Source organism: Hyperoodon ampullatus, assembly GCF_949752795.1.
Source record: "Hyperoodon ampullatus genome assembly, chromosome: X".
NCBI classification, from domain to species: Eukaryota; Metazoa; Chordata; class Mammalia; order Artiodactyla; family Ziphiidae; genus Hyperoodon; species Hyperoodon ampullatus.
The window spans coordinates 130,980,729-131,122,797 of NC_136913.1; the positions used below are offsets into that span (position 1 = coordinate 130,980,729).

Below are 142,069 nucleotides of genomic sequence, written 5' to 3' on the forward strand. Positions count from 1 at the left end.
CCCCCAATACCTGTGAACGTGACGTGATATGGAAATGGGGTCTTAGTAGACAAGCAAGTTGAGACGAGGGCATTCAGGGGGACCCTAATGTGATAAGATGATGTCCTAATGAGGAGAGGAAAGAGAGACACAGATTGCCATGTCGAGACGGAGGCAGAGGTGGGAGTGATGTGGCCACAAGCCAAGGAAAGCCTAGGGCCACCAGAAGCTGGAAGAGGCAGGAAGTATTTTCTCCTAGAGGTTTCTGAAGGAGCACGGCCCTGCACATACCTTGATTTCAGATTTCTGGCGTCCAGAACTTTGAGAAGATAAATGTCTGTTGTTTAAAGCTCCCCCGCACCCTGCCCTGCATATGGCACTCTATATTGTGGCAGGCCCAGGACACTCCTATATGTGCTTTGACACTTATCTCCTAGTAGCCTCAGAGCAAGTCAGGGATAGAAGCTCATCTATCAGTGCTCCACCCCAATCGAGAATAAACAGCGCTCCTCGGCTTCGAAGCATTGCGGACATACTAATTAACTCTCGGTTAATTTGCATGAAATGATGTGAAGCTCTAATGACATCATCTCCATTCTGTGCCCAGATCTAGCCACAAGTGAAGTCTGGTGACTGCTGGGCTGTGAGCTTCATCTTGTGGAAACATGTTGTGCCTTTCACAACCATCCCTGGAACAGCAGTCTGGGAGGCCCCTCTACCCCTCAGCTCCACGGGCTTCAGAAAACGGCCAGCTGTGGGCACTCTTGGTCAATCAAGCACATGTGACCCAAATGGTTTCTGTGATTAAGCATGTGTGTGTGTGTGTGTGTGTGAGTGAGAGAGAGAGAGAGAGAGAGAGAGAGAGAGAGAGAGAGAGAGAGAACCACGCAGCCCTGCACTGTTTCACATCACTGAAATGGTCTTACTGGAGGTTCTAAATAACAGCCTACAAAAATTCAGATGTACCTTCAAGTATTCCACCACAGGATAGCCCTCTGTTGTTCTGCAACCCTGCCTTGTAGAACCAAAGAGAAGAATCCCTCCACCCTTTATGTTCAGGACCTCAGCGGGCGATCAGTACTTGAGCCGGGCAAGTAGCTGCTTGCAAGGCCTGGAGGCAGGAGCCTGCCCCGAGTCAGTGGGGAGAAACTCAGACCAAGGCCCACTGGGCATGGCAGGGAGGGGCAGGGCTGGGGCTGTCCCCACAGCACTGGGGGCCCCAATAGGTTAGACAGTGGGCACGCCACTGATTAACCTGGAGGAGGGAAGCAGCCCTGGCCCGGGTCTCCCTGACTCCGCACAGGCTCCCCTTTGTCCTCCACCCAACAACCAGGGGCTCCGTGCACCAGGCGGGTCTGGTCCTGCCAATCCCCACCAAACACTAGGCAAAGGTTTCCGGCTGCCCTCACCGGTGTGTCCCAGTGGGTGCCCTGGGATACCATCGATGGTAAAAAACCATCGTTGTCCAATAACAGAGGAAGGAAGGCCATCCCTGCCCAATTCTCTTCCAATCCTTCAGATTATTCTTTTATAAAAACAAAAACTCCAAGTTTGGTGCCCTTGTGTTTTTTTACTTTGTACTGAAGCAAAATAGACACTAAAAAGAGTATGCATATCATACATAAGTGTGCAGCTTGATGTCAACTCACAAAGAGGACACTATCTGTACGAAAGCACCCAGCTCAAGAAACAGAATATTACCAGCACCCCACAAGTCCATCTGCTAGGTCCCCTCCCTGAGGGGACCCACTCTCTTGATATCTAGTAGCAGACGTTAGGTTTGCCCATTTTCATGTGTTACATAAATGAAACCACACAATACGTGCCCTTATATGTCTGGCTTCTCTCACTCAACATTGTGTTTGAGAGCCTCATCCATACGTTTGTAGTTCTGTGGAAATGCTCTGATGGGCATTGGGTTGCTTTTGACTATTATAAATAATGCTGCTATGGATATTCCTTGCGTGTGCCTTTTGTTGCACATATATATGCAACTGTGTTGAATGTGTACTGTGTTAGTCCGCTCAGGCTGCCATGACAAAGTACTACAAGCTGAGTGGCTTAAATAACAAAAATTTCTTTCCTCCAAGTTCTGGAGACTAGAAGTCTGAGATCAAGGTGTGGACAGGGCTGGTTCCTCCTGAGGCCTCTTTCCTTGGCACTTAGACAGCTGTCTTCTCCTTGTGTCCTCACATGGTCTTCCCTCTCTGTGTGTCTGGGTCCTCATTTCCTCTTCTTATAAGAAGTCATATTGGACTCGGGCCCTCCCTAATGACCTCATTTTTACTTAATTACCTCTGTAAAGACCCTGTCTCCAAATACTACAGTCACATTCTGAGGTATGGTGAGTGAAAACGTCAAGATAGGAATTTGGGAGGAACACTATTCAACCCATAACACTTCAGAGTGTTTGGGATATACTTTTACCTCCTCTTTCCCTGGCCCCCACTCCCAGCTTCTATAACAGTCAGAGAACATGCATATTCAACTTTAGTAGACAAGGTCAAACAGTCTTTTAAAGTTCTTGTACCCATTTACCCTCCCTCCAGCCACGCATGAGTGTTCTAGTTGCCCTCACATCCTTGCTAACACTTGGTATTCTCTGTCTTTTTTAATTTTAGATCTCATGGTTTTAATTTGCATTTCCTGAGAACTAATGAAACTGACCACCTTTCCATATGTTGAACCATTTGGTTATGCTCTTTGGTGAAATACCTGTTCAGATCTTTTACCCACTCTCCTATTGGGTTGTCTGTCTTTCTTGTTGATTTATAGTAGTTATTTGTTTAATATATTCTGGACGAGTGTTTCTCTGGATTTCTGTATTGTGGAGATTTCCATATTGGGGGTGGCCTTTCATTTTCTTAACAGTGTGTTTTGATGAACAGAAGTTTTTCATTTTCAAGTAGTTCAATTTATCAATTTTTTATTTTATACTTCGCACTTTTCTTGTTGTGTTTAAGAAACGCTTGACTACTCTAAGTTCACCAAGATATTCTCCTATGTTTTTCTTCAAAAAGCTTTGTTGTTTTACCTTTCACATTTAGATCTGCAGCCTGTCTGGAACTATTTTTTTTATGTGATGTGCAGTGGGGATTCATCAGCAATTTTTCCATATGAATACACAACTAGGTGACGTGGTGTCCTTAAAAGTGTGTCATCTAGATGATATTAATTTTGATTGCCCAATCAAAGTGATAGCCAATTTCTCCCCTGTGTAGTTACACTTTCCCCCCTTACAACTAATAAGCAATCTGCAAGAGACACTTCAGGACCTTGCAAATAATTTTCATGAAACTTGCCCCCTCCCCTATATTTAGCATCCATTGATGATTTTTGCAATGATGAGAAAAGTGTTTTTAATGTCGTGTTACAGATAATATTTATTGGAAAATCCATCCTTTTCCTACTGCCTTGCACTGTGCTGCTAGTGTTTCACTAGGTCCTCAAACGCTCGCTAAATCTTCTTTTTTTTTTTTTTTTTTTTTTTTTTGCGGTACGCGGGCCTCTCACTGTTGTGGCCTCTCCCATTATGGAGCACAGGCTCCAGACGCGCAGGCTCAGCGGCCATGGCTCACGGGCCCAGACGCTCCGCAGCATGTGGGATCCTCCCGGACCGGGGCACAAACCCGTGTCCCCTGCATCGGCAGGTGGACTCTCAACCACTGCACCACCAGGGAAGCCCCCTAAATCTTCTATTTTTAACAATAAGAGAGCAGACCTCAGCCTTAAAGCATTCATCAGATAATAATATTTTAGATGATTTGTCATATTATTTCCTTTTTATTGTAATGTTTCTTTTTATGGCAAAAATTGGTGAAAATAGCATGCAAGTGACTAAAGGGTGGGCAATACTGACCTCCAATAAATGTTCTAGCTCGTAGTGAGATATGCAATATCCTCCACAGTATGATACTTGCCCATCTTCCTAAGCTCCCCTGTGGCAGGTACCCCCCAAACACCATTACTTATCAGACACATACTATAAAAGAACTACATTTATTATGTTTAAGGAAATGAATGAAAAACTTGAAAAATATCTACAGGAAACAGGATTGAAATCATATGAAGTATATACCCTGTGACAAGAATGCAATTAAGCTACAAATTGGTAACAAAAAATAGCTGGAAAATTTGTGACATGTTTGGAAATTAAGCAACATGCTTCTAAATAACTGTAGGTCAAAATTTCATAATAGAAAGTTGAAAATGTTTTGAATGTTTTGATGGGGAAAATACTACATACCAAGATTTGTGGGATGCAGTCAAGGTCGTGCTTAGAGGGAAATTTTAGCCACAAATGTGTGCGGTTCAAAAAGAAAGAAGGCTAAAATTAATGAGCTAAGTATTCCTCTCAAGAAATTAGCAAAAGAAGAGCAAAATAAACCCCCCAAAAGAATGAATGAATGAAGATAAGGACAAAAATTAATTAAAAAGAAAAACAACTCAATACAGAGGGTCAACAAAACCAAAATTTACTCTTTGAAAAGACTAATAAAATTAGCAAAACTTTGGTGAGATTAATCAAGGAAAAAGACAGAAAACACAAGAATAGAAAAGAGGCTGTAATTTTAAATGCTGTGGACTTTAAATGATAATAAGAGGAAATTATGAGCAAAAACAGAAAGTTTGAAATAAAATACAATTCATAGAAAACAATGCAACTTAGAAAAGTCCAAATAGTCTTATAACCATTTAAAAATTGAATCAGCAATTAGAAGTCCCCCAACCCCGTGACGGCCAATTTTACATGCCAACTTGACTAGGCTACAGTCCCCAGTTACTCAATCACTCTTCTAGGTGTTGCTGTGAAGGTATTTTATAGATGTGGTTAAAGCCCATAATCAATAGACTTTAAGGGAGATTATCCTGGATAATCTGGGTGGGCCTGATTCTATCCATTGAAAAGCTCTAAGAGCAGAGAGTTCTAGCCTGTCCTTCCTCACAGCCTGCCCTACAGATTTCGGGCTTCCTAGCCAGCCCTCAATTCCTGACAATACATATCTATCTTTCTATATCTCCTACTGACTCTGTTTCTCTGGTTGAACCCTGACTGATACACTCCCTGCCCAAACACAACTTCCGGGCAAAGATGGTTTCAGTAGTGAATTCTATCAACCAACCAAGGAAAAAATTCCAGTCTGACAAAAACAATACTTTCCAGAGACTAGGAAAAGAAGGAAGGCTCCCTAATAGGAGCAGAATGGAAAAGAAAAATGACAGACCAATCCCACTCACCATAAATACACACGCACACGCACACACACACACACACACACACACACACACACAAACCCTCAACAAAATATTAGCCAAGTGGCCACAGTCAAAGGATCTTATATCATGACCATCTGCTGTTGGCACCAGAGTGCAGTTGCACACTGGGTCTTGCAGGGCCAATTCATATTAATGTAAATAATGAAATTCAATTTGGGAAGTAAGTAGCACACCAACACTTAAACTTTCTAATGAAATGCATTTGAACTCAATGCACGTTCTTCAATTGCCTTCCTATCCTTGGTATCCTTTCCAACTTCCTGAAACTCCCCACGCAGTTCTCCAGGGTTATTTGTTTGAACTCAGTGAGGTGATAGATGTGGAAGTTAGGAGTCCAGGCTCTGGAGACAGCCCAGGCTCAAATCCTACCTCTACCATGCACTAGCTGTGTGACCTTGGACCTCAGTCTCCTCAACTGTAAAATAGGGATAATCATAGTATTGCCCTCAGAGGTGAGGTTTCAGAAGTTTCTCCTTTTTGGTTATTGAAATTCAGAGGAGACTAAAATGTCAATCTCAGACTGGATTTAACTCTCCCCTCCCTACCTCCCACCCAGGGCAGCCTCCCTGAGACCCTGGCTGTCTGAGACCCTCCTGCCACTGTACCCTCTTTGGGAAAATTAAGGGATGCTGGCACTTTCATGGGTGGGGGGAGGTGTTGAGTTCTTTTAAGGGTTTTTGGGGAGCATCTCCACTGTCAGTCCCCTGTCGTGGTCAAGCCAGCCCCTGCTCTTTTATCTCCCCTGGTGGGGAGAGGCATGGGGGTGGGGAGGAGCTGTGGCAGTGGCTGGTGACAATGGCAAGGCCTGTATTGCCACCTTTTGAACATCTCAGTGGAAGGTATCTGGCTGCCACTGTTGGTGGGTGCCTTTAGACTGTGAGGACACTTAATGCCGCACGTTTCATTTTCAGCGGGGGGCTAGAAGAGTGCCCGGCTCTTAGTGGGAGCAAATCAGTCATTTGCAAATAGCCCCTGGGAGCAAGCAGGTCAGAGCTGCAGGCGTCCTGTTCCCCTCTGCTCAGGCTTCCTGGCAACTGGATGAGTCTTGACAAACGTGACTGCTCATGCCTGATCTCTGACCCCTTCTTCAAAGTCTCTTTCCTCATGGGGGCTCCCTTTCAGTTTAGCTGGGAGGGGCTCCTCCCTGGCCTTCCTTATCATTCTACATACTCAACCCTCCCATACTGCCCAGCTGCCATCGCAAGCTACCTCTGCCTGCACATGCTTGGCCTCCACCCTGGACTGTGCCTCCAAGCCCCAGCCCCGTAATATCTGAGTGTCAGTCAGTCTTCTCCACCTGGTTGTTGCACAGGCCCCTCAGTCTCACTCCCTTCCTCAGTTATTTCACGAGGCTTCTCTAAGTCCTGAATAAAAGATTTGCGCAAGCAACTGAAGCAAGCAGGCACCCTCTCTGTGTCTCTCCCGTTCCCGACCCAAACTCCGTCTGGGCTCAGCCCATTTCTTGTTCTAATGCCCCCAAACACCTGCCTCTCTCTTTGTGGATGGGGCAAACGGTTCAGCTCCTCTGAACCTAGGGAGGACAGGGCTGGTGGCGGTCTCCCTTGTCAAAGCTGGGAGTGGGGGCCAGGGAAAGAGGAGATGAAAGTCTATCCCAGCCACATAGGAATGTTCCTGCTGCTGCAAGAAACCTACACCAAAGTGGCCACAAGATGAGCTAATTGAAGACGGACAAATGTGACTCCACGTTTACTTAGTTTTACATGGAGTCTTGATTTCATAGTCAGGGGGGCCTTAGAAAAGCTGCTGTGGGTCCAACTTTTACATGTAGGGAATAAACAGCAAAGACCCTTGATGCTGGTGGCATTTCATCGACAGGAGATTTCCCATTTCCTTCCCTTTCTCCCTCTCTCCATCTTTTTGCAAACATCGACCAAGCAGCCCATGTCCCCTGTGGTGTAGCCAGGGGCCAAGACCTATGACCTGAAGGAGCTCTCTACCACCCCAGGAGGACATGATTTCACCTGCCATCTCGGTCTCCTCCTTCCCTGAGGCCTGAGGCTAAAGGGAGCTTGGAACTCCTTTGTAAATGGGTCTCTGCCATGGCCAGGCTCCCCTGAAGTCCACTCTTCCCACGACCATCTCTTTCACTTTTCCCCCAACAGCCCTCTGCCCCGTCCCAGCTGGCACTAGTTCTTGCCTCAGGACTCAGTGACTTGTTGCAGTTTTGTCTCCCATACGAGACAAACGTGCAGGCCACCTGAAGCCTGCCTCCCAATGTCATTTCCCTCCGTCCTGTGTCATGGGGAGACGGCAGGGGAGGAAGCTCCAGGAGCACCTTCTGGGATGACATCATACAATCCTATGCAATTTTGATATTTTAGAGCAAGTATGTATGACTTTTAAGATGTAACTTGAAAAGGCACAATTTAACCTGTTTTAATAAACATACCAAGTATTTACTGGGCTCCTACAAATATTATCCCCACACAAGTGTTAACAGTGGCCAAACTCAGTAATCATGTAAGGACAGCTGAAGGCTGGTTCTGCCTGCCGCCCACAGTGGAGGAGGGGAGGGAGGTGGGCACTGTGAAGTCCCATATACTTTGTGTTTTGTGTGGCTGTTCTATTAAAGAGAAAGTATATGTTCAACAGAGTGTCACCTCCTCCAAGCCACTCCCTGGGGAGGGCCCCTCTTGACGGGCCTGCTGAACCATTGCAGATTGGACAGTGATGCTGGGACACCTCCAGCTGTGACTCTACCTTGACTTTTGAAAATGAGCATTTGCAAAATGGCATCTCCATGTTCTTTCTATACTGGAGATGATTCCACTCCATTGACCCAACACTTACTGAGCACTGAGTGTGTGCCAGGCCCCGGGCCTGTCGCGAAGAGGAGGGGTATGAATGGGAGCCAGTTTCTGCCTTCTAGAGCTCACGGGCTGTGTGAGAAACAGAGGCAAACCACACGACGACCACGTGACGTGCTCTGTGAAGGGACTGAGCCACGTATGTTGACATGGCAGTGGCCAGTAGCTCAGAGGAGCTACTGTGAGGAGGAAGTAGCCCCTTCTCGTGGCCCTCAAGAAACGACAAAGTACTTTCCCACTTGGCCCACACAAACCCACTGCCTAGAGGCAGCCGCTCTGATCACTTTCATGTGAAACCTTCCAGAAATATAATCATGTAGTTTTTGAAAATCACTTTTTTTTTTTTTGTGGTACGCGGGCCTCTCACTGTTGTGGCCTCTCCCGTTGCGGAGCACAGGCTCTGGACACGCAGGCCCAGCGGCCATGGCTCGCGGGCCCAGCCGCTCCGCGGCATGTGGGATCTTCCCGGACCGGGGCACGAACCCGTGTCTCCTGCATCGGCAGGCGGACTCTCAACCACTGCGCCACTAGGGAAGCCCCTGAAAATCACTTTTTTAAACAAAAAAGAGATACGCACATTTTTCTAAAAACTCAAACATCGCAGAAAAACAAGAAAAGAAAGTAAAGGTAGCTCAAAATCCATGTCCTAGAGATACCAAGTGTTAATATTCTCCAAGATGTTTCTCAGTGCCTCAGACAATGTTACAGAAATGAAATCACACTATACATGCTGTCACGTATCTCATGGAAACTGCTTTTTCCCTCTTGTTCAACAATATATTTTATAGGCATTTTCCATGGAGTTGAGAGAGAGAACATGTAGTTGCCACCTGAAGATAAATGCCAGTAACTCAAAACCCACAATGAGCTAACACTTCGTATCTATTACATTGGCAACCGTAACACCTCTGACAACACCAGATATTGGCGAGGATGTGGAACACTGGGCGCTCTCCCGCACTGCTGATTGAAAGGAAGAGCAGTGTTCTGTTGTGAGGTTGACTATGCACATATTCTATGACCCAGCATTTCCACTCCTGGGTATAATATGCCCTAGAGCTGTGGATCTCCAAGTGTGATTTCCCCACCAGTAGCATCAGCATCACCTGAGATCTTGTTAGAAATGCAAATACATTCCTAACCAAATTGGGATCTCTGGGAGTGAGGTCCAGCACTCCGGGTTTTAACAAGCCCTCCAGGGGATTCTGAAGCCCCCAAAGTATGAGAACCACTCATCTAAAGAATCTCTTTCCCATGTGGTCAGACATGTACAAGGATTCCAGAGCAGCCTTGTTCTTAACAGAAAAACCACCAAATAGTAAAGATGAGGAGAAGTGGCCAGATTTCTGTATCCCCAACTTTGGTGGGTACAACTGTGGAAGGAACCGGTTTGGAGAGGCCGATAAGGAGTTTCATTTGGGACACCAAGTACAGTGTCTAATAGGTATGCATAGAATAGGCCTTGGGATATAGGAATCTGAAATTAAGGGGAAAAGCCTGAGTTGGAGATGTAAATTTGGGAGTTGCCAGTCTTCAGATGGTATTTAAAGACACAAGATGGATAGAAAACACCATAAAAATGAATATCATTGAGAAGAGTTCCAAGGACTGAGTCCTGGGACCCTCCAAAGTGAAGAGGTTGGACAGGGTGGGGACAATGAGAAGGGGTCAAGTGAAAAGTGTTTCCAGAAGGAGTGTTTCCTGTGCCCAGTGCAACTGACATATCCAGTAAAATGAGAACTGAAAGCTGACCATTGGATTTCACAAGATGGAGAGCACCGGTGGCCTTGACAAGAGCCATTTCTGTGAAGTGCTGGCCATGAGATGGAGGAGTCAGAGACAGGAAGTGTAGATAGTTCTCTCCAGGATTGCTACGGAGAAACGGACAAGGGAAATAAATGGAGAGTAGCTGGAGGGGAAGATGCAAACAAGGAAAAGTTTTTTGATGGTGGGAAGAATTACAGCATGTCTGCATGCTGATCAGAATGATCCAGCCAAGAAGAAATAATTAATGACCCAGGAGAAAAGGAAAAAAATGTTAGCGGGCCGTCCCTGACTAGGTGGCAGGAGATGGAATCAAGGGCCCAAGCCAGTACAGGTCATCCCAAGTACTAGGACAGAGGGCAGAAGGTGTAGATAATGGCACTGGCTGGTGGGTAGACGTTTAAATGCATCACATTTTATATAATATACATGTATGTCATTTTATATATATATCAGATAATAAAAAGAATTTTTTTAATTTTTATTTTTTTAAATTTAATTTTATTGAAGTATAGTTGATTTACAATGTCGTATTAGTTTCAGGTGTACAGCACAATTAATCAGTTTTATTTTGTTTTGTTTTGTTTTTTGGCCACGCCGCACGGCATGCGGGCTGTGAGATCTTAGTTCCCGGACCAGGGATTGAAGCCATGCCCCCTGCGGTGGAAGCGCGGAGTCTTAACCACTGGACCGCCAAGGAAGTCCCAGAAGGAATTATTTATTTATTTGTTTGTTTGTTTGTTTGTTTGTTTGTTTTTGGCTGCGTTGGGTCTTTGTTTCTGTGTGTGGGCTTTCTCTAGTTGCAGCGAGCGGGGGCCACACCTCATCGCGGTGCGCAGGCCTCTCACTGCCGCGGCCTCTCTTGCTGCGGAGCACAAGCTCCAGATGTGCAGGCTCAGCAGTTGTGGTTCATGGGCCCAGTTGCTCTGCGGCATGTGGGATCTTCCCAGATCAGGGCTCGTACCCGTGTCCCCTGCATTGGCAGGCAGAGTCTCAACCACTGCGCCACCAGGGAAGCCCCACAGAAGGAATTTTTGAATGTTGGCATTGCTAGGTCAAAGGGAGTCTTCAACGTTCTTTTTGTTACGTATTTCTAGAAAGGTCACAACAATTAATCCTCCCACCTCTAGGGCCCCTGGGGCCTGAGGGTGACCATTTTCCCACACCTCAGGTAACCCCGGGTTTTGCAGATCTAATTTAACTTTAACTTCTCTGAGTCTGTACTTGTATTTCCTTCACATGATGTTAATGGAGGCTCCCGTAAGTCTCCTTTTGTGAATTGTCTGTTCCCTTCTTTGCTGGCCCATTTTCCTATTGCTCGCTTTGAAAGAAGCCCTCTTTTATTTTAGGAAAATTAAGTCTTTCACTGTCACATGCAGTGCAAATAACTCTTCTTTGTTTGTCATTTGTCTAACTACAGTTATGATGGGTTTTGCCATACAGAAGTTTTTAATTTCTCTGTCTTTTCTTTTATGGTTTCTGGTTTTCATGACATACTTAGCAAGGCCGTCCCCACCCCAGGATTCCTTCTAGTACTTTTATGGTTTCATTTTTCTTTACATGAAATTTCTGAGCCATCTGGAGTTTATTTCGGTGTGGAGTATGAGGTAGGAAATCCAGCTTGTTTTTCCACATGGCCAGTCGTTCCAACGTCATCCACTGAGTGATACACTTTTAGTTCACTGATTTGAAAAGCCAGTGTATTATTTGATAACACACCACATTTGACATGAACGTTTATCCCTTCTTCATTCATTTGGCAAATATTTCTTGTGTGCCCGCTCAGGAACCCTACCAGGTGCTTGGGTGAGCAGGTGAGTATGAGACATGTTTCCTACATCCAAGTGGAAGGGAGGAGAGAGACAGGAGACACTGACGCTGCAGGGTAATGAGTGCTGGGTCTTGGTGGTTAGGGATGACTTCGTGCTAGAGGTGTGCACATAGTAGGAGTTAACCAGGGCAGGGAGACCTCAGTCAACACTAAGGTTTGGAGACAGAGAACAAGGCTTATGTGGGGATCAGCAAGAAGTCCAGTGTGATGGGACCTTGGAGCTTGACAGTTGGGAGAAGAGGCTGGAGGGAGAGAGGGAAAGAGGAGTCTCAGACGGTACCCCAATTCCCAGCTTGGAGAGCTGGGTGAATTAAGTCACCATATCGCTCAGACTGAGAGCACAGGGGGAGATTGCTCTGGCTGATTCGAGGAGAGTAGATGCAGCACGGCAAGAGTGGAAGCCAGAAGACCAGGGAGGAGGTAAGTGAGAGTGATTGCTTGGACTAGGATGGTGGTGAAGGTGGAAGCGGGCAAAAGTGGTCAAGCTCTGGGTATATTTTGAAGGTAGAGCCGTGATCAGGACTTGCTGATTGATTGGATGTAGGAGGTGAAGGAAAGAAAGAGAATCAAGTTTGCCACCTGGGCCTTTGGACGTGCACATTTGGGAGGTGCCACTGATGGAGATGAGGAAGACCTAGAGAAGAGAGGTTTGGAGGGTGTGGAATAGGGCACAAGAGCTCTATTTGTATGTGTTTAGCTTGAGTCAAACCTTGGATATTGTAGGGAAGGAAAAAGGTTTCCTCGACTTTCTCAGGGTCCCCAGCTAGGTGTGAAAATTAGACTGACAAAGAAAGATTGACAGGAGAAAAGCACACACATCTGTTTAACATAAGCTTGGGAGCCTTCGTAAGGAAATGAAGACCTGAAGGAATGGTTAATCCTGAGTGTTTTCATGCTAGGTTTGATGAAGAGTTTGAGCAAAGTGTAGTAAACTGGGGGGAACTTAGCAAGGCCTGTTTGTGTGGATTCTTCTTGGCATTACCCCTGTCTTAGAGATAAGGATACTCCTTCTCTCCAGGTATGGGGAGGGCACCTCTTACATGAGGGTCTTATGACCTGCTTCCAGGGACAAGGGCAGGAGTGTGGGGAAGGTCAGAGAGACCTTCTTGCTTCTGCCAATTTTTCAAACTCCTTCATCTTAAAATATTCAACATGCCAAGGTGCCATGTTTGGGGGTGGTGTGTCTTGAACCCCATCAACACCCATGTGGTGATTTCATTGAGCATCTCTCCATGTAACAAGCTCTATGGTTAGTACTTTTATCTGTTACCAGTATAACCTTCACAACAACCCCAGGAGGTAGATGCTGGTATTCTCACCTCCTTTGTACAGGTGAGAAATGGAAACCTAGAGAGGTAAAGTAACTTGCCCAAGGTCACACAGCTATTGATTGGCACAGCCAGGATTTGCACCCAGACAGTCCAGTTCCAGAGTTTGTGCTCCTAACCTTCAATACCTTTGGGGAAGTGGAGTGTCAGGGAAGCCAAGAGAAGCATGTTTTTCCAGAATGAAAGAGTGATCAACTGTGGTTTAGAGGTTAGGCGAAGACAGAGGTGTGAGCACCAGGTTGGGCAACATGGAGATCACTGGTAACCTTGACAAGAACGATTTTAAGGGAGCAGTAGGGTTGAAATTCTGATGGGAATGGGTTTATGAGAGAATGAGAAGAAGCAGGGACAGAGAGTGTAGACAACTCTTTCATGGAGTTTTGCTCAGTAGAGGAGCAGAGAAATGGGACACTAACTGGAGGTGGGAGTGGGGTCAAGTGAGACTCTTCTTCTTTTAACTTTGAAGGGAATGCTCCAAATAAAATGGACCTTCTTATGATGCAGAAGAGAAAGGGATAATTACAAAGACAAAGTCATTGCGGAGGTGAGAAGGGGTGGGATCCAGGAATTTACATTGGCACCATTCTGCATGATTGTGTGAACTTTGCCAGCACCTTCATCACCTTGGGGCAGGCAGGGGGAAAGCAGATGTTTAGATTTGTCCAGATTTGATGCAGTGTCAGGTGGAGGTGACAAAGGGACAACAAAGCAAGGGAAATTCAGATGTTAGCAAAAGAGGTGTTGAAGTGATGGGCCATTGACTCTATGCTGGATAGGGAGAGAAAGGAAGGGAAGTAAGGGCTAATGGATGGGAAGAAAGCAGACCAACAGACGGGAGGTCTCCATAAGCTGGAAAGATAGTTGGTGGTATCTTTCATCAGGAGGTAGCTGAACAAGCCCAGTAGAAAGAGAGGAGACAGGGGTCAGAAAGTGGAAGCCCCGCATAGAGTCTCCAGAGGTGACAACAAGATGTAGGTTGTCCCTGTGGGAAGAGGCAGCTGCCGTGGACTTGACAGTATCTTCAGAGATGTCAGGTTCGAAGAACTGGGAGGCCTGAGGGTTGAGGATCGATGGTCCACAGGCAGGGATGCTGAAGCGTCACACTCACTACTCCACATCACTGCTGTCCTGTCCCATTCTTGCAATCACTTTCTCACATGCAGTGACGTCTGGGTGGAAAAGAAGAATGAGCCCACTGCAAAGACTTGACTGAATGTTGGAGAGTGCGTTAGCCAGTTGGCCTGAGCCTCGATGGAGGAGAGGTTTTCATCCAAGGACAGAATAGTCTACCCCAAGGTAGGTGGGGTGTGGGAGAAGGAAACGCCTCCTTTGGGTCAGGTTACGGGGGCACCTCGCTTAGTGGAGGGACCCCGGCTTCAGTTAAGGAGGCAGTTGAGAGCTTCCCTCTTAAGAGAAGTGAAGCAGCTAGAGTGGCAATGTCCAATAGAACTTTCTGCGGTGATGAACTGTCCATTACAGGAGCCACTGGCCCCATGGGGCTAAATGTGGCTATTGTGACTGAAGAACTGAAGGTTCAATTTTATTCCGTTGTAATTCATTTAAATTTAAATAGCCACGTGTGGCCAGTGGAGCTCTACAGAGGTGTGCTGGTGAGGGAGCTGCAGTCTTCAAGGTCACAAAGGGGGCAAGCGGGGGAGAAAGGGAAGCGGTGGAGGGCACAATGCCAGGGAGCCTAGAGCCATGTGGTCAAGTTCATAGTCCCCAAGTACAGGTTACAGTCTAAGCACACAGGGAGGTTTTTGGAAAAACTAAGGTGAGTCTCAGTAACCTGGTGCTCCCGTGTGAAGGAGTTTCAAGGATCCACTGCATTTCCCCTTCCCAGGTGGGCATTGCCCAAGTGCAAGGTCAATGCTTGACCCAAAGGCACAAATCAGCAACCCTTGGAGCTGGACAGACCTTCAGGTCGCCGTAGCCTCGGCTTCTCCCACGAGTCGTTTAGCCAGCCCAGGCTTAGCAGGGCCCCTGAGCGAGAGAGTCCTCCCTCTCCAGACAGATCTAGTTGTTCAGAAGTCAGTTTTCCCATGCATCCTGCATCCTCGGCTAGGTCTCCCAGCCCAGGGCCCCAGTCAGGTCTGGGGGCACCTTCCTGTTTCTTGCGCAGGTGGTTGCTTCCACACCTTTCATCTTCTTGGCCCATGCTCACAACGCCCAGGGGGCATCAGTCCTGCCAGAGGGTCCTGCGAGCCTGGGCGGCTTCTGGGGCAACAGTGGGGTCCCTGGGGGACAGGGCTTGGGCCGGGCTCGGCGGAGGGCCTCCCAGCAGGACCAGACAGCCTCCAGATTCCCCAGGCTGCTGAGCTCGGGGGACGAGGGGGCGCTGGGCAGCCAGCCCACTTTCTCCTCCTCATGACTTCCCTTCCTCCTCATCCCAGGAGCCTCCTTGCCGGCCAACTGTACTAAAACTCCGGAAAACCATGGCGGGGAGGTTTTCCAATTAGAACATTCTTTTTTCCGATCTGTGGATGATTCTTAAAGCAGCAAAAAGCCATTCTTCAGGGCATGTGGGGATTATCTGCCAGCGAGGTCTTGGCTCGGCTCGTGCACTCGTGCTCCGGAGGCCTGGCCTGGGGCTGCTTCAGAGCCAGAGACAAAAGGCAGTCTGCGTTCTGGGGGCATCAGGTCACACAGGCCAAGACCAATGGCTGAGCGTTTCCTGGGCTTATCCAAAGTAGTAGATTCAAAAGGCAGTGGGGAGTCCAGGCTGCAGGGGTGGGAGATGTCCATGTGTCTGGGGAGGCCTGCCTGTACAACCTTCCTGCTCCTGGTGGGGCCACTGTCCACAGAGCAAGAAATCCTCGGGTGTGGATTCTGCCCCTTGGAGCTGAACTGGTCTGCCTTCCCTACCAGGCTGGGAGCTACTCCAAGCCAGGACTGGGTCTGACTGGTCTCTGGGTGCAGTGGGGCTTGCAGTGTGGTGGGGGACAGGAGGTCCTAAATGGGGCATTTGGTGAGCGAGAGTATGTACGTTTGCCAGGGCGGGCGGGGTCTCAATCCATGCAGTGCAGGGTTGGACCACCTCCCAGCAACACAGAGAGCTGCTTACAGACTCAGAGACCTGGCCTGCAGGTTCGGGACTCCGCAGGGGCCCCTGTGGCTACAACCATGCCTGGGGACCCCTGCCCCGAGGGGACCCACCCTGCTTGGAGCCAATGGAGTCACCCAGCAAGTGGAGACTGGTTGAAGAGCTTAGGAGGATGAGGTGTCAGGGCGGGCCCTAGCAGAAGGGAAGGAAGGAGGGGATTAGGGTGCAAACAGAAGCCCGGCCCTCCCTACACGTGAACCTGAGAACCCTAGCCGGGTGAGGGATCCATCCACAGCAACTGGAGCCCTGGTTTTAGTCCCAACTCTGCCTCAGACTGGCTGTGTGGCCGCTGCTGCATGCCGTCCCTCTCTGGACCTGTTTCCCCCTTTGCACCATGGCAGGGTTTGGGTCAGCTGTTGGTCTCCACTCCCCTCCAATGTGGGGACACTCTGCGTGTGTTGGCTTCGGGGCCCCACCCATGGTCCTCCTCCCTAACCTGGGAACTCTTCGGCTAGACTGGCTTGCCTGCATTCTGTTCCCAGCCCTGGAGATCTGAATGGGGCCATCCTGGGGCGGAGGAGCCCTGGTGGCCACTTCTTTCCAGACAGTCACCTGTCCCCCTGTCATCTGCTTGCTTCCCAAAAAATCTGCCTCCATTGCCGGCTCATGGCTCATGGCTCCCCTCAGCATATAGGGGGTCAACACCTGCCCATTCCTGCCTCTACCTTCCAGGCAGCCCAGCCTGGCCCTACCCTCCAGCCCACCCTACTTAGAGGCAGCACTGGTAGCCTCAGAGCAGGACCTTGCTGAGGGCTTGCCTGTCGTGGGGAGACTGCCCAAGCTGGGGGCCTTCAGGAGGACTCTGCCAGAGTGGGCGGCTGGCCAGCCTTGGAGCTAGAGATGGGTGTCAAGGCACAAGAGGAGCTGAGAGTAGAAAAGGACAGGGCCAAGCTCAAGCCGGACAGGGGGTGAGCCCAGTCTGGGGGCAGCCAGCAGCCACAAGGGTCTTGGCCCTCGAGCTCTGGGCCAAGGGAAAGTTCATGAAGGAGCCAGTGCTACGGCTGAAAATGGGTGAGAGGTCACCAGCAAGGGGACCTCGCGTGCAGTGGCCTGCTGGGACGAGAGCACTTGGTGTGTCTGGGTCCACGTGCCCGAGGGCAAGGAGTCAAAGACGGACGGACGCTGGCTGACGTGGCTTGGGGTGGCCCTGGCAGGGGCGGTGGGGGCTGTGTTGGGACAGTGAACAGGTGGGCAGGGCAGGGCAGGGCAGGGCAGGGCAAGGCGCTTACCATTCGAGTCAAACCCGTCTGCAGGCAAGATCAGATGCGGGGCTGGAAGCCTGGCAGGGAGGGAAGAGTTAAGGAAAGGCCGACTGGCACTGTCATGGCGGATCTGACCTGGCAGGGGCTGAATCACCCGGTATATGGGAAGAGCTTGAGGCCCCACGGCAGCCCAGCCCGGGGCAGCCCTCGCTGACTGGCCATTGGTGGCTTTGAACAGCACTCTTGCTGTCCTCTCTAGCTGGCTAACCAGACTCAGGGCTCGGGAGTGAGCTTACCATTTCTTACTGGTGGCCTTAGAGAGAAGGGCCACCCTCTTTCTCATCCTCACCTCTACTCCTTCACCTCTTGTCCTCTCCATTCTACTTCTTTAAGCTTGGGGCTCTGGAAGGGTAAGGGGGCTCAGAGAGGGGGGAAACACACCCTAGGTCATATAGTGAGTATGTTTCGGAGCGAGGATGCCAAGCCAAGTCCATGGCCACCAGCAGCATGAGGTCAGGGGGCTGGAAGGTGTTAGATGCTGGCCACCAGACTGGAAGCAGAGAAACGTTTGTTGGCAAGAGACACAGATGAATTGAGGTGACGTTATACTTTATATACACTCCCCACCCTCACACCCCACACACATATTCACACAGACACAGGGCAGTCTCCTCCCTACCTGATAAAGCCCAAGAAAACAAGGACAGCTTCCTGAGTTTCAATCACCTCTCAATCCCCTCCAACCTGCCATGTTGGTTTCCTTGTCCCAGTGATGACTCAGACAGGGCCCTACCCTCCCCAGGCTCATCATCTAGAACAATAAAAGGTGACAGCCACTATGCTTGATTGATGTAGTCAGAGGGAACTGGGGGAGTGCACGAAGGAAGTGATCTTCCCCCCCCCAACCCTGGGTGGCCTGTAGAGTCAGGAGAGGATTTAGACACTTGAGTAAAGTTTTGAAGAATGACTATGAGTTCACTCACCAGACAAGGGGACAAAGGACATTCTGGGGAGTCTGAGTGGTGCCAGGAGCAAAAGCCTCAAGGAGACAGGATGTATTCAGAAGGGGGAAGGAGGTGAGTGTGGCTGGAATGTACTGAACCGAGGGAGAGAGGGGCTGGGTCTGCAGAGAGGTCGGCACGGCCAATCCTTGAGCCCCTTAAAGAGTTTCCTTTTATCTCAAGAGCAATGGGAAGCCATCAAAGAGCTGCAGGCAGTGGAGCCACATGTAAAGTCTTAAAGTGACTTCTGTGTGGAGACTGGACGGGGAGGAAGGCAAGACCGGAGGCAGGGAAACCACCGAGGAGGCTGATCCTGGAGCCCAGGCCTGGACTAGGGTGATGGCAGTGGGCATGGAGAGAAGTGGATGGATTGGAGGGCCCTTTAGGACATCGATTTGGCAGGGATCGATGAAGAAGAACCTGTTGGTCCATCGTTTTGATCCTGTCATCCTCATAGGCCAACTCTGTGCGGTCTCTTGGACAAGCCCCACAGGTAGGGTTAGGGGCTTCTTCTGACGCTCCCTCCATCCTAGCCCCCAGCCCAGTGCCTTAACCATCACAAGTACTCCGCAAGCATGACAATGACACAAGTACTCCAAAAGCAGGACTGAATGACACTTATCAAACTTCACTGGCCCTCGGGGTCTGCCTGTGTCTCCCCACCCAGCTTGTGGAGGTGGCCTGGCTGGCTGACAGGGTGTTCACTGCAGTGTCTTGGGAACCCCAAGTCCCCCCAGGATGGTTTTCCAGGGTGAGAACTTCTCAGGCGCGGCCGGGGAGCAGGCTCTTCCACTTTATTCTCCTTCCCGGCCTCCGGGACTTCCTGCATGATCTCAGCCGACATCCCCCAGCGCCCCCTCCCCGCCCCTGTCTGGGATCTCCATCTGTAAAATGGATCTAGGAACAGTAGTTCTCGACAGAATTAACCCGCAGCATCTGTGCAAGTCATCGCCCCGAGCGGGGGCCAGATCGCGTCGGGCGCGGGCAGGGGCGCAACTGGGCAGCCCGGGCTCTTCACGTGGCGGAGGCCTCCCAGCCCGGGGCCGCGAGCCCGGAGGAATTTGCCTGGAAGTTTTCCACCGCGGCAGAGCCTTCTGGAGCTCGCTTTGGGCTCGGTGCGGGGAACCCGGGCCTTGATTTCTCCAGCAGCCCCGCGGGGCGGGGCCGGGAAGGGGCGGGCGGGCCGAGGACACTGGCGGGAGAATGCGCGGAATGTGCCAGGCGCATCTACCTACCCCGGGAGAGGGCAGAGGAAGGGGGCCGGCCGAGGGGCGGGGCGAGGGGCGAGGCTCGGGCGCAGGAGAAAACCTGTTTGTTCTCCTGCAGGCCGAGCCCAGTCCGTGCTTCCTCGCCGCCCTGCGCGCTCCCCGCCGCGCCTCGCACCCCGCGTCCGCTGTCCGGCCCGGCCCGGCCCGGCCGGCGCTGCCCACCTGAGGGAGTCCGCGCCCCGCGCCCGCCCGACCCTCCGCCCGCCCCGCGAGCTGGGCACCTGTGCCAGGTAGGGCTGTCGAGTCGCCGTTGGCGCGGCCGGCAGAGTCAGCGGGGGGAACCCGGCCAGTGATGAGCCGGGTGACAGGGACAACTCGGGACCTCAGTTTCCCCATCCATAATCTTCACCCTCTCTAAGCATCCCTCCTGGGCTTCTGCCGGCTGAGGCAGGGTACTTAGTTTTCTGGTTTTCACTTTGAGCAAAGAGACTGAGGAGAGAGGCACCTAAGGCTGGCCTGGTCCCGGCGTCCTCACTCTTTCTGGAAGAGAGGGTTTGATTGTTAGTAAATGGCCTGGAGCCAGGGTGCTATCTCACATCAGCTAGTTCTCCCTGTGTCCATTTAATAGATGAGAAAACTGAGACCCAGAGTCCAGCCCACCCTGGAGCCCAGAGCAGGAGGCTCACCGGTTGCTTGTGATGAGCATGTGCTGGGCACAGGGCAGTCCCTGAAGGGCCACTGGGAAGGTAGCTTCTCAGACAGAAGGCGCCGAATCAAGCGCCGCTGGGTGTTATCGACGGGATCTGCAGTGAGTAGGCTCTGTGGCTGGATTGTTTCATGGGGGCAGGGGAGCCAAGAGCCTTGTCCTCTTTGGAAAGGCAGAGTGATACCTCTGCCTTGGAAAGAGACTGAAAGCTCAGCTGCTCTGTCCACTCTGCTGCTTCTGAGCCCAGGCAGCAGCTCCACGGTCCAAGGGGGTAAGACACTAGGTCGCTTCCCACCCAGGGCTGCTGGGGTCTCAGATGAGGTCGGTAGTGGTTGTGCCTGGGGTTTGGGACATCTGAGGTGCAACAGGAATTGTGTTTGCACTGAGCCGTTTGCACTTAGTCTTGACATCGTGGAAGGCCACATCTCAGGACCACTCAGCGAACCCTGAGAGAGAGCCCCTCACAACCCACCTAGCGGTGGTTCAGGCCTCTGACACCTGGACCCAGTCGTGCCCGGGCCTCATGGCCTTTTGGACTTCTGATCGTGGTACCTGGCTGGGGACGGGAGCAGGGCCTGGACAGTGGGGAGGGGCTCTGGGTTCCCACTCCCTCCTCACCAGGTCACTTAGAGGTGTGGTGGAAGGCGGCGGTATGGGGGGGAGGAGTGTCCTACCTTCCCAGGGCCTCCACTGCCTCATCCAAAAAACCAGGGGCAGCTCAGAGGCCCTGCTCACCACTTAGAAGCAAGTGGCCGGGAGATGGATGCACAGCCCAGGAGCCAGCTTGCAGGTAGGCCTTGGTACTTGGCCTGTTCACCTCATCACCCCTGGGCCGCCCCAGGATGAGATCCACCTCACCTGCCCTACCCCCACTTTCCATTAATTCCCAGCCCCAGCCCGTGTGCCTTCCTGGCCTGGCCTTGAGAAGCCGGGGCCGGGCTGGGGGCTCTGTACTCAACTGTGGGGAGCTGATGAGAGGCACCCAGCACAGAGCCAGGCACTCAGTAGGTGCTCTGGATCTGTTCATTCCCACCTTCTGGACACGCACAAGTCAGCGACAGAGGTGGCATAAGCACAAGGGGCTGTGGGAGTCTGGGGTAGGGGAGGATCAGAAAAAACTTCCTGGAGGAGGAGGACTTGGAAGCAGCAGGAGGAAAGACCAAAGCCAGTTCTTCCTAAGCCCTCTATGTTCCACCCGGAGCTAGGCAGCGGGGCCCTGGAGAGAAATCAGGTGCAAGCCTTGCCCCAAGGAGACAGGCCACTCAGTAAAGAAATTGTCCAACCTCCCTTCCTCATCAACTCGAGTCCAGATTCCAGACAGAGTGCAGTGACCCCAGGAGCAGCCAATGCTTCACCTCAGCCTCCTTCAGCCTGCCTTGCGTTTCTGCTTAGCGCCCCTGTGGCCTTCTAAAACCAAGCAGGACAGAGACTCTGGGCCCCCAGCAGCGGGCCTGCAACCTGGCTACATAGACATTGGCACCCGGTCCCCAAACTGCCCTCAGCTGCGTGCCCAAAAAAGTTTCAAATCTGGCCCAGTGCACCCTGGAAGCTGGAAGCCTGCCGTCTCCCATCCCCACTCAGCCTCCACGGCTGACTGATCCCTTTGGTCTGGATCTTGCTTCAAGCCACAGCTCATGAGGTGCCAGCTCATGCGTAACAGCAGCTTGCTTTCTGCTTGCTGAGCAAGGCTGCCCCAACTGCCAGGCCCCCCTGGCATTGGACAGGACCGTGGCTGGGGGAGAGTCCTGAGCAGCAGCCCACATGGCACCCCGGGTCTCTGGGCCCCTAAGGTTGGGATCCATCAGGGATTCTGCATTCATTCCTGCTGCGCCCGCAGAGAGCTGGCTGATGCCAGGACAAGAGCAGCCACACAGGGACCCATGCGCCTGAAAGTGACACTCAGGAGAGGTTGGCACCATTGCTGCTGAGGGTTGTGAAGTGGCGATGGGAGATGGCTGGTCGTAGGGTGTGTGATAGGACACAGAGGCGCCTTTACAGCCTAGCGGTAAGAACGCGGCTCGGAGGTCAGACTGGGTTAAGACACCAGCTCGACCACAGTCTAGTTGTGCAAACCTGAGCGCATCACGAAAGCTCTGGAGGCCCCAGGTTGTCACCCGTATGCTGTCAGAGCTGTCCTCCTCCAGGAGCCGTGGTCGCCAGGGCTGAGGTTGAGGCCAGATTGGGAGGGTTGTGGCCTCCCCACCTGAGGAGAAACTGTTTTAAAAGCCCTGCTAGTCTATGCCAACGATGCATATTGTGTCTACCCACAGTTCAGTGATTTGCTACAGAACACTTAATTCTTGGGTCATTTCTGGATGCCTACTCATATCTGATTTGCTTTCTTTGACAATTTTCAATGTTTTTGTTTTTAACTTTTATCTTGGATTAATCAAAAGCTCACAGAAAAGTGGTAAAAATGGTACCAAGAACTCCCTTATCTGCATCCCCCACTGTGAACATTTCTGATCGTTTTCTTCAGGAAGGGGGAAGTTGACGTGGGAGCACTTGTGTGACCGTCACCTTCCAGTGGTCATGGCAGGGTCAGGAGGTGGGCAGGGCTGGTGTCAGTTCATTTTTCCAAAGGGAAACTGAGGCACAGAGAGGAACTCAAAACTCATTTGAGGATTAGGAACAGAGCCAGGCTACCTTATCTCACAGATACGCACGTCCGTATTTGGCGCTGGGGCCCAGGGCAGACTGAGGGCTGAGGAGGGCAGGGGTAGGGAAGCAGGAGGGGCAGGGCTGGGTGGAGAAGGGACTGGAAAATGAAAGGACGAGAGGCCCTGTGGGTGTCATTCTCAAAGTCTAATGGGGGTGGGGAGAGCAGGAATTTGCAACTTAAGCACACGTCCCCGGTGACCTGGATGCCAGAGGGACCCAGAGGCCACTTTCAGAAACACTGCCTAGGCTTTTCCTGTGGGGAGGGTGCTCACTTCCCATTTCAAGAGGGAGCCGGGAACTGGGGCTGCTGGTGGTGGCAGCTGAGGTGGCTGTGGGGCTCTGTGGTACACCCTGGGTCCAAGAGGAGGCCTGGCCTCCAGGGCCAACGGTGGGCAGGCCCCACGCTGCTGCTGGTTGTCTCTGGCAGTCCCTGGCTCTGGCCACGTCTGTGGGCACACCTCGCGTGCTCGGTCCAGCAGCCTTGGTCTGGTCCCTGTGATCACTGGCTCAGCTCGCCACTTTCTGATGACTAGGTCCGTTTCCCACGGAGCTTGATGTGACCGAGGATTCCCAGCAGCGGAACGGGTATCCCTGGTGTAAATGCTTACATCAGGCAGCGCCCGGTTTAAGACTGAAAAAAACAAAACAAAACAAAACAAAAAACCAGGACTTGCCTTATCACTTCTGCCCAGTGAGCTCCTACTCATTCTTTCATTCTTTCAGAAGGGCCCGAGCCAGGGGCACCTTCCTGGGAAATGCAGTGCTGCTCTAGGATCCTGTCTGTCTGTCTACCCAGCACCTAGCCTGGCTTCCACTTTCTATAAAGGGTTATGGAATAAATGAATATGTGGCCTTGGGCAAACACTTTCTCCTCTCTGGGTCTCCATATTCTCATCCAAAAGTGAGGACAGCGATAAGAGATAGGGTTGGAGTTCAGGGAACGCTGGGTCTGGGGTGGACAGGAAGGTGAGAAAGGAGGGGACTGGGAAGGGAGAGGGCAGCGTCACTCGTGATCGCCTGTGACTAGGACAGAAGGAATCAGCCTTGGCCAATGTCAGTGAGGGGAAAAGGGAGGGGACTTCCCTGTCACTGGGCCTGCTCTGGCAAAGGCTGAATGGGTGGCAGTAGAGAGGGTGTATTCCTGGGGTGGGAAGAGTTGTTTGGGGTGGAAGTGGGCTCCAATGACCCCTGGGTCCCTTTCAACCCCCTTGACTGTCTGTGCAGATGTGGACAGCGTCTCTGCCCCACTGGGATGAGCTTAAGACCACCTTGGTTCTGGGCTGCAGAGACAGCTGGGGTGTGTGGTGGGAGGGACAGAGCTGGCCCAGGCCCCACAAGATGGCTCCTGGGCTTTGTCTGGGCCCCTTCTCCTGGCACAGCAGGGGAGGCCACGGCCCTGGGAATAGCTCATGTACGTGGCTCCGGCAAAGGGTCCTGTGTGCGGTGAGGCCCATGCATGGGCCCTGCTGTCCCCAGCATGTTGGCCCCGCCCAGCCCCCTGGCCTCCACAGAGACATCTCAGAGGGTCCGGCCAGAAACCCTTGCTGGCCCTTGAGGCCAAGCCACCTCTGAAATGGCCCAGTTGCCCAAAGCAGTTGCTTGTATCTGGCCGGCTGAGAGCTAGCAAATGGGCACAGGAGTGATGTGTGGCTGGGTGGCTGTGGCTCCTTTTGTCCTCTTGGGGCTCAAGCTCCCCACCACCCGGAGGGAGCTGACCAGCCTCAGATGTCTGCCTCCCAGGGCCCCTCTGGTGCTGACGCTGAGAAGTCTAGATTCTGGGGTGTTGGGGGTGGGATGAGGGGAGGTGAAATTCCAGACTTTCATGCAGAAGTCATTTACCTGTAAAGCACATTTACAAATACTCCCCCCAGTCAATGCATTTTTTTTCCATATTACATTTTCCCTCTCTGGAACCCAAGTCTCCTCCAGCTCTTTTTTCCATGTGGCACGCCTCCTTCCTGCCACCCCTTGGCTTCCAGGCAGGAGGCCTGGGGCTGGAGCATTCACGGGCCGGTGAGATGCTCCGCTCTGTCGCTCGCACAGGCCAGAGAGGCCGGCCAGGGCTCCTGGGAGCTGTGTGTGCTGTGCAGCCAACTGAGGGGCTTGGACATAACCCAGCTGCTCAGCCATCGATCCGGAAGGCCTCTGAAGGGCCCCTTCCCCCTGGACTGCTGCTGAGAATCTCTGGATCCCAGGAACCCCTGGAGGAAAGCAAGCCGTCTGCTGGCTGTCCTCTTGCCAGCTGCTGAGACTGGGAATCAGGATGTCCTCATTCATGAGACTTGGTCTCAGGAGACTGCCTCATAAAATGGGACGTTTGATCGTTCCAGCCCTTTTGGCCTGGGGAATCAGGTCAGCTGACCCAGTGCTGGCTTAAGTCAGCCTGGGTCCAAACTTTGACACTCAGCCAAGTGTGTGCCTTGAGAAAGGACTGGACGAGGACACCCAAACAGGGGTCCCCAGCCCCCTCATACGTCCTGCCTGGGGCCTCAGCATCGTTCATCTGGGTCCAGGCCTTTCTTAGCCCAGCGCAACCTGGGCCCTCCCTACGATGCTAGGCCTTTGACCTCCGGGGATGTTGCAGAGGAAGGACAGGAGGCTGTGGCCCTGGTGATGAGCTGCACTGAAGCCTGTGCCTTCCCCCCACGGCCAGGTGCAGGGGTCAGGGAGCGCTTTGATACTGGGGCTTCATCTTCAGCTGGAGGGGGTAAGTGACATGTCCGGTGACAGAACAGGACTTGGACTCCGTGTCTCTTGCTCTTTCCCTTGCACCCGAGTTGGAAGAAACAGCATGTGTGCCCCTCCTGTGAAGTGACAGATGATGGACCTGGCCGGCTCAGCTCTGAGCAAGCAGTGTCCCCACTGCGTTGTCAGCTTTTGTTTCTGCTGCCCCCTTCAGGCTCAAGGGGCTGCCAGGCCAACTGTGGAGGGAAGCTCTCTAAGGCAGGACAGGGTGGGTGAAGGCACCTGCTGCCCGTTGGGTAGAGGCAGGGCTCTCCAGCAGGTGGGCTTTGACTACCTTGGTGTCACCCATCCCCTGGTAATGCAGACTTCCCCAATTCTGGGACACCTCATTACCCTGAAGGACCTTGAGAGGGGCCTCTCACGGGCACTTACACACTAGGGAGGACCCTTATGTTGAAGCTTAAAGGCATTTGCTTGAAACACACCCAAAGAGGACCCAGGTGTCTCTTCTGGGAGGTGGCCACCATCAGCGGGGCAAGTCTTCTGGTGGGTAGAGCTGTTGGACAGGTGAGGAGGGGCACGGCCTGGGAGGTCATGCACAGGTGTCCTCACTCCCTCCCTCCCACCCCCTTCTCGCTGAGGGTGGCAGCCCCCAGGTTGAATTGGGCCAGGAGGGAGGCATGGAGGGACTCTGGCCAGGGGAGCAACGCAGGCTCTGGCAGCCCGGAGCCTCAGGCTGTTTGTCATAGAGGGCCAGAGGGGACAGGTGTGACAGCTGAGGTCCCCCTTGCAGATTTTGTTTTTTCATGGTTTAGTCATGACACCCTCATCCGGAGCCAAGGCCCCGTGGAAGGAAGGAGTCTGCTTCCTCCCAGGCCAGCTGTCTTCTCTGAGACCCCCCGACAGCGCCCAGCTGAAGCATCAGAACTGGCTGGGTCCACCCGTCTCAGGAACAAGCTGCTGGGAAACAAGGGACTTTTCACCACTTCACCTCTTCCCTCCCGCCCCAGATAGGAGTGCTGTGTCTCTGCTGAAGTGATGGGGGAGGCCATATTCGGGGCCCTGCGGCTGTTAGCAGTCCCTGCCCCAGAGCCGCATAAAAATGCCCGCAGACAGAGCTTTACGGAAACGTGGCCTAAAGTTGGCCCAGCAACCAGCCCCTGGGTGGCCCAAAGCCTCAATGACATCTTCCAGATGTCCTCGTCACATCTGTATTTGGTCGCTAGGCTTGGCTGCATGGGTCACCGTGTGGGCTCTGCCCTCTTGCCTTGTCCCGCTGCTTCCTCACTCTGACTCCTGACCCACACCTAATGAGTCTGCCCGGAGCTGAGCCGTGGGCTCTGGTGCCAAGAGACAGAATTGCGTCTGATCCCTGCCGGCCGGAGATGGGGTCCCGCAGGAGGTCGATACATGTGAGGAAACAGCCGGGCTTCTTGTCAGCTCCCTGGGTGCAGAGTGTCACAGCTCACCTCTGGGGAAGAAGCCCCGCCCCTCGCTCTTCTGCCAGTGGCGCGCCCACGCCTGCCTGTTCACAGTGGCCAGCGCCCAGCACACACACCTGCAGACAAGCCCCAACAGCTGTGCCCTCTGGCTGCAGCTCCTGCGTGTGAAACGATGTTCTGTGCTCCTGGAAAGCACGGCTAAAGGTTTTGTTCCTCTTCCCTCCCAGTTTACCTAGGAGGTCCCTGCCTGGCATCCAGCACTGCCCTCCGCTCATCTCACTGCCATCCAGGGCGGGGGAAGAGCAGTCACTCAGCCTGCCGTCTCCTTTCACACAAGCCCTTGCCACAAGGATCCTGGGCAGGGACCTGGGGGCAGGGTTGCCTGTGTTCTCAGGCCCGGCCGCCTTGCCCTGACCTTGGTGTCCTTCCCGTTGTCTGGAAGAAGCCAGCCCGTCCCAGCTGTGGGGACAGCAGCTCGAGGCCATTTGTCAAGTTGGTAGCTGCAAGGGGAGACACACAGAGGCCTGCTTGGGAAAGTGGATGTGCACGACATGGGGTGTCAGGCAGGTTGGCGATTCTAGAAAACTTTCTCTGAGTTAGTTTTCTCATTTTGGAGGCACAGCACGTCCTTGTGGGGTGACAGGGTGACCCCTGCTCGCTGTCTCTCTCTCCATCTCTGTCTCCTTACACATCAGCCAAGCATTTGCATCACTGTCTGCCAGCTCTCCCAGTTCCCTCCCTCATGCTAGTCTGCCTGCATCAGCTCTGCTGGCCTCTGATGCCACCAGGCTCGCTGTGGCCGGGACCACAGGCTCCGTGCACGCCCCTCATTGGCTCCTTGCTTCTGGCTATCCAATCAGGGCTGGAAGCCCTTTCCCTGGGAGTTAGCACGGGAAGGGGTCCTGCCTAGTGAGGCTTCATCTAGTGAGGATCCAGGGCTGTGCCATGAGGGATAGCTGAGGTAGAAGGTGGCACATAAGCCACCCATTCCTTTGGTGGCCCAGGCCAGGCCCTTGGGCAAGGCGATGTGAGAATTCCTAAAGACTCAGAAGACTTCTCCCTCTCAAGGTAGAAGTGGGGCCATAGTCCTGAAATGGTGCACAGAGTGGCTGCCCTGACTAGACCGGTGCTCACATGGGCCATTTGGGAGGTGAGGACACCCGCCAGCATCCAGACACCAAGCCATGGCATGGGGCAGAACTGGCACCAAATTCCAGCGAGTGGCACATGCTCTGGCTTGGAGGCGTCCTGCCAAGAGGAGACCCCGCGAGTAGCTTCACGGGCTTGGTGGCACAGCACCACTTCACAGATGAGGCTCAGAGAGTGGGACAGCATTGCAGCCGCGTGAGGCCCCTTAGGGACGAGGAGCAGCACTGTGAGCCTGGGGGGCAGTGTTTGCTCTCAGGCTGGGTGGCCCTTCCTGATGGCAGGCCTCGTGGGCCAGGAGGGCCTAGGACCGTTTGGGAGAAGCCCAAGTGCCCAGACGAAGAGGAAGACTGGAAGGCCTGGGCAGGCGGGAGGCCTCCTGCCCCACTTTTGAAGGCAGCTGGAGATGGAACATTCCAGTGATGTAGCGTCCATCTCATCTCTTTCTCCACCTTCTGCGTGGGGTGAGTGGGGAGGTGCAGAACAGTTTCTCTCTTCCCATGTCTTCTTGAATTTTGCATCCTGCATCTCAGGTGCAAGCCCTGGGCATAAGAGACCTTGACGTGTTGGACGTGGAGAGGGTAGAGTCCGCGGCTGCAGGGCGAGGGCTGCCCACCTCAGAGAGGATGCTGGGGTCGGATGCTCAGAGTTGGTAGTGAGGCTGGGAGTCCAGGCAGGCACCGTGTGCATGGCTGGCCTGAGTCCAAGAGTCTCCTCCCTGCAGCAGGTGTGAGCCAGCTGCTGGGGCCGTGTGCCTTGCTTTGGAGGAACCATACTGGTGCTGAGCTGCCTGGACCCCAGGATTTTGCTCCAAGGAGCACTCCGTGACGTCGTGTGTGGGGTCAGCAGGGCTACTGTGCAGCCACAGCTGGGGCTCAGATTCTAGCTGGGCCCACCACCCTCTGAAAGTGTTGGAAGTGTGGCCTGGGGCCAGTTTCCCAACCTCCCCGATCCCAGTTTGCTCACAGTGAAGCAAGACGATGGTGTACTTACTGCTGGCGGGTTGCCCTGATGCCTGGACTGGATGCTGGCAACCCACATCCCAAGGCCCCATGGATGGGCAGGACCAAGGCTACAGTCAGCCAGGCTGGAGGGGGGTGGTGTGGATCCTCGATGCCTGGTCAGTTCTCCCCAAGTGAGGGAGCGAGCAGAGAGCCTGCACGTGCAAAGTGCGTTCATTCTCTGCTACTGTGTCTCTTGTGTTTTTGAGCCTGCTCCCAAGGGTGCTTCTGCAAAATATTTCTGTATATGTCCTTTCAGTTGTTTCTTTTCCTGGGCATTTTTATGTAAATGTATTTTTAAGGAAATGGAAGCATCCTACACATCTGGTTTTAAAAGCTGCCTTTCATTTAATGATATATGGAAACCAATATACCTGAAGGCTTGTTAAATATAGCATATGTCAATATCATTTGTAATGGGTGCATATTATTTGCTTGAACAGTAGATCATAATATGTTTAAATACAACTATTGGGAATTTAGATTATTGCCAAATTTTCACCATCATATTCTACACTGGGATGACACCCTCTTGTATACTGTGTTGTACTTATGCACTTGAATCCTTAGGAGAGGTTACTGTGAGGGGAACTGTTGGATCAAGGGGCTTGCCCTCTCTAAAGCTTTCGACACACACGGAGACTTGTCCTCCAACAAGGTGCCCTGACTGACCTGCCCCCCATCCTCCAAAGCTGCTCTTGTCTGCAGTGAGGGTTTTCTGATCGCCCACGGATTGGGCGGCTACTTTGCCCTCCTCTCTGAGAAGGGTCAGACAAGGGGAGTGGATGGTGGGTCTGAGAGGAGACCTGGCTCAAAGGAGTGGTGGCGCTATTGGGTAAGTCATGACACGGCCCCCGCCAGCCTCCAGCCCAGCGGCATAAGCAAAGGCACAGGGATTGACTTGGCAGGGCCACGTTCCAGGGATGCTGAGGCACGTGGTCCGCTTGGAGCACACTGTTGACACTGAGGTGTGAAAAGTGGCTGGGTCAGGGGACTGGGGAGTTTGCCCCCAGTCTTGGAGACAGTAGGGGACCAGCAGAAGCTGGGTGAGAAGCACCGGTTGATGTGGGCCAGGAGGGATCAGGGGCCGGTGAGTGCTGCCAGAAGGAGGGCAGAAGTCACTGCAGCCTGAACCAGGGCTGTTGCGGGGAGGGAAGGCGGGCAGTGAAGTGGAGGGAGAAGCCAGCTGTCCAGCTGGGACATAGGTTCAGATGTCATGTGTGCATCCATCTGGCTGGGACTCATCACCTTAAAGTCTCCTTGTCCTAAGGCACTGCCTTCTTCTTCAGTCCCATGAGAAGACTCTACTTCCTGACTCAGATTTCTTGTTCCATGAAAAAAGACATTTGACTTCTGAGATGAAGCATCAGTCCTGCTCTTTGTCTGGTGAGGTGGGACAAGAAGCTGTAAAGCCACCCTTTGCTGTGGGCTCTTGGGTGCATCCCTGCCCCTTTGGCTTGGGAGTCCCCAATGGCCCCTCTGCCTCTGTCATTCTGCATGTTCATGCATCTGCCCTGATTTTGGAAGTAAGTGGCTTATTTGCTTCTGATTTGACAGAAAATTTCTAGGCAACGTGGCCAACAGGCTTGTTGAGGGGAAACTGATGAGCCAAGGCCCAGAGGAGGCGAGGGACTCCCCCAAGGCCACACGGTCAGTCAGCAGCACCAGGAGACGGAGGGACCAAGATCTCAGGAGGCCCAGTGGGGCCATTCCAGGGGCTGCTGGGATGGGACAATTGGGCAGTGTGGTCCGAGGATCACCTATGGAGTGAGCTCTGCTCAGTAGAACCCTGACGTGGCATCCTTGGTGCAGGGCTAGGCACACGGGGCTCCCATTCACAGTGATGAGGTGCCGTTCCTGGCACTCAGAGGGCTCGGGCCTGCTGGGCTGCTCATTCGGTGCAGTTTATGGGAAATTCAGCTCTTGCTGACGTGGCAAATTTGGTTTCCTCTTGGCCCCCTGCCCTGCCCGTTTTAGTGTGCCCGTGACCTCCATGAAAACATTCCCGGGACTTGCCAGCTGGCAGCATGGCCCGGCTGCTCAGGGCCTGGCCCTGGAGGGGCCCAGAGGGTGGCAGGCCCCTAAGAGGGAGGTCGCTGTGCCTTAGGACTGTGTGGGCAGAGCCAGGGCCCCTGCTTCCTGTCACGCCCACTCGCTTGAGCCTCCAGCCCCTCTCCTGAGGCCCAAGGGGCCGGCTGTGGCGGGTCACTGCTTTGACTAAACCCGTGCTGGGCCAGTCCCATCCTGGAGAGCCGGCTTCCTCACCCCAGTGCCTCCTGGAGCTGGAAGGTGTCGGGGACAATGACGGCCCACCCTTCACGGGCCACAGAAGGGCAGCACCTGGCTCAGGGGCAGAGAGGAGACAATGGGGGAGGGCAGGGCGAAAAGACAGAGGAAGAGAAAGCAGAGCACAGGACGTTCCCTGCTTCCCCAACATGACCTCATGCCCGAGGGCCACGAGGAGTTGGCAGTGGGGCCCCAGGCTTTCCCCACCGGAGATGGACCCAACCCCCGAACTACACAGGGCTGACACCTCCAGGCTGTGCTGGTGCTGATTAAGGACCCCCGAGGGTCCCCTCTCCCAACAAGGACACGTTGAGAGTCACTTCGATCTTTGCTGTCCTGGGTAGTGTTGGGCAGTTGCAAGAACATTGGTGCCTTCTGTCCTCACAGCAGTCCTGAAGGGTAGACTTTTTTTTTAACTCCCATTTTATAAATGAGGACACTGAGGCAGGCTGGAGAGGTTAGACGACCCGTTCAAGGTCTGTCAGATGACGACTAAGGAGTGAGAGAGATGGTCCCTCAAAGCGACCATCTCCCAGCCTGTCCCCTTCCTTCCCCCATCCCTCCTCCTGGGTCCACCAGTGTCGGCCACTGCTTCCACCCCTCCCCTTCACTCGCTGGGCGGGAGTCTGGCCATCAGAGGTCTCTAAGAGGGTTGGTGGTCTGCCTGTCTCAGCCATCTCTCCAACAGAGAGCCCCTGCTTGCCAGTGTGCAGCCCAGCGGCGGCCTCTGCCCAGACTCCACCCAAAGGACAGTCTGCGTGGTCTCAGTTTGCCAAGGACCATACGGTGACCCACGAGCCATTATAAATGCATGAAGTGACAAGCCATGTGCTTGCCTTTGCCCCCAGGAGCCCTGTTGAATCCACCGAGAAGGGACGTTCAGAGCAAACACCATGAGTATCTCAGCTCTCGGAGGAGGCGGCAAAGGTGAGGCCTGGGTGCCCTCTTGTCCTGGGCTTGGCATGTGGCTGCCTCCTTCCAGGCCTGCCCTGCAAGGCCACAGCGCTGCCTGGGCAGCCGAGTGACAGCAATGTACTGGGAGGGCTGGAAAGGAGGCCTCGGGGTCCTGGGGCTGGGCTCCGCTTCTGATGCTGCCTGGCCTTGCCACCACCAGGGAAGCCTCTGCCACCAGGCGAGGAGGAGCGCAATAATGTCCTCAAGCAGATGAAGGTTCGCACCACACTGAAAGGGGACAAGAGCTGGATCACCAAGCAGGATGAACCGGAGAGCCACAGCCTGTAAGTCCAGTAGGCCAGGAGGGCCGGCAGCGACAGGCTGGGCGTGGGGTGGCGCTCCATGGGCCACACTCAATCTAAGTCACAGGGTGAGAAAGGCCCGGCTGCCAGGGCGTGCGTGGACACACATGCCTCTGCAGTGTGGACGCAGGCCAGGGAAGGAGAAGGTGAGATGGGAACGGTGGGCCAAGTTCCTGGGGTACATGCAGTGCCCGCCCTCTTTTGTGTCCCCTCTTTCCTCAGTGAGCTGCCCTCAGGCCGGAGTCGTGCCATATCTTTTTCTTCAGCTGGGGAGGTCCCGAAGGCCAGGTAAGAAGTGGTGCCCAGATGGCCGATGGGTGGGCCCTGTACTGCAGCCTTTGGCGGACACTGAGTCATTTGAACTCCACAGGAAGGATGGCTTTTCCACTCTGCTGCTTCCTGGGAAAAGGAATGCAGGAGTCACTGGGTCCAGGTCCATGGCTTCAGCTGTCAACTGGGATCAAAACTGTCACTGAGCATAATAATAAAGTCTTAGCTCCAAAATGCTAAGTTTTGCCAGAGCATATGGGATTATAAAAGCAAATGAGTATTCTGCATAATACACATTATCAGGCACATTTTTAAAAAGGCAATACCCACAGGTCTGGACAACTTCAGTTTTATGCAAATTCCTGCAAGCTCTAAGACGAGCTTCCTTGTCACTTTTTTGTTGTATCAGCACAGCGTCCCAAGTGCCAGGGGAGACTCACACACTTGCCCCAACTGTCTCCCAAGTTCAAGATGACATATCTTGACAGCTGGCTGAGGGGGGGAACCAGCTCTTCTCTCTATTTCAAGGACTTTTGCATAATGGCATCCAGGGAGGCTCTGAAGGGTGGGCACATCCTGCCCATATGGGGAGGAACTACTCCTGAGAAGTGTGGCGTTAGGGTTAGGGGGACCACTAAACTCAGGCTCGATCCTTGCTTCAAAGAGCCAGCAGTTGGCAGTTGAGTGCAGGGCCAGTGCCCTCCTGGGGTGGTGGTACAGGCAGTGGCAGCACCTGGAAGGCAGGGGTCCAAGTTCACTGCTAGCCACAGGGGCTTCCTTCAGTAACTATGCCCTTGCCCGTAATCTCTCAATGACTCAGCGCCTGTTACCTGCCAGGTCCTGTGTTGAGCACAGAGGACACAACCCTCTCCTCAGGGAACTGACATCCTAGCCGGGAACACGGGCACATCCTGAGCAGAGAGATGAGCATGAAAGAGAGAATTGCGGATTGTGATAGCGGCAGTTGGCCAGAGCCTGAGCACAGTTCAAAGATAATCTATTCTTTGGGGAGTATGTTTACTTTGGGGGTGCAGTTCTCAGCCTGGGCTTTGCTTTGGGAGTATTTTTGGAAAACACGTGGGATAAGTGACCTTTCTTTCTCGGGTTCCACTCCAAGTGTTCCTGTGACTTGGTCACCCCCAGGAGGCCATGCCCTGTTAAGGACAGGGTCCGTGGGCATGGAGAACACTGGGGCTCTGCACTGCCCCTCCCAGCTGCCTGGGACGGGTCCCTGTAAGACCCTCTCATGCTGCTCCAGCCCCAAGCTCCTCTGCTCCTGGACAGAAGAGCCATCTGCCGAGTCCTTGTCTCCTGCCTCTGTTCGCAGAACTCACAGCCCTGCTTCCCCAGCACCACCAGCTCTTGCCTGCCCACACCCCTCACCTGAGTCCTCTGAGCCTCCTCCCAGGCGGAAGGTGACCAGCACGTGGAGTCTAATGTTTTCCAGGCACTGACCAAGCCCTGGCCGTGCCCTCCAGTCCCAAACTTCCATCAAGGCTTGTGATGTGGGCATCGCACGGGCTGGGGGAGGGAGGCTCAAGCAGAGCGGGAAGGAAAGGGCAGCAATGCCCCTTGGGCCCTCATGAGTCTTCCTGGAGGACGCTGGGCAGAGTAGGGGGTCAGATCAGGTTAGGGGCTCTGCCTGCCATCGCCTCAGCCCCAGACCTCTGAGCACAGAGCCTCCAACCTGAGCTGGGTCAGCTCTGAGAGTGGAGGTGAGGCGGGCTGTCAGAACAGGCAGAAGCCGGCCTTTGGAGGGGACACCTCTGTATAAATGCCCAGCCGTGGAACATGCCTTCCTGGGCACCTGCTGTGAGCCAGAGCCCAGAAGAATCGGCCTGGGGTACCTTTCTTGGGGAGCATGAGGGAGACAGGCAGAGAAGGACAGGCAGCCTGGCTAGGGGTGCAGGCGTGGCTGGACTTCTTGGGAAGCAGCTGGCCACTGTCGCTCCCCTTGTTCTGCCTGCACTGGGACACCCAGCAGCCAACCCACTTTGCCGTCACTGGGCAGCCTGGCTTCACATCATACCTTCTTCTCCCTTGGCAGGCCCCCGAGCACGAGGGCTCCCGCTGGCTATATCATCCGGTACGTGACCACAGGACCCTGCCCACCTCCCCATGCCCACCCGCACCGCCCCCAGCTTCTCCCAGGGGGGCTCACGGAGCTGCTTTTCCCGGGCTCTCTTTTAGGGGAGTGTTCACCAAGCCTGTAGACAGCTCGTCTCAGCCCCAGCAGCACTTCACCAAGGCCAACGGAGCTCCAAAAAGGTGTGTTCACAGGGTGCTGGCCAGTTGGCCCATGGGAGGTGTGAGGGCCCAGGCCACGCTCAGGCCAGAGAGAGTCCTCTGCCTGTCACTGAGGGGGTGATGGGTGGGGGGTCTCTTCCTGTGTAAGGCAAGGCCCTGGACCACTACCAGTGCCCTTCTCCTTGGGTCAGTCCTGACTGGCCCTGCTCACTGAGACAGAGGCACCGGGAGGCGGCTGGGCGGGAGCCCTGACTTGCTGAACTGTGTGCTTTAGGCCACCTTCTTCCCAACAGGCTGAGCTGGCACCAGGCTGAACCTGGGCTTCGTCAGAAAAGCAGGACCAAGGTGGCTGAGTCTGTCTGTGGCAAGAGGGCTGCCCTGCACAGATGTTCTGGGTATCTGGCAGGGCTGAGAGCAGAGAGGAAAGGGCGCCAGCACCCCCTTGTCCACCTGCCACCTGCCCGCTGGGCCATGTAGGCAAATCTGGAAGCAAGAGGGGCCCTGCAGGTAGACTCACAGAAATTCCTTGCCTCTGCAGCGCTGCCGCTCTGGGGAAAGCAGCTGCTGCTGGGCCTCCCCGCCCCTCCTCCTCTGGCTACAGGATGACCACAGAGGATTACAAGAAGCTGTGAGTATGCAGTCACGGACCCAACTTGGTTCCCTCCTCCAAGGACGAGCCCAAGCACTGGGCCCACTGAGGGCAGCTGGCTGCTTGCCTCTGAGCACAGCCAGGTCTGAGCACAGCACAGGAGTGCTAGTCCTGTCGGCCTGACATCACTGCCCGTTGCCACTGTGGCCTGGAACCCACCAGAGGTTGACAAGCTCCAGAAAATTGGACAGTGTGCACATTATACTTCTGATGTGAAGCAAAGCAGGGGCTGTAGGAAGCTTGTAGAAGGAGCTAGTGGGTCTGGAGAAAGTGTCATGGGTCATGGCCCTAGCTGTTTCCTGGGCTGTGCCGAGCTGGGCTGGCACCTGGTGAGCCCAAGCATGCTGCTGGCCCTGGCAGCCTATCACCTATGGGCACTTTGTGCCTAACTCAGGCCTGCTTCTTGGATAAAAATCTTTGAGATTCCCTCTGGAGCTCCCCTTGTGGCCCCTGTCCAAGCCCCTCTCCTGTGTGCCCAGGGCCCGCATTCCCAGGGCCCCACATCTTTATATTGTTCGTCCCTTGTCACCATCATCCAGTGACACAGAGCAGCTAGGGAATCTTTCTGGAGAAGGGGTGAGGCTTGAACTGGGTCCTGGGGTACAGTAAGGGTTGGAACAGGGACAGATAGCAAGTGTAGCTTTCGAAGAGGAAGAAGTGGCGCGAGCAGAGTCCAGGGGCAACCATGCCAACACGTGTTGTTTTCGGTGTTGTCATTGTTGTAAGTCAGGAAGCCAAGCCGCTGAGGGTGGCAGCCTGTGACAGGGAGCAGGGGCAGACGTAGAGGGAGGAGGGGCCATAACCGCCAGCTTCTTCAACCCCCGCCCCACAGGGCACCCTACAACATCAGGCGCAGCTCAGCGTCAGCGGCTGCTGAAGACGAGGAGGTGCCCTTCTCTTCTGATGAGCAGAAACGGAGGTAACGGTGCCTGCTGGGTGTCCCATGGACAGGGCGGGACCCAAGTCTCTGAAGCCTGGTGCACCACGTGTGCTACTCTGTTGGCTGGAGGGTCGCTGCCAGCACAGCTGGCACTCCTGGAATCCCAGAACTACCCACTCAGTGCGGGGCCAGCCCAGGGGACCCTCTTATGAACCTTCTAAGAGGGCAGAACCTAGGTAATGAGGAATTTCTATAGTTTTTTAAAAAGGTTCCTGAGCAAATTGGACCCAAATAGGCAGTGCATGGTGCCCTGGGAGAAGCCTCCTGTATGTGCCTGGGGGCAGGGCCAGGCTCCAGAGGTGCCCATGCCCTTTGTCCCAAAGTGAGGGTTGGATGCTTGGGCAGCAGCTAGGCCCCGAGCTCAGCCTGCCCTCACTCCCAACATCTGCTGGCCCCTCCGTGACTTAGGAAACACACCAAAGCCCCCCATACTGAAGGCCCAGCAGACAGGCAGTCCTAAGGGCGGAGTCAACAGTAGCAGGGTCCCCAGGCCTCGGAGGTACCAGGGAAGAGCCGAGAGCTCCAGAGCCAGGCTGCCAGGCATTGACTGCCTGCTCTGCTGCCCTCTACGTGTGGGGTCTTGGGCAGCTCCCTAAAGCTCCCCCTGCCTCCCGAGTAGCTGCCTGGCTAGGCTGGCAGAGCAAGCCCGTCCTCATGCCATCAGATGCCCCCTCCCTGTGCCACCCCAGGTCAGAGGCTGCCAGCAGTGTGGTGAGGAAGACAGCTCCCCGGGAGCACTCCTACGTCCTGTCGGCGGCCAAGAAGAGTGCCAGGTGAGTTGTGGCTCAACCACCAGCCCGCTCCCTGCTCTGGGCCAGTTCCTTTCCCCTCAGGGCTCTGGTCTTCCTCTGGCTGGTGACGGGGGCATTGAGGGGCCCTCCTAACCAGACCTTCTGGGACTCTCAGATCTACTTTCTGGAAACCTGAGAGGTCTGGCTGCCGCCATCAGGGTAGGCAAGGTACTGGGACTGATGTCACCTGTCTGTGGGTTCTGCCCAACTCGTCACCTTTCTGCCTTCTTCCAGCAGCCTTGCCCAGGAGACACCGGCCCCGTTCATCGCAAAGAGGTAAGTGTCGGCAAAGGGAAGGTCTTCCACTGGCAGGGGTGGAGTGTGGGGAGAGCAGGCGCAGGGTGGGATGCGGTCACTGTCCCTGAGTAGAGGGAGTTGTGAGGGGCTGGCGGCTTCTGTTTGGAAGCCAAGGAAGCACGTGGGTGGCAGTGGTGGCACATAAGGCCCTGGCAACCAATGCTGCATAGGCAGGAGCCTGGCTGAGAGAAACCGGCCCCCGACCCAAGATGGAGCTTCAGCGTTTCCAAGGCCTCTGGGGTTTTGCAGCAAAAGTAGCTACTGGGCTACAGAAAAGTTGTTCCTTTGCCCTCTTGCCCACCCTACCAGGGGTGGGCTGGACAGTGCCTTGGTAGGACGGATCATTGGGCTGGAGTCCAGAGGCTTGTCATTGGGAGCCCCTGCCTGACCAGGCCCTTGGAAGTGACGATGACACTGGAGATGGTCCCTAAAGGATGAACAGGGTTCAGTGGGCCATGATCAGGATATCAAGACACTCCAGCTGACTGAGGGAGGGGTGGCACCATTAGTTGACAGGACATCTTCTGGGAAAAGGGAATATTTGGGGAGGACAGGGAAGAAACTTCTGGCCAGTTGAAATTTAGGGGTATTCTGTTGGGTAGAGAGGGAAAATATCCATGACGAGGTGAGGACTGAAAAACAAGGAGGACTCGGCATACCAAGTGTTCCAGGCAGAGGGCCCAGCTGTGCAAAGGCACGGAGGGGGGAAGACCAAAAAGGCTGACTAGAATACAGCCAGCAGAGGGTGGTGGCAGCATGATGGAAGTGACAGATAATGCTGTCCTCCTCCTGGCTGTATGCGGTTCCTGGGACTGCGATATCAAAGTACCACAAACCGGCACTTTGTGGGAACTGGCACAAAGTCCAGGAACAGATTGTCCCCCAGTTCTGGAGGCTACAAGTCCGAGATCAATGTGTGGGCAGGCTTGGTTCCTTCTGGGAGCTGTGAGGGAGAAGCCATCTCAGGCCTCTCTCTCGGCATCTGCTGTTGCTGGCCGTCCTTGACTTGTAGACACATCACTCCTATCTCTGCCCCCATCATCACATGACCTTCTTTTCTCTGTGTGTCTGTGTCCAGATTTCCCTCTTATAAGGACAACAGTCATGGATTTAGGGCTCACCCTACCCCAGTGTGGCCTCATTGTAACTTGATGACAAATTGATGCAAAAACTGTATTTCCAAATAAGATTACATTCCCAGGTTCCAGAAAGACATGAATTCTGGTGGGATGCTATTCAACCCAGTGTTCTGTCTTTATCCCAAGCTGCAGTTGCTAAGCCATAAACACCACTGAAAGAAAGCATGTCCTTCGGGGTCAGCAAGCTCCAGGGCAGCTTTGCAGGCCAAAAGTGCCCTGAGGACAGCGGTACATCTGTTTCTCTTCTTGCCCAAAGGGTTGAGGTAGTGGATGAGGACAGGCCTTCCAAGAAGAGCCAGGACCCACCTGCTCTGGCACGATCCCCTGCCGGCTCGAGCAGGTAATCAATTGCTCATCTCTGCCCAGGGCTGGTGACTGCCAGGTCACCTCCCTACAGGACCTCAGGGTCAGTGTCCCTGTATGCCCAGTGACAGGATGGGGCACAGAAATCAGTAAGGGCCTCTCTGGCTGGATGTCCTGGGGTTGAAAGGCGTAAAACAGCCTGGTCTCCTGGGAGAGAGTGCTTCAGTCTTGTCTGTTTAGTGCTTAAACTGTGTCAACTTAACCCGTCCACCACTGAGTCCAGTGGCAGCCACAACATCCTGAGGAAAAGTACCAGCTGTGGGATGTGAGAGGGTCTGTGGCCAGGGCACTAGCCCTGCTATTCTTAGGCTTGTTCAAGGCTCTCCTGTAAGTTGGTCAAGTTCAACCTGCGAATGCTGTCCTCTGCCTCCTTCTTTGCCAGTGCGGAAGCGGGCAGAGCCAAACTGTCTCGGGCGATTTGGATGGAGTGCACGCCCAGCCTGCCTAGCCCCGCTGGGACTCGGGAGCCCAGGTGGGTGCCAAGAACTGGCTCTGCTCTGTGAGGCCATCAGGTGGGAGGGTCTGGCAGCGGGGTGACAGGGCAGGGCAAGGACAGGCTGAGCGTGGGTGATCTCACTCCAGGTGGGGCTCTGATTTGCCCTGATTTCTGAGCCCCAGAGTGTCCGGGCAGATAATGGCTCTCTCTTGTCTGCAGGCAAAAGGCAATCAATACCTCCTTGTACTTTGAGCTGAATCATGCTAAGTCCTGCCGACGGTGCCACTGCCTCTGGGGCTGTTACAGGTCTTGGAATTGCCACTGCATGTCCCACACGCCCCTCCCCGACTCAAGCCCCACAACCATTTGTATGTGACCTCGGTCCTTGGGGCCACCTCTTCTGTGCCAGGAGGGAGACAGGACACTGTAAGAACTTTTGAACAAGTAGGAAATTTTGAGAACTCTTCACGAGGTAGCATTGATGGGACATGGTGATTGATGGAATATGGGGGCTGAGTTTGCCAGAGCTGCTGTAACAAAGTACCACAAACTGGCTGACTCAAATAACCCAGTTATTGTCTCCCAGTTATGGAGGCTGCAAGTCCAAGATCAAGGTGTTGGCAGGGTTTCTCCTAAGACCTCTCTCCTTGGCGTGTAGATGCCTGTCTTCTCCCTGCGTCTCTTCACAAGGTCTTCCTCTGTGTGTCTGTGTCCTGACCTCCTCTTCTTATAAGGATATTAGTCATATTAGATTAGGGACCACCCTACTCAAGTATGACGTCATCTTTATTATATCTACAATCACCTTATTCCAAATAAGCTCACGTTCTGAGGTACTGGGGATTAGGACTTAAATATATAAATTTTGGAGGGGACACAATTCAGCAAAAACAATGCACATCTCTGAATTCTCCTTAATTTCTCTTTTGAATAAAAGAAAGCAATTAATGTTGGTTTCAGATGCCTTCTGAAAGAACATAGGAGGAGAAGTAGGTTGTGCTATATTATCATTTGAGAGGCATTTTAACATTTATTCCAGAAAATTCCTTCAGATGTTTACTACCCATCACCTGCTGTCCTAGCAAGATGGCTGTCTGTCTTGCTCAGGCTGCCATAATGAAGTCCCCCAAACTGGTGGCTCAGACAATGGAAATGTATTGTCTCACAGTTCTGGAGGCTGGTTTATGGCAAAGTAGGAAAGGAGGATTTCACAGCCTGGTCCCCAGGCCCCTCCCCAAGCGTGTCCCTGCCCCATCCCCCTTGGCTTGGGTCTGAAGGCCAGCTTCTCAGCCAACTAGGAGGGGCGCCCCTGTCTAGGCACCAAACCCTTCAGGGACTTCAGAGAGGAACAGGAGTGCCACACAAGGATGCCCCGTCTTCCTCTGGACTCCTGACCTGCCTGGGTGCCTCAAAGGCTCCTCAGCACCAAGTGTACAAATCTGAGCTCCTGTCTCCACCATCAGCCCCCTCCCCTCCCCCCTCCACTGCCCACCTGTGGCAGCGGCCCTCCCTCCAGGCACCATGGGGCTGGTTTCTTGGGTTCATTTCATTTCCCCACCTTCCAAACTGAGCTCACTCAGATACCTTGTCTCAGAGAAATTGGCCTGTGTGAGAGCCCCAGGCCTGGCTGCTGGCCCCATCACAGCGCTGCTCAAGCTTTCTTGGCTGTCTGCCTCACCTGATCAAGGTGGGGCCTGGAGGCTGGGCCCCAACATGCTGCCTGGCAGAGGGGCTGGGGAGCAGTGAGTAAGAGCACAGCTTCTGGCACAAGGCAAAACCCTGTACTGGATGTGTGACCTTGAGCAAGTCACTTTACTTGTCTGTGCCCCAGTGTCCTCATGTGTAAAATAGGGAGCAGTGATACGTACCTCCAGAGGCCGTCCCAAATCCTAAATGAGGTAGTACACATAAAGCCCTTTGCGCATTGCCTGGGTGCTGGTATGGTTGGGCGCTTCCTGATTTGCTGGGCTCTTCAACAAATGGAGAGACCAACATCGGCACCTGCTGGTCTCAGAGGGAAATGCCGCTGTGGGTGCCTGAGAAGGAGCTACTGCCTCTGTATGAATTTGCTGGGGCTTCCGTGACAAGGTACCAGAAACTGGGTGGATTAAACAACAGAAAGTTGTCCTTCCACAGCTCTAGAGGCCAGAAGTTAAATGAAGGAAGGTGTCAGCAGGGCTGTGTGCTCCTCTGAAGGCTCTGGGGTAGAATCTGTTGCAGGCCTTTCTCTCAGCTTCTGGTAGTGCAGTCAACCCTTGGCGCCTCTTAGCTTGTAGATGCATCCCTCCAACCTCTGCTTCTATCATCACGTGGCTGTCTTCCCTCTGTGTGTCTGTGTTCAAATGTCCCCTTTCTGTAAGGACGCCAGCCATATTGGATTAGGATGCATCCTATTGCAGTACAACCTTATCTTAGCTAATTACCTCTGCAGAGACCCTATTTCCAATTAAGGTCACATTCACCCAGATACCCGGGTTAGGACTTCAGCATATCTTTTAACGGTGACACAATGCAACGTGTAACAGGACCCCTGGAAGAGGTGCCATTTGAGCTGGGCCTTTAAGAAGAAATCGCTCAGGAGCAAGGCGTTGAGGGACAGGTGCCAGCTGGGGTCCCTATTTCCTCTCTGACATAGCTAGAAACGCCAGGGAGAAGGTATGCTTTACTTGCCTGTGATGTCCCCAAGTGGGACGTGTCCTTGCTCCCTGGCACCATGTCCTTTAGATGGGACAGAGTAGCGACAGCAGCCCGGGGCTTTACGCTGTCTTCGTGGTTATCATGGAGACGGGCGGAGATCAGAGCGACCTGCGTGCACCAGGCCCTCGCCGCTCTTTCATGTGCAGAGAGGCCCTGTCTCTGGCAGCCCTTCCATTTCCTCTGGTCATCTGCAGTGTCCAGGAGGGACAGAGATGAGCAGCCCACTGACCTGGCCTCCACGAGCTCCCAGTCTAGGTTGGAGCCAGATGCCACGGTCAACTCCAAGAGGACTACTCGGACGACTCAAGTCCCTGTCTCCACCCTGTTCCCCCACCCCTCCTCCTCCTGGGACCCCGGAGTGTCCTTTCTAACGTGCCAGGCTGATCATCTCAAGACCCACCCCCCAATCCCCACTTCAAGCCCATCTTGTGGCTTCCCTTTGCCACACTCAATCTGGTCTCTGCTTTTAAGACCCCCGCCGGCCTCCACCTCCTCCCCTTATATGCCCCCAGTTGGCCTGGGCTGGCCTACTCCTCCATGGAGCCTTTCGGGTGCCTTTGGGGCTGGATTTGTGCACGGCCCATGCCACTCGGCCCTCATCCTGCCCCCTGCTGGGCTGGGGCTTCACCAAGGCAGACCTGGGGCTCACCCCCATCTGCAGCCCGGTGGCCGGGTGCAACCAAAGGAAACAGTGAGTGGCTGTGATGTGGACCTGGGCGGGTGTGGTTTGGAGTGAGGGGGAACCCCAGAAAGCCAGGGAGTTCTAGATTCTCTCCAGCCCTAGCCATCACCACGGCCCGATCCTGCTGGGCATCAGGAGCTGCAGTGGGGGCGAAAAATACACTGGAACTGGAGGGCTGTGTGCAGTCACCCTCGGACCAGCCTCTGAGCACAGGAACCCTCAAAGGGACCCTCTGAGGGCTGAGACTGTCTGATCCTCCCTGGTCTCAAGCTCACAGGCACCTTCTCTCTGACCTTCATCCCCTGAGTCTCCCACATGCCCCTTCCACTGGCTCTCACTCCGAATTCGGTCTGTAGGTTTCCTGGGCATTTTGTTCATCACCCGTTCCCATCAGCCCCTGAACTCACAACTAGCCACTTTGGATGCTGCAGTGCGGCCACGGGCAGGGCACACCTCTGCAACTGATCAGCAGCCTGTCTGAAGGGGGCTGGGGTCGAGGATGGGAGACTGGTGAGGGGGTCCTTCAATCCTTTTCCTCTGGGACCTGGAGGTCAGTGGCCCGAGCTCAGCCCAAAGAGGAGACAAGAGAGAAACAACAAGGGGGAGGGGGGAAGGCAATGGGTCTGGGTGTCCCACTGCACTAGCCAGGAGGCTCCTGAGAGAGGACGCCCTTGGATTCCCCGCACAGATGGAGAAGCGGAGGCCTTTCTTACCACCGACTCTCTGACACTCTCCTTTGGTCACAGCGCAAGAGGTGAGGAGACTGTCCGCCTGCAGATCACAACACCCGGGGCGGCACTCTGCCTGGTGGCCCCAGACCCAGAAGAAATGAGGTACAGGGGCCCTGCTGCTGCCTGGGCTCCTTACACACGATTCTAGAGTTGGGGGCAGCAGGGTCAGGGTGCAAGCGATGAGGCCTGGCGGCTGGTTGGTAGGAGACATGAGCCACCTGGGTTCTCTGCCCCCATCCCATTTCACTCCACAACTCCTGGGGAGCGAGCACTTGGTCCATGGGAGACCAGACCCGGCCCTGGGGACCCAACGGCGACCACCCCGCACTGAAGTTGCTGACTGTCTGCCTGGTGGGGGAGGCAGACGCAGACACAAGTGAGACGCTGAGCGTGTGCCAGGAGCCCCTGGAAGTGATGGTTCACCCTGCTGGGCCCTATGGATGGGAGCAGCCAGCTGTGCTGGGTGGGGATCTGGGCATTGCAGAGCCCCGTGAAGCCACTGAAGCAGCTGTGGTGGGGGGAGGCACCAGGAACAGGACGGGGTCACTAGGTCAGCCTTGACAGTTCAAGGGACAAAGGAGGGGGTCGGGGAGGGCACAACCAGCAGGGAGCACGGCAGGCCCAGCCCCTGCCCCGAGGTAGGGGGCAGACAGTCAGGTAACATGCAGGCAGGGTTTGGGGGGCTGGGAGCTGGGCCCCAGGGAAGCTTGGGTGGGGGCAGAGGGAGATGCGAGCAGGGAGGAGCCGCTTGTCCCCAGAGGGGCTCTGACTCCTGCTCATTTAGCTACTCACCCAGCTCACAGCAGTGAAGCCGACAGGCTGGGACCCCACCTTGTGAAGCCAGAGTCTGGGGAGGGAGGCCAGAGCATAAGCCCAGGCTAATCCTTGGGGCGGTGGGAGCTCCGATCTCTGGGGCCCTTGACTGTCTTCACCGGCTCCTCCCTCCCTACACCCTCGCCGCAGTCAGGCACTGAGTTCTATCCATTCTATTTTAGAGATATTTCTGTCCCTATTGCCTTTCCCCTGGGGCCAGGCCTCCTTCATCACTCGCTCCATCCCAGAATCTCCTTCATATTTCTACCTGGGTGCCATTTCCAAAGGGCAGCAGTAGTCCTATGCCAGTCCCTGGGGAAAACCCCTGCAATGCCCCCTCCCCTTTAGGCTCTGCAGCCTGAACTCTCTACCTTGCCCGGCGGGGCTCATCCACCCCCTCCCCAGGCTCCCCTCATACACCCTTCCTCCCTGGGCCCTCCCCCCCAGCCTCTCCCAGCCCCATTCGCCTGTGCAGGCTGTAGGATGCCCTTTCCAATCTGCATTTTTCAGTCTCAGCTCAGATGTCTCCCCTTTGTAGCACCTCCTTTGCTTGCGTTTCTCTCTGAGGCAGCTTCTGTGAGGGGCTTTCCGCGCTGAGCTCACACAGCGCTGTGTTCACCCCTCCACCAGAGTCTTCCACACGGAGTCACACTTGTCCACTCACAGATGGCTCTGCCCCAAGGACTCCAAGCTCCTGGAGAGTTCAAGGCCTGGCTGGCCCAGAACAGGACTGCAGGAGCATTTATTGCTGGAATGATTGAAAATCACCCAGTGTGAAAACGTCTTTAATAAGGCAACACTGGAAGCTGCTTCACTGGTTTCCCTAAGGCGACCAGTCCCTGAGAAACAGGGGCAAAGTGACCCTGAGAGATGCAGCAGGAAGCCAGGCTGTCTCTCAGGAAGGTCTGTGCTGTGTGCCCCGTAAGGCCTCCACAACCCATAAGGCCTCTGGCATTTTGTCTGGGAGTGACAAAGCTATAACAGCCCTTGGAGATCCTCTGGAGCACCCCTCCCCCACTTTCTAACAGGAAAGTCAAGTTGGAGAAAAGGAAGAAAGAGGGGAAGCTAGAATTCACTAAGCCCTGCCCTGTCCCAAACAGCCTAACACGTGTCCCCATGCAGGATGTAGATGCAATCACTATGCCCATTTTACAGATGAGGAAACTGAGACCATGAATGCTTAAGTAACTTCCTCAAAGCCACACGGCCAAGAGCAGGCAGATCCATGACTCCCACCCCACTGCCTGACTTCCTCCCTGCGCTTTTTGCTCCATAAGTCACTACACTAGTGGGAACTAAGGGGAGGGGGCAGTTAGGGGTGCTATAAATACTTAGTACTTTACAAATGACTATATGATGAGTTTTTTTGTAGGCATCCAAATGCAAATTACCAGGAGGCTTTTGAGGGTTTCTGGTTGAGCTTTGGGAGAGAGATCAGGGCTCAAGAGATTTCCATGTTCTATGCAGAGGGATGAGAGCAGAAATAATGGGGTTCAATGTCGATATTTACATGGGGTACAAAGTCAAGGGACTCGAGGAGAGAGGAGCCAGCAAACTGAGCACAGATAGTATCGTGGAGGTGGCAGCTGCCTGGTCATTCCCCTGAGGGCAGCTGGTGAGGGTGGTCAGTTCTGGCCATGTTGAGGGTGAGGTGCCTGAGGGCCAGTCCCGGAAGCAGTGAGGGTACGGGTCAGAGCACAGAGGAGAGGTGGGAACAGGCAGACGTCATTGGCTTAAGAATGACAGTTGACGCCATGGGAGCAGAGGAGGTGACCAAGGTAGGTGGCAGAGCATGCAGATGGAGAGGGATGCCAGGAAAACCAACATTGAAGCCAGTGACACAGAATTATGATGGACGGATGGGGGAGAGAAGGCGGGAGTGGCCCACTGGGTCAGTGGTCCTGAATGGTGAGAATGATGGGAGTGTCTCTGTTGGGTTTGACACCATGAGGCTGCCTGATGACCTCAGAGAGAATAGAGGGAGGCTGAATCAGGGGTTAGGATCAGTCTTACACCATAGAAGATTACAGTCTGGAACTCTGAAGTCAGACTGCTTGGGTTCAAATCTCAGCTTTTCCCCTTGTTAGTTGTGGAACCCGGGGCAAGTCACTCCAGGCTCTCTGCCTCAGTTTGCTCATCTGGAAAGTGGGCATGGATAAGAACAGTGACCATGTTGTGGGGTTGATGTGGAGAGCTAATGCATTCAGAGTCATGACAATGGGGTCTGACCCTCAGTCAACAGTAGCTGTTGGTAGATTTTGATAATTAGCTAATCCTGCAATATCAGGATTTGCGCTCTTTGGAGGAAGCTGGCATTTGGGGATGAGGTAACTGCGCCCACCTAAGTATGGTTGGCTGATGGGTAGTTAACTTATGTTTCTTTCCACCATAGGTCTTCCCCAGGCTCCAAAGACAACGAAGCCGCCAACCCCAGAGAGCCCAAGAGAGACTTGACTGGTGAAAGGGCCTTCAAGGGCCTTGATGCAGACTCTGAAAGGTAACTCAGTGCAGGGACACGGAGCCCATGTGGTGCCCCCATCCAAGGTCAGTGGATGGAGCTGGGACCAGGACTGTCCCATTCTTCACTGTGTCCCCAGTGTTGGGGGCAGTGCAGGTCCTCAATGAATATCTGCTGAAAGAATGAATGAAAGAATGCATGAGGCCTGGAGAAGGGCAGGCCCCTGCCAAGATTCCTCAGGGAGTCAGCTGAAGAGGAGGACAAAACTCTAGGCCAGCAAGGCCGCCAAGCTGGAGGTTTCGGGAAGTCAGTGACCAAAGGATTCATGGACCCCAGCAGAGCATCTAACAGGGCCTTCCAGGGTGGCCTGTAGGCGAAGGGAGATGCGGAGGGGGTGCAGGGATAGGGGGCAGAATGATAGCAGGGGATGCTGAGTCCAGAGGGGCTGCTTGTGCCCCAGCCATCCCACAGCCATCCCACTGACCTGTCCTTCAAGCCAGACCAGCGGAGCCTGGGGACGGTGAGCAGTCGCTCACAGTTGGGCACTTCCTGAACAGGAAGAAATGGATAAGAGCCCACAGCCTTGTCTGCCTGCCATTGTCTTCTTAGTGCGCAGCCCTAGACCCTGTGGAGCCCCAGCACTGGAATGAGGGAAGGCGCTCCAGGATTGTTCGGGGAGCCTTGTCTCTGCCCTGGGCTCTGTGGTTTATTAGTGGACCCCAAGGCCTTGCCTCTTGTTCCATTGGTCATTGGCCCCCCATTGTGCCACCTTGCTCTGTTTCCTGGCTCCACTCTTGCTCCCAGCCCATCAAGTTTGGAAAAAAAGGCAGAAATATTGCTGATATCAGCTTGGCTTCAGTTGGAGCAGTGCAGGCTGGCAGCTGAAGGCCTGGGCCTCTGGTCCTTGAGGCCCACTCGCAGGACATATGAGTTACATTAAATGAAAACCCAATCAGTCAGCAAATGTTTCTCTTCCCATAACAGATCAAGTGATGGCAACGTGGGATCCGGAGCCATGGGCTCCACACCTGAAGGCTTGGCTGGAGCAGACATCAGCTCTGGGAGAGGAGGGTGAGCTACCTGGGGGAGGCCCGTGGCCCCAAGTTTTTGATTCTCTCCTGTTCCTGGTCAAGTCGCCACAGCTGCTTGGGCTGCTGGGGGCGGGGCACTGGTCATTTCCCATAGTCCCGTCTACTGCTTCTCGCATCTCCAGCACTCCCGCCGCCAGCACATCCTTTATCCCCGGACTTTCCACTTCTGAGATTTACCTCTGCTTCAATCTTGCTCTTTCTCCTACCCTCTTCCACTGTCTCTCAAGCTCCTCCCAAGTAGGCATGAGGGCGGCCCTGGGCAGGTAGGATGAACATGTGGGGAAGGAGGGAATGATAGATGAATTGCTGCCTTCCTGCTTCTTGGCTGAGCTGTGAGGGCAAGCTGGAAGGTGGTCCTTCATCCCTTCCAGAAGCCCCAAAGCCTCCTCCACCTTCCTCCTCTGGCCAGCTCTGTTCTCAAGTTCAGTGAGCGGAAAAGCAGTGGCCCCAGTGAGACAAAGTAGGAGACAAGCGTGTCTAGCTGGGCTCTGACTTCTTGGACCTGGGTAGAGTCAGGGGCCATTTTCTCAGGAGATATGGGGAGTGGCAAGGTCCCACTTGTCCCCAAGTGGTTCCAAACCGAACATGACTCATCCTTGGGGACAAAGGTTAGGTGTACAGATGTTGGCACAGATAGTTCAGCTCCAAGCTGTGCTAAAGCCCTTATGGTTCAGAACAGATGGCCAGGGAGCAATGGTGAAGCCGGTGCCTACAGAGAGCCACCAAGACACACTGCCAGCCCGCACCCCTGCCCTACAGCAGTCTGGCCAAGGAGAGAATCTTCACTCTCCCAACTGGCCCTCTCAGCTGCCCCTACTTGCCCAAGCCCACCGGGACCCCCTTGCCCTGACTAACTTTACTAGTTTGCAACTGATGCCTGGACCGCCAAGGCCCGACTTCCAAATCAGTAGCACAAGCGAACACGGGAAGAGGATGACAGGCCCCAGCGTCTGCCCACTGTGCCTCAGCCGGTGCCAGGAAACGCCACGGGGCCGGGGCTTCGGTTCTCTGAGCTCCTGCTAGTGGGGAGGACTGTACAAGAGCCCGACACCCTCAGCCTGCATCACGGTGCTGCCAGCACGGTCCTGCAGGTTGACTCCATTCTCTGCTCCAACATGACTGGGCTTGGTTCTTGACTGCTTCGTCTTCGAATATTCATCCAGAACATCCTTCTTGCCTATGCCCCCTCACAAAATGAAGTCTTTGCTTTCTGCATTCAGTTTCCTTAAAATGAAGCCAAAGCTCATATTAACTTGCAAAATTATCTGAATATCTTCTAGACTTTTATGACTTTTAACAGTCTTTTACATTGTCTCTTCTGTAGAAAATGATTTTTAAGAGACTTGCTTTTATGGTCTTTGCAAAGAAAAGGTTGTTTGTCATGAAAAAAACACCCACTCTCCTTTTCCATTCATTTTTGTGAGTTTACTTAATAATTGAATTCAGTGATTATGGTTGCAAGTACAACTGGTGTAAGTGGGTGTGGAAACAAATATGAGGAACTCAGCATGCTATTCAAGTGGAGGGTGCAGGCTCGCACAGGTAACTGCTCAGCACGCTGTGAGTCACAGAGAGATGTTGAACTCAGCCTATACCTGGGAAGGCTGCATAATACAGCACCCACTGAATCTGTATCAAGTTGATGGGCACAGACGGACTGCAAAGGGTTGCTGCTTCTACAAATGGCCACAGGGCCCAGTAATAATCACAGGAGCACTTTAGCACATGTTGGGGTCCAGGCATTTTTCTAAGTACTTGGCATCTATTGACTCATTTACTCTTCTCAGCAAATGTATGAGGCAGACACAGTTGTCACCCCATTTCACTGATGATCCAACTGAGGCCCAAAGAGGTCAGTTGATGTGCCCAAGGTCACATAGCCAGAAGCTTAATAAAGCGGTGATTTGAATCAGAGTAATGTGCCCCCTCAGGGAGTGTGCACTTCACCACGAGGCCGTGCTGTCCTGGTGTCAGTCAGCTGTAGGATGTGAGTGAGGACTGTGCTCCAAGCATCCATTTGAGGAACTCCTTAGTGCCCATCACCTGTTGGGAACAGAAGCCACCCTCTCAGGGGGTGTAGACATAAAGACGCAAAGTCCTGAACCAAGACCGGGCTTGGCCTCCTTCCACAGGCTGTGCTCACCTGCTGTCTTTACCCCTCTCCTGGATGATCAGGAGGTGCCCGGTGCCAACTCGCAGCCTCATAAGCCTGGACCAGCAGCCACCAGGTAAGGGTGGGGCAACTGCCTAATGACCAATCCCATTGCCAGATGGCCTTAGGGTTCATCCTCACGTCCAGCACCCCAGGGTCCCCCTTGAACCTCTCAGCTCCATGCCATCTTCACATCAGGTGATCACTGCAGGACAGAGAAGGCTGGGAGGCGAACCCACCCACCAGGGGCAGTGGAGGAGTGGGTACAGGTGATAAGTCAGGGGACCCAGACAACTCAGCACCTACCCATAGGGACCCAAGCTGAGGTGGCAGAGAAGAGGGCATTGAGAAGTGTAGCTTGGGAAGAGACCCTGCTAGGAGAAGTCGGTGGGAAGAATCCCAGGGACAGCCAGCCGGCAGTAGAGGGCTCAGCCCCAGGGAGCATGTGGAGGTGGCTGGGAAGGTGCAAAGGTGCAATGGGAAGAGGTTGTGCATTCCCAGGCTGCAGGCTTCTGCCCTATTTCATCTACCAATCCACCAGTGGGAAGTGGCCATTTTGCTGTGGGTGTGTGCAACATTTAGTAAGGAACGATCATTCTAGATTCCCACAGAGCCCCGGGAGGTGTAGGTCATGCAAGGATGCTGGAACCCCAAACTAGGAGGACACTTCCCCAGGAATTCCAAACTGGTCACGGCCAGACGTAGGTCCTCCTTTCCTGTGAGAATGCAGCTGGGAAGGGGAAGACCTGGGCCCCAAGTCTCCTTTGGTCTGAGGCTTCAGAAGGTCTGTGTGCTTCCTCCTTCAGCTCTGGTTCCACTTCCGCCTCTGCTGTCCTGGCTGACAGGAAGAGCAACAGCCCAGCACACCTGGAGGACATGGAGACGGACCCAAAGGGGTAAGGCATCAGCCAACAGTGCTGAGCTCGTGCGGTGGAGAGAGGTGGCTCAAGTGTACATTAGCCTTTGGCTGGGAAGGTGAGGCCAGTGAGGCCCGTGAGCTGGCCCAAGGGACGTGGCGAGGGCTGAAGCCCCAGCTGGAAACCTCTGGCCTCCGCCAGGAAGTCCTCCATAGTCAGGAAGTCAACCACTCTTTCAGTCAGCCACCACTTGGAAGGCACCTGCTCTGTGCTGGAGACTGGAGTACACAGACAAATCAGACAGGGCTAATGGGGGACAAAACCTGGTCCAGACTGGAACAGGGGAAGGGGGCCCCAGGACAGCCTCATGGGAGAGGTGGCTTTTGAGCTGAATCTTGAAAGGTGAATAGGAGTTCTCCAAGCAAAGAGTACAGGATGTATAAAGGACTCCAAATAACCTGGTGTTTACTGGGCACTGTAAGTAGCTAAGCGTGGAACATGAGGTTTGTCAAGGTAAGCAGGGGCTGATTGGCCTTTTGTATCAGATATCATTAATAATCACAACAGCTACTTCACTTTGGGGCACCTAATGTGCGCACAGCCCTGTACTCAGTGTCTCATACGGCCCTCCCCACAATCATGTGAGCTTTGTGCCTAACTATAATGAATAACAAAGGACTGGAAGTCAGGTCTCTGTGACTCCTGGGAAGAACAGTGCTTTGAAAGAAATAGCCGGGGTGCTAAGATAGAGAGTAATGGTGGTGAGGAGGGTACTACTTAGATGAGTGGAGGAACCAACAACTCTAGGAAGAGCAAGGAGTAAAGAGCTGCAGATAGGGAAACACAGACTTAAAACCCTGCTTTGGGAACACACTTAGCAGGTTCCAAAGCATAAAGTAGATTACCTGGCGAGGGGGACCATAGATGGAACCGTGCCCTGGTAAGCCATGAGAGGGAGATTGGATGTTCTTTCAAGTTTTAAGCCAGAGAGGAACACGGTCTGATTTAGGTGTTTAAAAAGTGAGTGAATTTTTGCCATTTCACACCACATTACAGCTACTTTTTTACATTTGTCACCCCTACATAAACCGTGATGCTGGGGGTGGGGTGGGTAACGGATCTCTAAGGTATGAGGCCCTATTATGTGACTTTTTTGTTTCAAATTGCCCTGACAATTAACAGAGTGAAAACAAAAACTGACACCTATAGTGCGCTCTGCCAGGCGCTTTACACTTGCCAGCAACCCTGTGAAATGGATACGGTGGGGAAACTGAGGCATAGAAAGGTTAACTGACTTGTCAAGGGATTCCAAATGGCAGAGCTGAGTCGCAACTGAAGAGGCTCTAAGAAAAACCCCAGGAAAAACTTTGAAAAGCTAGTTTATGAACTCTGTTCTTTGGAGCCTATTCTCAAGACCCAGAACCAGTAACTTTCAGATGGTTAATGTGTACAGCATGCCATCTGCACAATCGCATGTAATATTCCCCAAACCTGGGGAAGGATCTGGCTTCTTATTATGCAGTTTGACAGTGGAGGAAACGGAGGGCTCCTATGAAGAGCAAAGCTAGGAATAGAGCTCAGATCTGGCTAACTGTAGAGCCCAGGCTTAGAACTAATTTTCTCTGATTAAAAGTTCGCAAAATCAAAACAAACTTTCTTGATCAGTGTTTCACAACTCTGGCTGCACTTGATAATCACCTGAGAAGTGGTTTTGTTGTTTTTTTTTTAAGTATCCTGTGACCCACGCGGAGAGATTGATTCAATTGTTCTAGGGTAGTGGTTCTGAAACAGGGGCATCTCCCCCACCTCCAACCCCCCAAGAGTCACTTGGCAATGTCTGAAGACACTGTTGATTGCCACAACTGGGAAGAAGGTACTACTGGCAGATAGTGGGTGGAGACCAGGGATGCTGCCCAGCGTCCTACAGTGCAGAGGACAGCTCCCACCACAGTTATCGAGTCCAAAATGTCAGTAATGGTGAGGCTGACAAACTCTGTCCTAGAGCTGTCACGATGTCATGGGAGGCCAGGAGATTCTGCAATGGGAAGAAAAAAGGGGGGACAGAGTCCCCACCTGCTCTGCAGGGAACTGTGCAGCCGGCACAGAACGTGTGCGCTTGCGCACGAGCGCCGGCACGAACATGTACGTCTGCGCACGCGCGCCGGGACACAACGTTTGCGCCTGCGCACGCGCGCCAGCACGCAATGTGAGCGCCTGCCCACGCGCGCCGGCACGCACTGTACGCCTGCGCACGCGCGCCGGCACGCACGTGTACGCCTGCGCACGCGCGCCGGCACAGAACGTGTGCGCCTGTGCGTGCGTCCCCGACTCGCGCATGCCTGCACGCTTTTGGGTCGAGACCAGCTTGAGATCGGCCTGTGTGCGCCTGCGCATGCGTGCCCCGGGAGGGTGCGCGTTTGCGTTCGGCGAGTGTGCGCCTGCGCTCGCCGCCATTTCCTGCAGCCGTGAGCTTGGTCCGGTGTGCGTCGGGAAACGGGACCGTCCACACAGCAAAATGGCTACCGTGGGCGTGAGCGGCCTCGGCGGCGCTTCTCCCGCGGTCGTGCCCGCGCCTGCCACTAGATGGCGCGCGAGGATCACAATTGGGCTGGGCCGCCCATCTCGGGCACCCTGGGCTCTCCCTGCCCTTCCCCCGAAGGCCTGGAGGACACGGGTGCTTCCACCAGCCTTGGGGCTGAAGCAGCGCCCCCCCACCATGTGTGCATCCTCGCCGCAGTGCCGGCGGAGGCGGGAGAGAGGAAGGGAGCTGGGTGCCCGCAAGCAGCCAAAGGGGCTGTTTGGCGGCGTGCCCTGGTGTCGGTGGTCTCTGGGCGCTGGCCTTCAGAGCTGGCCGGGTCCAGGAGCTGTGGACACGCGGGGAGGGCAGCTCGATCCTCCAACCACGAGGGACCTCGGGCGGAGATGCCTGCTCTGGGCGCTGGGGCTCCGTGGGGAAGGGGCCTCTTTCCTAAGAGGTGGGGGAAGGAGGGGGATGGGGTGGGCAGGGACTTCCTGCAGAGCAGTGGAGCTGTCCAAAATTGAGGAACTCTACCCTACTCTAAGTTGGTTTGCTTCATCACAGTACAGGTACAGGAAGAGGTGGTATAGTATAGTGAGCACGGACTTCTGTGCCTGGGCTCAAACCTAAGCTCTGTCAGTTACTTGTTATGTGGTTTTGGGTATCGTACTCATCCATGTGCTTCAGTTTCCTTACTTGTAGAATAGTGGCCGTAATAGATCCTACCACGCAGGGTTGTTGTGAGGGTTAAATGTGTTTGCATGTAGGACATTTCCTGGCACAAAGTACTACATAAATGTTGGATTCTCTTTTTATAAGAAGTTACAGCCAAATAAACCAGTCCCAGAGGACTATCTCTTTCCACCAGACTATTTAAGGACACTCAGAAAGCTGGCCTCTGGTCCCCTTTACCAGCCGTATTGGCCTGACTTTACTTAATAAGATAGATTAGCTCACCTTCTCACTAAATTTGTATTATTAGACTTTACATCTAAAGCGTATGCTGTTTTCCTCTGTGTTGCAAGTCTGGGCTTTTCAGGTTTATGTTCTCTCTGCATTAGGAACAGGTGAACTTTAACCACATTTGTTCACAGCGGACAACTGCTGTCAACCTTTGGGGGAGTGTCATGGAGGTAGCACAAGAGTCGAAGGGGCTGTTTTCTTCCACGTAGAGAGTGTGATTGTGTCCAATTGTCAGTAGCTGTATTAGGCTTCTGGATCTTTGATCTGGTTACAGCCAGAAGTATTACCTTCCCTATCTCTAAACACTTGACTTCCAGGCAATTCATTAGGGGCCTGGAAGACCTCTGGGTTGTTACATTGCTCAGCAAGACTTCCTGTGACTGTTTTACTGTGATTTCCTTTTTATGGGTTAGGTGGGTTATATCGCCTGTAATTGTAGTAACTCTGCTCTGAGGCCTAGGGTGAAGGAGCCTTATTCATCCACTTGTCCATGTGTCGCAGTGGACATCCAAATTGCTCTTTCCTGAGAATCTTGGCTTTCTTCACAGACTTGGTGAGGATAACTTCTATTACTGTAATTCTGTAGGGGATGTGGGTTGGTACAGGACTCCGATTAAGTCCATGGTAAAGCTAGCTCAGGGCTTCCAGAGTTGGGAAACAAACTCTTTAGGCCTTCTTGGTTTGCCTTTAGCTCAAGCCTGTATGTCACAGGCAGAGGCGGGGTGGGTGTGTCAGGGCATTCTGCTGGCTAAGGGGCTGGCACTGTCTGAGGAGAGCATACTCTCCAAAAGGTATGATGAGCTCCACTCCCCTTGTTATTCCAGCTTGAAGGCAGCGAGCCTGCCTGCCTACTATGGGATTAACTTCCATGAGTAGAGTCCCAGGGCTGGAGGTAGCTGGTGGTTTGATCTTCTTGTCCTAAGGTAGCCCCACCAGCCATTGGAGGCAGGCTGCTGATATGAGGAGGGTTGAGTTCGGGACAGGCCAGGATCAAGGTGATGGTGAACTAGCCTCCTGTTCTCAATAATCTCACTCAGTCTTGGCCCCGCCAGTGGGCATATGGCATCTTTGGTGCTTGAGGCCAGCAGGCAGTAGCACCATCCCACGGGACGTGGAGGAGGCAGCAGCACTGAGAACAAGGCCCTCCGAAGCACCTCAGGATGGGGATGGGGATGGCAAGGGATGTGCAAGGGTAGCTGTGATGTGAGGCCAGGAAGGAAGGAAGATCTCCCAAAGAGCTTGATGCCAAGGACAGCAGGGAAGGCACTCCCTCCTTGCTGGACTGAGGGGGTGACAAAAGCATCTGGGCTCAGGCTTCATGTAATACACGTGGGGACAGCCGTTGTTGGTGGGAGGGGAGCAGCGGCGCTGGGGTCCTCCTGAGGAAGACACGAGCTCTTCCCGAGGTGGGGGCCATGCCGGGCTCCTGTCTGCCCCACCTCCTGGGAGAGGAGCCTGCTATGGCCACGGGTGGGGATATCAGTGTGTAGTTGGTAACCAAGGGCTTATTCTTCCTCAGCAGCTTGGCTGATCTTGAGGAGGAGAATGTGGTCACCAAGGTGGAAGACGCCTGGCAAGGGAGGCCTGGAGCCCAGCAAGATGACCGGGGAGACCCAGCTGCACCCACCCAGAAGCCGGCAGACCCCAGCAACCCCGAGCAGCAGAGCAGCCCCAGAAATCCTGAGCAGCACCTGGAAGTGGACAGCCAGGCCAGCAGGTAAGGGCCACTCTCTGCTGGACTCCTGCCTGCCTGAACCTGACTTTTGTCAGGGCCCATAGCCCAGAACAAACCCTAACACGCTAGGCGTGCCAGCTACCTTCTGCACGTGTGATGGGCTAGGAGCCCATGGGAGGCTGACAAGCAATGAGTATCCCAGGGGTAGATCTCTGTGGGCTTGAGTTTGGAGCCACAGCACCAAACCTGACAGAGAGAAGGTGCCCAGAGAACCGTGCTGTCTGGCAGCCACATGGAGCGTGAAGACCTGGCTTGGCAGAAGGATACGGGGTGCCTTGCCATTCATGGGGCTGGAAGATTTCTAAGCTGTGCCTTGTGTGGCACCATTTCAGTGTTCTCTTAGCTCTCCAGAGATCTTTGCCCAAAGTGGTCATGAGTTTGGGAATAACCCAGAGACGATATGCAAGTACTTCATATGAACCAGTTGTAGGTAGCGGCCATACACACACTGAACAAGATGGCTGGGCCCCCAAGCACACCCTCAGGAAGCACACAGATACCACAGCAGTAACACCACGGTAGGAACCATTAGCATTTGCTGCATGCTGAGAATGTGCAGGCATCCTTCTCATGCTTTATGTGTCCTCACTCATTTAGTTCTCACACCAACTCTATGAGAGAGGTGCTATTATTATATCTCTCCTATAGTTGAGAGGCTGAGGCGGAGGGACGTTGAGTAGCTGGCCAATAGTCACCCAGCCAGGCAGTGGCCTAACAGGGATTAGAACCCCGACAGTCAGCCCAGAGCCTGTATTGCTAATCACTGCTATATCCACTGCCTCTCCTTTTTTTTTTTTTTTTTTTTTTTTTTTTGCGGTACACGGGCCTCTCACTGCTGTGGCCTCTCCCGTTGCGGAGCACAGGCTCCGGACGCGCAGGCTCAGTGGCCATGGCTCACGGGCCCAGCTGCTCCGCGGCACGTGGGATCCTCCCGGACCAGGGCACGGACCCGCGTCCCCCGCATCGGCAGGCGGACTCTCAACCACTGTGCCACCAGGGAAGCCCACCCGCTGCCTCTTCTCCTTGTGCTTCAGGTCCCCTTGCCCCCTCAGCTCTCTGTCCCCTCGACTGTCATGCTGTGTGTGGATCAGAGGATGCCAGACACTGGCTAGCTGTTCAGTCACAAGTGGATGCTGTTTCCTTCCTCTCGTACTCAGTCCTCTTCTGACTGTCTGGTTCTGTACTTTATCCCCCGTCTGTCTCTCCACGTTCCCACTGGGCCTCCCCTCCCAGCCAGTCCACCTCCTTCAGTCTGCATGGTGCATTTCTGTGTCCTAGAGTGACCTAGGCCTAGGCACAGGGTGACGGGGCACATTGAGGCAGGGCACCTCATCCAGCCTGCGGTGACAGGGCAGGTACTCTGGGAATGGCTTCCCAGAGGAGAAAGTGGTGTCATGTGCAAAGGTACGAGAGAGATCAGGCACACATGACGTTGTCTGGACAGATGAGGCTGGGAGCTGGGCAGGTGCTATCATGATTGTTCTCTACCCTCCCCACTCTCAAACTAGTTGAAGTCCTGGGCACTGGATTCCAGGCCAGGGGCTGTGTGCTACGCCAAGGGGTGGAGATTCAGAAAAACCATTATACCTGTCAGTCTCCTGCTGCTTCTTATGGTAGGTGACTTCCAGAATGAGGTCCATCCACCTCTCTTCCTTGGTGACAGCTAAATTCATTTGTCCCTCTCTCCCTCAGCCATGTGCTCTCCAGAAACTTCACTAGAGGATGGGGGCGGGAAGCTCATTCCAGGAAGGGGCTGCCCCACCCATTGAGGAGGTGGGCGGGGCTGTGTCTGTCAAGTCCTTGCTAGCCCCATAGCTCTGCTGTAACCAAGTGAGTCATAGGCCAAGGCCTTTGGCTGCAGGGGTAGTTCTGGGCACACACTGGAAGGTTGGGGTCTTGCCACCAACTTACAATGTAACCTGGGTTACATAGCCTGGGTTTTCTCATCTATAAAATGAGTACTTTTACCCATTGATCTCAGGAGCCTCAAGGAACAAACAGCTCAGTGATTTTCAAGGGTTGTTTAAAAAACGTCAGCGTTCTTTTCAACTCTTTGAAGTGGCAGTCTCGGCGTTAGCCCCTGACAACCCTGCTGGGCTCTGGACGACACCAGCTCTCAGTGGTGACACACTCGCTTCTCCCTCCACTTCTTTCAGGATGGGGAACCCCTCAAGCTGTATGGTCACTGTTACTGTCACTGCCACCTCCGAGCAGCCTCAGGTTTATGTGCCAGCCTCCCCAAGTGAATTGGAGTCTAACTCAACCAGGTAAGAAGGGACAATCTCGGAGATGTTCTGTGGGCTATTTCCTCCCTGGAGCTAAAGGACTCGGCTTTTGTCCCACGTTACTTCCTGATATTAGCTCTAGGACCTACTCCAATTCTCAGCATCCCATTGGTCAAGGGACCACAGAGTGTAGCCCAAGTGTTCCCCTGATACAAACTCCTGTGTGTGGGCCTGAACAGAGTCTCCCAATGAGAAGCTGAGGTGGCACTTCCTAGGGCTCTGCCATCCTTCGGACCTTGCTAATGTTTCTTGGGGAACATGCTTGCGAAGTCAAAAGAAATCCCTTTGAGGCCAGGGCCTATGTCTGTCTCTCTCACGTCATCTGTTGTGAGAAGAGGCGCATAACCACTGCCTCACCTGAGTTCCTGTCCTCACCTGCCATCTTAGAGTGCAGGAAGGGAGCCATTACAAGGAGGCTGAGTGAACTCTGTGTGTGTGTGTGTGTGTGTGTGTGTGTGTGTGTGTGTGTGTGTGTAGGAGAGATCAGAGGAGCGTCTACTGCCATCAAGCCAGCAGGCTGGAGTGCAGAGCATATAAATGGGGCCAAATTTGGTGTCATGGTGAGCCCATCGTGAGGTAGACCTTGTTCCCAAAGTTGCCAGGGGCTTGTCCAGGGTGAGGCAACTTCCTGAGCTCACCCTGGAGCTCCAAGAGTGGGAAGGGAGAGGTTAGATTGCTGATGGAGATTTGACAGTGTAAGATGAGGCTTAGAGGTGATCTCAGTCCCAGGCAGAACGGAAACAAAATGTGGTCAGAGAGGAGAATGGAAAGTCCACTGGACTGAAGTCTCGGGAGGGTAGCGTCCCACCAGTGGCTGTGGGGAGCGTCTTCCTAGCACTCAAATCCACACGCAGCAGGCTGTACTCCTGGGCTTTGATTTCAGCCCGAGTCCACAGTGGGCTCAGCAGTCTAGCAGCTCCTGTTTCCTGCTTTTGTTGCCTGCCGGGGGGCTAGAGCACCAGCACCTCTGCCCCCAGGCATTCCCATGAGCTCCTGCACCTCCTTCCTGTCCTGGACCCCTGCTTTGGGTCAGGCCCAGTCCCCTGGAATCTTCCAGTATACCTTTTTCTGTTCTGCTGTGTTTTTTCTACAGCAAAGGGATTCTCTTTATGAAGGAGTACGTGAATGCTGGTGAGGTATCTTCCGGGAAGCCACTGTCTTCATTCTACAGCAGGTGAGAAGTCCCAGATCTTTCTATGTCATGGCCTTCTCCTGCCAGGCCCTGTGTTGTCCTCATTCCTGCATCCCCAGTACCTCATTAAGTACTTCACCCAGAGTACCTTCTGTGTAATCATGTATTGAATAGGTAGGTGATTTAATTGCTCACGGACATGATTTATGCATTTCCAGGTGTTCTACCTAACCCGGTGCCTTTGCGCTCCCTTTTTGTCATTAAGTCATCCTACACTCCACTTCCAGCACCATCCGTTTCTGCCTGTATTTGTTTCTTGGTAGACTACAAGCTTTCTTTTGTGAAATCCTGAGAGCCTCACTCTTGATAGAGCCTGTGAGGCCCTTAAGAACCATCTGGTTAATTCCATCCTGTTCCAGAACTCAGGGCTCCTCTCTTCAGCTCCCATGCTCCTTCCAGCATGCCAGGTTGCCTCATCTGAACACACATTTCACTCATCATCTCTTTGTCTGCTTGCTTCCGGATGCCATATTGAAGGGTACCTCCATGCCACCTCAGCTAAAACCTAACCCACACTGAGACAGTGTATTCCTGGGATTTTTTTTTATGACACATCCATCACCCCACTGCTAGGGTGAGGATTTTAGTAACATAAAGGTGCATCCTGGCCTTCTTCCAGGATTGGTGCTCTGGGGACTCCAGACCAGCTTTCACTGCTGCTGTGGAATGATGATCATGGGCGTAGGGGTCAAGTTCAAGTGCCTGCTCAACCCCCATTTGTTGGATCATTTTGGAGAAGATGCTCAACCTTTATGAGCCTCAGTTTCTTCACTTGTAACTCCTTAGAGTGATTTTTCCTAGTAGCTTTATTGAGATATAATTAATATGTCATAAAATTCGCTCTTTAAAGTGTACAGTCCAGTGGTTTTTGGTACATTTACAACGTTGTGCAATTATCACCACCATCCAATTCCAGGACATTTTTATCACACAAAAAGGGAACCCCAGACCCATAAGCAGTGCCCCCAGCACCACAAGCCACAGCCCCTGGCCACCACTATTTTCTGTCTCTATAGCTTTTTTCAGGGAGGTGGTTTTTTGTTTTTGTTTGTTTCTTTGGGGTTTTTTTTTTTGATATGCCACGCAGCATGTGGGATCTTAGTTCCCTAGCCAAGGATCGAACCTGTGCCCCATGCAGCGGAAGCTCGGAGTCTTAACCACTGGACCGCCAGGGAAGTCCCCTCCTTGTGGTGCCATCTAGCGTTTGCCTCTATGAACTCTGTCCATCTCTTGGTTTTTCTTCTTCCAGTCCCACCAGTATTTTGTTTAATGGGGCACTTAGAGTTGTGTAGTCCAGTGTGTTTTTGCCTTTTGCTTTACCTTCCAGGAGGCTTAGAGGTAAGCTTAAATCTCAAAAGAAATCAGAAGCTGGGCTGAAATTCTGGCTCACCCCTTTCTCCAAGCATGACCTTAGGCAGGTCACTTAACCTCAGGAGGTCATCACACACCTCCTGTTAGCATGACAGCTTCACTAAACCATATCCCAGAGCTTGTAGCTATTTGCCCTTCCCTGGAAATAGTTTTTTTGATCATTATTTTTTATTATAAAAAGTCATATTATTGAAAAATGAAGATGCGAAAAGGAAAAAAAAATTTAAAAATCACCCCTAATTCCACTGTGTAACCCAGCACAGTATTATGTTGGAATGTTTCCTTGTTTTTTTTGTTCCCACTCTTAGTTGATTCCTGCTGTGAGTGGGCCCCTGGCGATTGTCACATTATAACCGAGGCGCATATGTGGAGCGAAAAGCCATGGTCCTTTCCCCCTGGTCCGTGAAACTGACAGTCCTCCAGAACCCTAGCCACCCCCTTCTCATCTTCCTCACCACAGCAGGTCTTCTTTGCCCCCAGTGTAAGAGCTCTTCTCTGAGAGAATTATGCCTCATTGGCACCAAGTTCATTTGACATAACAGATGCTGGCTGGTCATACAGAGTCATGTGTTAATCAGAAAAGCATTCTCCACTCATGACTGCTCTCCTCTCTCCCATCACACTCCCTTCAGCGTCAGCAGCATTGAGGACTCAGGCAACATGGAGAAGAAACTCCCACGTGACACTACTCCATACTCTGAGAGGTAAGTCTGCTGTGTTACCAGGGAGCTCACAGGTCTCCAGAGGAGAAGCAGGTGAGGGAGATTTACACGCTGAAAGTCCATTTGCTATTGTCTGACGCTTTGCTACTTCTGGTCCATTTCCAGATGGGATGTGTCACACCACAGCATAGGGCACTGCCTCCCTCATTGGGGTGTCACACTTGTGGCAATGAAAGCCTTTGAATCCAGCTAAGACCAAAGGGCAAAAACAGTGAGTTAGTGGCAGAGCTAGGGCTAAACCCCAGGGCCCTGAGTACTCCCAGGTAAGGGGTGTTTCCACTTTGCCATCTGACTAACTGTGAGCTGGGACTGGTGGTGGTAAAATAAGAGGGAGGAACGGCGCTGTGACGAGGGTAACACTGTCAAGAGACTGAGCCCTGGACCAGCAGCAAGGCAGGCAGGGACTTTTGACAGGTTCTGTCTGAGGAGGAAAACCAGGGGGTGACTTGAGGAACAAAGACAGGGATCCTGGAACTGGGGAGATACTCAATCTACAAGTCGGTATCTAGGACTTCAGTATGAGGTCCCAGCAGGCTCTACAGCCACACTGACTTTGTGATAGTCCTTGGACCCATGCTGCCTCTGTGATACTCCAGGTAGGACTCAGTGCTCCCAGGCATGAAGAAAAGGGCCATCAAGACAAGGGGCCAGGCAGGGCATACAGAGACGTGTCTCCTATAGGAGAAGACGTATGTTTTCCTATTCCAGGTGGGAACAGCCCCCCATGCAGATATGCTAGGCAGAGGGACAGAGACAAGCAAGCTGCCTGGAATAAGAATCAGATCGCGGTGGCCAGACGTACAATAGAGAGTAGGGTGAAGATACAGGACTGGTTTCTGGAAACAATGTGAGGGTCTAAAGTGGGCTGCGGTCCAGTCTGGCCCAAGGCTATATGGCCAGTTCACACTACAGAAAAAGATGGCAGGCTGGGAATCCTGGCAGCAGCCTAAGCCTGGCTGCGTCAAGCCACAGGATCTGGCTGCATCACATCAATAGTCTGCGTACCAGCCTGACCGTGGATTCTTGTTTTTCATTTCCCAGAACAAGTGGAGGGGTCTGTACTTACTGCAACCAGGAGATCGGAGACTGTCCAAAGATTACCTTAGAACATCTTGGCCTTTGCTGCCATGACTATTGCTTTAAGGTAAGGAAGACAGGTGGTGCTGCTGAGAACATCATCCAGAGCTCAGGAGCCTTTATGGGTTCTGAGAGTGTGGAGAAGGCTTTATCTCTGTATGAATGTGCTCCATCTCAAAGGCTTTGCAGAACTGGGAGCTGAATGGGCTCCCAAGTTGAAAGGAGTACTATGTGCTTAATACTGTGAGGGAAACAAAAGCAGTCTTCTGGGGAAAGACTATTACCAGCAGACAGCCAACAAGTGCAAAGGCCCTGGGGCAGCAGCATGGAGTATTTTCAGGACACAGAGAGACTTTGGGTTTTACTGTAAATGCAGTTGGAACCTACTGGACGGTTTGGGTGGTGGAGAGACAGGGTCTGACTCATGCTTTTCAAAGGATCCCTCTGACTGCTAGGTGAAGGAGCGACTGTAGAGGGGCAGGAATGGGAAAAGGGAGATCAGTTAGGAAACTGCTGCAGTAGATCAAGCTAGAGAAAGCAGTCACTTGATTAGGGAGTTGGCAGGGGACATGTCAAGATGGTGCCTGGATCGGGGATACTGTTTGAAAATAGAGCTGGCAGGTTGTGGCTATGAGAAAATGAGAGGAGTCAAAGGAGATTGCAAAGTTTGGGGCCCAAGCCATTAGCTGAAAGGATGGTGGCGCCTTTTACCGAGAAGGGAAGGACTAGAGGGGAGCAGGTTTGAGCAGAGGGAAGGCGGAGATGAGTGAAATTGAAGATGCCTCAGTGAGAGCTACGTGAGGAGCTCACATGGTTGTTGGGATATGTGAGTTTGTGTTCCAGGGTAAGGCTGGAGCTGGGAGTCCACAGGGCATGCTTTTTCCCTGAGCCGTCCCTGACCTGATGAAATCACCTAAAGTGTGAGTGGGTGGAGAGGGGGGCTGACGCTGAGCCTTGTGGCTTTCTAGCATTTAGAGGTTGGGAAGAGGAGGGGGTCCACAGAGGAGGGTGAGAAGTAACACACAGTGCGATGCCCCAAGTGACACAGTTTCTCCAAAGACTGCATTGGTCACCCTGTCAGTGGTTGCTGAGAGATCAAATGGGATGAAGCCTGAGAATTGACCTTGAATTTTGCAGCATGGTAGTCATCTGTGACCTCAGTTGGAGCAGTTTTGCTGGAGTGATGGGGATAGAAGGTTGACTGGAGTGGGCTCATGTGGAAATGGATAGAGTGAGCCTGGAAGACTCTCCTGATGGGTTGGCTTTGTAAGGCAGTAGTGCAAGCAGACAGTGGGGCAGAGGTGCCAGGCATGGGTTGATGCTGATGGGAGCGATACAGTAGTGAGCAGACACTGATGATGCAGGAGAAAGAGACGTTGATGGTGATCATGATGTACATCTGTAGGAGAGAAAGATGGGTACCAGTTGACACATGGCAGGAATAGGAAAGGCCAAATCTCTGGGTCACATACAGAGAAGTTCCCAAGTTGGCTTGTGGAAGAATGAAGAACTTCAGTACTTGCTTCTGTTTTCTCAGTCGATTAGAAAACATGATCATCTATGAGTGAGGGTGGGCAAGGGGTGTTGGACACTTGAGAAGAAAGGGGAGTCTGTGAAATATTGTCTCAGAGACAGGGAGGGTGGATGGGCCGTGCAGAGCCCGCTTGAAGGGAGGGCTCATTCATTCCTATGGAGACCGATCAGCATGTACTGTGTTGTTCCCTAGCCAGGCTCAGCAACAAGGGTGAAGCAGGGGCAGTTGCATTTACTGGGGTGGAGACTATGCCAGGTGAGTTGGCAGGGATTGGTCTGTGTGCAATGGAACAGTAACAGTGAGGCGGTGAACTGGTCCAGTAATGGAGGTTCCAGCGGTGGCAGAGATCAGCCAAATAAGCTGGAAGACATGGAAGTCAAGCAGTGGGGTGTATGACTTACTGGTTGTAACGAGGTCTAGAGCAGCAGTTCTCACTCTGGAGTGTGCATCTCACACTTGACCATTCCCTGAAGGGCTTCTTAAGACAAAGAGGGCTGGGCCCCAGCCCAGTATCTAACTCAGTACGTCTGGGTGGGACCTGAGAATTGGCCTCTCGAACAAGTTTCCAGGCAATGCTGAGGCTGCTTGTCCACATAGAGTCTGGCCAGAGCAGTGGCCGAGGTAGAGAGGGGCCCAGAACACTGGAGGAAAGGAACAAAAGGCCACGTGGTAGGAAGCTCTTCCATCTGCGTGGATCCAGAATTGACTCAGGAGTGCTGCAGGGAGAGACTGTGACATGTCATTTGGCAAAGAACATTCTGTTTCCCTGATTCCTGGACTTACATGAAAACTTATTAGAAACTGTTACGAACAATTACATACCAATAAATTGGACAACCTAGAAGAGGTGGATAAATCCTTAGAAACACACAACCTAGCAAGACAGAACCAAGAAGAAATTGGAAGCTTAAACAGACGAATAATAAGAAGATTGACTCAGTAACCAAACACCTCTCAACAAAGGAAAACTCAAGGCTGGGTCTTCACAGGCAAGTCTACCAAACATTTAAAGAAAAATTAATACCAATCCTTTTTATACTCTTCCAGAAATGGAAGAAAGAATACTTCCAAGCTCATTTTATGAAGTTAGCATTATCCTGACACCAAAGCCAGGCAAAAAATTAGAAATAGAGCTACCAGATGATCCAGCAATCCCACTTCTGTGTATATACACAAAGGAATTGAAATCAGGATCTAAGAGGTGTCTGTATTCTCTGTTCATTGCAGCATGGTTAATGATAGCCAAAACATGGAAGCAACCTAATTGTGCATTGCCTGATGAATGGGTGAAGAAAATGCGGTATATAGGGACTTCCCTGGTGGCACAGTGGTTAAGAATCCGACTGCCAATGCAGGGGACGTGGGTTCGAGCCCAGGTCTGGGAAGGTCCCACATGCCACGGAACCACTAAGCCCGTGCGCCACAACTACTGAGCCTGTGCCCTAGAGCCCACGAGCCACAATTACTGAGCCCACGTGCCACAGCTACTGAAGCCCATGCACCTAGAGCCCATGCTCTGCAACAAGAGAGGCCACCACAATGAGAAGCCCGCGCACTGCAACGAACAGCAGCCCCCGCCTGCCACAACTAGAGAAAGCCCACGCGCAGCAACGAAGACCCAACGCAGCCAAAAATACATAAAAAAAAGGAAATGTGGTATATACACAAAATGGGATATTATTCTGCCTTTAAAGAAAGAAGGAAATCCTGCCATTTGCAACAGCATGGATGAACGTGGAGGACATTTTGCTAAGTGAAGTAAGCCAGACACAGAAGGACAAATACTACCTAGTACCACTTATGTGAGGAATCTAAAACAGCCAAACCCATAGAAGAGAGAAGGGTGGTTGCCAGGGGCTGGGGAGGGGAGAAATGGGGAGGTGATGGTCAAAGGGTACAATGTGTCAGGTACCCAAGATAAGTAAGTTCTAGAGATCTAGAATATTTTGTCAATTTATGGTTATGTACTTTAATTACAGGGCACCCCTGTTAAACAGCAAAATTACGGGAGTCTCAGACCCAAGCAACTCTGGGCACATTTGGTCTCACAGAACCATGTGTTGGGTGAAGGGTGCAGTTGGAGTGGGTTGGAGTCCCAGGAAGGCTTTGTGAGGGAGGTGGGTCCAGAGTCAGAGGTGAAGAGGTGTCCAAGGGTATTTTCCAGGTAGCTAAACAGGTCTCCATCGTGCGTGCAGAGGGAATAGGGATGAAGAGGCAGGCAGGAGGCTGGCAGGCCTGGGAGGAGGAGGCATAGAGCGGCAGGATTTTAAACTTGCCTGATTGGAGCTCACACAGGGCTGGGGAACTTGGAATTGTGGCAAAATAGGCCTGGTATTCTTGGGGAATTCTTGGAATGTGGGCAGGGTGCCTGAGAGCCACCCTTGGGGTCCATGAGCACAGAGGTGAAGAGGATATTATTTTCGTAAGATCACACAGCTGCTCAGAACCGAGGGTGGAAATCCAGGTTCTGACATCAGAGCCAGTGTTGTCTCAGCTACACCCTGCAGCCTCCCAGGAAATGCCATTCCATTGCTCAAGTTCATTTGTATAAACTAATCTGTCACTATGCTTAATTGTAGGTTTATCTTACCTTTGTTAGATTGACATAACATTTTAAAATACTAGTTTTTAGGGGACTTCCCTGGTGGTCCAGTGGGTAAGACTCCGCACTCCCAACACAGGGGGCCCAGGTTCAATCCCTGGTCAGGGAACTAGATCCCTCATACACGCCTCAGCTAAGAGTCCGCATGCCACAACTAAGAGTCCACATGCCATAACTAAGAGTCCGCATGCCGCAACTAAAGATCCCGCATGCCACAACAAAGATCCCACATGCCGCAACTAAGACCCGGTGCAGCCAAAATAAATAAATAAATGAACATTAAAATAAATAAATACTAAAATAAATAAATAAAATGGAATACTAGTTTGTATTGTTATATTTAGGAAGAAAGAGAAGACACTTATGGCCACAGCATCACAACAACCTTTTAGGGTTCCTGTTCTCCGCAGTGTGAGGCATGTTGCAAGCCCAGATTGTTGATTTTTTTCCTGTGTTCCCAGAGGTGACCCCCTAAATGGATCAGCACCATTAGCTGGCTAAGTTGAGGTTCAAGTCCTGGTCTACAGTAACTAGAATCACAGAGGGCTGATAAATTTACAGTGAAAAAATGGCCAGGAGGATAGCCTCATCCACCAGAGGGCAGACAGCAGAAGCAAGAAAAACTACAGTACTGCAGCCTGTGGGACAGAAACCACATTCACAGAAAGATAGACAAGATGAAAAGGCAGAGGTCTATGTACCAGATGAAGGAACAAGATAAAACCCCAGAAAAACAACTAAAGGAAGTAGAGATAGGCAACCTTCCAGAAAAAGAATTCAGAATAATGATAGGGAAGATGATCCAGGACCTCGAAAAAAGAATGGAGGTAAAGATCGAGAAGATGCAAGAAATGTTTAACAAAGACCTAGAAGAGTTAAAGAACAAACAAACAGAGATGAACATTACAGTAACTGAAATGAAAACTACACTAGAAGGAATCAATAGCAGAATAACTGAGGCAGAAGAATGGATAAGTGATCTGGAAGACAGAATGGTGGAATTCACTGCTGAGGAAGAAAATAAAGAAAAAAGAATGAAAAGAAATGAAGACAGCCTAAGAGACCTCTGGAACAACATTAAACGCAACAACATTCACATTATAGGGGTCCCAGAAGGAAAAGAGAGAAAGGACACGAGAAAATATTTGAAGAGATTATAGTCAAAAACTTCCCGGCGTCCGTGCCCAAGGCTCTTGGTTCTGCGGCCGTAGCACATGGCACTGGAGCTTGAGAGGGTGGGGGTGGGGGGCGGGCTGGCTGCCACCATGGCCGGGAGTCAGGACATGTTCGACGCCATCGTGATGGTGGATGAGAGGTTATGATGGTGCCAATTACACTGCTGGGCCTTCAAAGTCAGAGCCTTTATTCTACTGCAGGCACCACAGTCACAGTACATTTTGTGATCATCTGATGGTATTTCTCCTTGCTAGTCTCCTGAGATGTGACGGAAAGCCCGGTTTCATGGGGAAGGTTATCAGGAAGGCTATGAAGAAGGAAGTAGTTTGGGTATGATTGAAGGAAGACAGTATGGCACATTACATGGAGCTAAAATCGGATCTGAGATCGGGTGCTACCAAGGTTTTGCTTTTGCGAGGAGATGTCTCCTGCACGGCTGGGCCACTGAGAAAGCAAAGAGATGAAGGTCTTAGAATCGTTGATTGGAATGATTTAGAAATTCCCTTATGATGACCCTACTTATGATAAACTTCATGAAGACTTAGACAGAATTAGAGGGAAATTTAAGCAGCTTTGTTCATTACTAAACATCCAGCCCGACTTTAAAATTAGTGCAGAAGGTTCTGGACTTTCATCTTGAGGATGACAGACGCACAAAGACGAAACATCAGGGAACAGATGTTTGTATGTTAAGTGTTTAAAAATGTGATTAAAGACAAAACAATGATGGGGGATTCATTGTTTTGCAGGGAGGGTTCCAGCTTGGCCGCTGAAAGGGCTTCCTTCCTCCGAGGTCTGCCGGGTGGCCTCGGTGCCCCCCCATGGGGCCCCTCCACATAGGCCCGTCCTTTGTTGGGCCCTGTCTGCTCTGCAGCATGAACACGGCCCTGGCAGAGCCCTCACCGGGCTGCTCTTCTCTGGTCCAGGGTCCAGGCCCCTGGCTCACGGTTTCTCGTCATCTGGCAGGCCTGGCTGGATCTAGACTCAGGTTGGCTCTGGATATGATAAACCTCCCCTTTACCCACCGGGCTTTGGTCAGCGCTCAGAGGGACGGTTTTTAAAAAAATGAGAGCCACAGGGTTGACACGAATCAGGTTAATGGGAAGGAGTGATGGGTACTGTGACATTTATTGACCCTTGAGATGTGCCAGTGCTGTGACCTGCTTCTCATGTTTTATTTAGTCCCTTCAGGAGCCCATGAGGTAGGCGTTATTCCCATTTTATAGACGAGGAAACTGAGGCCCAAGAGACTGCCTGGTCCAAGGGCAGTGGGGGCAGAGCTGGGACTCCAGCCCTGTCTCCTGGTGCCCTCTCTGGAATGCATGGTCACACCCACAGTCTCGGGGTCCCTGCCCGCAGGTCCCCGCTATGCCCCGTGGAGCCCTGGGGCATCTCATGTCGCCATGGACGTGGGCGTCTGGCTGAGAGGAGCAGAGGCCAGCCCTGTCCCCAGGAAGCTGGGACGAGCTCTTCCTGTGTCCCTGGGTGGGTGGGGCTCTGCAGCATCAAAAATGGTCAAGGGGAGGAGATTTTAAGGCCACCGTTCTATGTGCAGAAACTTTGCAGCCTTACTGCATGCAGCCTTCCTTCTAGTGTGAGTTCTTCTGTCTTCTGCCCGGACTTAAAAGGCATCATCTGTACACGGTGCATGGCCTCAGGTGCGCCTTTGTCACAGACACCAGCAACGCTTATCTCTGGCTGGTAGGATGGAGGGGCTTTTGTTGTTGTTTTCCTGGGTGGATTTTTGTGCTTCCTAAGCTATCTGTTTGGATAATGTATTATCTTTATAATTGAAAAAAATAAAGAGTATATTTTAAAGCAGAAAAAAAACCCCAAAAACTTCCCTAACACGGGAAAGGAAATAGCCACCCAAGTCCAGGAAGTGCAGAGAGTCCCATACAGGATAAACCCAATGAGAAACATGACGAGACACACAGTAATCAAATTGGCAAAAATTAAAGACAAAGAAAAATTATTGAAAGCAGCAAGGGAAAAATGACAAATAACATACAAGGGAACTCCCATAAGGTTAACAGCTGATTTCTCAGCAGAAACTCTACAAGCCAGAAGGGAGTGGCATGATATACTTAAAGTGATGAAAGGGAAGAACCTACAACCAAGATTACTCTACCTGGCAAGGATCTCATTCAGATTTGATGGAGAAGTCAAAAGCTTTACAGACAAGCAAAAGCTAAGAGAATTCAGCACCACCAAACCAGCTCTACAACAAATGCTAAAGGAACTTCTCTAAGTGGGAAATGCAAGAGAAGAAAAGGACCAACAAAAACAAACCCAAAACAATTAAGAAAATGGTAATAGGAACATACATATCGATAATTACCTTAAATGTGAATGGATTAAATGCTCCAGCCAAAAGACACAGGCTTGCTGAATGGATACAAAAACAAGACCCAGATATATGCTGTCTACAAGAGACCCACTTCAGACCTAGGGACACATTCACACTGAAAGTGAGGGGATGGAAAAAGATATTCTATGCAAATGGAAATCAAAAGAAAGCTGGAGTAGCAATACTCATATCAGATAAAATAGACTTTTAAATACAGAATGTTACAAGAGACAAGGAAGGACATGACATAATGATCAAGGGATCAATCCAAGAAGAAGATATAACAATTATAGATATATATGCACCCAACATAGCACCTCCGTACATAAGGCAACCGCTAACAGCTCTAAAAGAGGAAATCAACAGTAACACCATAATAGTGGAGGACTTTTAACACCTCACTTACACCAGTGGACAGATCATCCAAACAGAAAATTAATAAGGAAACAGAAGCTTTAAATGACACAATAGACCAGATAGATTTAATTGATATTTATAGGACATTCCATCCAAAAACCGCAGATTACACTTTCTTCTCAAGTGCGCATGGAACATTCTCCAGGATACATCACATGTTGGGTCACAAATCAAGCCTCAGTAAATGTAAGAAAACTGAAATCATATCAAGCATGTTTTCTGACCACAATGCTATGAGATTAGAAATTAATTACAGGGGAAACAATGTAAAAAGCACAAACATATGGAGGCTAAACAATATGTTACTAAATAACCAAGAGATCCCTGAAGAAATCAAAGAGGAAATCAAAAAATACCTACAGACAAATGACAATGAAAACACGATGATCCAAAACCTATGGGATGCAGCAAAAGCAGTTCTAAGAGGGAAGTTTATAGCTCTACAAGCCTACCTCAAGAAACAAGAAAAATCTTAAATAAACAATCTAACATTACACCTAAAGGAACTAGAGAAAGGAGAACAAACAAAACCCAAAGTTAGCAGAAAGAGAGAAATCATAAAGATCAGAGCAGAAATAAATGTAATAGAAACAAAGAAAACAGTAGCAAAGGTTGATAAAAGTAAAAGCTGGTTCTTTGAGAAGACAAACAAAATTGTTAAACCATTAGCCAGACTCATCAATAAAAAGAGAGAGAGGACTCAAATCAATAAAATTAGAAATGAAAAAGGAGTAGTTACAACGGACACCGCAGAAATACAAAGCATCCTAAGAGACTACTACAGGCAACTCTATGCCAATAAAATGGACAACCTGGAAGAAATGGACAAATTCTTAGGAAGGTATAACCTTCCAAGGATGAACCAGGAAGAAATAGAAAATATGAACAGACCACTCACAAGTAATGAAACTCTGATTAAAAATCTTCCAACAAACAAAAGCCCAGGACCAGATGGCTTCACAGGCGAATTCTATCAAACGTTTAGAGAAGAGCTAACACCTATCCTTCTCAAACTCTTCCAAAATATAGCAGAGGGAGGAACACTCCCCAACTCATTCTACGAGGCCACCATCACCCTGATACCAAAACCAGATAAAGATGTCACAAAGAAAGAAAACTACAGGCCAATATCACTGATGAACATAGATGCAAAAATCCTCAACAGAATACTAGCCAACCGAATCCAACAACACATTAAAAGGATCATACACCTTGATCAAGTGGGGTTTATTCCAGGAATGCAAGTATTCTTCAATATACGCAAAGCAATCAAGGTGATACACCATATTAACAAATTGAAGGAGAAAAACCATACGATCATCTCAATGGATGCAGAGAAAGCTTTCAACAAATTTCAACACCCATTTATGATTTAAAAACCCTGCAGAAAGTAGGCATAGAGGGAACTTTCCTCAACATAATAAAGGCCATATATGACAAACCCACGGCCAACATCATCCTCAATGGTGAAAAACTGAAAGCATTTCCACTAAGGAACAAGACAAGGTTGCCCACTCTCACCACTCTTATTCAACATACTTTTGGAAGTTTTAGCCACAGCAGTCAGAGAAGAAAAAGAAATAAAAGGAATCCAAATCAGAAAAGAAGAAGGGAAGCTGTCACTGTTTGCAGATGACGTGATAATATACGTAGAGAATCCGAAAGATGCTACCAGAAAACTACTAGAGCTAATCAAAAATTTGGTAAAGTAGCAGGATACAAAAGTAATGCACAGAAATCTCTTGCATTCCTATACACTAATGATGAAAAATCTGAAAGAGAAATTAAGGAAACACTCCCGCTTACCAGTGCAACAAAAAGAATAAAATGCCTAGGAATAAACCTACCTAAGGAGACAAAAGACCTGTATGCAGAAAACTATAGGATATTGATGAAAGAAATTAAAGGTGATACAAACAGATAGAGAGATATACCATGTTCTTGGATGGGAAGAATCAACACTGTGAAAATGACTATACTGCCCAAAGCAGTCTATAGATTCAATGCAGTCCCTATCAAATTACCAGTGGCATTTTTTACAGAACTAGAACAAAAAATCTTAAAATTTGTATGGAGACACAAAAGACCCCGAATAGCCAAAGCATTCTTGAGGGAAAAAAACAGAGCTGGAGGAATCAGACTCCCCGACTTCAGACTATACTACAAAGCTACAGTAATCAAGACAATACGGTACTGGCACAAAAACAGAAATACGGATCAATGGAACAGGATAGAAAGCCCAGAGATAAACCCACGCACCTATGGTCAACTAATCATGACAAAGGAGGCAAGGATATACAATGGAGAAAAGACAGTCTCTTCAGTAAGTGGTGCTGGGAAAACTGGACAGCTACATGTAAAAAATGAAATTAGAACACTCCCTAACACTATACACAAAAATAGACTCAAAATGGATTAGAGACCTAAATGTAAGACCGGACACTATAAAACTCTTAGAGGAAAACATAGGAAGAACACTCTTTGACATAAATCACAGCAAGATCTTTTTTGAGCCACCTCCTAGAGAAATGGAAATAAAAACAAAAATAAACGAATGGGACCTAATGAAACGTAAAAGCTTTCGCAAAGCAAAGGAAACTACAAACAAGACGAAAAGACAACCCTCAGAATGGGAAAAAATATTTGCAAACGAATCAACAGACAAAGGATTAATCTCCAAAATATATAAACAGCTCATGCAGCTCAATATTGAAAACAACAAACAGTCCAATCCAAAAATGGTCAGAAGACCTAAATAGACATTTCTCCAAAGAAGATATACAGATGGCCAAGAAGCACATGAAAAGCTGCTCAACATCACTCATTATTAGAGAAATGCAAATCAAACCTACAATGAGGTATCACCTCACACCAATCAGAATGGCCATCATCAGAAAATATACAAACAATAAATGCTGGAGAGGGTGTGGAGAAAAGGGAACTGTCTTGCACTGTTGCTGGGAATGTAAATTGATACAGCCACTATGGAGAACAGTATGGAGTCTCCTTAAAGAACTAAAACTAGAATTACCATATGACCCAGCAATTGCACTACTGGGCATATACCCAGAGGAAACCATAATTCAAAAAGACACATACACCCCAATGTTCACTGCAGCATGATTTACGATAGCCAGGTCATGGAAGCAACCTAAATGCCCATCGGCAGACGAATGGATAAAGAAGTGTGGTACATATATACAATGGAATATTACTCAGCCATCAAAAGGAATGAAATTGGGTCATTTGTAGAGACGTGGATGAATCTAGAGACTGACATACAGAGTGAATTAAGTCAGAAAGAGAAAAAGAAATATCCTATATTAATCCACATATGTGGAACCTAGAAAAATGGTACAGATGGACCGGTTTGCAGGGCAGAAATAGAGACACAGATGTAGAGAACAAAAGTATGGACACCAAGGGGGGAAAACAGTGGGGGGTGGGCGTGGAAGTGTGATGAATTGGGAGATTGGGATTAACATGTATACACCGAAGTGTATAAAATGGATGACTAATAAGAACCTGCTGTATAAAAAAATACATAAAATAAAATTCAAAAAATAAAAAATAAATGGCCAGGAGACAGGAACTGAAAAACAGAAGAAAGAGCCATCAGAAAGGTGCTTGGTGAGAATGAGCAGAGGGTCTTGGGGATCCTAGCAGCTGTTCTCCGCTGCTTTCAGCTGGAAGCCAGAAGCCTTAGTCCAGGCTGGGCCTGGAGACAGCTGGAGTCCCAGAAATATGGGGACTCTTGGTCTCCTCTTAGTTGAGACTGTCTGCAGGTCACCCTGCTCTGACTCCTCGTACCAGGAGGGTCCGCTGCAGATGGCTGGCTGTTCTCATCCTTTAGACGTTCACTGGAGAGACACGCTGGAGTGGCTGGACTGCTGAAATAGCTTTACCTTTCAGTGGGCCTTCATGTCACCTTCTTTTGCACTTTAAATGTCACAATTAAAGCCCTCCTGTAGATGAGGAAATGGAGGCTCAGGGAGCCTCAGTAACTTACCCAAGCTCATCTAGCTAATAAGTAGTGGATTTAGGGCTCAAACCCAGGCCCAATTCTGAAACCTGGGCTCCTAACCACTGTGTGATCATTCTGCCTGTTAGGTTTTTTTTTGTTTTTGTTTGGGTTTTGTCTCTGTTAGCCATTTTTAAATTGTCTGCTTCGAAGTCCAGGATGTGCCATCAGCTTGGAGCCTGCCCACTCCACTCGTTTATATTGCTTCACTTGTGTGTTGACCTCTAGCTTGTTTTCTCTTTCAGTGTGGGATTTGCAGTAAACCAATGGGTGAGCTTCTGGATCAGATCTTCATTCACCGTGACACCATCCACTGTGGGAAATGCTATGAGAAGCTCTTCTAGGTGGGTGCTGGAAACTTACTAGAGGGAAGAAATGTGCTCTGGTCTCTCCCTGAGTCTTGACCTGGGACACTGCTATCTCTGTTAGCCTTTATGTTCAGGGAACCCCGAGTCCTTGTGTCCCTATGCCCTGGGATACTTTGAAGTCTTAGGTGGCGCAGATAAAGACCCTCCCCATGGACATTTCCAAATTGCAGGAGTCATTGTCTCTTCCTCTCAAGAAGCATCTTCCATGCAGCACCTCAGCTAAGCCCTCTAGCTGCCCTAGGATGCTGGCCAGGCCTATGTTGTTAGCCTCATTTGGGAACAAGGAAGTAAAGACCTAGAAAGCAAAAGGACATGGGAAAACACCTGGCTTGTAGATGGCAGAATCAGGACCTCAACCCAGGACTTCAGATTCAGGTGTGGGGCTCTCTGCCACATTCCCTTGAGTCGCCTCCACCATTGCTCATATAGCATCAGATCAGGACTCAGCCAAGGTATTCAGTAAAACAAGATATATAGCTGGGGACCAGCAGCAGGTCAAGGCCAGGATACATAGGCATATGTGGGAAGTGATGGTGCTGTCCTGGTGCCTGGGCAGCTTCTGGGCCACATTGTGAACTCTGCCTGAAGACAGGTTTGCGTGCTAAAAGCCAGTGGAATTGACCCCAGTGTCTGAGCTTCATGGGGCCCAGTGATCCTCCTCCTCAACTAGAAGCACAGAGCAGAATATCTCCCTTGAAGGCAATGGGAATCGGTAGCAACCAGGCCCTCCACCAGCTACAAGCCTGTTCTGCCTTTTCTCCAGAAGACACATTGACCTGGACTGTTACTCCTGATGCCTGGAGCAGTCATCCTCCCCAAGGGCTTGTGACTGCTCATTGGATTGGGTGTGTATTTCCAATCTCATGAATACTTCTATTTTCTTTTAGCTCCTCCAGGCTAAGAAGAAGCTGATAACTCCTGGACAAGTTTGACTGTCCCCGCTTGCCCCAAGTTGCTGACTCTTCTTCCCTCACTTCCTCTCTCCTCCATTTGATTGCTTCATGTTTTTGCTCTTCTTAAGTTGAACTTGCTTACATCCAGTAGCATCCATGTCTTAATGATGTTATGATAATTACTTGTGTGTGTAGCTTTTTGTAGCTTAGAAAGCACTTCCCATCCATTATGTTACTTCAGGCTCAAGCAAAGAGGATTGAACAATAATTCCATTTTGGCTTCCCTCAGACTGGCCAGCTCCCTGATGAGTTTAGGTGGCCTGGTACAATAGGCATGGACAAGAGTGTGGGGTTCGGTGTATCCTGACTTTTGGGACAGAGAGCAAATCACATTCAGGTTCACAGCTGTGAGTGTGCCTTTGGAACTTGACAGAAGAAGAAGACCTCCTGAAGCTTCTGAGGGGTTAAAGACTGTTGACGATCCCTGGTGGGTAAATTGCAGACATTGAATGCTAGGGATTGACATAGGCTAATGTTTAGCTTGTCTATTTGCCATATATATTTTTTAAACTTTCCGTATACTTTTACAACTAGTTAGTTGCTTTTGATTGAGTTATATAGCAGATTTTAATGACCTCCTGCCTACCTACCTTTCAATATAGTTGCGTTTTGTCCTGCAGGCATGTGGACATGTATTAGAAAGTTTACACGTTAGGTTTAAATTCTATAGAATGTGATTCTTAAGAGGCTACTGACCAAAGGGAAATCTGTGTCTGAATCTTGCTAGCTAATTAATAACTTTGCCCTCAATTTCCGATCCCTAAACTTTACACAGAAATCCCCTAAAGCAAGTTTTAGGGTCTATAGACTCCAGCAGGATTATGAAGGGAGAAAATCAGCTAACATTTCTTGAGGCCTTACTGCGTACCAGGCGTTATCACAAAGTGGTGGCATTAATCCCCATGCTAATCTTGTACAGAGGGTATTCTTCTCCGCAGTTTGCAAATGAGTATGTTGAGGCTCAGAGAGGGGGTCATTGCATCGTGCAGAACCATCGCTCTCTCCCTCTAGTAACAGTAATGACAGACATGAACGTTGAGTCAATGCTGAGTATATGCGAAGCGCTGTGTGGAGGTGACACCACGCCCTCAAGCCTTCCCTGAGGCACACTTTTACAAAGAGGGGAAGGTGGGGAATTGCACCCCTCCTCTGGGCATCCTGGGTCCCCATAAAATACCAGAAGGGCCAAACTGGCCCTCTCACCTCCCTTTTCCATGAAAACACTTCTGAACTGAAATACTCTCAGCTGGGAACAGATTTGACTCACAGACCTTCCCAAAGAAGAGCTTGTCAACCCAGGGGAAGCTCCAGTAGGCTAGCCGATCTGGGCACAGGGCCCTCAGTGACCTCCCATTTTCCAGTCCAGACTCTGTCCCAAGCTAGTGGCAACTACTGAAACCCCAGGTACTTGGAACAGGGATACCTGTTGGCCAGCTGGACAGATGCAGGCCCATTCATGCAGTCAGCTGATGCTCTGCTCAGGTTCGACTGGGCCCCTCTACCTTTGGGCCCAGCATCACTGTGTAAGTTCCTCGAAAGGACAACCTGACAGTTTTTCTGATGAAAAATGAGGGCCTTTTCTCTTGGTTTAATTAGAAAATGCCTCTCCATCTCTCTCCAGTTTCTGAGCCCTATGCACATTGGCTGGTGTACTTGTTCTTCCTGCCAAATGATCAGAGAGGAATGTTCCATTTATTTCCATAGATGTGCGTCAGATTTGCTCTGGAGTGGAAAACTGGCCATGTACTCGTACAAAATATGAGCTGGTTTTCCTCAAGACTAGCCCTCAGCCTGGGACTTGGCAGATGGTAGGGACTGACACATAGGTGCTGAATGAATGAGTGAAAGGGAAAGAAAGGTCGTGCCTTTGGGTGGGAGGTAGCACCCCTGAGTCTTGGCAGGATAAAGAGGTCCAAGATAGGCTGGCTTCTCTACCTTCTAGATACACTCTGCGTTTAAGAGAGTTTTAGAACCAACATGCAAGATATTGACTCCAATCTGAAAAAGTCTCTTTCATGTTTAAATGGCACAGAATTCTTCGGACTTAAGGAAGAGAGGTGGTTGCATTACACTTTCGCTTCTTTTTATTTGCCTAGAATTTTAAATCATACTTGCTTAACTCATTAATGTACACAATTATAATAAATGGTAAGATATTTCATGTGTAAATGTTAACGTTTCCTTTTATAGGTGTAATAACTTGGTGTATTTGGCTGTGTGATTTATTTTCTCCTATTACCTGAAGCCACTCTCTTTACAAAAGCAAATAAATACTTTAAGGAGTATCAAAGTTTTCTCTACAGAAGCAAATACTTTTAAGAAGTATCAAATCTAAAGAGAAATAAACAGCATTATCTAGAAACTATGCATGCACAGCAAGTGTGCAATTCCAGACCTGTCAGATCGTAATGAAGAATATTTTATTCTTTTGGGCCCATCCTTCCTTTCATTGTCGACAGGTGGCCGCCTCGTCCTTACTGAACACTTGCAATGACCAAGAGCTCAGTCCCTTACAAGCCCATTCTGTCTGTGGAAATGCGTTCCTCAGCTGAGTTACAACCTGTTCCCTTTAACTACCACCCACTGGTAATCTGTAATCCCTCTTTTATACGCCAGCCCCTAAAATTGATAAATACGCTTGTTGGGTTCTTCCTCTGTCAACTCTTCTCTCATTTAAACACCCCTGGTCCCATCAGCTCTGACAGGAATTCTGAGTATGCATCTCTTACCCTCAAAGGTGCCCCCCAACTGCACGTCCGAACCCATTCCTCCAGGTGTGTACCGACAGGCAAGACTTTCATCTTGCTCATTAAGGCTGGTGCCCCAAGCTGTCAGAATCCTGTTGAATAGTCATTCTGCCTATCACGTGATCCATGCTTCCAGGTTTTGTATCCAAAAATATAATTTGCATGTCATCGATGTCTTGATCCAGCCTGGGGCCAAAAAGGGTGGTCAAGAAGTCAGTCCAAAGATAGAAGACATGACAGAGGAATCCCTCTACAACTGAGCAGGGATGTTGGGACCTAGTATTCAGTAGGTATTGAACTAGTGTCCCTGTAGCTACTTTCTCACCCCAACCTCAGCCACCATCTTGGCTACATGAGTACATTTGGCAAAGGAAGAAGAGGTTTTACCACTTCAGAGGCAAGACCTCTAACAGTGGCTCCTGACCAGGCCTAGGACTCTGTTGCTGATAGCATGTGACACCAAGACCTAGAAAAAAAAAAGGGGGAGGGTTATTTTGAAAAATGACTTAGCAGACCAGGTTCCCACCAAGCCAGTTGATCCCCAGTACCCAGCCTCCCCTGTTCCTCCTTCCCCTTTACAGATCCACACCTGTGAGGGCCCCCAACCCATGCACCCCCATGTGGGGTCCTCTTGGGGACTCTGCTTATGAATGTATTCCGCCTGTGAATTTCCACACACACCACATTTCTCTTGTGATGTTTCTCTGCACAATATCCTTTTCCCATGAACTTCCCAAGGGAGGAAAGCTTCCACCAGGGGACCCAACACTGGTTACATTGAAGTCAAAGTTGAGATCGCTACCTGGCCATTTGGGGCCCCTCTTGCCACTGAATCAACAAGAAGGGTGTTATTTTACCTGCTGGCTGACTGCTCCTGATTATCGAGGGGGAAAAGGGTCGCTGCAAGGACCACATCTGAAACCTAGGAGAAAAGTCTTCTGGGAGTGTCTCTTAGTGTTCCCATGTCCAATAGTGTAAGATAACGGATGACGGTAATGACTCATGCAGGCAGGACCACTAAGGGATCAGATTGGTTAGGAATAAAGGTTTGTATCTTACTGCCAGGTAGACAACCACGACCAGCTAGATGAGGTCATAGGGAACTGAAATGCTAGTGGGAAAGGAAGTTACAAATACTGTGACCTCATGGCCAGTTGCAAAAATAACAGCTATAGAAGCTATGCATACTTCGTCTTGCTTTGCTATTATATATTTAAATCTGCCCCATTTTCTTTCTCCCATTTCCAAATCTTGCATTTAAATTGTGTGGGTGGTGCTTAATCATATAATTTAACCTATAGGTTACAGTATGTCAAAGTGTAATTATGACAGAGCTAGAGAAGGAACAGACATCCCCCAGAGAATTGAGAGTGTATCTAATGGGACTTTTGACGTCCCCTCTTCTTGAAGAAGGCAAAGGCATATTCATGTATATGAGGTATGGTTGCATCATGCTAAGCAGAAGCATAGTGTCACTGTTGTTATCATTTGTAAGAAAAATATGGGGTGTCAAAAAGAGGGTACACCTGGCTTTTTTCCCAGTGGCTTCTGGGAAACCTCCTGCGAATTATCCATGACAGTCCTCCAGGTGGAATTGCTGGGGGCTTTTTCCTCCTGTACCAGCAGCAGTCTCCCTGACCTTCACTGCTCCAGCCTTCTACTGCTTGTGTAAGCCACTGATGCCTTGTTCTCAACCCTTCCTGCTAGGGAAACAGTGGCACTGCTTTCCTGATGGGCTTCCCTGTTAATGCTGTCTCCACCCAACCTCCTTCTGTACCGCATGCCCTGCCTGTGAATGGCTTCTGCAGCATGCATTCTACCTGTGAGCGTTTCCTACCATGCCATCTGTCCCATGAAGAATCCCTGCTCCAGGCCTTCCTCACTGTACACTCTGTCTCTGAACACCTTCTGCACAGTGCTGTCGCCCAAGAAGCACTTTGTGTGCCAGGCCCGTTATCTAATGCCATCTGCAGGATTCCTTTTCTTTTGAACATCCTCTGAACACTGAGCCCTGCTCATGAATGCTGCCCGTGTTCCCTCCCCATCCCACCTCCCACTGCCCAGGAACTCCTGTCTGCTGCACTCTTCATAACGTAATCAGCGTGACCTCCTCCTCTGGGTGCCTTCTGCGTCTAACTCTCTGCTTGGGAATGTGTGAGTCTCTTTCTAAAGTCCGCTGGCTGTAAGAGATTGCTACAGGCCATTCTAGTGAAGATTGTCTGCACACTCATATTTTTAACAGCTTTATTGAGATATATTTAACACACAAGAAACTGCACACATTAAAAGTGTTCACTGGGCTTCCCTGGTGGCGCAGTGGCTGAGAGTCCGCCTGCCAATGCAGGAGACACGGGTTCGTTCCCCGGTCCGGGAAGATCCCACATGCCGTGGAGCAGCTGGGCCCGTGAGCCATGGCCGCTGAGCCTGCGCGTCCGGAGACTGTGCTCCGCAACGGGAGATGCCACAGCAGTGAGGGGCCCGCGTACCACCCCCCCCCAAAAAAAGTGTTCACTTTTTAAAATTAGTTTTCACACATGTATGTATCTGTGGACTCATCACCCCATTAAAATAGTGAATATATACATCACTCTCAAAACTTTCCTCCTGCTTCTTTGGAATCCTTCTATCCTGCAGCCACCTATCTGCGTTCTGCTACTATGGATTACTTTGTATTTTAAAGCATTTTATATAAAAAGTTTTATATAAAGAGTTTTACATAAATGGAATCATACAGTATGCGCCCTTCGATGGAGGGATGGTGAGTATATACGAATGTATATGTTGGTCAAAACTCATCATATGTACACTTAAAATGGATGTGTTTTATTGTCTGTTAACTATTGTCAAATAAAAAACAAATACAGACTCATTAAGGAGAGACTTTTATTCAGAAGAATTGTTGAAAGAGGGGAAAGGGACTTTTGCAACAGAGGGAGGGGGACTTTTACAATAGGGAGAATGTTGTGATAGTAAATTCTGCAAGCATCTGAAAAGTTAGGGGAAAAGTTTTTCTTTTTTAAAGAAGAGTAAGCAAGGTTAGAAAGAATTGGATGTGGGGAAGTGGGATGAAATGGTGGCATGATTGCATAGCAGGTCAGAGAATATTTTCCACTGAGTCCAGTCTATTCTCAGGAGGGGCTGTCTGCTGACTCAGGCTGGGGGTGGGCCAAAGTTCAGGGGCCTGGGGGAAGGACAGAAGCTGAACCAAAGTTTGATTAACAAGCATTTTTTTTTTCCAATTCATCTATGCTTAAAGACAACTTAGAGTCTTCATAAGGATCTAGGCAGTCAGCTTTTAGGTCTGTGGTGCCAAATCAGGAGGGAGAGAGGAAAATGAGAAATGTTAGTTTGGAGGGTTGTAGCCAGATATTGAAAGAAATTGGAATAACTGAAAATTTGTTAAGTGTTGACAATGTGCGCAAGATTGCAGGATTCAGTCCAATTTACAAATTCTTACCTGGTAACAAAACCATGAAGTTTTACAAAGAGGGGCAAAATAGCTCAGAGACAATGAACAAGACCAGAATGTCATAACCCACATCTATAGTATTTTCTAATGTTCTAATGAAATGCAAAATTTCTCTCAATGGTCACCCTCTTTTTGATCAAAGATCATCTCAAATAAGGTTATTCTTTTTTTTTTTTTTTTTTTTTTTTGCGGTACGCGGGCTTCTCGCTGTTGTGGCCTCTCCCGCTGTGGAGCACAGGCTCTGGACACGCAGGCCCAGCGGCCATGGCTCACGGGCCCAGCGGCTCCGTGGCACATGGGATCTTCCCAGACCGGGGCACGAACCCGCGTCCCCCGCATCGGCAAGCAGACTCTCAACCACTGCGCCACCAGGGAAGCCCCAAATAAGGTTATTCTTGATTGCAAACTAACTCTGGTCTTACTAGATTTGACCTCATTATTTGCACAGGTGCAGCAAGGATGGTAATTGGCCATGGAGCCCTTTTAAAGTTTGCTTTGCTGTAAGTTTTTACAAAGAATTTCAGATTGGACTTTTAAAGCCTCTCAAGGCTAGTAAGCCAAGCCAAGAACTTGATATCACCCAGATATCACCCGTGGTTCCTATATATACATATTGGTGAATTCCTCTCAAGGTACCCAAAATAACCTGAGTTTCCTGGACTTGCCAGGAAGAGACCTTCCTTACTCATCTGTAAGGCTGGGAACTCTGTAAGCCAAGTACCAGGTTCCCAAGGGAGTTTTATAAGACTTGGATTCATAAACTCAACCCGAGTTCCTTAAAATTGTCAGGTCATACGTGATTCTATGAACATCATTTACAAATATGACATTCCAGTCAAAGCCTTGGTTATATAACCAGTGTTTCCAATTATGTCCTGTTAATAAGAAAGGCAGGTTCTTATTGAACCTAGGCATGTAACTGTATTACCATGAAAATAAGAGTGCTCAAAAATAATTTCCAAATTCTAGAGGGATTGGGCAGGGAAGAAAAAATAAATGGTTTGTGTCCATTTATGAAAGTATAGTCTACTAAATTGTTATCAGTCATGGATAGCTTAAGAGAAATGAGAAAGGGTTCCTTATATCCAGAATATAGAGCATGAAAGCATCAGCAATATTCCAAACAAAACCCATAACCATCTTTCATGAGTTCATTAAGTCCTATGTAATTAATTCTTGCTCTGCTCAGTCGTGGGATAGCAGTCTCATGAACCCATCAGCTTCTTCACTAGAGTTCTGGAAATTCTGGCTTAATCCAGTGACAGGATTTCAAAGTTAATTTAAGTAATGGCATCAGAAGCTTGTGCCTCAGAGCATCTGGCATAGTCTTTTCCATGGGGGTCTGAGACAGTCCCTTTTTCTTGAAGGTGAAGCATTCTGGCCTGTAGCTGATTGCAAGCGCTTTCAGGGAAGCCTTAGTGCATGACAAAAGGTTTAAAATGCTCATGGTTAAAGATCTGATGAGAGTTCATCGCAAAAATAATGCAATTGACAAGGAAATTTTGTTGTTTCTGTGGCATGCAACATTTTAAAAGATAACTACAATTATGATTGATAACACTACACTGTTTAATATCGGGCAAAGCAACACCAGGACATATCATGAACACTGAGGGGGGCATTGACAAACCTCCAGGAAATTAATACGGTTTCTAAAACATTTATATTAATAACATTTCGCTCACAGAAGTGTAACCTACAGAAGGTTAGGCATCTCTTATGATTTGAAAAAGCCTCCCATGAAACTCAATATATCAAATAAACCTAATTATTTCTGGCACCTCTGTTTTTACAAGGTAAGAGATACTTTGTGATTTTCCAGGCTCTATCTGGGAAAACTCAAATAAGCTTTGAGATCAAGAATATACCACTCAGGGGAATTCGCTGCCGTTCCAGTGGTTAGGACTCAGCACTTTCCCTGCCGAGGGCCAGGGTTCAATCCCTGGTCAGGGAAATAAGATCTCACAAGTCACCCAGTGCAGCGAAAAAGAAAGAAGAGGAAAAAAAGAATATATCGCTTAGGATTTGAGTGTGGGGAAAGTAAGATAAAAAACTTGTCAGAAGGTTTGAACACTTGGTTAAATAAGATCATGTGTCAGTAAGAAACACTACTTGTCTATTTAACCAAAGTGACAAAATATTTAAAAAGTAAATCTTTGGAAGTAATGCAGTTATAAAGAACCTTAGTTCTTTCAAAAGTGACAAGACTTGGTTGAAGGCTATGACAAAGTCAACATAAAGCAAAGAAAATTATTCTGATAAGAAAGACTCTTTGGCCGGAGGTGCGCCCGGGGCCATGGGACAAGCGGGCGCAGAGGTCGCCTGTGTTGGGGGGCGGTGTGTGGTGAGCTTCCTGTGGCTCCGCCGGAGCATCGTGGGTTCGGGGCTGGGGGCGTCTGGGCTTGTGAGGCTCTCTGCACACTCCCGGCTCTGCAGCCTCAAGAACACGGCTAGGCAGCAGTAGCTTAATGGGGAGTTTGCCTGCTGGGAACTAGGGGTCTGCTGGGGTCTCAGTTCTTGGCTGGCCCCGGAACACCAGGTTGCCAGGCGTGTGATGGCAGCAGGTAGGAGTGAGCCGCTGGTGCGGTGATGAGCAGGAAAGGGAGGACACTGGCTGGTAGCCTGTGAACCTAGGCAAGAATGACCAGCCAACACAATCCAGACCCGGGTCTGAGGGCCCAGCTCGGTCCTCGGCGGCTGGTCAGTGGAATAGACCTGCAGGTATAGCTCTTGTCACTCTAGGACTGGCTTCGGGACAGGTCCTGCTGATGAGCCCAGGGCACCACCCTCAGTTCTCCAGGAGAGTGCGCCTGAGTGGAGCCAGGGTGGTGTGCCCGACTCAGCACGGTGGCCACGCACATCCAGTCTGCCGGCAAGGGCAGTGGGGAGCCAGGGGAAGTCATGGCCTTGGGAGTGTCCTCCGATGAAAAAGAACCTGCAGGCTTATCAAATAACTTTGGTGTGGAACGTTGGTGTGTTGAAAAGCAGTTCTGTGTGCTTTTCCCCCCTGGTGTGGATCAGCAGTGCTGAGGCAGTAGGTGTGATACAGAAGTGTGAGCAGAGACCGTCTGGAATCCCCAGACTCCAGGGAAACTAAAGGTGACAGCCAGCCTAGTGAAGGGGACAGGAGTTGGGGGCCGGTGGCAGTGGGGCAGGAAGGCGCCCAATGGCAGCGTGGCCCATCTGCAGTGGCAGCAGCCCAGCAGGTGCCCCTCGTCTCAGGGCCCTAATCCTGGCTCCAGCCGGGTGGTCAGGGGAGCTGCAAGGTCTTCTGGGCAAGCAGAGCCCACAGTTCTGAGCTGTTCTTCTCTGTGTTTGGGTCATCTCCCCCCATCCAAGGGGAGAAATCTAGATGAGGTTTAAGAATCAGGGCTTTAAGAATGTGGATCTCGTAGCTGAAACCTTGGAACACATGTTTTCAGCACAAGGTGTTAGAGTGAATGGAAGGATTTAGCGCCTTTTCAAGGAGGGCGTCTCCATGTGGGCAAAACTAGAGAATAAAAGGGTCTTGAATAAAAAAAAAAAAAAAGAAAGAAAGAATCTTTGCTTTCTAGGCAGATTACTCAAAAAGTAAAGAAAAACCTTCTACTACCTCTTATTAAGAGCAGACCAATAATCTAAGGAAATGTTTCCATTTTAACAGAGAAAATCAAATTCTAGTTTTGCATCACTGTACTATTTGATATTATAGCTCATTTTCTATTTTATTTTATTTTATTTATTTTTATTCTTTTATTTCAATTTATTATTATTATTATTATTTTGCGGTATGTGGGCCTCTCACTGTTGTGGCCTCTCCCGTTGTGGAGCACAGGCTCCGGATGCGCAGGCTCAGCGGCCATGGCTCAAGGGCCCAGCCGCTCCGCGGCATGTGGGATCTTCCCGGACCGGGGCACGAACCCATGTCCCCTGCATCGGCAGGCGGACTCTCAACCACTGCGCCACCGGGGAAGCCCTATAGCTCATTTTTAAAAATCTTATAAACAAACCCACTGATCTTTAGTCAGCTTTGACCACAAGAGATAAAATCTCCTCTGAGAACCATATCCATTCAGGTTTTGTCCTACACTTCCATCTTTTTCATTCTGGAACAACCAGTCATTTTACTTTAGAACAAAATTATTCTTTTATTTAACAAAAACACATCCTGGGGCTTCCCTGGTGGCGCAGTGGTTGAGAGTCTGCCTGCCGATGCAGGGGACGCGGGTTCGTGCCCCGTTCCGGGAGGATCCCACATGCCGCGGAGCGGCTGGGCCCGTGAGCCATGGCCGCTGGGCCTGCGCGTCTGGAGCCTGTGCTCCGCAACGGGGAGAGGCCACAACAGTGAGAGGCCCACATACCGAAAAAAAAAACAACAACAACAAAAGAAAAAAAAAACCACATCCTGCATAGTTAATTTAGTATAAGTGTAAGGTTTTAAGTTAGCAAAAGATCTTGGAAACTATCTTTAAGACTGACATACTACATATGAAACAACTACTGCTGAAATAAAGTTTTGTGAGAACAAATTCACTGTCATTAATTCCTGAGAATTTTGAGTATTCAATTTATAAAAGCACTTAAGTATCTCTAAACCAATAATAATGGAGCTCTTTGAAAGACTTTCATAATCTAATTTGGTAATACCATCAGGGTAGGAAACATTATATACGCATACATACACACAAAAACATAAAATAAGTAAGTCCTGGGGATGTAATGTACGGCATGGAGACTATAGTTAATAATACTGTACTGTATTATATATTTGAAATTGGCTGAGAGAGTAGATGTTTACAATTCTCATGATAAGAAAAAAAAACTATGTGTGGTGATAAATGTTTGCTAGACTTATCATGGTGATCATTTTGCAACATATACAAATACACCTGAAACTAATATAATGTTATATGTTTTCATACATATTTCTTAACCTCCGCTGTTTTCGAGGATGGCGGTCAGAACCTCTCCTCCCATGGTATCACCCTTTATGACACCTTGTCATACCTGTAATGCCACGTGGCTGAGTGGGGGCTTCATGGAGCCACAGTGGGCTGCTATTATGAGAGCCCACAAGTGAAATGTCCCACTTGGAGTCCAGGATTTTCTGACACCAGCAGGTAACCTCTTTTTCTTGGCATGGGAAGGAGAATGATTTAACAGCCTCTCAATAGTACGTTCTAATTAGGTAAGGCATGTTCAGGTCTGTGTTCCCCTTCTCTGACATAGGAAATATCTGCACTTAAAGGTAATCTTTAATTTAATATTGTGTCTGCTTTTAGTATTTTTATTAAAATGTTATCGAAAAGCCTCTTGTTCTGTGTCCCGAATAAAGCAAAAGAAATCTATTCTGTCAACAAATGACCACAACTTCTGGTCGGAAAAGTGACTACAGGCTTCAGAGCCTTGGTACTCTAAGCGTAGTCAGGGATCTGCAGCATGGGAGTCACCTAGCTTTCGAGAAACGCGGAATCTCAGTCCCACCCCAGTCCTCCTGAATCAGAACTTGCATTTTTATCAAGATCTACCAGATTTGCAGATTTCCAGTGCGATAACCTGAGCTCCCCCCACGCCGTTTTCCGGAAGAGCGAGTTAGGGTCCCGCGGGCCCCAGGGAAAATATTCCAGTCTTCCTTCTGTGGAAGAAATTTTCTTTGGAAAAGGGCGGGAAGCAGTTTGGGTACTAGGTGGGTAGTACTAGGCTGTGAAGTCAAGGGAATAATGGGAGAATGTAATTCTTTGAAAGCTTTCGGTCTCGGTGAATACGAAACATTTTTGTGCCCTTGCATTTTTACCGGAAGCAGCTGTATTTCTGCCGTCTTCCTCTAGAAAACAGACCAATTAAAAAAAAAAAAAAAAGATCAGGATTTCATTTAGTAAACACCCACCGGGCTTTTACTTTTGCACCCGGCCCTGCGCTGACCGCTTGGAATATTCAAATAGGGAGAGCGACTGGTGACTGTCACGCCACAGCTCCCGTCCAATGGGGAATAGACATGCTAAACAAGAGCCACGATGGCTGCTGGGCCTGGCGTGGCACGTGGTGGCTCTGGCGGTCTCCTTCCAGGGACCAGCCTAGGAATTGCAGGGGACCCTATTCCCCACCTAACCCTGCTCACAGTCCAAGGCTGGATTCTGTCCAGCTCTGCAGTTTAAGGTGCCCCGGTTGAATTCGAACTCTGTCCGCCTAGTTGCGTACACTGGTGCAGGGCGGGGCGAGGGCTCCACCTCTCGAGGGGGGATGGTGGGCGCTACGCTGCTAGGGCGCAGGCGCGAGCGGGCCGTGTGCAGCTCTGCGGGGCGAGGGTGGGCGGGGAGTTTGTAGCCGGACAGCCCCTTTCCACGGGCTCCCGACCCAGTGTGCACCGCGCGAGCAGTGGTGACGGTCGCGTGGTGGTTGTGGAGCACAGGCGCTTCGGCCTGTAGGCATCTCTAGCAGGTACTGGTCAGGGCCCGGGGCACAGAGAGCCATCCAAACCCCATGGGATTCCGCACAATGACCCTTGCCATCTCCCTTGGCGTCCCAGGGGTTGGTGGCTACACGTTTCCCCTGGACGTGGGATCCCACTACATCAGGCATGGCGCCGCATCAATTCCGTGCCATTTCCAGGCACCGCGACCAGCCTAGGAATTGCAGGGGAACCTATTCCACACCTAACCCTGCTCACAGCCATTGCGGTCAGGACTAGTGGCTGTGGGCCTTATCCTCGAGGGAGAGTGGCTTCAGCCGTTCCTCCCCTGGCCTCCAGCAACTTCCACTGACCAGATGTATTCCTGCTCTGGAATGAGGGATGTTTGAGGTAGCGGGTGTGTGAAGGGGTCGTCGGGGCTTAGGGAGGTGGGCTTAGGTGTGGGTGGGGACAACAGGGGAATGAGGGCGGGAGGCTTGGGGACAGTAGTCGGACTTGAGTGAGGTCAGGGCTTGGGACAGGGATGATGCTTGGGAAGGGGTGGGACATGGCTTGAGTGGGGGCAGGGATTTGGCTTGGGTGGAGGCCGGGCTTTGTTAAGGATCGGACTTGAGTGAGGGGGGTTGGGACATGGGAAGGGGTGGGGCTCGGTGGGGGCAGGGGTCGAACTTCCGTAAGCGTGGGGCTTGGCGTCAGGGGCTGGGCTTAAGTGGGGGTGGCGCCTGGGTTGGGGGTAGGTCTAGGCGGGATCAAACTTCCGTGAGGGGAGGCTTGGCATCAGGGGTGGGGCTTAAGGCCTACGTCGTGCGTCAGTGGGGGCAAAGTTTGAGGGACGGGGTGGATTTGAGGGCGGGGCAATAATCATACTGTAGGATTCCTCCTGTACTAGCCCTGAATACCAGTTGAGCAGTTTTGGTTTTGTTTTTTTGAATTTTTGACTTTTATTTATTTTTTTATACAGCAGGTTCTTATTAGTCATCCATTTTATACACATCTGTGTATACATGTCAATCCCAATCGCCCAGTTCATCACACACACACCCCCCAGCCCCCTGAGCCGTTTCTTGTATCCCTGTACCAGAGAGCCTCTGTAGGCTCAGAATGGGCACAGCCTGAGCAGGGGCGTGTGGGGTAGAACCATAGCAAAGTACCTCTGCCTTGCCTTGCACAGATGCAGCGAAGCAGTACCACCTCCCCAGCACCAGGAACTGCCTCTGGGCAGAGCTAGAGGGCATGCCTAGTGTTGAGTGTGGGTGGAATCCCCGTATCTGCACTGCCGGTGGGTCCCTAATCAGCATGGGGAACAGCTGTGATGTAGACCTATGTTGGGAGAGGCTTCTGTAACCCTGGCAAAAAGCAGGAGGGGTGGGGTTGCCTGCCAAGGTTTACAGGGTCTGCAGGGTAGGGTCACACCTAGGGCGAGAGTTGTCTGTTTCAGCAGTGTGGCACTGTAGACCCTTTTTGGGTCCCTTTTCTCTCCCTGATTCTAGCTTCCGCACAGTTTGAAACGGTAGGCTACTGTTTCTCAGCACTTGATCCTTGCTGCCCACCCCCCATCTCCCCTCCCCTCCAACAACAACAGGACACTTCTCTGGTTGGAGGCCAGTGACATCACCTGTTGCCCCTTCACCTTACCACAGAACAGCCCTCTGTGATGGAAACCCATGGTCCACGCTGTTCTCAGTATCCATGGCAACACTGCAGCTTGTCACACGTTCTCCACAGCCACCAGCTTCATTGCCTTGTGCAGAGCTCCAACCATCTTCTGACATTTTCTGAGAAAGGAGGGAACTCCACATCTCCGTCCTCCAACCTTTGCCCCAGAGAAGTGGGTACCAGGTGCCCTGGGCCTGAACAGCCCTGAGCCAGGGAGTGGGACAGCCTGCTGTCCTCTCCCGTTTGGCGGGCTTTGTCAGGCCCCTCCTCCTGACGCTGGCCTTTTCACCACAGGCACCTCCAGTGCACACAGAAGAGTCCTTGGACTTTGAGGAGGAGTCCACGGCAAGCAGAGGTGAGCAGGGAGGGGGTGAGGTGCGGGGAGCTTGGCCTAAAGACACCCCTCCACCAAGTGACTGGGGAAGCCCTGAAAAGCAGGGCCTGAATCTCTGTGACCAGAAGTGGGGTAGTGCATGGGCTTTTAGTCGGGGTGGGAGGGTGGGCGTTAATGATGCTCTCACCCCATTTGCATTATAGGCTGTGCAAACCCAGAACGATTCTGCCTTCATACTTGGCATTGACTCAGAATTCCTTGAGTCCTGGTCAGACTCTGTGAGCTGATTACTGCCCCGTGTACTAGATCAGTCCGTAGATAGAGGGAGCAATGGCTGTGAATCTGTTGGAGGATTGGTGCAAAGGGATGGACCTGGACCCCAGGAAGGCCCTGCTCATCGTGGGCATCCCTGTGGAGTGTAGTGAGGAGGAAATTAAAGAGACCCTGAAGGCGGGCTTACAGCCCCTGGGTGCCTACAGTGTTCTGGGCACAATGTTCAGAAGGGAAGACAACTCTAAGGCAGTTTTCATTGCATTGGCCGACACGGTCAATTATGCTTCGACGCCCAGTCAGATCTCAGGAAAGGGAGGTACCTGGGAAGTGGTGGTGAAACCCCGTACGTCAGATGATGAATTTATCAACAGACTGAAGTACTTCCTGAAACATGAGGGCCGGAGAATGGTAGATGTGGTCAGAACCGTGGGGACGTACCTTGAGGACATAGAGCCAAAAGGCTTGGCTCAAGTCAAGCCACCAGACCTGCAGCCTCTGAAAGGAAGTATGTGGTACCGAAAACTGAAGGTGTTTTCGGGAAACACTTTCCCAGGCCCAGGCGAAGAGAACTTTGAAGCCTGGCTAGAGCAGGTGACTGAGTTGATGCAGATGTGGCAGGTGTCTGAGGTAGAGAAGCAGCGGCGTTTGCTGGAAAGCTTACAGGGCCCCGCCCTGTCCATCATGCGGGCGCTCCGGGCCAACAGCGACTCCATGACTGTAGCGCAGTGCCTGGACGCCCTGAAGCAGATCTTCGGGAATAAAGAGGACTATAGAACCTCACAGTTAAAGTTCCTCCAGATCTTCCAGAAGTCCGGAGAGAAAGTCTCTGCCTTTCTGGTACGGTTAGAGCCCGTGCTGCAGAACGCTGTGAAGCACAGCCCCGAGTCAGTGGGAAGGGCAGACATGATTCGCCTGAAATACATCCTGGCTCAGGCGTCCATGAGCACCTCCCTCCAGGGCAAGCTCAAGCTCATGGAGCAGCGAGGGCATGCGCCCACTTTCCTGGAGTTAATGAAGCTCATTCGAGATGAGGAGGAGTTAGAGGTCGCCATGGCACTGATGAGGGAGAAGCAGAGGCAAGTAGAAAGGGGCCGCACGGCCTCTGGCGCCCAGGTACTGGCAAAAACCAGTGTCCCCGTCTCTCCGGTCAGGGAGCAGGCAAGGCTGTTTCGTGAGAGCAGCACGCAGACCGTCCAGGAAGGGGCCACCCTGTCACTGAAGCGCAGGCAGGTGCCATGCTGCTGCGGGACTGGGGAGGAAGGCCACAGCCAGACAGCGTGTCCTAGGGATGAGGGCCAATCCCCGGCAAAGCAGAAGCCTCAGCCTGCAGCAGAAGAGTTGGGAAACGAGATGGGGGCTGGGGCCATGAGCCACCCCAAGCCCTAGGGAGCATAGGCTCAAGATACCCAGGCACCCCCTCCCCTAGCAGGCAACACAAATATTTTAACGAGGGGAAGGGGCAGTCCACAGAAACAGTGGGGGCCTTGCCTGGGGCAGAGGGGCAGGGCAGCCAGGCCCAGTCCCCTCGGCATCCACCAGCTGGAAGGGACTCCACCAACCCAGCCAAAATCAGCTCAGGGAGGCACCTGCGACACAAGCGAGGAGCCACCATACGCAGCACGAGGGGTACCCGAGCCTCAGAGAGAGACCCCAGCACAGCAGAGGCTGAAAAAGGTATAGTCGGGGGCTCTGGCATCAGCCCTGTCTTCTGGCCACCCTCAAACGCCCACCCTGTGGGCTCTGAGCTAATGACGCTGATGGGCCCCCAGGCCACGTGGGGCCTAGAGGCACCTCCCCCGGGGCCGCCCCTGCCAGAAGGAGCCCGCGCTGGCGAGGAAGGGCTGTGGGGCAGAGACAGGGTCCAACTTCAGGATCATCTACACCGCTCGAGGGGAGCCCCAGGAAGGCAGCACCCTGGAGCCTCTGCGCAAGTGAGGGCAGGGTCAAGTCTCCTCCCCCTGCAGCCTGAAAGGGCAGTAGGGACAAGGACAGCAAACACTGAGGAGACGATCCCAGGCGAGAGCGTCAGCTCAGCTTGGCGGCAGGGCGCTGAGTAGCTGGTTGCCCAGTACCCCACAACTGGCTTTGGTGTGAGTGGGGGTGCAGGGAAGTGTGTTCCAGAGGAGGAGGAGGGGGAGGGGCAGCAGGGGGAGGGGGTCTGGGCGGGGTCCAAGAGAATTTGTTGGAGGGAGGGAGGAGTGTTTTGTTCTCTCTAGGTTTGTGCATGGCCACTGGAGACCTGGGACTGGCCTGGAGAACCACAACTCACCAGCTGCCAATGCCAGCGCCAGCCCCAAAGCCTGCCACCCGGGAGCAGCCCTCAGTGGCCAGCCCCGGCCTAGGTGAGGGGCACCTGCAGATGGCTGCCACCCACACTGGCCTGGGAGGCGTTAGGGGCCACTCAAGGTTCCTGGGCCTTCCTCCCGAGAGGGGACCCCTATTCAGTGTCCCCCCTCTGGGACAGGCTGTTCCCTGTACTGGCAAGCCCAAATGTGTCCCTGTAGGCCCCAGAGGGACGCAGGGAGCGTCCCCACTCCCCTCCCCACAACACACACACCCTAGCCATCATCCCCCCGCAGAGCCCTGAAGTGCGCCACGTGCCAGCCAAGGCTCTGGTCTCTGTGGGCCAGTGTCGTGAGCTCAATGTGTGCTTTCTGGGCGTACATTCAGGCCCAGCGCTGCTTGCTGTGGAAATGTGCGTGTGTCCTCTGAGCAGTTCCCCCCACCCCTGCCTGGCGCGGAGACCCCGAGGCCCGTCTCAGGAGCCAGCGGGGAGGACAGCATGGACGCAGTCACAGCCAGTGCCCACCCCAGGACCTGGGAGCCTACCTGGGACCTTGGGAAGGAAGACCTGCACCACAGCTGCAGGAGGTCTGCGGGAGGCCCTCCAGGGCTTGTGTTCTGCTGGGCCACCCCGTTGTTCCTCGGGACTCCACGTCCTCAGCTCGGTGGCGCGTGCCCTGCTGTGGGACTGTCCTGTGCCCGCCATCAGGCGGGGCCCGGCCCCGGGCAGGTGGGCCAGAAATAGAGGGTCTGCCCTGGGGACAGCGGGCATTGCCGGCGCCCATCTTCCTGGGGAGAGGCCACCCGTGGGGCCCTCAAGAAGGGAGACTGGGGGGGGATGCAGGGCTGCCGGGTGGGGTGTATTGGGGGCACCTTGTTGGGGACCCTGGGGTGGCGGTGCCGGGACCCATTGGCTCCCGTGGCCGTTAGAAGTTCCTCTGTGTGTTGTTATGCCCTCTGTTCAATGGTTTCAGTCAATGTTTCTGTTTAATAAATTTCCCTGAAAGTTTCAGCTGAGTGTGGCCTCTGCTGTGGGCAATGGAGGGAAAGGGCTGCTGCGGGTGAGGGCGGGGGTCCAGAGTCGGATTCCTGATCAGCACCTGTGGGACACCTCTCCAGTGAGAGGGTAGGGTAGGCACTTTGCAGACCCAGACATGGTGAGGGTTCTTCTTCCATTTCATAGGTGAATTGTAAAGTTTTAGCGAAAACTGATAATTGCCTGAAAAGGCAGCAGAGAAGTTAAAATGTAAATGAAAAACTTGATTATCTCAGCAGGAAAAAGGGAACATAGGAGCAACAATAGTTGGACTGACAGGGCTACGGACTGAATATTTGTAATCCTCTCCCCCTCATTCACCTGTGAAATTCTAACCCCCAAAGGGATGGGATTTGGAGGTGGGGCGCTGGGAAGTGATTAGCCCATGATGGGGGAGCCCTCATGGATGAGATTAGCTCCCTTATAAAAGAGACCCCAGACAGCTGCCTCATCCTCTTGTGCCATGTGAGAAGATGGCTAGTTGATACAACTAGACAAGAAATCAGTCCATATAAAGAAGAGCTTTATTACTCTTGCTTTATTACTCAGCTGTACAAAGGAACGAAATGGGTCGTTTGTAGAGACGTGGATGGATCTAGAGACTGTCATACAGAGTGAAGGAAGTCAGAGAGAGAAAAACAAATATCGTATATTAATGCATATGTGTGGAACCTAGAAAAATGGTACAGATGAACCGGTTTGCAGGGCAGAAACAGAGACACAGATGTAGAGCACAGACATATGGACACCAAGGTGGGAAAATGGTGGGGGCGTGGGGGGTGGTGGTGTGATGAGTTGGGAGATTGGGATTCACAAATGTACAATTATATGTACAAAATGGGTAACTAATAAGAACCTGCTGTATAAAAACTTACATAAAATAAAATTCAAAAATTAAAAAAAACAAAAGAAATCAGAATAGGTTTATGACATTATCAATCACAGTAGAAAACCACCTGTAAAGACAAATTGAGTTATTTGCCACAATGGGCTCTGCATCGCCAAGTTTGCTCCCCCAACTCCACAGCCTTGCAGGGAGGCCCTCCTATTGGTGGAAGGCCAATGGGCGTGTCTTTTGCTTCCTGAGGCGCCAAACCTTGGGACCTCAGGCCCTCAGTGCGCATGGCTACTGCGGCTTCCGTAGCAAAGCGCCTCCTCACGTGCTCTTGTCATCCAACCACTTTCTCTGTAAAGAGACGTCTAGAACTTTCTCCCTCATCTTCCTGGAGCTTCCGGGAGCACCCGGAAACCCACGTGGCGTTCGCACAGAGTGCCTGGGACCGTCGGCTGCAGAGTTCCTGGCTGCACTGCTGAGACGAGCTCTTCAGCCCCTTCTGAGCGGGACTCCGGAGTCATCCACAGAGTCAGAGCAAGTCAGGAGACAGGCGGGGGCTTTGCCGGGGGCTGGACTCCGCAGGTACCGGGGGCCCTGGGAAGGAGTGGAGGTGGTGGGAGGGCTATGGGCTGCTCGGTTGGGAGCGGGGGAGCGGCGGCGGAGGGCAGCGGGTTGAAGGGGGGCTGAGGGAAGGGTCCCCCTGTGTTCGGGTCCGAGGGGAGGACCACTGGCTGCCGGGGTGGCTGGTGGGGGGCGTTTTCGAGTCGGGGTGCAGAGGGTGGGGCTGATGGCTAAGCATGGGGGTCTGGAGCGGAGGGCTTCCTGCTGGACGGGTGGGGCCGGCTTTGGGGGCCAGAGGAGAGGACGACTGGCTGTGGGGGTGGGGAGGACGGGACGGGAGGGCAGGGGCTGCTGTGGTGGGATCGGGGTTGGGGGCAGCAGCAGTGTCCTGGCACCCCAAGTCGGCATGGAAGTACGGTCCCGGCAGGGTCCAAGAGGGTTCGTGTGGTCTCCTGGGCTGGATGGAGCCGGGCGGCAGGGCCTCGTGGGTACAGGCCGTGGCTGGTTGGGTCCCCAGGAACCTCGGGATGTCCCCGGGAGCCAGTAGGTTAGGCGTTGGGGGGAGGGGGAGGGACGACAGGTAGGACCCGAAGCTCCAGGATCTCTGGCAGCTCTGTGGGGGCTCGGGGCACCCAGATGGTTCAGAGAGGTCACGTGTGCCCTCCCAAGGACCAGCCGGCCACAGAAGGGTCCGGGCGTGAGGTCAGAGGCCCCTGCCAGGAACACGGTGCAGGATTCCGGGGTGGGGGGTGTTTGCCCACCTGCCTGAGCTCCATCTACCCCTGCCGGCCCGCAGTGGCCTGCCCTGGTCTAGGCACTGAGGGACGTTTGGGGACCTGGGGCTATGGGATGGCCGAGGGAAAGAGGGCCGCCCAGCAGGAGTTCCAGAGCCCTGAGGCTCTGGATTGGGGCACGGAAAGGCAGGGAGAGCTGTCCTCCACCTTGTCTCGGCGGGGCGGCCCCCCAAGGGGCAGGGGCATCCCCTCCCTCTCCCACTCCCCTGCATCACTCCTGTGTCCTGGGAGCAGGCAGGAGGCGGGGGGGGGGGAGTTGGGTTCCTGTGAGTGGGAAGCTGTATATGGGGCCCGGGGATGACCCCTTCCTGCCCAGAGGCTGGCTCTGGACCCCCGGGGCCCTCGGTGCCACCTGAGGAGGGCATCGGCCAGGGTTGGGGGCTCTAGTGATCCGGCAGTAGCTCCCCTGACCCTGAGACCGTGCTCTGTGCGCCTGCGCATGCGTGCCCCGGGAGGGTGCGCGTTTGCGTTCGGCGAGTGTGCGCCTGCGCGCACCGCCATTTCCTGCAGCCCCGAGCTTGTGTCCGCTGCCTATCGGGAAACGGGACCGTCCACACAGCGAAATGGCTACCGGGGGCGCGAGAGGCCTCGGCGGCGCTTCTCCCGCGGTCGTGCCCGCGCCTGCCGATAGATGGCGCGTGAGGATCACAATTGGGCTGGGCCGCCCATCTCGGGCACCCTGGGCTCTCCCTGCCCTTCCCCCGATGGCCTGGAGGACATGGGTGGTTCCACCGGCCTTGGGGCTGAAGCAGCCCCCCGACCACATGTGTACCCTCGCCGCAGTGCCGGTGGAGGCGGGAGAGAGGAAGGGAGCTGGGTGCCCGCAAGCAGCCAAGGGGGCTATTTGGCGGGGTGCCCTGGTGTCGGTGGTCTCTGGGCGCTGGCCTTCAGAGCTGGCCGGGTCCAGGAGCTGTGGACACGCGGGGAGGGCGGCTCGATCCTCCAACCACGAGGGACCTCGGGCGGAGATGCCTGCTCTGGGCGCTGAGGACCCGTGGGGAAGGGGCCTCTTTCCTAAGAGGTGGGGGAAGGAGGGGGATGGGGTGGGCAGGGACTTCCTGCAGAGCAGTGGAGCCTCTTCCTAGCTCAGAGTTCATGGAGCCTTTCCTTGTTCTGTGGTAGAAAGTGAGTAGAAGAGGACTGAGGGGATTGTCCAGATTACCGAGTTGCAGAGCTAGGCTTCTTAAGTCTGAGACCTGTGCTTTCTTTCATCACATTATGTATTGCTTCCAGTTCGTGGGTAATTATTACCCCTAAGGCCTTGGTGAGCCTGGTGGACACATACTGATAGTTCTGGCAGTCAGTCCAAACGTGAGGGAGGGATGCTTCTTAAACTGTCCTATTTGTCATCTAACCTCCTGCCTCCCAGATGCTAATGATGGTGAGCCAACACCTCTATTCTATGTAGACATCTAGCATTACTATTCATGCCAGACAGACCCTCTGTGTCATTTAACTAAAGCTCAACTGTTACACTCCGGGTGACATGATTGTGGCTCTCGTTGTCTCCCTTTCCACAGTCAGGTTCTGCCTTTCAGCCTTATTTGATTTTTATTCTTTCTAGCAAAACCTCTCCCTGAATTAAGGCCAGGCACAGCACAGGTAATTTTGAGGCTTATATTTCAAGTCCTAAGAGCCCCCATTTCCCAGAGCACCAGCAGTTCAGGGAAGAGTACCGCCCCCGTCCCTTATTCTCGGTAGAATCTGGCCTTTCCTTTTCAGCTAGCCCTCACTCTTCCCCTTGTGCCCGATATCTGGGCAAACTGGTAAGAAAGCCTGGGTGCTCCTTCCTTTGGCACCAGAGGGAGATTAGAACCATGTATGCCCCTGACCACATGTGAGAACTCTCACCTCGGCCCTGCCTCCTCACCGTGGTAAAATCACAAGTCACTTCACAACTGGTTGAGAGGCTTATCCTGCTCTCTTGAGAACCCTTGATTCTGTAAGTAATGAACCATTTCTTGACTTCTTGGTGTGTGTGTGTGTGTGTGGTGTCATTGGTCTCCATGTCCAAAGCACATTTTGGGTGCGTGTCTCTCTGTCTCTCAGGTTACATTGGTGGAAATTATGTGCAAGTCTATGGAACTTCCCCCCCACACCCCCCACACACACAACCAAGAGAGTCAATTACAGACAATATCACAGGAAGCATGGCAGAGATTAGAGCCGCTCTGAAAGATGTAGGGGTGGTGGTCCCCATCGTATCTCCATTTACTTTGCCAGTCTGTTCGCTGCCGAAATTGGATGAATTCCATAGAGTGACTGTATACTCACGCTTCACCAACTAATAATTCCAGTTGTGGATGCTGTGTGCTGGACGTGGTATAATTGCTCAAGCAGATGAATAAGGCCTTAGGTCCATGTTCAACGTGGCCATTGATTTGATGGGTGCATTCCTTTCTATTCCAACCAATCAAAGAAAAAGGATAAGAAGCAGTTCACAATTATGTGGACATCTTTATTTACAATTTGGTCTACTACCATGTTAACTCTCCTGCCCTATGTCATATCTGTACTCTCTTATGGTACAAAGAGATGTGGATCATCTAGACAACCCATAGAACATCAGTCAGATCAGTTACACTGACACCATCATACTGACTGGACAGGAAGAGTAAGAGGCCTCTCTTAAGACGCATGGCCTCTCAAGAGCATGGGAGATAAACCCTAGGAAGATTCAGTGACCTGACATTTTAGTGAAGTTTTTAGGAGTCCAGTAATCAGAGGCATGCCAGGATGCCCCCTCCATAGTACAAGACAAATCATTGCGTCTTGAATCCTCCACCACAAAGAAGAAAGTAGTGCACCTGGTAGGCCCCAGGATTATTGCTGCAGTCCATACATCAGGTGACAGAGAAGGCTGAGAGCTGGGGTGCAGGAGACAAACCTGCAGCAGAGCTGGGGTGCAGGAGAGGAAGCTGCAGCAGGTCCAAGCTGTGGTGCAAGTAGCCGTGTGGACCATCTTATATGACAGACCCCATGGTGTCAGAGGTATCAGTAATGGGCAAGGATGCAGTGTCAATTTCAAGGCCAGCCCCTGTAAGAGAATTGCCACTCAGTCCCCTGGGGTTCTGGAGGAGGGTCATGCCATCAGCATCAGAGATTTTATGTCTTTCTAGAAATAGCCTCTGGTGTGTTTCTGGGCCCTGGTAGAGACAGATGCTTGACTATGGGACACCAACTGACTCTGTGTCTGGAACTTCTCATCATGAGCTGGGTCCTGTCAAGTCAAAATCAGATGGCCGATCAGCAACTCACTGTCGGATGGAAGTGGTGCATCTGGAATGCAGCCTGGGCAGGGACAGAGGTACGAGTAAGGTTTGTGAGCAGTAGCACAGACCCTCATGTTACCCATCACAGTCATACCAGAGCTCCTCCCTCAGCTCACACTATGGCCACAGGATCCCATACAGCCAGATGAAGAAGGAGGAAAAGGTCTAAGCTTGGCTTTTGGATGGATTTGGTCTTTGGGTACAAGTTGAAAATGGATGGCAATTACATTCTAGCCACACCTGGGGATGTCCCTGAAAGAAAAGGGGGAGGGAAGATCTAAATCCCTAAATGGGTTAGGGTGGAGGTACAAGGGATGTTTTTTGTTTTTCTTTTGTCTGTGTCCTGGTTTTATTGTTTTGCAGCAGAATGCCCAACATTGAACATAACTGCAAATATTTGGCTGTGCCAAAGATAATAATGCTCAAGTACAAATGGGAGACATGATTTTTTTAAAATAAATACTTAAATAGAAGTTGGTCCTATGACCACCTGAAGTCTAGGTCTGGTAGGAGCTGCCTCACCTGTGGACCCATGAAGACATCATGATTCCACTCCCTCCCTAATCAATACATGGACACAGTGTGCCAATGGTCGTGATCACAAACATGGTGAAATTTCTCGAAGGTCAATTGTCCATAAAAGTTAAGTATTCTACGTGGTTCTCTTGGTCTGTGTGTCCAGAGGGGTGGGGCCTAGATGACCTCCTTCAGGTCATCGTACAGGATCAGCATGAAGGCACCACCCATGAGGCAGAGGACGTTGGACAGGCGCCCTTGAAGAAGGCTTTGCCCCTTTCGTCTTTGAAGATCTGCTAGCAGTTAAGGGTCCCCCTGTACATGATGTTGGCTCCTTTGTGCCCTGACTGCATCATCATCCGCCACCACTTGGCGTTGAAGGGGTAGGAGACCATGCTGGCCACCGCTCTCATGTTCTTGGAGCCAAGGAGCATGACTTTGGCGCTGCTGTACATGCCGAAGCAGGTGGCCTGGTAGATGATGATGCTCTGCACGGAGATGCTGAAGCCCTGGCATAGACCCCAGATGCCATCAGACCTGGTGATCTTCACTAGTCTCCTAATCCTTTGAACTCGATGTCAGATTTCCCGAAGTCAGCCGCCAGGTGGGTTCTGGTGAAATCCAGGGGGTAGACGAAGCAAGAAGGAGGTGGCTCTGGCCACCCCACCAGAGGCCAGATTGCCAGCAAAATACTTCCAGAACTGCGTGTGCTTGTCCAAGGCCCCCAGGAAGATCTGCTTGTACTTATCCTTGAAAGTGGAGTTGAGGACTTGAGTGGGAAGTAGTGTATGACCCAGGTTGTCCGTCCAGAAGGACAGCACACCCCGCTCCTTGGGGATGCGCACAATGCAGTCCACGATGCCCTTGTACTGCTTGTCGGCTGTGATCTGCTTGCTGGTGTACTGCACCTTCACAGCAGTTTTACCCACTCCATCGGGGCCACAGCCATCTTGGAGATGGTGGCGGCAATGCCTCTGGCCAGGAAGTCCTTGGCAAAGGAGAGGGCCTGTTTCGTTGTGGTGGCAGAACGGGCAGCTCAGTGAGTGGAGAACAGAGCGGAGGCACAGAGAGCTGGAGGGTGGGCGCTGCTGGTCAGCCCTGTTGCCGCTGGGACCAAAAATGCAGGCCCGGCATCCCATACAAGATGGTATACTGTCAGGGGATATACTTCAGACTGAAGGATGTGTCTGAGTGGGCGCATGAGCGTGGGATCCTCTGGTATCACACATTGCATCACCCAGAAGCTGCTACCTTTGTAGCATGCCACAATGTGCTGCTGAAGGTGCAGCTAAAGCACATGCTTAGAGGTGATCCTCTGCAGTGATGGGGTGCCATCCTCCAGAATGCAATATATGCACTGTATCTGAGACCTCCATGTGGCACTGTGTCTCCAATAGAAAGAATACGTGGGACGGGGAGCCAAGGGGTAGAAGCTAGAGTGGCCCCACTTTCCATCTTCCCTAGTGACCTACTCAGGTGGGCACTGTGTGTCACATCTCCTTAGCTCTGGACTTTGCAGGGGAGGATATTCTGGTCCCTAAAGACAGTGCACTCTCACCAGGAGACACAGCCAGAGTCCTGTGGTACCTATAGAGATGACTGCTGCCCGGCATTTTTTTGTCCCCTGTGTCCAGAGACCAGCAGGCAGGAAGAGTCACCATTTCAGCAGGGGTAACCAACACTTATCAAGGAAGAGGTAGAACTGCTCTTACAGCTGGGGCAGGCAGGAATATGTGCGGAACACAGAGGATGTGCTTAGGTGACTCTTGGTACTCATTTGCCCATTTGTGCCTGTGAATGGCCAAGTGCAGCAATTCTGCCCTGAGAAGGGTATGGATACCAGGGATTCAAACCTCAGGGCTGAGGGAAAGTGACCAAGACTGCAGAGGCAGTGGAGGAGGGAGGTAATGAGTAGCTGTCGCAGCTGCAAGACCAACTGCATCAATGGCGTTGTACTTTGTCCCACCAATTTCTCTCTTCTAAGTGGACACTCAAGAAAGGCACGTGGGAACCACAGAGAAACTGCTCCCTGAACATATGTATATGGAATAGTGGATCTGTGTGGCACAAGGGGCAGACTGGGGCAGCTATGGAAGTTCACCACTTAGATGTCACTTTAAGAGAGGAGTGCAGTCAGCTGACAGCGTCCAGATGCAATGTTTTCAGGATCCACTGCAGCATTTACACAGAGGTCATGCTATTCCCAGGCAGCACCCAGTCTACGACTTAGCAGAGCAGGGCTACTAGAATTATTTCTGTTCAATGTGGGACTCCTCAATGGGCCGTCTTTGCACCAGAGCTCCCAGCGGGCTGGCCAAGACTTTCTCAAAGCTGCACCATCGTCTAAGGCGCTCCCTTCCAGCCCTTCTTCCATCTCCCTCTCCTTCCACAGGTGTCATACATTCACTGTGGTCTGAAGGCTCTTCCTGCCTACCCCCCTTTATCTTTCTCAATAAATCTTTTGCACTTTCTAACTCCATATTGGCTTCCTGCAGGACCTGAACGGACACATTTCATTTGAGGATAGAGAGTACTCCTCCTTCTCTTCTTTCATGGTGAAGGCAGGAGAAAAGCCAAAACAATCTTTCCTCCTAAAACTTTCTTTTAAAAATTACCTTCCAAAGATTGTATCTTCTCTTAAATAGCATTGATGGGATGGTGCTTGCTGAAGTGGCTTTGCCATATTTTAGTAAATTCAGCACTGTAGGGGGTTTGTTTGAGGGATTTGGGAGCTGATCACACGCAACAAGCTTTATTGGGTTGCATGTGCTCCGTAGCATGAGACCATCCAGAGGCTTATGGGTGGGCTAAGGAAACACCACCCAGAAGGAGAGGAGGGTAAGGTAACTGTTAAGGGAGAGGAATGAGAGGAGGCTTAAATGTCTTGGTGATGGCACTCAGCAGCATGGCAGGGAGTCTCTAGGTCAGAGAATTCTGAAGGGCACCAGTGGCTTGGCATCTTATCAATGGCCAGCGGATGTGGGGTAAGGTGTCCTGGGAATTGCAAGGCAGGCAGGCCCTAACTGACTAATAATCTGCTAGTTTGGGCTATTTTAAAAATAATTTAATGTGTAAAAACTGGAGTTTGGCACCAGTGGGATTTTGAGCTAATGAATCTCAGCCTGAGAAATAGAAATAGAAAAGCGAGGGGCCAATACACAGAGGTCATCTGAGGCTGATTTATATAACAAGCATTTTGATGTATTTCTGTTGAGAACGGAGACTGTGCAGGGACTTAGCACCTCTTGTCCTCAGGTTTGGGCTAAATCCCTGAGGAGACAGGCAACATTCCATTTAACATCCTGTTACATATTTAATAAATATGTATTCAATAAATATGTATATAGCGGTGTTCTGCCATGCATTGCCCCAGGTGCTAGAGATACCATGGATAGCGAAACCACTCATGCTTCCTGCCGTCATGGAGCTTTGAATTGTGGGAGGAATTGCACAAATACATATGTAATCATTATGTTAAGTGCTTGAGAAAGGCAAGTACTACAAGACTGCTACAAGAGTATGTTAGAGAGGAACTTAAGTTAGATGGAGGCAGGAGTGCCAGTTGAGGTGCCCTTGGTGAAGGGACGTGGATGCTGAGACCTGAAGGATGAGTAGGAGCTGGCCAGGCAAAGAGTGAGGGAGGTTGTGCTCAGGCAAAAATAACGGAGTATGTAGTGGGCACAGAAGTGACCTCTACCTCAGCCATACACTTCTGCTGCCACTTTCCAGGCTTTGTTATCTCCTATAACTGCCCCCACCTTGATAATCAGTGATTCAAGCATCCCACTCTGATTACAGACTCCCCGCTGTGGTCATTTTCCAACCTCTTCAGGGCCTTCAGGCATTGCCATTCTCTGTCTCTACCTATCTGTCAGTCATCTCCTTTTTCACTTAATCTTTATTTAAATGACTTTACTCAGGTATAATTAAAATGCACATATTTAAAGTGTACAGTTTGATAAAACTTTCTCATACCTTTTTGAAGTTCCTCCCTCCTGTATCCTGCAACCTTGCTAAACTCACTTATTACTTCTAGCAGCTTTTTCTTGGTAGAGTCTATGAGATTTTTCTACTTAGAAAATGTTGTCTTCAGATAACAGCAGTTTGACTTCTTTTCTAATAATGAATACCTTTTATTTCTTTTCCTTAACATGAGACAAAACTCTTCTCTGTCTTAGAAAGGCTTTCTGCTTAGCTCCTTAGCTTCTGACTCAGTCCTCTACCTCTCCTTTGTCATTGCAATCTTGGCTCCTTAAAGTCTCCAATTTTGTGTCTCCAGGCCTGTGAGACCACTGAAAGCCGTGCTGGTTTTTTGGTCCCCAGATATATCCATCTACCTGGATGAAGCCTGGATTTTCAGCCTCCTTCACTGCCCTAGAATTGGCAAATGTCCCCAGAGGAGAAGAAGCTGCAAAATACCAGTGTACCTTTCCATGGTTCTCCTTTCTCCTGCACGTTGGCCCCTTAAGTTCTGATCACTTCAGTAGGTCTCCAGTGGTTTAAACTGATCTTTTTCGTCATATTTTTAAAAATTGTTTTTGCTATTTAGAATGTTATTATTATTAAATATTGCATATATGCAAAAGAAAGATAATGTATCATGTACATTAACAGTCCAAGGAATAGTAGAAAACCAAACGCCCATGAATCTGTAACAGAGAAGAACAAACCTAACTCCATATTCGATCTATTCCTTTAGCTCTAATCTCTGTGCTTAGTCATGCTGGCTCTGAACCTTTGTCTCTTCAATCAGTAAGAGAACATTGCCTATAGCCTGAAATATACAATAGTCTTTTCTCAAGGCTCTGCCTCCCAGGCTTAACCTTTAAAGCCATAACACTTTCATTCATATAGACATAAAACGTTATAGAACAGAAAATAAAATTTGTCTTATTGAAGGTTTACAGGAACTTCGTGACCTGACCTACGTGGACACCTGCAAGAACAAGGGACTATCACATCCTCTCTGAGGTCTGGCCGGCACCAAGAGGTCTGCAACAACCAGCCACACCCTCTCCCCTTTTAGTATAAAAGAAGCCTGAATTCTAACTTGCATAAAATGGTTCTTTGGGATATGAATCTGCGATCTTCTCAGTCTGCTGGCTTTCTGAATAAAGTCATTGTTCCTTGCCTCAACACCTTGTGTCTCCATTTATTGGCCTGTCATGTGCCAAATAGTATGAGCTTGGACGCGGTAACAAATCCACCAGGAAGGTAAGCTTTAGGTACAGAGCCCCCTTGACCCTCCTCACTTATATTCAGTCCTAGTCCACCCTCATGCCACTATTCTACATTACTGTTATTGTTAAAAATTCATTTAAAATGAGATATAATTGACGTATAACTGTGTAAGCTTAAGGCGTACAATGTGTTGACTTCATACATTTATATGTTGCAATGTGTTACCACCTTAGGGTTAGCTAATATGTCTGTCACATCACATAATTATCATTTATTTTTCGTGGTGGGGACACATGTCATGTTTTAATGGGATTTTCCTGTTGTTCTCTATAGGAGCATTTGTCTGCCAAAAAGTACCCTGTCATACCCATAAGCAGAAGTCAAATCAATAAAATCATGACCCTTTCAATGTTTCTCAAATTTTACCACCTGTTCTCCTCTCTTCTACCACCATGTAGTCCAAATTATGACCATATATCCCCTATATTAGTCCAATAGCCTCCTAAATTGATCTTGTATCCACTTTGCCTCCTTCTTATGCATTCCTCATATAGCAGCCAGAATTATTTTTAAAAAACAAATCATATTATGTTACTTCCATGCTCAAAACCCTTCAACTGCTTCCTACTGCTTTCTTAGCATAAAATGAAAAACGTTTTTAATCACAATAAATGGCATTTGCTGAGTTGTGATAATGCTCAGTGTACCAGGCACAGTATCATTTGATTATTCCCATTATTTCCCTTGTTTATACCAATGAGTAAGTAGAAATCTATAAAGCTGAATTTAATTGGTTAAGGACACAGAAGCGGTGAAGCTGCAATTCCAAGCCAGGCCTTTTCAGCTCTAATGTACGTGTTTGAAACAGTTATATAGATATAGATATATAGATACCTGACTTCTTCAGGGCAGGCAGGTAGGCTGGAGACCCAGGGAAGAGTTAATGTTACAGCTTGAGTCCAAACGCAGTCTGGAGGCAGAATTTCTTCCTCTTTGAGGGACTTCAGTCTTTTCTCTTAAGACCTTCAACTCTTTGGATGCAGTGCACTCAGATTATGGAAAATAATCAGCTTTATTTATAGTCCACTGATTCAAATGTTAATCACATCTAAAAATACCTTCACAGCAACATCTAGATACATGTTTAACCAAGCAACTGGGCAGTACAGCCCAGCCAAGTTGACACATAAAATCAACCATCATACTGCCTGACCGTATTTTCATTGTAAAGAATTCAAACAATGGGAAGTATAGAGAAGAAACACTGAGAGTCACACTCCCACCTCTGTGAACATCCTTCCAGAGCTCTGCCTATTCCTTCAACATTCATACATATAAACATATATATATAATTTGGTTTATTTTATTTAAATGGAATCATTCTATAAGTATTGTTTGTGTCTTGTTTTCCCTCTTGATTGGTAAGTCACATATATTTATCTTTTATTTTTTTACTTGGACAAACAAAACATTTATTCAGTGCTTACAATATTAGGTGATACAATTGAGTGAAAAGCAAAAGTCCATCTTTGACCCCCTTCCTGAACCTCGCTCTCTTCCTCAAAGGTAAACACTGTTATCATTTGGTGTGTACACATGCAAACTTTGGACACAATATTACACACGGAGCTGAAGATGACAGAGTGTGACTCTGCATCCCCTTCATGTGCTCTATTCTTCTCCATCTTTACCCCTGCATAATTTATGTGAAGAATGGCATGTTATGACATTGAGATTATGTCATGAGACAAAGTCTATATTAATAAGAGAGAAGCTTGTTTGTCTTGCAAGTGTGACACTATGAAGCATATGAAAAGTTTAAGACTATTCCTATGGAGGACTGTCGGTGACTGGTGGCTGTAAGAATCACCCTTTCCCTTCAAACCTGGGGCCAGGAGCTATTAGCTCCCAGGTTGGGGGACGGGTATATAAAGGTCAAGAATAATTTTTCAACCAGAAAGCCAAGACTTTGTTTTACTGCGTGGATTTATTACACACTTATCTGCAGGAACTTTCCAACAGAAGATATCAGGGGAAGGGAGCATTTTGAGATGGGGAGCTTATCCTAGGTTATCAGGATGGGCCTTAAATCCAATCACAACTGTCCTTATAAGACAGAAGCAGGGCTTCCTTGGTGGCGCAGTGGTTGGGAGTCCACCTGCCGATGCAGGGGACGCGGGTTTGTGCCCCAGTCCAGGAAGATCCCACATGCCGCGGAGCGGCTGGGCCCGTGAGCCATGGCCACTTAGCCTGTGTGTCCGGAGCCTGTGCTCCGCAACGGGAGAGGCCACAGCACTGAGAGGCCCGTGTACCGCAAAAAAACAAACAAAAAAGACAGAAGCAGAGGAGATCTCTTTCTCTCTCTCTCTCTCTGTCTCTCTCTCTGTCTCTGTCTCTGTCTCTGTCTCTCTCTGTCTCTCTCTCTCTCTCTCTCACACACACACACACACACACACATACATACATACAGAGGAGGAGAAGGTGATGTGAAGCAGCACAAAGGGATTGGAAGATGCTGACCTTGAAGGCTGACCTTGAAGTGATGCAGGCACAAGCCAAGAAATGCTGGCAGCCAACAGAAGCTGGAAGAGGCAAAGAAGAATTCTACTCTAGAGCCTCAAGAGGTAGCTCAGCCCTGTCAACCTTGGGTTCAGCTCAGTGATAATAATTTTGAATTTCTGGCCTCCAGAACTGTGATAGAATAAATTTCTGTTGTTTTATACCACCCAGTTTGTGGTAATTTGTTAGAGCAGCCATAGAAAACTCATACAGGACCAAGTCTAACTGTTTAAGTGTCAGCCACAACTTCCATACACACCTAGTGTGCCAGTGCTAAATGTCAGATGGTCACAGAGTAGGTAGGAGCTTTGGAGAGGCAATTGCCAACATGCTTGGATCCACAGGCTCCAGCGGTAGGAACAATGCATAAAGATTTTGACCTTGGGGATCTCCCTGTGACTGAGGAATGGAAAGAGAAATTAAAGGGGAATCTGAGGACTTGGATCAATGTTTACTCCCCTGTGAGTGGTTTGTGAGGTAGACAAAGGAAAGCAACAGTGAATAGGGCCCTCATTCTTTAAGCGAGCACTCTAGGGGAGAGGCTTGGTCAGAGGCCAATGATTCAAGGGACCATATTAATAAATTCTTAATTAATTAGTGGCACATTGGCAGAATCTTAAAGCTGTAATGAATCTGCCATCACCGTGGTGCACAAGAAATCTAGGGGACATGGGATGGCTATGCATGGCAGGATGCTGGGAAAATGGAGACAGAGACTGACTGGAGATCAAGATGCCCTAGACCACGTCAGAGGCCGGCAATGGTTGTATGTAAGGCTCAGGGGAAAGGGGGAAGACACAGAAATAGTCACTGCTATTTGTACTCTGTTTAATGCCCTTTAAATCAATCTTATGAACTTTAAAGCAGCCAGCTAATAATAATAACTTTAGAAAGACAAATGGCCAAGGTTCCTCTGAATGAATATTCCCTTGTTAGTTTTGGATTTGACAAAGTAACTTTCTCCAAACCTTTAAACATTGGCTACAAAACTAATCAAACACTCCTAAGCATTTAAGGAAAATTACCTGTATATCGGACTGTCTTTACTGTTTCAAATACCCTTAAAAGCCTGGAGGAGAGAAGCTTTAACTGTCAGGCTCACAGAGACAGGGGGCTAGATTCCAAGTCTGTGACCGCACTAGGACCTCCCACCAGCAGAGGGCAGTGGTCCAGACAGCGCGGCCTCTTGACTGGCCGAAGGAGGAAGGCTCTGAGAAGTGATGGGGATGCCGCTAAGCCTGTTGCAGCCCCTCACAAGCCTGAACGGCTCAGGAAGTGCCTTCCCCACAGGATGCTGGGGAACAGAAGGTGTTTCTCCTGGATTCCTGCAGGGAATACGTGTGCGCGGTACACATACCGTCCAAACGGGGACGGATCACAACCAGTCCGGATGTCCCAACCAGAGTTAAAGTGGGCTTGCCGAGGCAGCTCTGGGGAGTTGCTCTGGGCGGCGATGGATTCAGCCAGGTTATAACGCTCTGGAACAGCTTTTTCCCACTGAGAACACTCAGGGAGGAAGACAAGATCCGATGGAGCACTGTGGCTGGAGAGGCGTGGAGGCGGGAGGAGCGGAGACACCCAGTACAGGGAGCTCTCCACATCCCAAGGGAAGAAACTGTATTCCTTTTTCCTTTGTTTCTCTTTTGGGAAATCCTGTTAGTGCTCTTTTCCTCACGGTTTCCACTTCTTTGTCTTCCTGGGAGAGTTACTCAGTGTTAACTTTCAGCTATCTAATTTAGTCATCAATGGTGTCATTCCTTCTATCGGAATATTTTATTTTATTTTATTTATTTTTGGCTGCATTGGGTCTTCATTGCTGCGCTGGACTTTCTCTAGTTGCCACAAGCGGGGGCTACTCTTCCTTGCGGTGCGCGGGCTTCTCGTGGCAGTGGCTTCTCTTGTTGTGGACCGTGGGCTCTAGGCGCTCAGGCTTCAGTAGTTGCAACACGCGGGCTCAGCAGTTATGGCACGCGGGGCCTAGAGCATGCAGGCCTCAGTAGTTGCAGTGTGCAGACCCTAGAGTACGCAGGCTTAAGTAGTTGTGGCGCGCAGGCTCAGTAGTTATGGCACACGGGCTTAGTTGCTCCGCAGCATGTGGGATCTTCCTGGACCAGGGATTGAACCCATGTCCCCTGCATTGGGAGGCGTATTCTTAACCACTGAGCCACCAGAGAACCAGAATATTTTCTTAATTCAGGCAACAGAATTTTTAAATTTCAAGAATTCCCATGACTTCTTTTCAAATTAGCCTCTAGTATTCTCCAGGTTAGTTAGTTAGATATGTCCCTAGTCTGTTGTTAGTGGCAACAAAGACACTGCACACAGAAGGCTTCTGGAGTGAGCATTGACCTTGGCAGCAACCTAGCGGAGACTCCTTGATTTGACATTGCAACCCATGCAGGGATAGGGCACTGAAGCTGTCACTGCAGAGAATGGACAGCTAATGGTGTTGGTGCGTTTAAGATTTTAGTTCTTTGACTAGCCTGTCCAGGGTCTAGAAGCTGTCTGGGCTGGCTACCTATTAGCTTCAAGAGCCCAAATACCTGTGGCCATAGAACCTCAATACTTAATTTGCAAAGTGAACAAACATGCTCAAAGTGAAATCTTTTGTAGGCTAACTAGGTCTGGCATTTTCAGACTTGGCTGAGGAAATACTGTTTTTGGCAAAGGCCACCCACACCCTGAGGAATTCTTGAACCACCATTCAGTCACCCAGGGAAATTCCCCCTATGCTTCCAGTTGTCCCTTAGCTTCTCCTTTCTTCCTCATGTCCTTGGGGCTGAGGTTTTAGATGTAATCGGTGCATGTTCCTTATTAGGGGAAGGACACAAAAGACTCCCTTTATGGAATATTGGTTATGAAAGCTTTCTTCATTTTCTTTAAGAGACACTGATTTAACTTTAAACTGTCGCTGAAGAGTGGACTTTAAGATTTGTGACTCATTTCTTTACAGAAGTAAGCGAAACTTTTTGTATACTGATCCCCAGCCTCTCTGAGATCCGGATGTCAGGAAGTACTGTAAGTGGTCATCCTGCCCTATGGCCTCCAGTGCGACCTGGTGCTTCTCGATGCCTCATGCAGTGGGCCAGAGCCCCTCCCTGGACCCCGACAAATCCATCTGCCATGGCCAGCAGCCTCCACCAGATCACAGCAGCCTCAGCGCCTCCCCCTCTCAGCATCACTTACGCCCCCCGAGGACAGGCGGCTCCTCCCTGCCCCCACCACTACATCCCCCCATACACCCTCCCCCACCCACCAGCTGGTGGCGCTCAGCTCTGGGCCCTGGAAGCCAGGCGCCCCCCCATGCCTAGAGGTGAGACTGCCTCTCTCACCTCCCCACACCGGGGAGTCCTCCCCCGAGCACCCTCAGCACCAGGTGCTCTCGCCTGTCGCATCCCAGATGCAGAGCACACCCCTCGTGCCCCCGCCCACCCGGGAGCCCGAGCCCCCTTCCTGCCACGAGTAAACCCCCACGCCCCGACCCGGTGGGAGCTCCCCTAACAACTACCGAACCCGCGCCCGGGAGTCCTCCCCATCGACCCCCGCCTCAGCCAGGAGTACCTCCCCCTTCCTCCCGCCACACGCAGCAGCCGTTAGCCCTCCCCTCCCTTGTCAGCCCCTGGGGCGGGGGCCCGCCCATCCCATCCTCCCCACCCCCACAGCCAGTCGTCCTCTCCTCTGGCCCCCAAAGCCGGCCCCACCCGTCCAGCAGGAAGCCCTCCGCTCCGGCCCCCCCACGCTTAGCCATTAGCCCCACCCTCTGCACCCCGACTCGAAAACGCCCCCCACCAGCCACCCCAGCAGCCAGCGGTCCTCCCCTCGGACCCGAACACAGGGGGACCCTTCCCTCAGCCCCCCTTCAACCCGCTGCCCTCCGCCGCCGCTCCCCCGCTCCCAACCGAGCAGCCCATAGCCCTCCCACCACCTCCACTCCTTCCCAGGGCCCCCGGTACCTGCGGAGTCCAGCCCCCGGCAAAGCCCCCGCCTGTCTCCTGACTTGCTCTGACTCTGTGGATGACTCCGGAGTCCCGCTCAGAAGGGGCTGAAGAGCTCGTCTCAGCAGTGCAGCCAGGAACTCTGCAGCCGACGGTCCCAGGCACTCTGTGCGAACGCCACATGGGTGTCCGGGTGCTCCCGGAAGCTCCAGGAAGATGAGGGAGAAAGTTCTAGACGTCTCTTTACAGAGAAAGTGGTTGGATGACAAGAGCACGTGAGGAGGCGCTTTGCTACGGAAGCCGCAGTAGCCATGCGCACTGAGGGCCTGAGGTCCCAAGGTTTGGCGCCTCAGGAAGCAAAAGACACGCCCATTGGCCTTCCACCAATAGGAGGGCCTCCCTGCAAGGCTGTGGAGTTGGGGGAGCAAACTTGGCGATGCAGAGCCCATTGTGGCAAATAACTCAATTTGTCTTTACAGGTGGTTTTCTACTGTGATTGATAATGTCATAAACCTATTCTGATTTCTTTTGTTTTTTTTAATTTTTGAATTTTATTTTATGTAAGTTTTTATACAGCAGGTTCTTATTAGTTACCCATTTTGTACATATAATTGTACATTTGTGAATCCCAATCTCCCAACTCATCACACCACCACCCCCCACGCCCCCACCATTTTCCCACCTTGGTGTCCATATGTCTGTGCTCTACATCTGTGTCTCTGTTTCTGCCCTGCAAACCGGTTCATCTGTACCATTTTTCTAGGTTCCACACATATGCATTAATATACGATATTTGTTTTTCTCTCTCTGACTTCCTTCACTCTGTATGACAGTCTCTAGATCCATCCACGTCTCTACAAACGACCCATTTCGTTCCTTTGTACAGCTGAGTAATAAAGCAAGAGTAATAAAGCTCTTCTTTATATGGACTGATTTCTTGTCTAGTTGTATCAACTAGCCATCTTCTCACATGGCACAAGAGGATGAGGCAGCTGTCTGGGGTCTCTTTTATAAGGGAGCTAATCTCATCCATGAGGGCTCCCCCATCATGGGCTAATCACTTCCCAGCGCCCCACCTCCAAATCCCATCCCTTTGGGGGTTAGAATTTCACAGGTGAATGAGGGGGAGAGGATTACAAATATTCAGTCCGTAGCCCTGTCAGTCCAACTATTGTTGCTCCTATGTTCCCTTTTTCCTGCTGAGATAATCAAGTTTTTCATTTACATTTTAACTTCTCTGCTGCCTTTTCAGGCAATTATCAGTTTTCGCTAAAACTTTACAATTCACCTATGAAATGGAAGAAGAACCCTCACCATGTCTGGGTCTGCAAAGTGCCTACCCTACCCTCTCACTGGAGAGGTGTCCCACAGGTGCTGATCAGGAATCCGACTCTGGACCCCCACCCTCACCCGCAGCAATCCTTTCCCTCCATTGCCCACTGAGGAGGCCACACTCAGCTGAAACGTTCTGAGAAATTTATTAAAGAGAAGCATTGATTGAAACCATTGAACGGAGGGCATGATAACACAGAGAGGAACTTCTAACGGCCACCGAACCCCACGGGTCCCCCCCCCAGGGTCCCCAACAAGGTGCCTCCGCTACACCCCACCCATCGGCCCTCCATCCCCCCCCAGTCTCCCTTCCTGAGGGCCCCACATGTGGCCTCTCTCCAGGACGATGTGTGCTGGCAATGCCTGCTCCCCGCAGGGAAGCCCCTCCCCCTATGGCCCACATGCCTGGGGCCTGGCCCTGCCCTATGGTGGGCACAGGACAGTCCCACAGCAGGGCACGCACCACTGAGCCGACGACGTGGTGTCCCGAAGAACAACCCGGTGGCCATTAATTGTACTGCTAATTACTTTCACATTTCCAAGTAAATTCCTATTGCAATGCTGTGTTATCTAGGTTGGGATCACAAACTATGAAGGAATGTTTCCCAGTTGATTTTACAAATACCAAAATTCAGCCTTGTATTGGATCAGTACAAATATATGTGGTCAATACCATTCACAAACGTAGAAACTGGAGCTCATTAAATACTATTATTAATATACAGAAATCAGTTGCATTTGTATACACTAAAAACAAAGTATCAGAAAGAGAAATTAAGGAAACTATCTCATTTACCATTGCATCACAATGATAGAATACCTAGGAATAAACCTACCTAAGGAGGCAAAAGACCTGTACACTGAAAAGTATAACGGTGATGAAAGAAACTGAAGACAACACAAACAGATGGAAAGATAACATTGCATTCTTGAATTGGAAGCATCAGTAGTGCTAAAATGACCATACTACTCAAGTCAACCTACAGAACTGCAATCAATGCAATTCCTATGAAAATACTCTTGGCATTTTACACAGAATTTGAAGAAATAATTTTAAATTTTCTATGGAAACACAAAAGACCCTGAAGAGCCAAAACAATCTTGAGAAAGAACAACAGAGCTGGAGGAATCATACTCCCTGGTTTCACACTACAGTATAAGGCTACAGTAATCAAAACAGTATGGTACTGGCACAAAAACAGACAAATAGATCAATGGAACAGGATAGAAAGCAAAGAAGTAAACCCACGCACCTATGGTCAATTAATCTACAACAAACTAGGCAGGAATACAGTATACACTGGAGAAAAGACAGTCTCTTCAATAAGTGGTGCTGAGAGAACTGAACAGCTACATGTAAAAGAATGAAATTAGACCACTGTCCAACAGCATAAACAAAAATAAATGCAAAATAGGGTAAAGGCCTAAATGTAAGGCCGGATACTGTAAAACTCCTAGAGGGAAACACAGGCAGAACACTCTTTGACATAAATCACAGCAATAGTTTTTTGGATCTATCTCCTAAGGAAAAGAAGTAAAAGGAAAAATAAACAAATGGGACCTAACTAAACTTAAAAGCTTTTTTGCACAACAAAGGAAACCACTGACAAAACTAAAAGACAACCTATTGAATGGGAGAAAAGATTTGCAGCCGAAGTGACTGACAAAGGATTAATATCCAATATATATAAACAGCTCATACAACTCAACATCAAGAAAACAAACAACCCAATTAAAAACATGGGCAGAAGAACTGAATAGACATTTTTTCAAGGAGAAAATGCAGATGGCCAACAGGCACATGAAATGATCCTCCACATCACTAATCATCAGGCAACTGCAAGTCAAATCCACAAAGAGATATCACCTCACACCTAGTCAGAATGGCTATCATGAAAAAGAACACAAATAACAAATGTAGGTAAGGATGTGGAGAAAAGGGAACCCTTGTGCGCTGTTGGGAGAATGTAGATTGGTGCAGCCACTGGGGAAAACAGCATAGAGGTTTCTCAAAAAACTAAAAACAGAACTACCATAGGATCCTGCAGTTCCACTCCTGGGTATATATCCCCTCAAAACCCCACTAATTCGAAAAGATCCATGCACCCCAATGCTCATAGAAGCATTATTTACAATTGCAAAGATATGGAAGCTACCTAAGTGTCCATCGACAAATGAATGGATAAAGAACAGGTACTATATAGGTACAATGGACTACTACTCAGCCATAAAAAAGGAACAAACTTTTGCCTTTTGCAGCAACATGGATGGACTTGGAGGGCAATATGCTAAGTGAAGTCAGTCAGACAGGGAACGACAAATAATGCACGATATCACTCATATGTGGAATCTAAAAAATGCAACAAACCAGTGAATATATCAAAAAAGAAGCAGACTCAAAGATACAGAGAACAAACTAGTGTTTATCAGTAGGGATGAGGGAGGGGCACTACAGGGATGGAGGAGTGGGAGGCACAAACTTTGGGGTGTAAGACGGGCTACAAGGATGTATTGTACAACACGGGGAATAGAGCCAATATTTGGTAACAACTGTAAATTGAACGTAACCTTTAAAAATTCTATAAAAATTACAAAGTATTGGCATTTAAAACATCTTCTATGAAAAAGAACAACATTTGAAAAATCACTAAAGGAAACAGATGAATTTCCATGTCATCTTAGAAAACAGGAAAACAAAGATGCTACACCGGGTTCCCCCCTCTTGCCCGGGCCCTCACTGCTTAGAAGGCTGACCGCTCCCTCTTCAAACTCAAGAGTGAAGGATCAGCCTCCCTTCCTGCCCCACAGGAGAAGCTGCTGGACGTGGGCCTGGAAGGAGCCTGGCTGCTGCTCTGGCTCAGGGTCCCTGTTCCTCGTCGCTCACACCCTCTGCAGACAGGGATGGGAAGGACCTGGGATCCCATTCACTGACCCTGTGCAGATGCTCCAGGACCTGACACTTGCTGGTCTCCGCGTGGGCCCGGGGACCCCAGAGGAACTCGTAGCGGGCGGGGTCGCTGTGGGGCACCTGCCGGTACTCCACGTAGCCCTCCTGCACCCACACTTTGGTGAGGAGCTCCCTGGGCTCCCCATAGACGTAGTGCTCCCTCCCGGCACACACATCTATCTTGCTAAGTGCTCCCCAGACCACCTCCTCAGGGGCAACAAAGTCGGCCTCCAGGACGATCAGGCCCAGGAGCAGCACCAGGAGGCCGGTCTTGGGCATGCTCGGCCTGTCACTCAGCATCCCATCGTAGGTGAGGCCCAGGGTGGGGACGAGGACATAGGAGTGATTGCTGGGGTCCACTTCCTTCACGTCGAGGCCAAGGACCAGCTGCATGCCCTCGGAGGCTCGCCTGAAGACCATGGGGAAGTGGTCCTGGTAATCTTTGAGGATGGTCAGCATTTCTGCCTTTGTGGTCAACTCCTTGGTGTGATACTTGAACAGCAGGAACCCCACCAGTTCATCCACCTTCTGATGTAGAGCATGTTGGAGCACATCTTCCTGGTCATGCCAGGTGCTCGGCCCTTCCTCATCTTGGGGGCTGAGGCCATCGTCTTCAGATTGGCTCCATGGAGGGGTGGCCATGGCAGTGGGGGAGGGGCTCTGGGGGGGACTGGGTTCTCCAGCATCAGCCACCTCCTCCAAGGTGCCCAGGAACAGGTCAGAGTAAGAAGAGGAGGACGAGGGGGATACGGCCTCCTCCCCCTCAGCCCCCAACAGCTGTGCCTCCACCAGGCCCTGGGCCGGGACTGGGGTCTGAAGGTCTGCCTCCGGCTGGCGGAGCTCACTCATCTCGACCAGGGGCATGAGGACTGGGGTCGGGCCGCCGACGGGAGTGTGGGCAGGGGTGACAGGTAGGGACCACGGACCTGGGGGAGAGAGGGCGTGTGAGCGGCCTCGGCGGAGAAAGGCACCCTGGGCAGCTCTGACAAAAGTCACTTACAGGTCTCGTCTTCAGGGGTGCCCTCGGGCCTCACAGGGGCGCTCCTCCTGGGCGGCCTGTCCCCTGCCAACCTGAAGAAGGGAGTGAGGGGGCTCCTCAGGGTGCAGCCAGCACGGCCCCAAGTTCTGGGGCTGAACGGGACGGTGGGGTGACTCGGGTGTTGTGGGGTCCCCTCTGTTCTGGGAGGGGGAGCCCCTGGGTACACACTCAGGGCACGCACCTCCCCTTGACTCCTGGCACTGCCTGCGCCTCCTCTGCTCTGTGGCCTTGGGCCTTCGCCTCCCGGTTCCTGGAGCCCCTGTAAGAGGGATGGAGGGGGCACCTCTTGCGTAGACTGTGGCACAGCCCTGGGCCCCTCGGTGCTGGTAGGAGGGATGGGCCGGACTCTGTGAGATCCCCCCAGTTCTGAGTTCTGGGGTGGGTGGTCTCCTCGGGGCTGGCTCGTAGTGCTCACCGTTCCCCTTAAGGGCCTGGACTCTCCCCTTTGCGGGCCTGAGGGGAAACTCAGAACAAGACCCCGAGTCTGAACAGAAAGCAGTGAGGGGGCCCCACGTGTGGCCGCACCTGTCCAGGGCCTCCCGAGGGTCCTAGGATGGGGACATTCTGGGTCCTCACCTCCTCCTCACATCCTGCCTGGCCTCCCAGCACTGACCACAGGGGCAGGTTTCTGTGGAGGCCCCTGTACCAGGGCTGGGGGTCTGCTCAGTCCGCCCTCGGGGTCCTGGGAGTCCACCCTCTGCGGACCTGAAGCCTCACGCCTCACACCGAACATCTGACCTCCCGAGGACCCTGAGCCAGAAGTCAGGAAACATCTCATCTGCTGACCGTGCTCTGGCGCCTCCAAGGCCCCCGTGGAAGGGCAAAGGATCCCTCCCTGTGTTGGGGTCTAACGTCCTCAATCCTTGCTTCCTCGCGTGCAGGCTGGACTCTGGGCAGGACCTGGGATTGTCCCGTCTGCCAGCGTGAGTCCCTGCTCCTTCTACCAGGGCGCCAGTCTCTCAGAGACCCGGACGTCAGGACGTCAGGACAGGCCTACTGTGCTCATCCCGCCCCGGGGCCTCCCACGGCCACCTGCCAGGGCGGGGATCTGGTGGGTCCTTTTTGTCCTCTCTCAGGGTCCCCTCAGTCCTGCCTAAGGGCTCTAACCTTAGTCCACCAGGGACCTGACATTTTACCCTCTGCCCTCATGAGACCCTGCCCCTTATCCCAGGTCCCCAGCTTCTCTGAGGCCCGGATGTCAGGATGTGCTGCTGTGCTCATCCCACCCTATGGGCTCCCAGGGCCAGCTCTGTTCTGGGGTCCAGGCTGCCCTCAGTCCTCCCTCAGGGCCCTCACCTTGACTCCACGCAGGACCTGGGATTCTCTCCTGTGCCCGCCTGAGACCCCGCCCCTTATACCCCCTCCCCAGCCTCTCTGAGACCCCGCCCCTTTTAACGCCTCACCAGGGTCTCTGAGACCCGGATGTCAGGAAGTGCTGCATGGGGTCATCCCACCCTATCGCCTCCCCAGGGCCCCCTCTCTTCTGGGGTCCAGGGTCCGCTCATTCCTCCCTCAGGTTCCTCACCTCGACGCCCGGCAGGTCCTGGGATTCTTCCCTCCGCCCTCTTTAGGCCCCGCCCCTTACACCAGGTTCCCCAGTGTCTCTGAGACCTGGAGGCGGAAGTCAAAACTCCTTGCCAAGTGCTCATTCCGTCCCGGGACTGCCCAGGGCTGATGGCAGGGGCGGGGATCAATGGCGTCCCCTCTGTCCTCCTTCAGAGTCCTCAGCTCGAGCCCTGGCAGGTCCGGGGACGCCCCCTGTGTTCACCCGAGGCCGGACCCTCACACCAAGGCTTTCACTGTCCCGAGACCCCCAGGGGGAATCTATGCACAACACATCAGGCCACCAAGCCCAGGGCTTCTCAGGGCTGAGATGATCCCGCGGGGGTCCCTCAGCGCTCCCTCGGCTCCTCACCTTGACTCTCCGCTGGCGCCCCCTCATGCACAGACATCTGAGTGCCTCTCTCGCCTCCCCACACGGGGGAGTCCTCCCCCGAGCACCCTCAGCACCAGGGGCGGCTCTCAGCTCTCGCACCCCAGACGCAGAACCCACCCCTCGTTACCCCGCCCACCCGGGAGCCCGAGCCCCCTTCCAGCCACGAGCGTCCTCCCCCCCCCACCCCACGCCCCGCCCCGCCCCGCCCCGGCGGGAGCTCCCCTAACAACTACCGAACCCGCGCCCGGGAGTCCTCCCCATCGACCCCCGCCTCAGCCAGGAGTACCTCCCCCTTCCTCCCGCCACACGCAGCAGCCGTTAGCCCTCCCCTCCCTTGTCAGCCCCTGGGGCGGGGGCCCGCCCATCCCATCCTCCCCACCCCCACAGCCAGTCGTCCTCTCCTCTGGCCCCCAAAGCCGGCCCCACCCGTCCAGCAGGAAGCCCTCGCTCCGGCCCCCCCACGCTTAGCCATTAGCCCCACCCTCTGCACCCCGAATCAAAAACGCCCCCCACCAGCCACCCCAGCAGCCAGCGGTCCTCCCCTCGGACCCGAACACAGGGGGACCCTTCCCTCAGCCCCCCTTCAACCCGCTGCCCTCCGCCGCCGCTCCCCCGCTCCCAACCGAGCAGCCCGTAGCCCTCCCACCACCTCCACTCCTTCCCAGGGCCCCCGGTACCTGCGGAGTCCAGCCCCCGGCAAAGCCCCCGCCTGTCTCCTGACTTGCTCTGACTCTGTGGATGACTCCGGAGTCCCGCTCAGAAGGGGCTGAAGAGCTCGTCTCAGCAGTGCAGCCAGGAACTCTGCAGCCGACGGTCCCAGGCACTCTGTGCGAACGCCACGTGGGTTTCCGGGTGCTCCCGGAAGCTCCAGGAAGATGAGGGAGAAAGTTCTAGACGTCTCTTTACAGAGAAAGTGGTTGGATGACAAGAGCACGTGAGGAGGCGCTTTGCTACGGAAGCCGCAGTAGCCATGCGCACTGAGGGCCTGAGGTCCCAAGGTTTGGCGCCTCAGGAAGCAAAAGACACGCCCATTGGCCTTCCACCAATAGGAGGGCCTCCCTGCAAGGCTGTGGAGTTGGGGGAGCAAACTTGGCGATGCAGAGCCCATTGTGGCAAATAACTCAATTTGTCTTTACAGGTGGTTTTCTACTGTGATTGATAATGTCATAAACCTATTCTGATTTCTTTTGTTTTTTTTAATTTTTGAATTTTATTTTATGTAAGTTTTTATACAGCAGGTTCTTATTAGTTACCCATTTTGTACATATAATTGTACATTTGTGAATCCCAATCTCCCAACTCATCACACCACCACCCCCCACGCCCCCACCATTTTCCCACCTTGGTGTCCATATGTCTGTGCTCTACATCTGTGTCTCTGTTTCTGCCCTGCAAACCGGTTCTTCTGTACCATTTTTCTAGGTTCCACACATATGCATTAATATACGATATTTGTTTTTCTCTCTCTGACTTCCTTCACTCTGTATGACAGTCTCTAGATCCATCCACGTCTCTACAAACGACCCATTTCGTTCCTTTGTACAGCTGAGTAACAAAGCAAGAGTAATAAAGCTCTTCTTTATATGGACTGATTTCTTGTCTAGTTGTATCAACTAGCCATCTTCTCACATGGCACAAGAGGATGAGGCAGCTGTCTGGGGTCTCTTTTATAAGGGAGCTAATCTCATCCATGAGGGCTCCCCCATCATGGGCTAATCACTTCCCAGCGCCCCACCTCCAAATCCCATCCCTTTGGGGGTTAGAATTTCACAGGTGAATGAGGGGGAGAGGATTACAAATATTCAGTCCGTAGCCCTGTCAGTCCAACTATTGTTGCTCCTATGTTCCCTTTTTCCTGCTGAGATAATCAAGTTTTTCATTTACATTTTAACTTCTCTGCTGCCTTTTCAGGCAATTATCAGTTTTCGCTAAAACTTTACAATTCACCTATGAAATGGAAGAAGAACCCTCACCATGTCTGGGTCTGCAAAGTGCCTACCCTACCCTCTCACTGGAGAGGTGTCCCACAGGTGCTGATCAGGAATCCGACTCTGGACCCCCACCCTCGCCCGCAGCAATACTTTCCCTCCGTTGCCCACTGCGGAGGCCACACTCAGCTGAAACGTTCCGAGAAATTTATTAAAGAGAAGCATTGACTGAAACCATTGAACGGAGGGCATGATAACACAGAGAGGAACTTCTAACGGCCACCGGACCCCACGGGTCCCCCCCCCAGGGTCCCCAACAAGGTGCCTCCGCTACACCCCACCCATCGGCCCTCCATCCCCCCCAGTCTCCCTTCCTGAGGGCCCCACATGTGGCCTCTCTCCAGGACGATGTGTGCTGGCAATGCCTGCTCCCCGCAGGGAAGCCCCTCCCCCTATGGCCCACATGCCTGGGGCCTGGCCCTGCCCTATGGTGGGCACAGGACAGTCCCACAGCAGGGCACGCACCACTGAGCCGACGACGTGGTGTCCCGAAGAACAACCCGGTGGCCATTAATTGTACTGGTAATTACTTTCACATTTCCAAGTAAATTCCTATTGCAATGCTGTGTTATCTAGGTTGGGATCACAAACTATGAAGGAATGTTTCCCAGTTGATTTTACAAATACCAAAATTCAGCCTTGTATTGGATCAGTACAAATATATGTGGTCAATACCATTCACAAACGTAGAAACTGGAGCTCATTAAATACTATTATTAATATACAGAAATCAGTTGCATTTGTATACACTAAAAACAAAGTATCAGAAAGAGAAATTAAGGAAACTGTCTCATTTACCATTGCATCACAATGATAGAATACCTAGGAATAAACCTACCTAAGGAGGCAAAAGACCTGTACACTGAAAAGTATAACGGTGATGAAAGAAACTGAAGACAACACAAACAGATGGAAAGATAACATTGCATTCTTGAATTGGAAGCATCAGTAGTGTTAAAATGACCATACTACTCAAGTCAACCTACAGAACTGCAATCAATGCAATTCCTATGAAAATACTCTTGGCATTTTACACAGAATTTGAAGAAATAATTTTAAATTTTCTATGGAAACACAAAAGACCCTGAAGAGCCAAAACAATCTTGAGAAAGAACAACAGAGCTGGAGGAATCATACTCCCTGGTTTCACACTACAGTATAAGGCTACAGTAATCAAAACAGTATGGTACTGGCACAAAAACAGACAAATAGATCAATGGAACAGGATAGAAAGCAAAGAAATAAACCCACGCACCTATGGTCAATTAATCTACAACAAACTAGGCAGGAATACAGTATACACTGGAGAAAAGACAGTCTCTTCAATAAGTGGTGCTGAGAGAACTGAACAGCTACATGTAAAAGAATGAAATTAGACCACTGTCCAACAGCATAAACAAAAATAAATGCAAAATAGGGTAAAGGCCTAAATGTAAGGCCGGATACTGTAAAACTCCTAGAGGGAAACACAGGCAGAACACTCTTTGACATAAATCACAGCAATATTTTTTTGGATCTATCTCCTAAGGAAAAGAAGTAAAAGGAAAAATAAACAAATGGGACCTAACTAAACTTAAAAGCTTTTTTGCACAACAAAGGAAACCACTGACAAAACTAAAAGACAACCTATTGAATGGGAGAAAAGATTTGCAGCTGAAGTGACTGACAAAGGATTAATATCCAATATATATAAACAGCTCATACAACTCAACATCAAGAAAACAAACAACCCAATTAAAAACATGGGCAGAAGAACTGAATAGACATTTTTTCAAGGAGAAAATGCAGATGGCCAACAGGCACATGAAATGATCCTCCACATCACTAATCATCAGGCAACTGCAAGTCAAATCCACAAAGAGATATCACCTCACACCTAGTCAGAATGGCTATCATGAAAAAGAACACAAATAACAAATGTAGGTAAGGATGTGGAGAAAAGGGAACCCTTGTGCGCTGTTGGGAGAATGTAGATTGGTGCAGCCACTGGGGAAAACAGCATAGAGGTTTCTCAAAAAACTAAAAACAGAACTACCATAGGATCCTGCAGTTCCACTCCTGGGTATATATCCCCTCAAAACCCCACTAATTCGAAAAGATCCATGCACCCCAATGCTCATAGAAGCATTATTTACAATTGCAAAGATATGGAAGCTACCTAAGTGTCCATCGACAAATGAATGGATAAAGAACAGGTACTATATAGGTACAATGGACTACTACTCAGCCATAAAAAAGGAACAAACTTTTGCCTTTTGCAGCAACATGGATGGACTTGGAGGGCAATATGCTAAGTGAAGTCAGTCAGACAGGGAACGACAAATAATGCACGATATCACTCATATGTGGAATCTAAAAAATGCAACAAACCAGTGAATATATCAAAAAAGAAGCAGACTCAAAGATACAGAGAACAAACTAGTGTTTATCAGTAGGGATGAGGGAGGGGCACTACAGGGATGGAGGAGTGGGAGGCACAAACTTTGGGGTGTAAGACGGGCTACAAGGATGTATTGTACAACACGGGGAATAGAGCCAATATTTGGTAACAACTGTAAATTGAACGTAACCTTTAAAAATTCTATAAAAATTACAAAGTATTGGCATTTAAAACATCTTCTATGAAAAAGAACAACATTTGAAAAATCACTAAAGGAAACAGATGAATTTCCATGTCATCTTAGAAAACAGGAAAACAAAGATGCTACACCGGGTTCCCCCCTCTTGCCCGGGCCCTCACTGCTTAGAAGGCTGACCGCTCCCTCTTCAAACTCAAGAGTGAAGGATCAGCCTCCCTTCCTGCCCCACAGGAGAAGCTGCTGGACGTGGGCCTGGAAGGAGCCTGGCTGCTGCTCTGGCTCAGGGTCCCTGTTCCTCGTCGCTCACACCCTCTGCAGACAGGGATGGGAAGGACCTGGGATCCCATTCACTGACCCTGTGCAGATGCTCCAGGACCTGACACTTGCTGGTCTCCGCGTGGGCCCGGGGACCCCAGAGGAACTCGTAGCGGGCGGGGTCGCTGTGGGGCACCTGCCGGTACTCCACGTAGCCCTCCTGCACCCACACTTTGGTGAGGAGCTCCCTGGGCTCCCCATAGACGTAGTGCTCCCTCCCGGCACACACATCTATCTTGCTAAGTGCTCCCCAGACCACCTCCTCAGGGGCAACAAAGTCGGCCTCCAGGACGATCAGGCCCAGGAGCAGCACCAGGAGGCCGGTCTTGGGCATGCTCGGCCTGTCACTCAGCATCCCATCGTAGGTGAGGCCCAGGGTGGGGACGAGGACATAGGAGTGATTGCTGGGGTCCACTTCCTTCACGTCGAGGCCAAGGACCAGCTGCATGCCCTCGGAGGCTCGCCTGAAGACCATGGGGAAGTGGTCCTGGTAATCTTTGAGGATGGTCAGCATTTCTGCCTTTGTGGTCAACTCCTTGGTGTGATACTTGAACAGCAGGAACCCCACCAGTTCATCCACCTTCTGATGTAGAGCATGTTGGAGCACATCTTCCTGGTCATGCCAGGTGCTCGGCCCTTCCTCATCTTGGGGGCTGAGGCCGTCGTCTTCAGATTGGCTCCATGGAGGGGTGGCCATGGCAGTGGGGGAGGGGCTCTGGGGGGGACTGGGTTCTCCAGCATCAGCCACCTCCTCCAAGGTGCCCAGGAACAGGTCAGAGTAAGAAGAGGAGGACGAGGGGGATACGGCCTCCTCCCCCTCAGCCCCCAACAGCTGTGCCTCCACCAGGCCCTGGGCCGGGACTGGGGTCTGAAGGTCTGCCTCCGGCTGGCGGAGCTCACTCATCTCGACCAGGGGCATGAGGACTGGGGTCGGGCCGCCGACGGGAGTGTGGGCAGGGGTGACAGGTAGGGACCACGGACCTGGGGGAGAGAGGGCGTGTGAGCGGCCTCGGCGGAGAAAGGCACCCTGGGCAGCTCTGACAAAAGTCACTTACAGGTCTCGTCTTCAGGGGTGCCCTCGGGCCTCACAGGGGCGCTCCTCCTGGGCGGCCTGTCCCCTGCCAACCTGAAGAAGGGAGTGAGGGGGCTCCTCAGGGTGCAGCCAGCACGGCCCCAAGTTCTGGGGCTGAACGGGACGGTGGGGTGACTCGGGTGTTGTGGGGTCCCCTCTGTTCTGGGAGGGGGAGCCCCTGGGTACACACTCAGGGCACGCACCTCCCCTTGACTCCTGGCACTGCCTGCGCCTCCTCTGCTCTGTGGCCTGAGGACGCGGTCCTCAGACTTGGGCCTTCGCCTCCCGGTTCCTGGAGCCCCTGTAAGAGGGATGGAGGGGGCACCTCTTGCGTAGACTGTGGCACAGCCCTGGGCCCCTCGGTGCTGGTAGGAGGGATGGGCCGGACTCTGTGAGATCCCCCCAGTTCTGAGTTCTGGGGTGGGTGGTCTCCTCGGGGCTGGCTCGTAGCGCTCACCGTTCCCCTTAAGGGCCTGGACTCTCCCCTTTGCGGGCCTGAGGGGAAACTCAGAACAAGACCCCGAGTCTGAACAGAAAGCAGTGAGGGGGCCCCACGTGTGGCCGCACCTGTCCAGGGCCTCCCGAGGGTCCTAGGATGGGGACATTCTGGGTCCTCACCTCCTCCTCACATCCTGCCTGGCCTCCCAGCACTGACCACAGGGGCAGGTTTCTGTGGAGGCCCCTGTACCAGGGCTGGGGGTCTGCTCAGTCCGCCCTCGGGGTCCTGGGAGTCCACCCTCTGCGGACCTGAAGCCTCACGCCTCACACCGAACATCTGACCTCCCGAGGACCCTGAGCCAGAAGTCAGGAAACATCTCATCTGCTGACCGTGCTCTGGCGCCTCCAAGGCCCCCGTGGAAGGGCAAAGGATCCCTCCCTGTGTTGGGGTCTAACGTCCTCAATCCTTGCTTCCTCGCGTGCAGGCTGGACTCTGGGCAGGACCTGGGATTGTCCCGTCTGCCAGCGTGAGTCCCTGCTCCTTCTACCAGGGCGCCAGTCTCTCAGAGACCCGGACGTCAGGACGTCAGGACAGGCCTACTGTGCTCATCCCGCCCCGGGGCCTCCCACGGCCACCTGCCAGGGCGGGGATCTGGTGGGTCCTTTTTGTCCTCTCTCAGGGTCCCCTCAGTCCTGCCTAAGGGCTCTAACCTTAGTCCACCAGGGACCTGACATTTTACCCTCTGCCCTCATGAGACCCTGCCCCTTATCCCAGGTCCCCAGCTTCTCTGAGGCCCGGATGTCAGGATGTGCTGCTGTGCTCATCCCACCCTATGGGCTCCCAGGGCCAGCTCTGTTCTGGGGTCCAGGCTGCCCTCAGTCCTCCCTCAGGGCCCTCACCTTGACTCCACGCAGGACCTGGGATTCTCTCCTGTGCCCGCCTGAGACCCCGCCCCTTATACCCCCTCCCCAGCCTCTCTGAGACCCCGCCCCTTTTAACCCCTCACCAGGGTCTCTGAGACCCGGATGTCAGGAAGTGCTGCATGGGGTCATCCCACCCTATCGCCTCCCCAGGTCCCCCTCTCTTCTGGGGTCCAAGGTCCACTCATTCCTCCCTGAGGTTCCTCACCTCGACGCCCGGCAGGTCCTGGGATTCTTCCCTCCGCCCTCTTTAGGCCCCGCCCCTTACACCAGGTCCCCAGTGTCTCTGAGACCTGGAGGCGGAAGTCAAAACTCCTTGCCAAGTGCTCATTCCGTCCCGGGATTGCCCAGGGCTGATGGCAGGGGCGGGGATCAATGGCGTCCCCTCTGTCCTCCTTCAGAGTCCTCAGCTCGAGCCCTGGCAGGTCCGGGGACGCCCCCTGTGTTCACCCGAGGCCGGACCCTCACACCAAGGCTTTCACTGTCCCGAGACCCCCAGGGGGAATCTATGCACAACACATCAGGCCACCAAGCCCAGGGCTTCTCAGGGCTGAGATGATCCCGCGGGGGTCCCTCAGCACTCCCTCGGCTCCTCACCTTGACTCTCCGCTGGCGCCCCCTCATGCACAGACATCTGAGTGCCTCTCTCGCCTCCCCACACGGGGGAGTCCTCCCCCGAGCACCCTCAGCACCAGGGGCGGCTCTCAGCTCTCGCACCGCAGACGCAGAGCCCACCCCTCGTGCCCCCGCCCACCCGGGAGCCCGAGCCCCCTTCCAGCCACGAGCGTCCTCCCCCCCCCACCCCACGCCCCGCCCCGCCCCGCCCCGGCGGGAGCTCCCCTAACAACTACCGAACCCGCGCCCGGGAGTCCTCCCCATCGACCCCCGCCTCAGCCAGGAGTACCTCCCCCTTCCTCCCGCCACACGCAGCAGCCGTTAGCCCTCCCCTCCCTTGTCAGCCCCTGGGGCGGGGGCCCGCCCATCCCATCCTCCCCACCCCCACAGCCAGTCGTCCTCTCCTCTGGCCCCCAAAGCCGGCCCCACCCGTCCAGCAGGAAGCCCTCCGCTCCGGCCCCCCCACGCTTAGCCATTAGCCCCACCCTCTGCACCCCGACTCGAAAACGCCCCCCACCAGCCACCCCAGCAGCCAGCGGTCCTCCCCTCGGACCCGAACACAGGGGGACCCTTCCCTCAGCACCCCTTCAACCCGCTGCCCTCCGCCGCCGCTCCCCCGCTCCCAACCGAGCAGCCCGTAGCCCTCCCACCACCTCCACTCCTTCCCAGGGCCCCCGGTACCTGCGGAGTCCAGCCCCCGGCAAAGCCCCCGCCTGTCTCCTGACTTGCTCTGACTCTGTGGATGACTCCGGAGTCCCGCTCAGAAGGGGCTGAAGAGCTCGTCTCAGCAGTGCAGCCAGGAACTCTGCAGCCGACGGTCCCAGGCACTCTGTGCGAACGCCACGTGGGTTTCCGGGTGCTCCCGGAAGCTCCAGGAAGATGAGGGAGAAAGTTCTAGACGTCTCTTTACAGAGAAAGTGGTTGGATGACAAGAGCACGTGAGGAGGCGCTTTGCTACGGAAGCCGCAGTAGCCATGCGCACTGAGGGCCTGAGGTCCCAAGGTTTGGCGCCTCAGGAAGCAAAAGACACGCCCATTGGCCTTCCACCAATAGGAGGGCCTCCCTGCAAGGCTGTGGAGTTGGGGGAGCAAACTTGGCGATGCAGAGCCCATTGTGGCAAATAACTCAATTTGTCTTTACAGGTGGTTTTCTACTGTGATTGATAATGTCATAAACCTATTCTGATTTCTTTTGTTTTTTTTAATTTTTGAATTTTATTTTATGTAAGTTTTTATACAGCAGGTTCTTATTAGTTACCCATTTTGTACATATAATTGTACATTTGTGAATCCCAATCTCCCAACTCATCACACCACCACCCCCCACGCCCCCACCATTTTCCCACCTTGGTGTCCATATGTCTGTGCTCTACATCTGTGTCTCTGTTTCTGCCCTGCAAACCGGTTCATCTGTACCATTTTTCTAGGTTCCACACATATGCATTAATATACGATATTTGTTTTTCTCTCTCTGACTTCCTTCACTCTGTATGACAGTCTCTAGATCCATCCACGTCTCTACAAACGACCCATTTCGTTCCTTTGTACAGCTGAGTAATAAAGCAAGAGTAATAAAGCTCTTCTTTATATGGACTGATTTCTTGTCTAGTTGTATCAACTAGCCATCTTCTCACATGGCACAAGAGGATGAGGCAGCTGTCTGGGGTCTCTTTTATAAGGGAGCTAATCTCATCCATGAGGGCTCCCCCATCATGGGCTAATCACTTCCCAGCGCCCCACCTCCAAATCCCATCCCTTTGGGGGTTAGAATTTCACAGGTGAATGAGGGGGAGAGGATTACAAATATTCAGTCCGTAGCCCTGTCAGTCCAACTATTGTTGCTCCTATGTTCCCTTTTTCCTGCTGAGATAATCAAGTTTTTCATTTACATTTTAACTTCTCTGCTGCCTTTTCAGGCAATTATCAGTTTTCGCTAAAACTTTACAATTCACCTATGAAATGGAAGAAGAACCCTCACCATGTCTGGGTCTGCAAAGTGCCTACCCTACCCTCTCACTGGAGAGGTGTCCCACAGGTGCTGATCAGGAATCCGACTCTGGACCCCCACCCTCACCCGCAGCAATCCTTTCCCTCCGTTGCCCACTGCGGAGGCCACACTCAGCTGAAACGTTCCGAGAAATTTATTAAAGAGAAACATTGACTGAAACCATTGAACGGAGGGCATGATAACACAGAGAGGAACTTCTAACGGCCACCGGACCCCACGGGTCCCCCCCCCAGGGTCCCCAACAAGGTGCCTCCGCTACACCCCACCCATCGGCCCTCCATCCCCCCCCAGTCTCCCTTCCTGAGGGCCCCACATGTGGCCTCTCTCCAGGACGATGTGTGCTGGCAATGCCTGCTCCCCGCAGGGAAGCCCCTCCCCCTATGGCCCACATGCCTGGGGCCTGGCCCTGCCCTATGGTGGGCACAGGACAGTCCCACAGCAGGGCACGCACCACTGAGCCGACGACGTGGTGTCCCGAAGAACAACCCGGTGGCCATTAATTGTACTGGTAATTACTTTCACATTTCCAAGTAAATTCCTATTGCAATGCTGTGTTATCTAGGTTGGGATCACAAACTATGAAGGAATGTTTCCCAGTTGATTTTACAAATACCAAAATTCAGCCTTGTATTGGATCAGTACAAATATATGTGGTCAATACCATTCACAAACGTAGAAACTGGAGCTCATTAAATACTATTATTAATATACAGAAATCAGTTGCATTTGTATACACTAAAAACAAAGTACCAGAAAGAGAAATTAAGGAAACTATCTCATTTACCATTGCATCACAATGATAGAATACCTAGGAATAAACCTACCTCAGGAGGCAAAAGACCTGTACACTGAAAAGTATAACGGTGATGAAAGAAACTGAAGACAACACAAACAGATGGAAAGATAACATTGCATTCTTGAATTGGAAGCATCAGTAGTGTTAAAATGACCATACTACTCAAGTCAACCTACAGAACTGCAATCAATGCAATTCCTATGAAAATACTCTTGGCATTTTACACAGAATTTGAAGAAATAATTTTAAATTTTCTATGGAAACACAAAAGACCCTGAAGAGCCAAAACAATCTTGAGAAAGAACAACAGAGCTGGAGGAATCATACTCCCTGGTTTCACACTACAGTATAAGGCTACAGTATCAAAACAGTATGGTACTGGCACAGAAACAGACAAATAGATCAATGGAACAGGATAGAAAGCAAAGAAATAAACCCACGCACCTATGGTCAATTAATCTACAACAAACTAGGCAGGAATACAGTATACACTGGAGAAAAGACAGTCTCTTCAATAAGTGGTGCTGAGAGAACTGAACAGCTACATGTAAAAGAATGAAATTAGACCACTGTCCAACAGCATAAACAAAAATAAATGCAAAATAGGGTAAAGGCCTAAATGTAAGGCCGGATACTGTAAAACTCCTAGAGGGAAACACAGGCAGAACACTCTTTGACATAAATCACAGCAATAGTTTTTTGGATCTATCTCCTAAGGAAAAGAAGTAAAAGGAAAAATAAACAAATGGGACCTAACTAAACTTAAAAGCTTTTTTGCACAACAAAGGAAACCACTGACAAAACTAAAAGACAACCTATTGAATGGGAGAAAAGATTTGCAGCTGAAGTGACTGACAAAGGATTAATATCCAATATATATAAACAGCTCATACAACTCAACATCAAGAAAACAAACAACCCAATTAAAAACATGGGCAGAAGAACTGAATAGACATTTTTTCAAGGAGAAAATGCAGATGGCCAACAGGCACATGAAATGATCCTCCACATCACTAATCATCAGGCAACTGCAAGTCAAATCCACAAAGAGATATCACCTCACACCTAGTCAGAATGGCTATCATGAAAAAGAACACAAATAACAAATGTAGGTAAGGATGTGGAGAAAAGGGAACCCTTGTGTGCTGTTGGGAGAATGTAGATTGGTGCAGCCACTGGGGAAAACAGCATAGAGGTTTCTCAAAAAACTAAAAACAGAACTACCATAGGATCCTGCAGTTCCACTCCTGGGTATATATCCCCTCAAAACCCCACTAATTCGAAAAGATCCATGCACCCCAATGCTCATAGAAGCATTATTTACAATTGCAAAGATATGGAAGCTACCTAAGTGTCCATCGACAAATGAATGGATAAAGAACAGGTACTATATAGGTACAATGGACTACTACTCAGCCATAAAAAAGGAACAAACTTTTGCCTTTTGCAGCAACATGGATGGACTTGGAGGGCAATATGCTAAGTGAAGTCAGTCAGACAGGGAACGACAAATAATGCACGATATCACTCATATGTGGAATCTAAAAAATGCAACAAACCAGTGAATATATCAAAAAAGAAGCAGACTCAAAGATACAGAGAACAAACTAGTGTTTATCAGTAGGGATGAGGGAGGGGCACTACAGGGATGGAGGAGTGGGAGGCACAAACTTTGGGGTGTAAGACGGGCTACAAGGATGTATTGTACAACACGGGGAATAGAGCCAATATTTGGTAACAACTGTAAATTGAACGTAACCTTTAAAAATTCTATAAAAATTACAAAGTATTGGCATTTAAAACATCTTCTATGAAAAAGAACAACATTTGAAAAATCACTAAAGGAAACAGATGAATTTCCATGTCATCTTAGAAAACAGGAAAACAAAGATGCTACACCGGGTTCCCCCCTCTTGCCCGGGCCCTCACTGCTTAGAAGGCTGACCGCTCCCTCTTCAAACTCAAGAGTGAAGGATCAGCCTCCCTTCCTGCCCCACAGGAGAAGCTGCTGGACGTGGGCCTGGAAGGAGCCTGGCTGCTGCTCTGGCTCAGGGTCCCTGTTCCTCGTCGCTCACACCCTCTGCAGACAGGGATGGGAAGGACCTGGGATCCCATTCACTGACCCTGTGCAGATGCTCCAGGACCTGACACTTGCTGGTCTCCGCGTGGGCCCGGGGACCCCAGAGGAACTCGTAGCGGGCGGGGTCGCTGTGGGGCACCTGCCGGTACTCCACGTAGCCCTCCTGCACCCACACTTTGGTGAGGAGCTCCCTGGGCTCCCCATAGACGTAGTGCTCCCTCCCGGCACACACATCTATCTTGCTAAGTGCTCCCCAGACCACCTCCTCAGGGGCAACAAAGTCGGCCTCCAGGACGATCAGGCCCAGGAGCAGCACCAGGAGGCCGGTCTTGGGCATGCTCGGCCTGTCACTCAGCATCCCATCGTAGGTGAGGCCCAGGGTGGGGACGAGGACATAGGAGTGATTGCTGGGGTCCACTTCCTTCACGTCGAGGCCAAGGACCAGCTGCATGCCCTCGGAGGCTCGCCTGAAGACCATGGGGAAGTGGTCCTGGTAATCTTTGAGGATGGTCAGCATTTCTGCCTTTGTGGTCAACTCCTTGGTGTGATACTTGAACAGCAGGAACCCCACCAGTTCATCCACCTTCTGATGTAGAGCATGCTGGAGCACATCTTCCTGGTCATGCCAGGTGCTCGGCCCTTCCTCATCTTGGGGGCTGAGGCCGTCGTCTTCAGATTGGCTCCATGGAGGGGTGGCCATGGCAGTGGGGGAGGGGCTCTGGGGGGGACTGGGTTCTCCAGCATCAGCCACCTCCTCCAAGGTGCCCAGGAACAGGTCAGAGTAAGAAGAGGAGGACGAGGGGGATACGGCCTCCTCCCCCTCAGCCCCCAACAGCTGTGCCTCCACCAGGCCCTGGGCCGGGACTGGGGTCTGAAGGTCTGCCTCCGGCTGGCAGAGCTCACTCATCTCGACCAGGGGCATGAGGACTGGGGTCGGGCCGCCGACGGGAGTGTGGGCAGGGGTGACAGGTAGGGACCACGGACCTGGGGGAGAGAGGGCGTGTGAGCGGCCTCGGCGGAGAAAGGCACCCTGGGCAGCTCTGACAAAAGTCACTTACAGGTCTCGTCTTCAGGGGTGCCCTCGGGCCTCACAGGGGCGCTCCTCCTGGGCGGCCTGTCCCCTGCCAACCTGAAGAAGGGAGTGAGGGGGCTCCTCAGGGTGCAGCCAGCACGGCCCCAAGTTCTGGGGCTGAACGGGACGGTGGGGTGACTCGGGTGTTGTGGGGTCCCCTCTGTTCTGGGAGGGGGAGCCCCTGGGTACACACTCAGGGCACGCACCTCCCCTTGACTCCTGGCACTGCCTGCGCCTCCTCTGCTCTGTGGCCTGAGGACGCGGTCCTCAGACTTGGGCCTTCGCCTCCCGGTTCCTGGAGCCCCTGTAAGAGGGATGGAGGGGGCACCTCTTGCGTAGACTGTGGCACAGCCCTGGGCCCCTCGGTGCTGGTAGGAGGGATGGGCCGGACTCTGTGAGATCCCCCCAGTTCTGAGTTCTGGGGTGGGTGGTCTCCTCGGGGCTGGCTCGTAGCGCTCACCGTTCCCCTTAAGGGCCTGGACTCTCCCCTTTGCGGGCCTGAGGGGAAACTCAGAACAAGACCCCGAGTCTGAACAGAAAGCAGTGAGGGGGCCCCACGTGTGGCCGCACCTGTCCAGGGCCTCCCGAGGGTCCTAGGATGGGGACATTCTGGGTCCTCACCTCCTCCTCACATCCTGCCTGGCCTCCCAGCACTGACCACAGGGGCAGGTTTCTGTGGAGGCCCCTGTACCAGGGCTGGGGGTCTGCTCAGTCCGCCCTCGGGGTCCTGGGAGTCCACCCTCTGCGGACCTGAAGCCTCACGCCTCACACCAAACACCTGACCTCCCGAGGACCCTGAGCCAGAAGTCAGGAAACATCTCATCTGCTGACCGTGCTCTGGCGCCTCCAAGGCCCCCGTGGAAGGGCAAAGGATCCCTCCCTGTGTTGGGGTCTAACGTCCTCAATCCTTGCTTCCTCGCGTGCAGGCTGGACTCTGGGCAGGACCTGGGATTGTCCCGTCTGCCAGCGTGAGTCCCTGCTCCTTCTACCAGGGCGCCAGTCTCTCAGAGACCCGGACGTCAGGACGTCAGGACAGGCCTACTGTGCTCATCCCGCCCCGGGGCCTCCCACGGCCACCTGCCAGGGCGGGGATCTGGTGGGTCCTTTTTGTCCTCTCTCAGGGTCCCCTCAGTCCTGCCTAAGGGCTCTAACCTTAGTCCACCAGGGACCTGACATTTTACCCTCTGCCCTCATGAGACCCTGCCCCTTATCCCAGGTCCCCAGCTTCTCTGAGGCCCGGATGTCAGGATGTGCTGCTGTGCTCATCCCACCCTATGGGCTCCCAGGGCCAGCTCTGTTCTGGGGTCCAGGCTGCCCTCAGTCCTCCCTCAGGGCCCTCACCTTGACTCCACGCAGGACCTGGGATTCTCTCCTGTGCCCGCCTGAGACCCCGCCCCTTATACCCCCTCCCCAGCCTCTCTGAGACCCCGCCCCTTTTAACACCTCACCAGGGTCTCTGAGACCCGGATGTCAGGAAGTGCTGCATGGGGTCATCCCACCCTATCGCCTCCCCAGGGCCCCCTCTCTTCTGGGGTCCAGGGTCCGCTCATTCCTCCCTCAGGTTCCTCACCTCGACGCCCGGCAGGTCCTGGGATTCTTCCCTCCGCCCTCTTTAGGCCCCGCCCCTTACACCAGGTCCCCAGTGTCTCTGAGACCTGGAGGCGGAAGTCAAAACTCCTTGCCAAGTGCTCATTCCGTCCCGGGACTGCCCAGGGCTGATGGCAGGGACGGGGATCAATGGCGTCCCCTCTGTCCTCCTTCAGAGTCCTCAGCTCGAGCCCTGGCAGGTCCGGGGACGCCCCCTGTGTTCACCCGAGGCCGGACCCTCACACCAAGGCTTTCACTGTCCCGAGACCCCCAGGGGGAATCTATGCACAACACATCAGGCCACCAAGCCCAGGGCTTCTCAGGGCTGAGATGATCCCGCGGGGGTCCCTCAGCGCTCCCTCGGCTCCTCACCTTGACTCTCCGCTGGCGCCCCCTCATGCACAGACATCTGAGTGCCTCTCTCGCCTCCCCACACGGGGGAGTCCTCCCCCGAGCACCCTCAGCACCAGGGGCGGCTCTCAGCTCTCGCACCGCAGATGCAGAGCCCACCCCTCGTGCCCCCGCCCACCCGGGAGCCCGAGCCCCCTTCCAGCCACGAGCGTCCTCCCCCCCCCACCCCACGCCCCGCCCCGCCCCGCCCCGGCGGGAGCTCCCCTAACAACTACCGAACCCGCGCCCGGGAGTCCTCCCCATCGACCCCCGCCTCAGCCAGGAGTACCTCCCCCTTCCTCCCGCCACACGCAGCAGCCGTTAGCCCTCCCCTCCCTTGTCAGCCCCTGGGGCGGGGGCCCGCCCATCCCATCCTCCCCACCCCCACAGCCAGTCGTCCTCTCCTCTGGCCCCCAAAGCCGGCCCCACCCGTCCAGCAGGAAGCCCTCCGCTCCGGCCCCCCCACGCTTAGCCATTAGCCCCACCCTCTGCACCCCGACTCGAAAACGCCCCCCACCAGCCACCCCAGCAGCCAGCGGTCCTCCCCTCGGACCCGAACACAGGGGGACCCTTCCCTCAGCACCCCTTCAACCCGCTGCCCTCCGCCGCCGCTCCCCCGCTCCCAACCGAGCAGCCCGTAGCCCTCCCACCACCTCCACTCCTTCCCAGGGCCCCCGGTACCTGCGGAGTCCAGCCCCCGGCAAAGCCCCCGCCTGTCTCCTGACTTGCTCTGACTCTGTGGATGACTCCGGAGTCCCGCTCAGAAGGGGCTGAAGAGCTCGTCTCAGCAGTGCAGCCAGGAACTCTGCAGCCGACGGTCCCAGGCACTCTGTGCGAACGCCACGTGGGTTTCCGGGTGCTCCCGGAAGCTCCAGGAAGATGAGGGAGAAAGTTCTAGACGTCTCTTTACAGAGAAAGTGGTTGGATGACAAGAGCACGTGAGGAGGCGCTTTGCTACGGAAGCCGCAGTAGCCATGCGCACTGAGGGCCTGAGGTCCCAAGGTTTGGCGCCTCAGGAAGCAAAAGACACGCCCATTGGCCTTCCACCAATAGGAGGGCCTCCCTGCAAGGCTGTGGAGTTGGGGGAGCAAACTTGGCGATGCAGAGCCCATTGTGGCAAATAACTCAATTTGTCTTTACAGGTGGTTTTCTACTGTGATTGATAATGTCATAAACCTATTCTGATTTCTTTTGTTTTTTTTAATTTTTGAATTTTATTTTATGTAAGTTTTTATACAGCAGGTTCTTATTAGTTACCCATTTTGTACATATAATTGTACATTTGTGAATCCCAATCTCCCAACTCATCACACCACCACCCCCCACGCCCCCACCATTTTCCCACCTTGGTGTCCATATGTCTGTGCTCTACATCTGTGTCTCTGTTTCTGCCCTGCAAACCGGTTCATCTGTACCATTTTTCTAGGTTCCACACATATGCATTAATATACGATATTTGTTTTTCTCTCTCTGACTTCCTTCACTCTGTATGACAGTCTCTAGATCCATCCACGTCTCTACAAACGACCCATTTCGTTCCTTTGTACAGCTGAGTAATAAAGCAAGAGTAATAAAGCTCTTCTTTATATGGACTGATTTCTTGTCTAGTTGTATCAACTAGCCATCTTCTCACATGGCACAAGAGGATGAGGCAGCTGTCTGGGGTCTCTTTTATAAGGGAGCTAATCTCATCCATGAGGGCTCCCCCATCATGGGCTAATCACTTCCCAGCGCCCCACCTCCAAATCCCATCCCTTTGGGGGTTAGAATTTCACAGGTGAATGAGGGGGAGAGGATTACAAATATTCAGTCCGTAGCCCTGTCAGTCCAACTATTGTTGCTCCTATGTTCCCTTTTTCCTGCTGAGATAATCAAGTTTTTCATTTACATTTTAACTTCTCTGCTGCCTTTTCAGGCAATTATCAGTTTTCGCTAAAACTTTACAATTCACCTATGAAATGGAAGAAGAACCCTCACCATGTCTGGGTCTGCAAAGTGCCTACCCTACCCTCTCACTGGAGAGGTGTCCCACAGGTGCTGATCAGGAATCCGACTCTGGACCCCCACCCTCACCCGCAGCAATCCTTTCCCTCCGTTGCCCACTGCGGAGGCCACACTCAGCTGAAACGTTCCGAGAAATTTATTAAAGAGAAACATTGACTGAAACCATTGAACGGAGGGCATGATAACACAGAGAGGAACTTCTAACGGCCACCGGACCCCACGGGTCCCCCCCCCAGGGTCCCCAACAAGGTGCCTCCGCTACACCCCACCCATCGGCCCTCCATCCCCCCCCAGTCTCCCTTCCTGAGGGCCCCACATGTGGCCTCTCTCCAGGACGATGTGTGCTGGCAATGCCTGCTCCCCGCAGGGAAGCCCCTCCCCCTATGGCCCACATGCCTGGGGCCTGGCCCTGCCCTATGGTGGGCACAGGACAGTCCCACAGCAGGGCACGCACCACTGAGCCGACGACGTGGTGTCCCGAAGAACAACCCGGTGGCCATTAATTGTACTGGTAATTACTTTCACATTTCCAAGTAAATTCCTATTGCAATGCTGTGTTATCTAGGTTGGGATCACAAACTATGAAGGAATGTTTCCCAGTTGATTTTACAAATACCAAAATTCAGCCTTGTATTGGATCAGTACAAATATATGTGGTCAATACCATTCACAAACGTAGAAACTGGAGCTCATTAAATACTATTATTAATATACAGAAATCAGTTGCATTTGTATACACTAAAAACAAAGTACCAGAAAGAGAAATTAAGGAAACTATCTCATTTACCATTGCATCACAATGATAGAATACCTAGGAATAAACCTACCTCAGGAGGCAAAAGACCTGTACACTGAAAAGTATAACGGTGATGAAAGAAACTGAAGACAACACAAACAGATGGAAAGATAACATTGCATTCTTGAATTGGAAGCATCAGTAGTGTTAAAATGACCATACTACTCAAGTCAACCTACAGAACTGCAATCAATGCAATTCCTATGAAAATACTCTTGGCATTTTACACAGAATTTGAAGAAATAATTTTAAATTTTCTATGGAAACACAAAAGACCCTGAAGAGCCAAAACAATCTTGAGAAAGAACAACAGAGCTGGAGGAATCATACTCCCTGGTTTCACACTACAGTATAAGGCTACAGTATCAAAACAGTATGGTACTGGCACAGAAACAGACAAATAGATCAATGGAACAGGATAGAAAGCAAAGAAATAAACCCACGCACCTATGGTCAATTAATCTACAACAAACTAGGCAGGAATACAGTATACACTGGAGAAAAGACAGTCTCTTCAATAAGTGGTGCTGAGAGAACTGAACAGCTACATGTAAAAGAATGAAATTAGACCACTGTCCAACAGCATAAACAAAAATAAATGCAAAATAGGGTAAAGGCCTAAATGTAAGGCCGGATACTGTAAAACTCCTAGAGGGAAACACAGGCAGAACACTCTTTGACATAAATCACAGCAATAGTTTTTTGGATCTATCTCCTAAGGAAAAGAAGTAAAAGGAAAAATAAACAAATGGGACCTAACTAAACTTAAAAGCTTTTTTGCACAACAAAGGAAACCACTGACAAAACTAAAAGACAACCTATTGAATGGGAGAAAAGATTTGCAGCTGAAGTGACTGACAAAGGATTAATATCCAATATATATAAACAGCTCATACAACTCAACATCAAGAAAACAAACAACCCAATTAAAAACATGGGCAGAAGAACTGAATAGACATTTTTTCAAGGAGAAAATGCAGATGGCCAACAGGCACATGAAATGATCCTCCACATCACTAATCATCAGGCAACTGCAAGTCAAATCCACAAAGAGATATCACCTCACACCTAGTCAGAATGGCTATCATGAAAAAGAACACAAATAACAAATGTAGGTAAGGATGTGGAGAAAAGGGAACCCTTGTGTGCTGTTGGGAGAATGTAGATTGGTGCAGCCACTGGGGAAAACAGCATAGAGGTTTCTCAAAAAACTAAAAACAGAACTACCATAGGATCCTGCAGTTCCACTCCTGGGTATATATCCCCTCAAAACCCCACTAATTCGAAAAGATCCATGCACCCCAATGCTCATAGAAGCATTATTTACAATTGCAAAGATATGGAAGCTACCTAAGTGTCCATCGACAAATGAATGGATAAAGAACAGGTACTATATAGGTACAATGGACTACTACTCAGCCATAAAAAAGGAACAAACTTTTGCCTTTTGCAGCAACATGGATGGACTTGGAGGGCAATATGCTAAGTGAAGTCAGTCAGACAGGGAACGACAAATAATGCACGATATCACTCATATGTGGAATCTAAAAAATGCAACAAACCAGTGAATATATCAAAAAAGAAGCAGACTCAAAGATACAGAGAACAAACTAGTGTTTATCAGTAGGGATGAGGGAGGGGCACTACAGGGATGGAGGAGTGGGAGGCACAAACTTTGGGGTGTAAGACGGGCTACAAGGATGTATTGTACAACACGGGGAATAGAGCCAATATTTGGTAACAACTGTAAATTGAACGTAACCTTTAAAAATTCTATAAAAATTACAAAGTATTGGCATTTAAAACATCTTCTATGAAAAAGAACAACATTTGAAAAATCACTAAAGGAAACAGATGAATTTCCATGTCATCTTAGAAAACAGGAAAACAAAGATGCTACACCGGGTTCCCCCCTCTTGCCCGGGCCCTCACTGCTTAGAAGGCTGACCGCTCCCTCTTCAAACTCAAGAGTGAAGGATCAGCCTCCCTTCCTGCCCCACAGGAGAAGCTGCTGGACGTGGGCCTGGAAGGAGCCTGGCTGCTGCTCTGGCTCAGGGTCCCTGTTCCTCGTCGCTCACACCCTCTGCAGACAGGGATGGGAAGGACCTGGGATCCCATTCACTGACCCTGTGCAGATGCTCCAGGACCTGACACTTGCTGGTCTCCGCGTGGGCCCGGGGACCCCAGAGGAACTCGTAGCGGGCGGGGTCGCTGTGGGGCACCTGCCGGTACTCCACGTAGCCCTCCTGCACCCACACTTTGGTGAGGAGCTCCCTGGGCTCCCCATAGACGTAGTGCTCCCTCCCGGCACACACATCTATCTTGCTAAGTGCTCCCCAGACCACCTCCTCAGGGGCAACAAAGTCGGCCTCCAGGACGATCAGGCCCAGGAGCAGCACCAGGAGGCCGGTCTTGGGCATGCTCGGCCTGTCACTCAGCATCCCATCGTAGGTGAGGCCCAGGGTGGGGACGAGGACATAGGAGTGATTGCTGGGGTCCACTTCCTTCACGTCGAGGCCAAGGACCAGCTGCATGCCCTCGGAGGCTCGCCTGAAGACCATGGGGAAGTGGTCCTGGTAATCTTTGAGGATGGTCAGCATTTCTGCCTTTGTGGTCAACTCCTTGGTGTGATACTTGAACAGCAGGAACCCCACCAGTTCATCCACCTTCTGATGTAGAGCATGCTGGAGCACATCTTCCTGGTCATGCCAGGTGCTCGGCCCTTCCTCATCTTGGGGGCTGAGGCCGTCGTCTTCAGATTGGCTCCATGGAGGGGTGGCCATGGCAGTGGGGGAGGGGCTCTGGGGGGGACTGGGTTCTCCAGCATCAGCCACCTCCTCCAAGGTGCCCAGGAACAGGTCAGAGTAAGAAGAGGAGGACGAGGGGGATACGGCCTCCTCCCCCTCAGCCCCCAACAGCTGTGCCTCCACCAGGCCCTGGGCCGGGACTGGGGTCTGAAGGTCTGCCTCCGGCTGGCAGAGCTCACTCATCTCGACCAGGGGCATGAGGACTGGGGTCGGGCCGCCGACGGGAGTGTGGGCAGGGGTGACAGGTAGGGACCACGGACCTGGGGGAGAGAGGGCGTGTGAGCGGCCTCGGCGGAGAAAGGCACCCTGGGCAGCTCTGACAAAAGTCACTTACAGGTCTCGTCTTCAGGGGTGCCCTCGGGCCTCACAGGGGCGCTCCTCCTGGGCGGCCTGTCCCCTGCCAACCTGAAGAAGGGAGTGAGGGGGCTCCTCAGGGTGCAGCCAGCACGGCCCCAAGTTCTGGGGCTGAACGGGACGGTGGGGTGACTCGGGTGTTGTGGGGTCCCCTCTGTTCTGGGAGGGGGAGCCCCTGGGTACACACTCAGGGCACGCACCTCCCCTTGACTCCTGGCACTGCCTGCGCCTCCTCTGCTCTGTGGCCTGAGGACGCGGTCCTCAGACTTGGGCCTTCGCCTCCCGGTTCCTGGAGCCCCTGTAAGAGGGATGGAGGGGGCACCTCTTGCGTAGACTGTGGCACAGCCCTGGGCCCCTCGGTGCTGGTAGGAGGGATGGGCCGGACTCTGTGAGATCCCCCCAGTTCTGAGTTCTGGGGTGGGTGGTCTCCTCGGGGCTGGCTCGTAGCGCTCACCGTTCCCCTTAAGGGCCTGGACTCTCCCCTTTGCGGGCCTGAGGGGAAACTCAGAACAAGACCCCGAGTCTGAACAGAAAGCAGTGAGGGGGCCCCACGT

General features: G+C 51.7%; 4 protein-coding genes and 1 pseudogene across 5 annotated transcripts; 2 read left to right on the top strand and 3 right to left on the bottom strand.

Moving 5' to 3' along the window:
- Positions 1 to 32,341: 32,341 nt before the first annotated feature.
- Positions 32,342 to 75,624, top strand: ZNF185 (zinc finger protein 185 with LIM domain; the record flags this gene model as incomplete). The annotated part of the gene is made up of 21 exons (XM_079728183.1): positions 32,342 to 32,375; positions 32,563 to 32,686; positions 32,927 to 32,992; positions 35,022 to 35,060; positions 35,165 to 35,244; positions 35,783 to 35,849; positions 36,703 to 36,789; positions 37,500 to 37,583; positions 37,836 to 37,877; positions 39,294 to 39,377; positions 43,962 to 44,048; positions 47,152 to 47,256; positions 48,202 to 48,288; positions 50,441 to 50,536; positions 51,267 to 51,356; positions 56,318 to 56,515; positions 58,690 to 58,800; positions 59,912 to 59,992; positions 62,014 to 62,085; positions 63,145 to 63,247; positions 75,526 to 75,624. 21 exons carry the CDS (start codon positions 32,342 to 32,344, stop codon positions 75,622 to 75,624), a joined length of 1,836 nt encoding a protein of 611 aa, XP_079584309.1.
- A 15,901-nt stretch (positions 75,625 to 91,525) lies between these two features.
- LOC307069840 (paraneoplastic antigen-like protein 5) lies at positions 91,526 to 93,403 on the top strand (the record flags this gene model as incomplete). Its single annotated transcript, XM_079728143.1, has 2 exons — positions 91,526 to 92,698; positions 93,284 to 93,403. The coding sequence occupies 2 exons, from the start codon at positions 91,526 to 91,528 to the stop codon at positions 93,401 to 93,403; spliced, it is 1,293 nt and encodes a 430-aa protein (XP_079584269.1).
- A 7,539-nt stretch (positions 93,404 to 100,942) lies between these two features.
- On the bottom strand, positions 100,943 to 102,378 carry LOC307069841 (ADP/ATP translocase 3-like; annotated as a pseudogene). The gene is made up of 2 exons: positions 102,324 to 102,378; positions 100,943 to 101,800 (listed from the first exon to the last, which is right to left on the bottom strand). The product of its transcript is annotated as an ADP/ATP translocase 3-like (transcript).
- A 14,251-nt stretch (positions 102,379 to 116,629) lies between these two features.
- On the bottom strand, positions 116,630 to 119,700 carry LOC307069842 (melanoma-associated antigen 8-like; the record flags this gene model as incomplete). The annotated part of the gene is made up of 5 exons (XM_079728144.1): positions 116,630 to 117,645; positions 117,720 to 117,790; positions 117,940 to 118,017; positions 119,344 to 119,516; positions 119,674 to 119,700. 5 exons carry the CDS (start codon positions 119,698 to 119,700, stop codon positions 116,630 to 116,632), a joined length of 1,365 nt encoding a protein of 454 aa, XP_079584270.1.
- Positions 119,701 to 124,541: 4,841 nt separating this feature from the next.
- LOC307069843 (melanoma-associated antigen 8-like) lies at positions 124,542 to 126,423 on the bottom strand (the record flags this gene model as incomplete). The annotated part of the gene is made up of 4 exons (XM_079728145.1): positions 124,542 to 125,557; positions 125,632 to 125,702; positions 125,852 to 125,949; positions 126,304 to 126,423. The coding sequence occupies 4 exons, from the start codon at positions 126,421 to 126,423 to the stop codon at positions 124,542 to 124,544; spliced, it is 1,305 nt and encodes a 434-aa protein (XP_079584271.1).
- Between the last annotated feature and the right edge of the window lie 15,646 nt (positions 126,424 to 142,069).